Raw genomic sequence first — 107,069 nt, 5'->3', positions numbered from 1 at the left:
CTTTTCTCTAGCCGTCACAGTACGTTCTGTCTCCCTTGTAACTCCCTGATGGGGAGGAGGGGTGTGAAAATTGGAGTGCAGGGGAGGAATTAATTGAAGGAGAACACCAAACCATTGTCTTTTTGTTCTCCTCCCCAGCTGGTGAATGCTTTGAAAACAGTATCAACCTTGGAGGTCAAAGTGGTGGACTACAAATACAAGTACGTAAGTTGGTGGAAGAAACCAGAGGGATCTCATGGTGCCTGTGCTGCTGAAAGCTGTTTGCAGGCAAAGCTGCTTGTGCCCTAATATCTGACCATTGCAAATCCAAGGACTGGTAAGGAAGGGAGGATGGTACTGAGGGAGCTGGTTAAGCACTCTCATCATCCTAGGATGCTTGACTTAGGAATGAGTGGCTAGATTTAGTTGACTCAGTTCAAAATTTTTTTGAACAGGCTCTTGGAAAATATTGAAAAAATTTTGAAACCTTTCTGTTTCCTGTGTTGTGTTGTATGCAGGGAACTTGAATTTTCAGAGCAATTGAGAATTACCCACAACTCTGATATATTCATTGGGATGCATGGAGCTGGACTCACCCATTTGCTCTTTCTCCCAGACTGGGCTGTTGTTTTTGAACTGTAAGTCTATTTCTCTCTCTTTCCCCTCACACACAACTCCCTAATACCTGGTTTTATCTTTTAAGGAACCACTTTCTCTTGCTAGAATTTGATTATGAATGCTTGCTTTGCATCCTCATCCAAACTTGATTTTTGCCAACTTCTTCTGGGAACTGGAAGTAAGGAAGTTAGAATTATGAAATAAGTAGAGGTATAAGTAAATAAAATAGGAGCCAATTGCATATTCTAGTGGTATTCTGGTTATCCAGGTGAATTGATTAGACAAGATACATGTCCAGGGTGTTAAATATCCCCAAAGGTTCTTTATAAAGTTTCTGTGCTCAGGACATGAGCACCAGCTTGCTGGCCAAGCTCAGCTCCCTGTCATTCTGTTTTACCTAAATTTTTGCAATAGCTTCCTTTTAAATATACTTTGTCACAAAGTATGGTTATTAATAGATACTCCAGTTCTATAGAACTGAAAAAAAAAAAAAAAAAAAAAAGGCAGAACATTTCTCTGAAGAGGTCTGAATTCTTCATCCTGGGAATTTCTGCTTAAAGCTGTGGGAAGGCTGTGGAGCTCATGCTTTGCAGCATATTTTTGTCTGGAGACTATTTTTGTCTGGTCTCCAAAGAAGTTCAGAAATGCAGGGGGTTTTTTTTACATGCCCAAGAGCTGCCCAAGAACTGTTGCAGCAGGACAGGAACATGTCTGACATACAGATGTGCCTCAGGCTGCCTCCTAAGCCACATCTTAAGAACAGATGGTAGCCCTTGTTTTCAGTGGAGTAGAATTTGTCAGTGGTTTTGATGCCTTAGAACTGGACAAAAAATTTTTTGACCTGAAGTAGTTTTTGTTTGGTTGGTTGGTTTTTTTTTTTGTCTTCGTTGGGTTTTTTTTCACCCCAGTAAACTTCAGCTGTAGGTAACTATGATTTTTCTGCCTGCTCCTAGATACAACTGTGAAGATGAACGTTGTTACCTGGATCTGGCAAGGCTGAGAGGCATTCACTACATCACTTGGAGAAAAAAGAATAAAGTGTTCCCTCAGGATCAGGTAATGATGGCCACTGCCATCACTTGAGGCATTTAATAAAGTTGGCTTGCTTTGTCAGTCTCTGCTCTGATATTTGAAATGTGATTTTCATTCTTTAGGCCAAATTAACTTCCCTGTTGTGATTAAGAAATCATTTGATATTAATGGCTCAGGGATGATGAGAGGTGAAATTAATTGGCCACTAATCCAAGCCATCAGTAGCATTGCTGTTAGGCAGTTCCTTTGCTGACTCTTTTGCCTCAGAGCAGATCAGTGGATCAGGAATAACATATTAAAATGGCAGATGTTCAATTTTTTTATCCTTGTTTTTTTGAATGGAAGATGTATTCTTTTTTTCTCTCTTTCTTTCATTTTTCTAGGGACACCACCCAACACTGGGAGAGCATCCAAAATTTACAAACTACTCCTTTGATGTGGAAGAATTTATGTACTTGGTGCTTCTGGCTGCAAATCATGTTTCACAGCATTCCAAGTGGCCATTTAGGGTAAAACACGATGAATTATAAATCAGATTTCTGACTGAAATCCTGTTTTTAAATAATGCTCCATTAAAATATTGTAACATCATAAAGCAAAATGCTACTGTGAACCATGTAAACCTCTACGAGGGAAATAACCCATTACTGATTTGTCAATCCACTTCTTGGCACCATACCTTACCTTTATAATCCTGCTCTTTAGTTCTGGGAGTTTTCAATATGTAAAAACTATTTTTCAGAATGCTTTTTGGGTTTTGCACTGTATTTTTATATTCCAAAATCTGAAATACTTGTCATAATACAAAGATATGTCCATCCATTTCATGTAAGATTTTCTGGGCTAGATACCAACTTCTTAAATACTTTATGCCTGTTATTATGTGAGGAATTGTTAGAGGATGAAGAGTGCTCCAGCTTTGTTTCTCTGTACAGTTTCTCTGGGAATGAAACATGCCTGTCAGAGCTCCTCAGTTTCTCTTCTTGAGAAGTGGGATGCTTTTATGCTGTGGCCCTGTACCTCTAAGTGAAAATCTGAATAAGAATTGTCTTCCTATTTTAAGACACTGCTCAGCATCTCATTTGCAGTCGAGTTACACAGAGCTGTGGTTTCAGCATGGTTGGTTAATTCCTTTCTGTCACCATCCATGTCCTTGCCCTGGTTGTTCCTGTGTTGTTTTTTAGGTCTGAAGGTCTTCCTGTGTAAAACTGTGGTTCTAAGAATGAAGTGGTTAAGCAAGCTTTAACTTGTGCTGTTTGATTCAGCAGACACTGCAGACTTCTATTGCAAGTTTAGAAACATTTTCAAGCTAGAGAGCAGAGTTTCTGCATTAACTGGATTCTGCATCCAGTTAATATATAATTAACTCCCCTCCCTGTAATCTTAAATGCTAAAATATAAACGGTGTGCTCTCTAGGCTTAGTCAGACTTCTATTTCAAAGCAAGGAAATCTTGTCCTAAGAGAGTACTTAAAGCTTCAGGTAATCTGGGTGTTTTCTAGGTTTTCACTTAAAACAGCACCGTGCAATGGAAAACCTGAGCAAATTGGAATAAAACTCAAGGCTTGTTCAGGATGCTGAATGGAACAGACTTCTAGTTTTTTAGGACGAATGATTCTATGTGTAGGGTATCTTTCAGCTGCAGCTGAAAGGAAATAAAGTCATGAGGAACTTTGTTCTTGGAGTCACTGAAAGGCTGATCTAGTAATATTCTTGTATCTCAACATATCAGAGTCAATCTAGAAAACTTCTGAAAATCCTTCCAAAGCCAGTAGCATAGTTCACTGTTTTCAGTGAAGGAAATATTAAGCCAAATCTGATCTTTTTCAGACAAAATTCCTTCTGGAACTGACTTGTTGGTGCTAGTGAGGGGTAGGGGGAGTGAAAAGAATAGTTCTGTTGTCTTAAGTGGGTCTGGAAAGACATATGGAAGAATCAAGTTCAGAGAGATAAAAACCAGGAGTTCTGTGTTAAGTTATGGATTTTTTTGAGAATGTGTTCCTGTGATAGACTTGCAGTATAATCAAGTCTCAGTGGCTTGAAGCAGAGCATATGTTTGTATGCAGAAGAAAGACAGTTACAGTAAATGTAAATGCTTCACTGGTATAATTGTAGATATTATTGACTTCCATTCTCCAGCAGTCATAGACAATTTCAGAGAGTGTAAGTACATTTATTGACCTGCCTATACTGGTAGAGGTATATATCATACTGTAAGTATGATTTTCATATAGATCTCTCATGACTTTAAGCAGTGCATAGGAAAAAACTAGATTATGGGTGGTACACAAGATAATATTAAGGTATCTGGTGCAATTCTTACCATAGTGTGTTGTTTTACTGATGGAGAAAACTGACCATAGAAGCAAAATTGCACTTCTTGATATGAAAAAAGTCCTTGAGAAAGACAATTTCTTGTATTTGTGTGTGGGTTTTTGTTGTTGGTTCTGTTTGTTTGTTTGTTTCTGTTTTTACCCTGTGGGATTTTAAAAGGAAAAAAAAAATATATGAAGCTTAAGTCAGTAAAACGTTTGAGTGCAAATGAAAGCAAAATAAGGAAGACATTTAACTATGAACTCTGCACAGATATTTGATATTTTTTTTTAATAAAAACCTTTTTAAATAAGGAGAAAAGTGTAAAATTTTTGATTATAGTTTGCCAGGTGTTGGAGAGAAATGTTTTGAATACTTTTAATTGCACGGAGCTCACGCGTCTGCTTTTTCCTGCTGTGACAACCTGAGGTGCTGAGGTCCAAACTGATACTCAGGTTTCTTTTTCTGGGAATCCTCAGAGGCAATTCTGTCACCTTGCACTGATGACTTTGTCGCCAGGCATTTTAAGATTGGCTTGTGGAAATCTTGTGTGTGTGTTTTAACTTTCTACTCTGCAGATGATGGTGTTGAAGCCGGTGTGAGAGTCCAGGCGTGTGCTTGAATCTGTACAGGAGCAGCTAATGAGGAGCTTCTCTTTCAAGCCATGTTAGTACTCATTAAAACAAGTGGTGGAACAGATGCCTGGATGCCTGAAAGGGAGGCTGGGAGGAGTAAATCCAAGGGCAAAATACCCTGCCAACATTCACCACTTTCAACAGATTTGAGTGCGGCGTCTGCAGGTGATGGGCAACGTTTTCCTCAACCTTTAGAGTTTAAAATGAAAACACTGTTGGGGTTGATTAGTTCTACAAAAAGTCACAAAATGATTTGGGCAGCAGAGGGAAATTTTGTTGGATTAGTGGGATTTTTTTCCAGTAATTCCTGAGGGAGAGTTTGGACAACACAAAGATCTGAGTCATTACTTTCTTAAAGAGGGTCTGAGCCCTCTTTGGAATTTGAGGGAATACAACAGACTCTTGGGCCACTTGTTCTTCAGGCAGAATATAGCTCTGGTTTATATTTTCCTAACAGACCATAGGAATCTTGTTCCTTGCTACTTCTGGGTCACTGTGGTGGTTTTTTTTGGTTTTTTTGGGGTTTTTTTCTCCCCAGTTAACTTAAGCTCAGAGTCTGTATTTAACTGGCACACTGGCATCAATCTGATGAATTTAGTTTTGGGTCTTAATGAAGATTTCCAGTCCTGAGTGCTCACAGGATTGCCTCTTTTTCATGCACATAGTAAATCAAGATCTGTAATTCAAATAAAAAAATATTTTATGGATGTACACAGCGTCTTTCCTTCTTACTTCAGAAGTCTTCAACATGTATTTTCATCTTTTTTTTCTTTGTGAGGTCATTTGGAAGTTGGTTAAGTGTGAGAAATGGTTTGTGCTGGGGTGGTGGCAAATCAGGACAATTAATCTTGAGTACAGTTATAAATACTAAGGTTATACTTTAAAAAAAATAAATAATAATGAAATTGTTTAATTTTTGCTGTTAATCTTGCAACTCGTACCATTAATGAGATAACTCAGGGTTTAGAATGTCTCAATATTTTTATTTTTATTTTTTTAAGCAGGAGTGAACCTGAAGGACTCCTCCTCCTTGAGAGCTTTTTATCTGCTCTGAAGTGTAAAATGTGAGGGGATAATTGTGAAGTGATAATTGTCTTTGATTTCAACACTGAATCATTGTTTCAGTGTTTGCCTTCAAGTTGAGCTCTTACTCCCACTCTTCTGCATCCACCTTTCTCATGGATCAGGCGTTTTTGGCTGAAATAGAAGAGCTGCTCCTGAATTCTTTTCTAGCTTTGGCTCTTTATGATTCATTCTTGAATTCTCATCATCCTCCTTGCATTTCAGTTCCTCATCTCACAGCACAGTGAGGGTGCTAAACCTGCAGCTACTGAAGCTCCTGACCTGCTAGGAATGGGAGCTGCTCCTTCTCTCTCCATCCTGTGGCCCTTGCCTTGTGTCTGATCTCTCCACTTCAGCCCAGGTCACCTTAGCAGGAGCCTGCAGTGGCCACAAGGCTCCTATTTCATTCAATCATAGAATTTTCAGGGTTGGAAGGGACCTTTAGGATCATTTAATTCCAACTCCCCTGCTACGGGCAGGGATACCTCCCACCAGCTCAGGTTGCTCAGAGCATCCTGGCCTTAAAAACTTCCAGGGATGGAGCTTCCACCACTTCCCTGGGCACCTGTTCCAGTGTCTCACCACCCTCCTGGCAGAGAACTTCTTCCTAATTCTAATCTAAATCTCCCCTTCTCTAATTTGGATCCTCCTTCCCTGCAGATGGGAGCTGTGTTGTGGGGGATGGCTCTGGGAGCTGCTCAGTAGGGTGGCTCCAAAGCAGGTAGGAAGCTCTTGGGTGTGCTTGGGGCAACCTTTCTGGAAAAAGGTAGAGCTGGAACAACACGACTGAGCTGGTCTTGGGGAGTCCAGCTCTGAAGTTTTAGTAGCTTCTGTTTTGGGGGAATCGAGCAATTTACAGTTTTGGCTGTTAGAAAAAATATTTGAAATGACATAGAACCCAAAATGGATGAAGCCTTTGGGTGAGAAATCCATTGTCTAATGCTTCCACACCCCATCCCTTAAAATGTGGGGTTATTGCAGTTCTTGCTGAACATCAGCAGTTCAGAAGTTGCAGTCCATGTTGTCTGGTCAGTAATCGAGTTCATTACATTTAAATTAAATCTCTTTGCTCCCCACAGCTTTTCAGAGGAGCATTCTCCAAGGGGGCTGTTGCTTGTTCCCTTGGTCTCTGATGGCTGGAAAAGCCTTGGAATGGATGTGCCATTTCCAGGTAAAACTGAGCAAAATTCAGCCCCTGTTTTAGCAGAGAGCAGTAGGTGGCACCAGAGCCCTTTCCAATAGTCACTTGTCAAAGGAAATCTCGTTTCGAATGCAAAGTCAGCTCAAGAGTACAACAAAGCAACTGCCCCTGCAGATGATGGTTTTGGTTTTCCCTCTTTTTTGTTTGTAGAAGGAAATGCCTGGAAAAAAACTTAATCCAGGGAGATTTTCGCTTTTAGCATAGAATTATTCAGCTGCTAGAAGAACAGAATATTTTTCTTCAGTTTCTCTTTAAGCAACTTAGTTTGTATTGGAAAATGATTTTCAGTTAATCCTTTGTAGCAAGATTCTGTTTCTCATTTTTCTGTAAAAACATTTTGTGCCAAAATGTCCCTTTTTAGCAGTTAATGCATTTCCTGTTCTGCTGCTAAGTTCTGATTTTCACATGACTCAGTTGTGAACCTTTCACTACCTAATTACTTCTCCAGTTTAGTTCACTAGGGTGTGTGAGAGACTGAGTGTGCATCTAATGTCGTTGGAGACCATTGACTTGCAGAAAATAGTAAGAAAATAATAGAGTTATTCTTTTAAAAAAACCCAACAATTGATTACAAGAATGTTTTGTTTTTTTTTTTTTTAAATTTGGTGCTTTGCAGCCTGTCTCTTTTCCAAACTTGTCCTACAGTTGGTCATTAAGAATGGAATTGATTGACTTTGCAGCTTTGAAAACCTTTGAGCTATCCCCAGGGGGGATGTGGTGTCCTTCACTGCCTCTGCTCCTTGGTTCAAGTTGGTGGAGTTGATTTCTCTGCCTGCTGTCTGGCCCACAGCTTCCAACAGCTGAGCAAACTAAAAATAACCTTTAAAAGTTAAAACAGGGTGGTAATTGTTGATTTACCATGCAAGAAGGTTGGAAGTGAGGTGGGGTTTGTAATCTGAGGGATGTTTTGAAAGAAGGCAGAGGCTTTCCCTTTCTGTGATGCAGGAGGCATCCATCCATCCATCCATCCATCCATCCATCATAACTTGGGTGTTTGAATTCGGGCTTTTTGGGGATCCTCTGTCAACAGAAGTGATGAAACCTGCAAGCCACCCTTTTCCTTTCAGTGGAGCAGGGTTGAGACAGAGCCTGTGTGAAGTGGGAGGCTGCCACCAACACTGAAGGTCCCTCAGGGACTGCCCCAGGTTGGGATTTCTCTGCTGTGGGTCTGTCAGGTGAGGAACACGGGCAGGTCCTCAACGTGCAAGGAAGTTTGTGTGCAACTGCTGGAGACTGCAGCTGAGGTTATCCCTCTTTGGCACTGGATCTTTTGCACCTTGCAGGTAATTAAAACTTCCCTGTGGTCCTGTGTCCGTGGTGGGAACTTTCCCTGGTCCTTGGGATGTGCAGGAGGTGGCTGAAGGACCCTGTCCCTGATGAGGAGGCAGAGTTAGGCTGCTCAGGGCTTTGTGAGGATGCCAAACAGGAGGATGGGAGCATCCAGTGACCACCACTGGGCATCATTCATCACCCCAGCTCATGAGTCAGTGGAGAGGTGTGTGCATGGAGCTGACAGCTCAGGATTGTTTCTTCACCAATTACCACACCAAAGCCTTGATAGTGTAATGAAACGTGTCCCCTACCTATCACTTCAGCTTTGTCAAACTGACTGGGTGCTCTGAGTTTGTTATGACTGGAGAACTGCAGGAAAACAAAAAAAAGCAAACTTCTATCTGGTGTAAGAGGCTCAAAGATAGAGTGGATGCTGCTGAATAAAGATGCCTTGGTCCAGATGAAAGTGTATGTGGAAAAAACCTCATGGACTGGCTGAGCTCTCAGCTCTGTCTTCATTTGGGACCCAGTGGGGGAGGAGAAGGGTAAGAACTTTTCTTTTGCTAGACATCTTTATCTTTAGTAAAGTATACAGGCTTTCTTATAATTTATTCATTATGGCCTAGTGTAGTCTAAAATATCAGACCTTCCCTCTCTGCCCTTTTACGTACACATTCTTTGATGCCTCCTAATTCATAATTTAAGCAGCCTGCATTCTGCTTTACAAAACTCCCCCCCTTCCTTGGTGGCTTAATACTATTTGTGTGTCTGTGTCAGCAGCTTTCCAGCTGCAAGGGGCAGGTTGGGATGCTCTGGTCCCTCTGCCCCCAGCTCCTGGGCTCTCCCACTTGGTGAGGGAGGATCTGGATGCTACAGCTCCAGCAAAGCACTTGAGTTATGTGCTGAAATGATGCTTGAACCTGGGTTGCTTTGAAACCTGGGAGCTCTTCTGAGTGGGTGAATGGCCTGATGGCACTTTAGGTAGGGTGGGGGTAAGAGGGCACCCTGTTTTTTTGTTATAAAGTTGAATAACTGTCCACAGCAAGTGATGGTGAAAAATGCAGCTGCATGTTTTGAAGTCTGAGTTATGCTTTGATTTGAATTCTTCTGAGCAATCTCTTTGCTTCCTGGGTTTGGGGTTTGAATTGCTGCCAACTGTGTCATTTCTTCCCCCCACCCCAGTTTCTGTGGGTAAGAGCTTCAAGGCAGCTCTGCTTCTCGGTTCAGTGGGGCTGGAAGGCATCGAGTTCTTTATAGAACTGCTTTTCCCTAACAAAAGAAAAAGTGATCAGTTCACTGCAGAACATTAAAACACTTCATAGAAAAAGAGTAAACACAAAAAGTTGGTAAATTGAGGAGTTAAGAAGAACACAGATACTCCAAATCTTCTTTTGATGCCCTTGGCTGAAAAACTGCCCTGGGTAAATATCTATTTAGTGTTTCTAACATTCCACCTAGAGAAAAACCTGGCAATATATGACCTTTTAATGCATGCTTCAAAGAAAATATTTCCAAATGCTGTGTAATAAATCAATCCTTACTTGCTTAATAACCATAATGTTTTCCTTTTGAATCAGGAACACGTGAGAAAGTCTGGGATTAAAAAATAAAACTGACAGCTTTCTGGCCATTTAATGTAAATTGCATTTTATTGATCAGGTTTGAAACATTCAATATTAGCTTCATGCAGTGACATCAGCTGGGGATCCTGTTGTCACTTTGGGGACAGCAGTGGAAAGTACAAACCCTCCCTGTGTGGCAGAAGCTTGATCTCAGCAGAAGGGATGTGGATGAGGAGATCCCAGATCCCACTGACTCAGTCCTCAGCTAAACATTTTTGCCTTTTGTTTTGAAAAAGTTTTTTTTTCCTTATTTCTAAAGCTTTCTGGGGTTTGACCTCTCTAGATGAAACCGTGTTTCCTTGTCCTTGTATTTAGTTTCTCACAGCTCTCCAATATCATATTTACACTGTCAATACTCCTCTGTTGGCAGATTATTTTTAATTTTAAAGCATCTTTTCCACGGGCATTGTGCTGCATCAGAGCAGGAAACTTTCTCCTGAATGTTGCTTATGGAATTTTGTGCTGGGGACATTGAAGTGAAGAAGGATAAAAAGGAATGAGACTGTGGATCCCTGTGTGAGTCCTACCTTGGGTGAAATCCTGCTGGACATCAGCATCTTGTGAAGTAAGTACAGCATGTTCCTTGCAGTTTTCCTGTCCCCTAGAATATATTTCTACCATTTTTTAAATTCCTCTCACTCAAGGTGCTCTCTTTTTTTTTTTTTTTAAGTTTGTTTGGTTGTTTTTCTGTCCCCCTCTTCATTAAACAGCAGTGTCCAACTTTCAATTTGCCCCTCAATATAGTTTGTTACTTACCTCCTCTTGGAGTTAACCAAACCTGAATTGCTTCTTTTTGGTGTTTTGTTTTGGTTTGGTTTTGGGTTTTTTTGTTACACTTTGGATTTTTGCCATTCATCCAAGCTGGAGGGTGGGGCTGAACTCCACTATTTTCCCCTCCTGGAACTTCAGTGGCACTCGGATTGCATCAGAGGTGGGGGCTGATGTCATTTGACATGGTGACACTTCCCCTGGCAGCCACTGTCCCAATCAGTGGTTCAAAGTGAAAAGTTTTGGCAGGGCTTTTGTAGGAAACTGTTTATTTTTGTTCTTTTTCACTATTAATTGTTATTGGAATCGGTTTCCAATGGATTAAGAGGTTTGTGTCTGGGAAGGTGCAGGGCTGCATCGTGCCCTGGGTGTTTCTCTATTTTTCTGTATCATTTCCCAGACCCCTGGAGTTTCTCCAGCTTCTCTGTGGTATTTGACTTCTATTCTTTACGTGCTTTTCTAGCTCATTAATTTATTTAACATCAACAGTGATGCAGGGCTTTGATCCTCTTAAAAATTAACCATCTGTGCCTGTCTCTTAACCAGTTCTTGAGCTGGCAAGACTCTGACTCTCCTGGATATTTCAGCTCTTCAACAGCCCCTTGCCAGTGCCTTTGCCCAAGACTTTTTCAAAGATTGTATGATTTATAAGTGAGTTTCTCTTCTTTTGCAGATTAACTTGTGGAAAAGTGTAGTTTTCCCCTGCAGAAACACATTGCTCACCTAGGTGTGTGTAACCTTGAGTGATGTCTCAAAATAATCAACTTCTTTGTGCAAGGAAAAAAAGGAATCGTGGCTGGAAAATTGGATTTTCTCAAAAAGGGAACACCTGATGTTAATGAGAAGGGATCTTTGCACTGGGGGCTCAAAAGCTCTTTGTAGAGTTTTTGGGTGAAGCCTTCTGGCCCTCATACCCTGCTGGGTTTCATTTGCCTCTGTGCTGCCAGCTGGGTGATGCTGCACCCCTCTTCTGCCAGAAACACTTGGGCATCTACACTGAGAATATCCTCATTTACAGGACTGCTTGATTCCACTCTGTGTTCCCAAATATATATTTTTTTTTAACCTGTGGGAGGTAAATTACACCACTATAGTGTACTGCAGCCCTAAAACCTAATGGTCCAGGTAGAGTTCATCACTAAACTTTGGTCCCCAGGAGATGGGAGCTTCTCTCCCTGGAACCAGCCCTTCTAAAAGCTGACTCAGTTGCTAAGAAACAGCTTGTCACTGTGGCATGGGCTGTAATCAGTTGTATACAGGTAATTAGAAGTCACTACTGCTTTATTATAAACTCTCTTGTTGATTTAAAAAAAAATAAAATTCCCTCTCTCTCCCCAGAGCCCACAGTAAAACCCTCCAGCTACATCTGCATCAATTGTGCATCATCTGTGTCATTTTTCTTCTTTTAGGAAGCTGGCTTCCAGAAGCTCTTTCTGGTGCTCTAGCCATGACCTAACCCTCCTTTGCTTCATAATTCCTACCCAGACAGCACAGTTTCCCTGCTGTGTTTTCCATGTTACTGTGTTTCAGCAAGGCAAATAAATCAGGCTGTCTCCCATCACCGAGCAGCCTTGTTTGCTCAATTTTGCTGTTCCATTTCTTGCTTTATTGAATAAGCATCTATTTATGTACCTTATGTACCTTTTTTTCTGCCTGCCCTTTTTTATTGAACTTTCCTATTGGCCGTGCAGTTGGGTTTCCTGACAGGGCTCTGGATTTTAAAATGCTATTTCTTCAGCCCAGCTGTCACTTCTGTCCCAACCTTGTCTCATGAGATCTCTGTGCATCACTTACATGTCCAGCTCTGCCTGCCTGAGCTAAGTGCTCCCTTGCCTTCTCCTCAGCTTTTTTAGGTGTGATACCTTTGTACACTAAATCTCCCTCAGTTTTTCCTTGCCTTCTCTTCAGCTTAAGGGAACTCTCCAAAAAACAGCACCCATGCAGTAAGATTCCCTCAGGCTTGAGCTTCTGTTCATGCTGGTCTTGTGCAGGCAGCACTGAGGCTGCTGGTCTGGGGACCACTATGGAGAATTGCACCAGCCCTGAGCTTAAATCCTTTCCCAAGTAATAGAAACACTTCCCAGACTCAGATGTTCAGGTTTGTTTTAGCACACACTGGTCTGCACCAGAGCTGCTCCTGTGAGTTCCAGGTGGCTGGGTGCTGGGAGGGTTCCTGGGTGGTGGCTGAGCCTCCTGCTCCACTGCTGGAGCAAATGTGAGTGCTACCCCCCCAGTGGGGATTGGATTTTATCCCTCACCTCAAGAGTTGAAGCTTTAGGACTGGAGAGGAAGATTTTTCTGCTGGTTCAGCAGGTTGGGAAAGTGACACTTGGTAGGGTTCCTTCCCCTGCCATCCCCAACTCCCCGTTTCTCTCCGGAGGGGATTATGGAGCTTTTGGGATGTAGAAAAGCAGAAACCTTTTCCTCTAATGGCTCATACTGCTGCTGAGTGACTGCCTGCCAGCTTTGATGTCAGGAGCTGCTGAGATCTGTAGGGCTGGAAGTTGGTGTCTAATGAAGGAACCTCAGGATGCCAATGAGGTTTCTTGCCCTGCGCAGCCGAACGCATGGATGTTATTTATAGCTCCTCTCTTCTGCCATAAGCACCTGTAGAGACTTTATTCTTCAGCCCCTCAGTGGAATCACAAATGACAGAAAGAGCTGCAGATGTAATGACCCTTGAGGTAGGAGAAATTATTTACCAAACCGTAGATAAGGGGACTGTTATCTCCTGCTCTCTGTTTAGGGCGCTCGGTCTCTTGCAGATGTTACCACAGTCTTGCTGTTTAGTTTCAAATTGTCCTGCATCCTTAGGGCTCAAATTCTTTCCTTGGGAAACTAAATCCTTTCATAACCTACATGCAGCACAGGAGATGAAAACGACCCAGCAGTGGCCATTCCAAGAGAGCTTTGGGTGATTGTTTTTTAAATAGAATTGCTTGCTCTATTTGTTTGGGTCTGGTTCATCCTGGTTTTGTTGTTTGCCATATGTTTTCTGACGTCTGCTTCTTGTCTAGCAATAGAAAGCTACCAAGCCTAAGAAGCCTTGGTTAATTTATAACAGGCAGAGTAAGAGCTCTCCTCCTTTTAGTGACTTTGCAGTCTCAGTGACTGATATAATACAGGGATTATAAAGGAGTTCCTGCCACTGGTTTTCTGGAATAGTTTGCTTTGTGCATGAGTCAGAAGGATTAGAATTAACAAAACTATTAGGGACTAGTGAGAGGGGCCCTGTGTTTGCTTTCAGCTTTTAAAATGTGTCTCTTAGAAGGGCAGGTGACTCTGGAGTGGGAAGGTTTGCATCTCTCTTGAGCTGAACATGGTGCCTACTCCCAAAAAACTCATTTACTTCAACAAATCTTTCACCACCAGACATCCAGTTGGGCTTCCCTCACCAAAATCAGGCAAGGATCCCAGCTCCATCTAGGTAGGAGGAAGCTGATTTGTGCTTGCACAACATTATGGGGTTATAACCCCATAAAGGGTTAAACCCCTTAGTTTTCCTTCTTCTGAGGCAAGGCTTTGGAACCCTTTAAAGGATGTCAAACACATGCAGCTGGGGAGCACCCTGGAGATTAATTTCACCCCCAGCTTTTTCAGTCCTCTGGTGAGACCCCTGGTATGGGAGAGACCATTTACCCTCAGATCCTGAACTGCCCCTCCTACCACCTGATGGTACTGAACAGATTAGGATGTTTTCTATAAAACTGTGCTGCACAGTGCTAATCAGTAAGACCCTAATGGAGTGGCAATCAAAGCTGTCAAGGGAAATGATTTACATGCAATGGTGTGATTATATTTGTCCTGAGATCCTTTTATGCTAGAGGATTTTCAAGTTTTAATCAGCCTGCATTAACTGTGATGTTCTTGCAGTTGATCATGGAAGGAAAGCAACTGTTGATTGTACTAAAAGCATTAAGTGACCTTTGCTAATTAAGAGATAATGTCAGTGCAACCGAGTGCCTGGGTCTCTGGCCTTTTAGATAGACATTAAATGAAAATCAAAGAGTTTGTAGGAAATAAATGTGGTAGAGGTAAGAGACTTGTTTGTGGAAATAGGAGGTCATGTTTCAGTACAAGTTTAGTCCCTTAATGATACCTAACGTGCTGCATGCCCAAGGATTTGTTGAAAAAGGACAAGTTTCCTCCCCAGCTGGGTGACATCTTCCCTTTCTCTACCTTGAGTGGAGCATTTTGCTTGGGAAGGCCTTTGATACAGACAATCCAGTGTGTCTCTCTGCTGCCCATAAATAAACTAAATGCATTTTCTCACAAATCCATGTCACCTTTTAACTGACCCAGACGTCTAGTGTTAAGTTCTGTGTTCAGTAATAATGTAGTCAGTGTCTACAAATGCAGCCTTCTCTTACTTGCCTTTTTTTTTTCATTAATCTCGGTGTCTGGGAGAGAAAGATAAAGCAGGTGGAATAACTATGTACAAGCACATCCCTTACTCCTTGGAGTAAACAGCCTCTTCTGCTTTCTACACTTGAGTAGGTGCAGAGTGAAACCTCTTTGGGCAGAGAAGCAATGGCCCAAGTTCTGTATGAAATCACTTGAGGATGCTGCTGCCTCCCCTGGTCCTCCAAGGAGCTCTTGGAGAAGATGCCAAAGCAGCTGGTAGAAGTTCAGTGAAATTTTTCAGGTTTGGGTCTCACTTTTTGGTTTCTTCCTCTGTGAGAAGAAACAGCAGGGCAGTAAAAATATTTTTTTTTTCCTTATGGAAGAAGTTAAACCACAGGAGGGACTGGAGAGAGGAACTTATTCGCTCAAATTCTGCTATTCAAGAATGAGGTTGGCTCCGTGCATAAAGCAGAGGCTTCACGGGGAGGAGAGGGGAGGTTTCTGCTTCTCTTTAGATGAAAAGAAATGTTCTTGAAACCGAAGGTAATCTCTTCCCAGGCAGTTTGTAACCGAGCTCTACAGCTGCCAAATTGCATTTGATCAGATTCAGCATCTCCAGCTCAGGAGGCTGCAGGGTGAGGAGCAGCCACATCACTGGGGTGTGAAGGCATCTGAGCCAGCCTGGCCTTGGTCTCTGTCAGAGGCTCTAAAGTGTCTTCCCAAGCAGAAAACGTTTGATTTGCCACCCTGCTGAAATCTATGGGGTGAGGTGGGCTGAACCTCTGCTGGGCTCCTGATCCTGTGGTCAGGAAACCAGTGCTGGGAGGAGCTGGTGACGCAGCTGTGTCTTTCATTCCATCACACCCTGGCTACAAGATGCCCACTGCTGTCCCCTCCTGTCTCCTCCTGTCCCCTGTGGCAGTCCTGCATCACCTTCTGCATCCCCATGTGGTGCTCACCTGGGCCAGGGCAGCTCCCAGGGTAGGAGATCCATGCAGGTGGCTTCTTGGTCCTCCTGAGGAAGGTGGAGGCACAGATTTGTTTTGGGGGAGAGCAGCAGCAGCAGCACTGGGTCCAGCACCCTGCCTGCAAGCTCAGGGGACTGGTTGGTACTGAGCATCACTCTCAGTCAGAGGGAATAACAAGATGAAGGGGAGATTTTTCAAACAGTAAGCAGTGATTTCTCTCAGTGCCAACCAGCCACCTCAGAAAAGAATCTTGTCCACCTGAAAAGAAATCTAAAAAGGAGGTTTTAACACAAGTATCTCCTTTACAGAAGCTTTTCTTTCTATTTTTTTTTTTTTTTTTTTTTTTTTTTTTTTTTTCAGCCTTCTTGGCAGTCAGAAGTTACATCTACTGATGTGAAGCCCCAAGAACTTTCACTGTGAAAACTTTCCACTTTGGAAAAAATGCCCTTTCTGTTTGCCCTCAGCACAGAAATTTATGGAATCCACCCCTTTGTTGTACAGTGGCCAGAAGCCATTGCTGATGGGCAGATCCTCACCAGTGCCTGATGTCTCATTTCTCTCTTTTTGGTGTTTTACAACAAGCTCTTATTTTCAGTGTATGATTTTTTATTTATTTATTTTTCTCTCAGAGCAATATGTTTACCTGGAGGTATTTTAAGGAAGCTATTTAAAAGGTTATAAAAAATGAAAATAAATACTTGGCACTGAGATTCTTGGAGTGCACAATGAATATTTTAATAGTTAAAAATCTAGCCAGAGAAACGACATGATTTAGTGCTCTAAATAAATATCTTTGTGGGTTTTAATGTGCAAAAATGGACAACAATGGCTTTAAAACCTCTCCACAAATCCTTACATCTATGCTCTGGTATACTCTATATGTTATCTCTGCAGTCAGTAATGGTCTGTTTATACCTTTTTAGGTGCTGAGGGAAAGTATCACACCAGGTTTTCTCCTCTAGGACTTTGCCTGAGGGCCTTTAGGTTTTGAGCAGAGAGTTTAGAGCTTTGGGAAGACAGGCATGGTTGTAAAGCTCCTCCTCAGCACCATCACTCTCAGAGTTTTGTGTTGGAAAGTGGAAATGAGACAGGAAAAAGTTCTGGGGAGTCTCTGGGAAGAGAAAGGAGATCTGGGAGAGGGTTGATCCCAAACAGAGTGGCTTGAGCAGCATAAGTTTTGCAGAACTCTGTTCCCATGCAACTTCTGTCTTGTGATTGCAATAAGTTTTAGACTAAAATGAATAATATTTGGTTTTGTCACTGCTGAGCATTTCCATTCCTTTCTCTCCCCCACATGCACACATCTCCACCTAGATGGGAAAAAAAAAAAAAAGCTGTTTGCATTTTCAGGAATGACAGAGGTGGAGCACTGCTTCAGATGTTCATTCCTGTGACTGATTGACGTACTGGCTAAGAAAGCCATCATTTTTTTTTTCTTTTTAATTAACCAAATGTATTAGTGTCCATGAAACGTTTATCCCTTCCTTCCATTTCTGTAAAATAATACCTTTCACCTGAGCAAGAGTCCTTCAGTCCTGCTGTATGGCTGCCTTCCTGGCAAATCTTCCTGTTGATCGAATCTTCTGTGCTTTCTTCCTTGATTTTAATGTAATTCCTGTTGCTAAATGCAGTGAATGCAGTTGCTAAAGTGATGGTGCCAGTGTAAATTATTAAAATTACATAGAGTAATAAAAATGCCTTGTGTACAAAAAAAAAAATGCAGAATAAGGCAGTAGGATGTGAGCTTTTAAGTTCAGAAAATTCTGTAGTATCTACAGTATGGTCAAGCTAACCATTCAGTACAGGTGTTTTTTTGTCTTTATATGTTTTCAAAACCAAATCCTTTGGATGCCAGGTTTTTTTACAGTTCCAGCTTTCCTTGGAAAAGGAGATGGTGGGAAATCTGCTCAGAGGTTTTTGATTAATTTTGAAAAGCATCTTGGGCTGGATGCTTAAAAACATGATGTCCAAAATCATAAATAGCTTCTGAAAGTGTATGTATAACAAGGACCACAATTGTTTATAACAGGGAGCAGTGAAAAGATTTAACTGTATGAAGTCTGCTCTCTATCTAATCTATAAATTCATTAATTTAGGGTGTAAAGTCTATTTTCTTTTTTATTGAAACAGAAAGGCTATTGAGAATCGATGAAATAAATAGAGCCTTTGTCACCTGCTGGTTTCCTGACCTCATAGTAATAAAAATGAACAGTTTGAGTTTTTTCCTTTCTTGTAGCAGGCACTCAGAGTGGCTTTAGGAAGTGGTATGGAAAGTTGAAAAGAGGCACTGAACAGCACAGGTGTAAGGCAGTGTTACATGAAAAAAAAAAAAAAGAGCACAGTGCATAATTTCAGTCCTTGGTGGAGAAGCTATGGTGAAATGTTGACTTCAATTGCCATGGGACATAGATTAGCAGATGGTCCCATGGATAGACTGCTCTCCATGTCTATAAATAGCATAAGTTAATTTATGCAAGATCTTTCTCTTCTTTTATAGCTCTCTCCCAATGTGTCAATATCTTTTGGGCAAGGAAGTATCCAGGGCTGGAGCTGGAATATAGGTCCTCTTTAAAGCTCTGGTATCATCTGATTATGTTACAGAGAAAGGAAAAAAAAAAAAAGCATCTGATCAAGTAACTTGTGATTGAAAAGACAGGCTGTGACAGCCTGATCTGAATGCACCTTCATTTCAAAAATAACTGTGGGGTATCTGCAAGTCAGCTGGAATAATAGCTGTGAGAAGTGGGGAAGGCAGCACAGCTCCAAATGGGGTCAGGGAGCTTCCTGCTGCTTCCCAGCTCAGGCTGCCTGAGTGGCATTTGGCTCTGAGGATCTCATCTCCCTTCAGCTTCCACCTCCCCACTGCTGGATGGATTTCTTTGCTTGTAGATAAATCTCATTGCCACAACCTGTTTCTTACAGCTGCTCTTTCTAGGGCCTGAGCAGCTTTGCTTGGTTGCATCCTTCCTCTTTTGGGATTGGTCCTGTGAAGCTGCACTTTGGGGGATGTTTGGAGGATGTTTGCTTACTTTAGGGGAACCATGGTAACCAAACCCTTTTGGGGTCCTGCTGCTCCTGTCCAGCAGCTGGACCAGAACCTACTTTCTGCCATCTCATGGGGCTGCATCTGGACTTGAAGTCAGACCCATGCTTCAGTCCTAGCCATAGCTGAAGGTGAGGGGTCCTGCTGGAGCTGGTGGGAAACATCCCATCTCCAAGTGTCCTCCTTCACTCAGCCAGCAGCAAAACCACTCATGGGGAAGTGACTGAAAGACTTTGGGTTGGCAGCAGGTACAGGAGGTGTTGCTGCCCTAAAAAGGGACCTGGAAGAGGAGCTGGGACCTGCCAGAGGGACAATTTTTGATGTATGGCTTTGGCTTCTCTGCCATTCAGGAAAGCTCACATTAGCAGGCTTGGCTGCAACAGTTACCTCACATCAGGTACCAGATTCCCACTAATATTTATGCTTTTGGGGGATTTTTTTTTTTTTGTACTATTTGTGCCTCATCCAAAGAGCACTTAGAAACCCCCACTTTTAGGCAAATACATCCACTGCTATGCAAGATTGACATTATAAATCAGCTGAGTCCAAGCAATCTTTGTGCAGAGTTCACCCTTGCTACAACATTGAATTTAAGAGGTACCAGCAAATAAGAGACAAGCAAAGAATTTTGCTAAGCTGCATATGTAAGTACAGGGAGTATTTTAAGACAGAGCCCTTTAACAACAGCACAATATCTCCTAACCCTGCAGGAAGGCTGAACCATCCCTTTGCTCTAGGTAAATGAAAACCTTCCAGAGGACCTGCAAAGTGACTGATCTGGTGCCACCTCTGAGCCTGATCAAAATCAGCCCCCAGAAACATCCACTGCAGGATCAAGGTCCAGATCCTGCTCCATGAGAAATCTAATCCCTCCCCTTTTTGGTTGAGTAGGGATATTCTGGATTTACCTACATGTAATTAGAGCAGATTTGGGACCCTGCTCATGAGCATTATGCCTTTCCCTGCAGGAAGGAAAATTGTTTCTGACCTTACTTAAACTAAGCAGCTTTAATCATTCAGTATGGAAACACCAAGACTGGGCTGGGGGCTGGGGCACAGACATGGGAATCCTATAATCTTTGGTTAAGTTGTAATGAAATTGTCCAGGATGAGAGGGAAACAGATGGATTCTGATTAATTTCTCACAAGTGTAGACCTCAGCATCCGATGTAACATATGTGGTGAGCAAATGTCACTCATGCCTCCAAAGTGCAGAAAATATCACTATTGTCAGGATATATTCATTGGCATATTGGCTGCTGATCTCCCAGGGGTATAAAGGATGCTGTGCATTACATTTAGTCCTGAATTAAATATTCAGAGGCAGAGATACCTAACCCTTTCCTGTATGCCTCACTGGTTATCACAGTTGAACTTAATGAATTGAAAGAGGGAGGGGAAGGGAAGGGAGATTTTCCCCCCTCCTTTGTAAATTGTTATTTACTGGGGAAGGAATATCAAGCTGCTTGAGATTTCTGCTTTACAGAGTTCAGCAATGGGTTCTGAGTTAGGGAAAATAGTGCAGCTTTGAGCTTTAAATGAACAAGTACTCTGCTTTGATCTCATACTGATAGAAGTCAGAGCCCAGGTCTGTGTTTGTGGCATCATTCTGGGTTTTCTCACTTCTGTAATCTATTTCATGTGATTGCATATTTAAAAAACACCAAGTTCATTTATTGATTGCCACTGGGTTGTTTAAGGTAGGTGAGGTAAGAGGCCAGAGCTCCTTCCTCTTGTCTCCATGTGGTCTTAAGAAGTGGAAGAAGCAAAGCATGTGAGTAAAGTGAGGCCCCATCTGCACCAAGCAAAGAGATTCATTACAGCTGACTTGTCCTGTTAGAATTACTGCCCCAGAATGCTTCTCAGAAATGGATGGCACTTAAATATCTGTTAGACTATTTCATCCCCAAACTTGGGAAATAAATGTTGAACAGTGAGGCTTCTGTGGAGCTCAGGCTCTGCCTCAAGACTTAGATTTCCACTTCTATTCAACCCCTCTGCAAAATTAAGCAATGAGTATGTTAGTGTCTTCTCTCCTAAAAACCAATTCCTCATTAGAAAAATGAGGGGGAAAGGAGGTATTTTGCTCTCTGCTTCACTATATGTTGAAATTATATCTTAAATTGTACATTCCCCTCTCCCCCCTTGGCAAACAGAGCTGCTGCTCACATTATGGGCTGGTGTGTTTGTCTTAATGATCTCTGTTTTCAAAAGTGGATGTACATCTTCTTGTGGGGAAGCTGAGTCACTTCAGAAGGAGCTGTATTTCTGATGGAGAAAAATGCAGCTGATAGGGCTGGGGAAATTTGGAGAAATCCACATTTTCTGCTGCCAGAAACTGGTGGCTAAAGTGCTCTTGCTCTTTCTCCCTGAGTGTTTTATTCTAAACTGAAGATGCGGCACATCTTGGTAATAGCTGGGACTGTACTAAATGGCACCCATCTGCTAAAGTCATAACCTTCATTTTAATTAAGACCTCCAGTTTGGGAAAATTTGACCTGAGAAACTTGTTTCCCTTTTTTACTCTTTGATGTTGTGACCTGTGTTGGCCTACAGGCTCCTCTGCTTGTGAAGCACAGCACTATTTTGTTTGACTTCTTCACTCATTAGGGACACCTTGGAGTCTCTGTGCTTAAACCCTTAAAAATTCCAGCAAGATAACTGGGCTCTGACTCCTCAGAAGGCTGATATACAACTGAGAGTTGCTTTTGCTGAAATTCTTTTTGCAGAATTGGTTGTTTCCAACAGTTTTCACCTGTTGTGGTCTTAATTATGTGCCAGAAGGGAGGAAACGACTTGTGCACACACAGACTTTGCAGACAACAAATCTTTCCTTTGTCAGCTGGAAACTTCTTTTCATTTTTGTTCTGGTTTTTTTCCATGGTTCCTGATGATGCATCACTTGGAGTTTCTTTCCTCCATGAAGCTGTTACCAGTGTCAAGGGCACTAGGCTTGATCATGGCTTATTGCATCAAGACAAAAAATCACATAAATCCTCTGCTGTTCTCCCAAAACCACTGAACAGGTCAGGGGGGCTCTTTTTTTTTTTTTTTTCCCCTTCTTTTATCACATGACACTGGAATTTTCTTGAATCCACAGTCCTGTGTGTGTCCCCTTTGCCATTCTGGATGCTAAAAGCTGTTCTGAGATTCCTTGGCCCATAAAAGTGGTGCCACTGGAAAGCTACATTAGGGCTTTTTGACCCAGCTTCTGTTGCATGAGAACCTCAGAAGCTCCTGCTGCCAGATCCCAACTAAATGAATCTTGAATGAACCTACCTGCTGCTTTGCCTGACACAGGTTTTTGTGGATAACCAGGAAAGTCTGAAGCCACAAGAAGAGGTGAAGCCAAGGAGAGAGGTAGGAGATGAATTTATAGGAAAGCTAAAATGGTGGATGTGGAGATTTGTATTAATTAATTGCAAAGCTATGGAGAAAAGGAATACATAACCAATGCAGAAATAGCTCATGGCTAAGAATAATTCTCTAAACCAGTTTAACTGAGAATGTACTCAGTCAAGTGAAGCCATTTTCAAGGTAGGAATGATGAGAGAAGGACCCCAGTGCACGTTGCCTTTGTCTCTTCAGCTGACGCAAGTCCCAGTTGCTGTTGTTTGTGTACAGAAACCCAGTATGGATATTAAATTGGGGGATAATGATGAATGAAACTGTGGGTTGTGTCTCGATTATCCCAGGTTTCTAATGTATAATTGAATTATTTTGGTGAGTATCTTTCCAGCCCTTTGATTTCTGGCCTCTGTTTTTAATTACTCAGCCCCCTCTTGCCCTTGTGCATTATTATGCTGCTCATTAGCATTCAGTGAGACTGCAGAAGTTTGACTTCTGAATAAAGTGGTGCACAAAAGAGAGGGATGCTTTTTATCTTGCCACTTAATAATTTAAATCGAACCCTTTTCTTTAATCAATGTTTAGTACTACAATAGTTGTTTATTTAAACTGCGCAGTGCCTAATTTTTCCAACAAAAAAAAAAACAAACGAGTGGCAGGATAAACATGTTTAGAAATAATGAGCTTTGTAACCACTGCAATCTTCAAAAGATTTAAACCATCTACAGCACTTAGAATGTTGGTTCATCTCAAGACACTAACATGGGCCTTGGATGTAGCTGTATCATCTGTGCAGCGTTAAGCAGTGCAAGCTTATTTTTTTTCTTTGAGGGAAGCAGAAAACCTTGCTAATTGCAAAACTGAAAGCTACTCAGCAGAGTTAATATTGTTGGCGTGACCGCCAGCTGTGATGATTAGGATGTGTGACGGAGGGAGAGATAATTTGATCACAGGCCTGGGGACTGGAAGCTCCTGTGTCCTGCTCCTTCCCAGTACACGTATGAAGGCAAGGAAAACACAGGGAGAGATTTGGCTCAGCCCCACAGTGCCCACACTTTTATGGGGGTCCTGCAAGATGCAGGAGATGCCAGAAATAGGAAGGTAACACCAGGTTGCAGGATGGGATGGAAGCTCAAGCCTAGCCATTGATTTGCCAAAGGAAATGTCTTTGTAGGAGGGCAGTATTCAGGTGTGGAGTCAGTGCATGTGTGATGCTCCTTTTGTCACCAGCAAAATGTGTTTCTGGATGGGACTCTGGGCCAGCAACTGGGAGTGGAAGTCATGGTGAGGTCAGGGGGACCCAGAGAGTCTGACATAAAAGGAATGGACTCAAGAATCCATCCCTTTGCTCAGCTTCCTCATCTGTAAAACAGGAATTGATCAGGGATATCTTGAGGATTTAGAGATATCTGGAGACCGCTTTAGAGGCATTAAAACTAGTGAGCATAATATCTGCATTTCAAAGTACTCTTAGGACATCACTTAATTCATTTTGACAGCAGCCCTGCACAAGAAGTGGTGCTGTCTCCATGGTCTGGGTGGGAAAACTGAGTCAAAGGGATGGGCCTGAGACAGAGGAGGGAAATGTGAGTGCAGGGAGCACCAGGTCAGGGAGAGCAGTGAACTCCTGTCTCCCATGGCTCAGCACCCTGGTTGGAAGAGCACCCATGACAGGCAAACTGCTCTGTCCACACACACTGAGGGTGCTGATCCTACATAATTCCTGTCTGATGTCCTGCCTAGCTTGCTTTCAACACAATGTTCCCCTGGCAGCAATAACAGACTTTTTTTCCCTGTTGATTGGTGTCTCCTGTCCTCTAAACCTTTCCCTTTCCCACCAGCCCATCCAGTTCTCTCCCTTTTCCCCAGATCTATTTCTCACAAATATTGGAGCTCCTTCACTTCTCTGCCTTTGTGTCTATTTCTAGGCTTCATGAAGGTCTGGAAGGTGTTAAGTGTCAGGAGCAGTAAACAAGAAGGTGGTAGCTCCACATGTAAGGAATGAGGTGGAGAAATGTGAGCTGATGCCATGGGCTTATTCTCTCTTATTTTGCCTGTACTGTGACTCCCACTGATGGAAAGAGCACAGCTGAGCTTTGCTGACATGAGATGAGGGAGAGCTAAGGCTGGGGTTTGGACCCTTTCTTTCAGTCTAAGTGAATGTATTCAGGATGTGAGAGTCTGCTACTCTATTATTAATTTACAGTGAACTGTGGTGTGAAAACTGCTGAGATTTTTAGTGGGTTTTGATATGTGCCCTAGAAAAGTTGCACATGGACAGCTTGAAAAGCAATATGCCATTCCACATCAGTGGCTGATGAGTGATTTCCTGGGATAGAAAGTAGCCTGCCCTGTTCCAGGAGGCAGATTTTCAGCAGTTCTTCTGATTTAAGGAATGGTTGTCCTGGATGATGACAGTGGTTGGTATCACAACAGTATTTAGGGAAGGTAGCCAAGATCAGCCCACTGTTTCTCTGAGCTCTGTGGTCACTATTGGTGAGACACTGCTCTCTCACACAGAAATGGGGCCAATATCTATGGATAAATAAATGCCTGACTCCCACTGGTGATGTATTTGTACATCACTGTTTCAGCAAGCACTGAAAGGAGCAAGGAGCTCCTGGGAGCTCCTTTCTCTGGGAGGAACTGAGGGTGTAAAGTAAGTTGATAAAGGATGCACAGAAAGCCAGTGTCAGAAACAGAGGCTTTCCCAGAGGCTGCTGGCAAGGCTGTCGAAGTGCCAGTCGGTCTGTGCAACACCAGCTTTCACTTTTTCCAATTAAAATTACATTTTCGAAGGCGTTAAGTTATTGCTGTCCCACAGGGCGGTGGCGCAGGCAGGCAGCAGCGATCAGACGTGCGGTGAGGGGCGGGCTGGGGGTGTGGAGAGGTCCTGGTCCTGACCCTCTGCACCCTTCTCAAGTTGCGGCTGTCTCCACAAGGTGCTGCCAACCGCGGCCGGGCTGCGAGCTGGACCAGCATCTTCTTTCTCTTCCCTCGGCTGAGCAGCGCCCGCTGGGATGCTAAAAATAAGGTCAGGGCTGTGTTAGGCAGTGAGGAGCCCGGGTTGAGCTCTGTCCGCAGGAGGCAGAGCATCTTCCCCGGCAGCATCCCCGGCTGCCAGGAGCCGAGGGAGGAAAAGGGGGAGACTTCACCCAAACAGTTTTAGCCCTGCACTTAACGGGGAGCTGCTGACTGAGGGAGCAGTGAGAGGAGGGAGCAGGGAGCCCCGCGGTGGTGGGAGAGAAAGGAAAACCGTAACACTTTGCGTGTGTGTGTGTGTGTGTGTGTGTGTGTGTGTGTGTGTGTGTTTCCTCCCCCTGGCTCAGAAGAGGAGGAGTGGGAGGGGAAGCTCCGAAGCCACTTCGGGCTCTGCGCCGTTCCATGCAAGAGGCTGCGCGGAGCATCCCTCCCGGCAGCTGGAGCGCGGGCTGGGTTTCCCCGCACCCCCTGGATGCTTCCTACCTTCTCCACACACCTCCCATTGCCTCCCCCGGGCTTCAGCTCATCATCTGCCGCGGACGAGCCGGCGGAGATCGGGTAAGGGGTGCCGGGGGGGCAGAGCTGGGGGCGGGAGGTGCGGAGTCGGGATGCTCGGCTGGGATTTCCCTTCCCAGGGTCCCCGCATATTGCCCGGGATGGAAGGGAGATCCGAGCCGGTGAGGAGGGGTTAAAGGTGGTGGGGGTGGTGAGGCGGCAGAGCTGGGAGAAGCGTCTTAATCTGCTAGGTAACTTGTATTTAGGAGAGGAGAAGGGTGACTTCTCTGTTCCCCAAGTAGCCACCTGGATCTGGGCGGCTGCCCCTGCCCTGGGGGCTCCTCTGCGCAGCTCCGGGCAGCCCCTGCTTTGGGATATTTGCTCTTTTAAACACGTTTTTATGGCACCCTGCGGGCTCTGGCACCGGGAGTGTGACTGACAGCCTGCGAGGCTTAAGGATTTGCGTACGTGTGTGTGTGTGTGTAATTCATTTACAGCCATAGCTGCTCTAGCGATAAGGATGTCACCAGTAACCGGACAAGCTCGATTTGTGGCCAGCACTCTTAATTTCTTTTTTCCCTTTAAAAAATGTTTTTAATTGTAGCTCCCGAATTTATAGCTCCCGAAATAGTCTTATTTCCCAGATCAGCTGGTTTCTCACCACTGGCACTTTTACTTTTTTGAGAGGGAGCTCTTGAAGATTTACTTTCTTTAAAACAGAGATGCCACGATACGCACACCTTTCAGTAAGGCATGTGTGATTTCCTCACCCCACCAACTTCACTTCGAAAAGAAGAAGGAAAGCTGGGGATAATCACCAAAGAGATGCAACTTTCCCCTGTTTCAACAAGTTGCTTTATCCTTTGCTCCAGTAATTTCCTCTAAGCCTCTCATTCCTTGTCATTATGTAGATGATGTGGTGATATGTGTGATATTAAACCTGCAGTCACTGGGGATTAATGCACGGGCATGACATCATCGACAGCCAATGAGGTGATGGTTTTGGTCATCTACTGACCCAAACTATCTTCCAAATCGATGGGGTGATCCTGTCGTGCTCCCCCAGGAATAACACAAGTTTGGACAAAAGGGGTGGTGGTTTCCTAGCAGGGTTTCATTGTGTTTCTCAGTCTTGTGCCCTCCTCTGAGCCAGGCGTGCTTAATTAAATAGCCACATGTGTGTGGTTAGTCTGGCTGACCAGTGTCACTTTTTTAGGGGAAGAGATTATTGGAAACTGGCAATTAGTTCCGTGCTATGGGGAGAGAAGCTGCGGCTGAGCTGCTTGAGGGCGAGTTCTCAGCTTTGGTGGCAGGAGAGGAGGCTGAACAATGTGTTTGAGCACACAGTGGATTTACCTGGAGTAAATCGCCTCCTCTACTTTATTGCTTTGAGTCGAGGGGCTCAGGTGGAGGTCGGCACAGGCTCCGTGTCCGGGGAGTCCGGAGGGAAGCGATGCAGCCAAGTGGATGCTGCCGGGGTCGGTGCCTGCTTCTCGCTGTGCTCAGGGCTCCTGCTGAGCTCTCGCCTTCACCCCGGGACCTCGGTGCCTCTGTGCTGCCAAAGTCTAGCAGGTTGGAAGCCCTCGGCCTCAGTTCCTGTGACACTGCTGTGGGGTTACTCAAAAAGAAACCAAAAAAACCAAACCCCAAGCAAACAAACAAACAAAAAAAAGAGCGGCTGTCTCGGGGTAGCTTTTTGCAGAATCGCAACAGATGTTGCCAAGCAGGGTCTGGCTCCTGAAATGCTCATTTCTGAGTTGAGGCTGCCTCTTCTGTTCAGTGCATCCTTCACCTTCATTGTTTTGCAGCAGACTCGTTCCAAGTCCCCCGAAGGTCAGGCAGGGGCTTCCCTGCAGGCTGTGTAAGACCCTTTTGTGTCACTGTCACAAATACTTGCACACAAATCACTTGTGTTCGCTCCAGTATTTTATGGTTGCCGGAGTTCTTAGTGTTGAATGTAAATTTTTGGGTCCAGAGCTCATCCCTGAAGTCTTTTAATGTTATTATTTGTAATTTATATGTACATAAAGACACAGGGTCCCTTATCAGCACCCTGGCACTGATAGCCATTTGCACAGAGTATTATCATTACCACTGGCATGCCCCAGAGGTGTGTATGAGCCTTATGCCTTCGATGCCAATAAGATGTGACAGGATACATCTAATGAATTACCTTTAAATTAGAAGGCAGTAAACAAGCCATTATTGGATTAGAGGAATATTAAAATGAGAAGAATGTCACCGTCTTCTGATATCCTGTGGCACATTTTTACTGGCTAGGAAATGACAGGGGTGACTGCAGAGTGAGGGTCTCCAGAGAACTGTAATTATTTTAATCTGTATGAAATAGATTTTTTTTTTTATGCTATTACTATCTTCAGTTTAGATTACACGGTACCAAATTTTAAAAAAAATTCTCTTTTATTGCCTTTTGGTTTCACATTGATGCCTGCTATCATTTGTCTGAATGACTTCAGTGCTGGTGGAAGGCACAGGTTTGTGCTCTGATAGCTCAAAGCTCCTAATTATTGAACAAAAACACAGGCAAAATGATACAAGAGGCTTGGTGGTAGATTTCAGTCCAATAGTCAAGAGCTTTCTGCCTTGCCAGGGTGCAGAAATGGTCTGGGTCCACACCACTTACTCTGAAGCCCCTTTACTTGGCTGCCTAGAAAGCTGCTCCAGCTCCAGTAATTCTGGGATATGATTTAAAAAGCATAAAAATATTCCCATTGACTTGACTGAGATTTATAGAAATTCAGGAGAACTGGTGGATTTAATTTACTTCTTAGGGTCACACATCTCCCTGTGAAGGCATCACCTGGTATTGCCTTCCAGATGTATCTGCTCTGGATTAGGTCTGAATTGGCACCCAGTTGGTGGAGCAGCTCTTGGTCTCTCCATGCCAAACTTTTATTAATTTAAGGCCAGCACCTGCTGTCCTCCCTCAGGCAAGCTGCCCAATTAAGGACTGGGTTTTGAGCGAAAAGGGCAGAATTTGGCCAGTATTTCTCAAGTGTTAGAAAAATGTATGTTTAAGGGGTAAACAATAAGGCACTTGGTGGAAAGAAGTTCTCAGGTTAATGTAAAATAAAGTTTCTTATGAAATCTTGAAATTACTGTGTTATTTGTTGGCCAACAAAACCTAAGCTCTAAATCTAGAATTAAACTTCAATTTATGGGTGCAGAAAGTTTTGTTTGGAATACTAATCTTTAATAACACATTAAGACAAATCTTTAATTCTTTTTAACTCATTTTCAATATGAATATAAAGCAAGAAGATAATTTAGAGTGCTAGACCTCATTCCAGTCTCCTGAGGAAAGCCATGAGGATACTGTTTTGTCCTGGATTTTGGAAGCATATTTAGAATAAAAAGCTGCTGTACAGAAATACTTTTCTTTCAAGGCATTGGATTTTCCTTGTCTCACTCTCACAGTTTATGGCTCTGGGACTCCTTGCCCTCTCTCAAGGTCTGGTAGAACTCCCTCAGCATCTCTTTTTCCCTTTGAAAAATTTGATAACCATCATGCAAGTGGCTGTTTTGAAGCCAGTGCCAACCCTGCAGATCAGAAGATCACAGCATACTTTCACCTGAGGTTAGCAGAGTGATCCCAGCTGCTCTGCAGTGGCAAAGCATCCTGAATACTTCCAAGCTTTGGGGATTTCTATCAGTCTGTGTCACTGAAGCCTCTTAGCTATTCTAGAGAGGCTTATAAGGAGGAACAAAGGGCTGTGGATTTCACCAATTTTGCTTTATTTTATTTTTTTTTCCAGCAATTTAGTTTGGAAAGGCTGTGAGCTGCAAGGCTGATTTGCTCAGACTTGGTACAACTCTGCTAGAGTAAAACTCAAAGGAAGGAAAGGAATCCTGGGTATCTCAGTGACTCAAAGCTGACCTCTTGTTTTTATTGCCACTTCTGTTGTGCTCCAGTTCCAGTTACACTTTACAAGGAACATCTGTGGAATAAAAACTCTGCTGGGCTCAGGCCTTTCTCCTCAGCAGATATTTCCCTCTGCATAGCATCAGCTCAAGTCTTCTCCCTCATTCCTCTAAAATAACAATTATTTTCCAAATACTGTGAGTTATAACAAGCAGGGATAAATGTATTATCTGATAGCACTCCCAGCCTCAGTCTTATGTGATGGTAAAAATCTGGTTAAAGAACTTGGTCCCCAAACCTCAGTACAGAGCTCCCTCCACCCTTTCTGTTCTCCCACCAACCACTGGCAAAGCACAACTCAGTCACACCTTGCATCCTTCTGAATGAGGACAGGAGGCAACAGAAGTCAGCCTGGACTCACTGGTTCTGGAAGCAGCTCTTAAAGGAGAAAGCAGAGTTCTGATGCTTTAGCTCTTAAAGAATTAATAGGGTTTTTTTTGTGGTGTTTTTATTTTTTTCCCTGCAAGAAACTGCTAACCAAACCAGAAGCATCTGAGTAATGCCTGGACACTGATACACCAGTTAATACATGCTCCTTAGCCTTTTAAAACAAACTGCAAACCCCAGGTTCATGTTTGCATAATTCAGGTGATTAATTCAGGTGTTTGCAGTTCCTGACTGTGTGCCAAATTCCCATTTGGTGCAAGTTTCAAGTGTGTTAATCTGAATGTAAAGGGGAAAAGGAGAAAATGTTGTTATAGGCAGCACTGAGTGATTAGGGATTTTTCATTTCAAGAAAATTAAACAAGCCTCTTTTTTTTCAGAGCAATTTCAGTGTAACCTCAGGTATTCAGTGAGAAATCTGTAAGGTCTTAATTGATAGTGTACACAGTTTTATAAGTGTGACTCTAGGACTGCAAGTTAATAAAGCTTCCAGCACACATTCTGTGCTTGTGTAATTAAGGACTTGCTATACTTTGGTGTCATTTGCTATTATCTAGATTCCAGTTATGGGGATGAGGGTATTTTATGTTGTCATATGCAAGTGGGAACATCCCTGCATGAGTGAATCTGTTTGAAGGACCTGGCTGTGGCTGTTTCAAGTCTAGAGAAAATAGTTACCCTCGTATTTCTTTCCTGCTTCCATTATTCAATGAGAATTATGTGTGTTTATGATAGTCCAATCAGCACATAGAAGTGCATTGCAGATGTAGATATATTGTGAAGTACAGAGGTTTACATTAATAGGGAAGATTTATCTTGTTGCAGCATTGAATTTATGATGTTAAGCCGTGATATTTTCCTGTTTCAAAAGTGTTATATTGCAGTGAGCTGGTATCAGTGTGATATAATAAATGTTTCTTTTTTAATTTAAGCCACTGTAACGTGCTAATAATGTTGGAGACAGGAAGAGAAATGCCTTGCTTCAGAAATGAATATAATGCATCCAGATTATAATTTCCTAGCAAAATTCATTTAATTTAGGCTCCTAAATGAAACTTCTTGTTCTGTTTAATCTAGAAAACAGATATGGTCGAGGCCTTTCATGGTAGTATGCTTTTGAACACAAGCTCTGGGGTTAATGTGCCCTGCTTAAATTAGCCTTTGGGACTCTTTGTTCCCTATAATTCTGAAAACAGAGAAGCTGTAGTTGCTGGTCCCTTCACTTGGGCATTCCTGTCCTCCACACTCCTTGCTGTTCTCCTTCTAATGTTCTGGCAGATGCTCAGCAGATGGGGTTATTAGAAAGGATGGATGGGTCTTTTTGCTGGTATTTCTTCTGCTGGCCATCACCCAGGGACTCTGGCAACCCCAGGACACTTGGTTGCCCTGTTCCTAGAAAATGTGACAGAGTGTGATGGAAATCCCTGTGATGCCCCACAACTCTCTCCCACTGCTACCCTTTCACTCTGCACATCAGCTCCTGAGGGGATGGGGCTGAGCCTTCCCCTCTACAGCTCTAAGATGCTCCTGGGTGGTACCCAGGCAAGGGGGTTCTGATCAGCCCTGCTCATCCAGCCGAGCAGAGAGAAGGCTGTGCTGGTTGTTCTGCTCTGAAACCACTGCCCTGCTTCCTCCCCAAGGAAAAGGGGGATGCTGTGAGGCAGTGAAGTTAATGCTGGTCAGCTGGAGTTGTTATTCTGAGGCTAAACCTTTTCCTCTGTGTATACAGGCAGCTGGGCCTCTTCCCATGAGTGTTTTATGGATTTCGTTGGAATTGACCCAGCAGGAATTCAGGGAGCTGTGAGAGACTGATCCTGACTGGTGGGCTCATGCTGGCTGTAATGTTCTTGGTACTGAGCACTCCAGAACCATGGGTTGAAGTCAAGTGCTATCAATTTTTCCTCAGACAGTGAGTCTACAGCAGTGAGTGGACTGGTACATAAAATAGGCCACTGAATCTGAAAAAAAAAAAAAAGGATTAGTAATTGTGGCATATAGAGAGATTGTCACATGTGTGTAGTCATGTTCCTCAGGTGCACAGTGTCCATGAACCTTTGAGTTAATATCCATGATTTGGAAGAGTGTAAGAAGGTATTTGGTATTAGTTTGTTTAGCTAAAAGGTATTACTGGAGTAAGAGTTTCACTGGGGAAATATGTACTTGTTATAGTGTGTGTAGAATTAACTGGAGCTAAAAAAAAAAAAAGCAAAATAATCATTTTTGCCCTAAAATTACCCCCCTATTTTTCATGTGCTTTTTCATTCTGCTTTTGTTTAATTATAGATCTGTTTCTGTTCAGGGATTAGTAAAAGAACATTTTCTTAGGAATGGTTACTTTTAAAAGCTTCCACTGTTTCTCTTTCTTTAAGACAGTAATGGAGGAAAAGGATTCTCCCTCTTTTTAGACACCAAATTGATGTGGTGGGATGGAGCTGAGGTGAAGCAGAGCAATTTCTGGCTGAATTAGTGTAACCTTCCACCTGAGAAATGAACAGGCTCATTTGGTTCATGAAGTGTTAGAAATTAATTGGTCCTCTTTTAAGTATCTACATACTTAATAGCATTTCCCTCCAGAACATTTCCTTTCTTCAGGTGTTTCTGATGTGTTTTTGTGATATATTTTTAGGTTTAACGATGGAATAGACATAGAAGCCCTGAACCTTTATGACTGATGGCTGTTTACAACTCTGAAAAAGGTGCAGCAACTTTAAATACATTTTTATTCTGCCAGTGTGTGTCATTCACTTGGAACATGATCCAGGTAGAGCTTTCTCTCTGGTTCCCCCCAGACTGGGATGAGCTCTGATGCTGAAAATCAGGTATTTTCCCCCAGACTCTTGTTTTTTTGCACACGTTCCATGTTCTACTTCTTAAACAGAATCTTTAGCAGTGAATAAACTGTAACTGTTAAATCTTGCTCAGAAGTATAGTGGATGGTGGCAGCTTTTTGTGTTTGGAATATATGTAATCATGTTATGGCTGAAAACCTGGTATATCTTTTGTGCATTCCTCATCTGAGAGGAAAAATACAGATTGGACAAAGCCAAACTGGTCTTGTTTCAAATGCCTTCTTCCACAAGAGCATTATCTTGTCCTACAATTAATGAACATTGGTTTTGTTGTTGGTTTGGGGTTTTTTTGTAAATTCTTTGTTACAGAGACTCAGAGTAAGGTGGCTTTAATAGTAAGTCCTTCTTCTCTAGAATGGCTGTCTCAGTATAGTCTGTAAGATTTTAGAAGAATACTGTAAAATAAATGGTTTCCAAAATAACAATTGTGGATAACTAATTGCAGAGCATATGGAAAATCTGCATCCTCCAGCCAAGTGTAGTTTGTCTCTTCAAATATCTGAATAGTTTTTCCTTTTGTTTTTCCACCCTCAAGACAAAAATAATATCAAATCTCATTCAGGTTCTACTTAAATATGACCAAACTGATAATTACATTATTATAGAGAAGGGCAGAATAGCTGGAGGAGATGTACAAGGTGCATAAATCCAACAAATAGAAGCTGATTTACTTATTGATAGTAGAGACACGTCTTAGTCACTTTATAGAATTAACAATTGATCAGCTTGTTAGGTTCTAGTTCTTCATAAGCACAGCATGTTTATTCATTATTGTCATTACATGGTGCCAGCAGCTGAGGGCATGATTAGTAAGGCAAAAATGAAAAAAAAAAAATGTTTAAACTTGCTTAAATAAAACTTTACAACAGGCAGTTTTCGAGCCATGTGCAGATTCTCCCTTTTCAGAAATAAATATCACTTACACCTGCCTGCTTCATTTGCATTTCATTTACATTTCTCAGAACCATCAGATCTGTTTGTTTTCCAAATGTCAGTGATTCAGGCTTGTAACAGGGTAATAAGATGGGCAAGATAAAAGCATTACTTTCAAATTGCTTTGGTCACTGTGAATATTCACTGCTACATAGCATTGCAGCAGATAAACTAAACACACAGCTGGGGGAGAATGGAAAGATGTTATTCCAAGAAATATATTCATGATTGTTTGTTACTAAGCATAAGTTATAGTTTCTAAATCAGCATTGACTTAAGCTTGAGCAAACTCAATAGCAAAAATTCCCACAGAGGCTTCTCCTGCTACATATGACTAATGTATTAAAGAAGATAAATAGTCATTTTTTAAATTTATTACACAGAAGGATTGAACACGAGAGAAAACCATTTTCCAACTCTGAAAGCGAAGGTCACCCTGAGAAGAAAAGGGCACTGGAGATGACTAGAAAAATTCTGCTTCCTCTAGAAACTGAGATTCAAAGTCTACTCTTTCCATGGTGTCTTTTATAAAGCTTCAGAATCCCAAGTGTAAAACCAGAGCCTGTTTTGATGTGCAAATATTTCAGCACTGTACAGTGGATGGGCCTTTAGACACTTGCATCTAAACAGTGCTACAGTCTCTTAGTTCATTATAGAGCATGAAGCTTTCTGATAGTGATTTTTATAACATAATTTAGTGATAAGGATGAACTTGCATTTGACTCTTTTAATAGTTTTCTCCTTTTCCTTTTCTATTTAGAAACTTTTAAAAAAAATTCTATTATGTATATTTTAGCCATACTGAACACCATTAAGCTTTTACTTCATAATTCAGACTTCCAGGAGTATGAAAATGTGCTCAATATATCTTCTTAGGGCTTGTTAATAAAGTTAATGAATTATCATCCTATTAAGCTGTTTTATTTTAGCTAATACTGTTCACTTGTTTGAGCTGTAGCAAATCAGGACAACATTGATTTTCTTTAGGACATAAATAATGAAAGATCTACATTCTTAAATATGTAGATAAAGATAAGTGACTTAATTAAAAAATTATCAGTCGAAGGTAGTAAGATTAATTAGCTGTTTTAATTTGTTGTATGTGTCAATATGCTGTAACATAACCTGCAGCATTACATAAAATCCATTTATAATAACCTTTTCTGCAATATTCAGTGTGATTTCATGGTGTCTCCTGGTCTTACTATTTTGAAAACTCCCCATGGATCAGGACTGTCAAATTTCTGGACCTATTTGCTCCAGCTTAGGTAGACCTTGACTCTGCAGAGGTTTTAATGCCTAGTGCAGTGCAGATGAAAATAGTTTTACTCTGATCAATAGTAATGTTTGCAGGCTTTGTCTTCAGTGGTGGAAGTCAGGTTATGAGCCGGATTGTTCTTCCACTGACTGGCAAATTCTCCTCTTTGATCACATGTGCTATGAATATCAGAGCTGGCAGAATTCCAGGATAAATTGCTTGCTGTTTTTTGACTAGCTTTACAAATTATACATGATGAAAAAGGAACATCCCAGAGCCTCTGTCTTTCATCCGATGTTTCTTTTGATATCGTGTAGCTCTTATCAGGGTACAAAATGTAGAGGAGGAGCTGGTAGGAAGAGATGCTCTATTAAAACATTGTAGTTGATTTTATTAAAGCATAAGATGAATGACCTTCTGCTGGAAGGGCAATCTCTTCTGGGTTTTTTTTTTGGTCTCATGTAATAAGGATTCCCTGGTGGGAATAATTACATGGAGAGCATTGTGCCTTGAATAAGACTTCCACGATTCTCATGTTTAAGTTCTAAGTGACTCCCAAGTTTTGCTGGTTTTCAAGCTTCAAGATCCTTTTTTTTGTTGTTGTTTTCAGAATGTATTTTTTCATATCTCACTGCAGCCACAAATATATCATCTGACAAGCATGGCTGAGCTTCTGCTTCAGGTCCTGGGGTCACCACTTTTCTGTGGCAAACGCATTATCCAACAGTAGTTTTGAAGTTCATTTATTCCTGTCTTTTCTAGACAGCTCTTTTGGCTTTCTAGAGTAAGACAACACAAAGTCTTGGTTCACAAAGATTTTTAGGCTTTGCCTTTTTCTAATTGTAGGCTCATGGCTGCCTTGGGATGGGAAAGAGGGGTGGTAATTATACTGAATTTATAACGAGAAGGGATTGGAGAGAGACTTCATAATATTTCTGGGTAAAGTATTGGTATTGGTAGATAGGACATGAGCTAAGAAGTCTGCTAGGATGTCTCTGTAGATCTTCCATGGGTCAGTTTGACACTTCAGTGTGGGGCTTGGGCAGGCAAATTTTATTCTTGGAGGCTGTACCCAGCAGTGCCCTTCCAAACAGTGAAGTGGTGAGGGCAGACTGGTGCTTCAGGCTCCACATTTTCTTTTTTTTTTTTTTTTTTCTCCATCTTGTTTTGTTCATTTTCTCTTGCTTCAGTTTTTGATTAAACATAACACTTGTGTCAATGAAATGAGGAGCAAACACCTGCCACATTATGGATTTTGCTATGTTAGGAGTAACTAATGGGAGGCAGTGCCTCTCGATCAGAAGAGGAAGACTGCCAGAATCAAAGACATGAATAAGAGCCAAGGAAAATTAATTGCAAACTTGTCAAGTCTGGTCTGTCCTTATTTTTATTATATGGCATTCAGAAGAGATTTCTTAGAGATGTTTGAGAAAATATAATCCTCCTCCCTGTGCAAATTCAGTTGAGGCTTACCCAGCCACAACACAGACCCTGTTACTGCTCTTCTCTGCCAGGGGAGCAGCCTCTGGATTTTTGCTCTCACTCTGAAGTATTTTTACTCAATGTAAAGACAGGACATGGCTGTGGTTCTGCACTTTGAGATGAAAGTCTCAGGAGACAGGATGGCCAAAGATTTCTGGTGGATGAAAGCTCCAAGAGGCCCCAGGTGACCTACAGCATTGCCTGGACTGTTGCTTAAGCCAGGCTTAAGCATCATATTCAGACGGGTCTGAATTCATCTAATTTAGATTAATTAACTGTGCTCACTCCAGGAGCACAGTGACAGTGACAATGCTAAACCCCAGCCTGCTATCCACTCAGTGCAACATTCATCCTTCTGAATGCTGGAAACAGGATGCTTCAGCAAGTAAAACATACCTGTTAGTGACTATGATAGGAGTATTCCATTCCTAGATTAGAAATCTTTCATATTCTTGAGGACCAGATGTTGAGACCTTCAGGTTAAAAAGGCAATAGATTATTTATGCCATGCTGCTATTCTCAGGTAGCAAGTTGGATGATGCTATTGCAAGCAGACAAATCATTAGGAATTCTTCTATAATTTAACAATCAAATTAAAAAGGACAAAATCATTTAAGAAAGTAACTTTTGGCTGGAGTGCAAAAATAATATAAAATTATAAACCACACTTTCCACAGGCTATTTATTCTCTTTTATGCCATAGTGTCAGTATCCCAAGGAAGTTATGTGGAAAGGGGTTAAACTTAGAGATGGGAGAATATAAATCCAGGGTGTGATTTTTCATATATATATATATATATATATATTTTTTTTTTAATTAGTGTTGCTGTTTTGTATTTAATTAGTGGCCACTATTAAAGTAAAAGGCCTAACAAATTCCTGCTGTGGCCCCTGAGGTGCTTTAATTTTTAATAACAGCAGATTTTAATCTAAAAGAGTCTTGTGATTGTCTTTGCTAGTGGTTGCTGTCAGTCAGAGTGGCTGTTCTTACCTATTGCTGGGCTGTGGAAATACTTGTGCAATTATCCTGGAATTTGAATGAATGATACAGCCACTCCCTGGGCTTCTTTAAAGATGTATACAGGAAACTCAGATGGGAACAGTTAAAATAAGAGAGTTTCACTTTTGTGTTCCAGTTCATTAATCTTTAAAGAGATCCTAGTAGGTCAAACAGGTCTAGCACTGATTAATTTACAAGAAGAATCCCTTTTTAAAGTGAATCACAATTCAGTTGAAAAAAAAAAGTGAAAAAAACCCCAAGATGCTGTCAGTGGGATCCTGGTGGGGGAGAACTTCAGGAGCTCAGCCCCTCACACAGGCTTGAGTTGGTCCTTAGAATCCATAACCCAGTCTTGACCTGGTTTTCACAGCCTGTTAGCTCCTCCTGGATCTGAGAAGTTTGTCTGCTGCCTGCCATCAGGCTGGGCATCCCTTCTTGGCTCTGGGGAAATATTTTCTGCAATGTGACAACAACAAAATGTGTCTGTCCCCCTGTGCCTTACCAAGGGCTGTGTGCTCCTGAACTGCACCTTAGGGGCAGAGAGCAGGACAATGGCTGCTGAAAGAGACCCTGAAAGGCAAAAAAAGCATCACCAGAGGACAACAGCAGCTGTCTCAGGATCTAGGAAAGTGCTTGGGATTGGTTTTGTTTTGCTGTAAGCATTTGAGTCACAATCAGTGTGGTGGTGGAAGCAAACGAGGCACATGGAGGGTACATTTTCATGGGATTATCCATGTGGAAAGCTACTGGAAAGTTGTATGTGAGATGGAGGAGCTCTTTTTAGTTATGTTGCCTCTCTGAAGCCACAAAAGGGTGGTACCTGTTGAGACATTTCATACCTGCTGCTAACTCTGATTTGATTGAAATGTGGTGGCTGTTCTCTTTCTTGTAGTTAAGGCTGAGTAGTGTTTCCCCAGGACAGTATTCACTGTTCTTTCCCTGAAAAATGGGAAAAATGTGTGCTGCAGGGCTCTGAAAGACAAGATTCTGTGAAGAGTCAGAAATACAAGAAATGAAAGGCTCCTGCAATGTTGCCTTATTAAAAAAAAAATAAAATTCAGCAGATATAACTGAGTGTCCATGCAAGGTGGCTGAAAATACTGGTTCTTATTCAGATGCCAATATCCATAACATCATACAAACTCAAGAAGCAGGAGCCACAGAAAGAGAAATGGTGATTATCTTCCTCAGTTCCACCACTGTCAGCACAACTTGGGTGAGGTGAGGGGAAACAACAGCCACTGGGGGACTAAACCTGGGCACTGAAATAAATTCACAGTGCTCCAGGAAACAGAAAGTGGAGGAGAGAGACTCTGAAAAGAGGGGAAAGGGGCAGTGATGGCTGAGAAGGTGTGAGAGTCAATCAGTCCTCAGCTTGGTGGGTGACAATCTGTGGCAGCTTTGTGGAAAAATCTTAAGTATGATTCAGTTTTCCATATGTTGTTTCCCCACTTCTCTGGCAAACAATAACTCGTCATTAAAAGAGTGATCTAAACATGCCACCAAGTTGATGTTTTTCTGTGAATCTTAAGGATTTTTTTCATAAAATCACGGGTTTTGGGGGATGAAAATAATTATAGGAAATTTTTCTTTTCTGTTTTCTAATTATTTTTAAGACAGTTAATAGCTCTCTAGAGATGACAAAAAGCTGATTAAAAGCTGAATGTTGTTTACCATGAAAATGAACAATCAGCAATTCATTATTTTCAACAGATCTTGCATCTTTAAGGCAGTCATAATTGTCTTAAAGTAAGATAGGGGAAGTGGAGGCATCTCATACTTCGTTTCCAACCCTAAACATTTCCAAGCATAATCATGATTATGCCACTCACCCTCCCCCAGCTCCTCCCATCAGTCATGCACATGGTTATGTGATCATGAAGAGGGAAGGTGCAATAGAAAAAAAAAAATCCATCTTAGGGAGGTGAGGGACTGAAAGTAATTTTTTCCCTGTGCTTTGTGAAAAAAGTTGTTGTTTTTTTTTCTTCCTCTTCTTTAAATAGATATAGAAGAAAGTTTCTATCTTTAGCCACGAAGAAGAAATGCTGTTACTAAAAGTGTGGCTTCCTCATGCCTGTGAAGGGATGAAAACAGCATCCAGCAGATGATTTAAGTGCTTTAAACAGGGAGAACCCTCTGCACCATTGATCACAACAGAACTCAGGTGGAGAAGTCTCTTTCCCTGCCTGCCAGCCATTCTCTTGATGCTCACACACGTGCTGGTGCCCAGGATTTCACTTCCCAGAGGAGGCAGGAAGAGATGCTATGCAAACAAGAAACAGAGAGATGAGGGAGGAGGCCTGAAGAATTGGCCTAGACAGGGAAAGGATGAAGGAAAGACTTTCTGGAGGCAGCAAAATGTAATTTGTGGGACTTCTGAAAATCTCTTGCATCAGGACATGCAGTAGTTGGTACTACTGGAAATGAAAACACCTGAGAGATTGCTTTGCCTTATGTGTTTGTATTGGAATTTGGATTTTTTCTGATTACAAAGGGAAAGACAAAGGCCTGCAGGAGGGAAGCAAAGTCACTCCATATATATGTCAGTGCAACTAAACCAGTGAGGGCACGCTGCTTGCACATCACAAATGATACATCTTTCTGAGATCTGGCCACTTTTTAAATTTGCTTTTTCTCCTGGCAATCTGATATTGATTCCAGGGCCACAGGACAAATGGCTCAGAAGATAATTAACAGATATATCCATCTGCTCATTTTTCTTCTTGACTCAGTAGTAGACTGCTGTCAGGAATTAGAGAACTTTATATGACTTCTGGTACCAGAAGAGCACAATAAAAACAGTGAATAGTGACAGTCTCACCCAGGTCTCTCAAACTCAAACAAGTCTGAGAGGTCCAAGCAAGCAGATTCTTCTCCATGGTCCAATGCTGAGCAGAGATCAAGACTGGTGCCATCAGTGCAGGAATAGGAATTTTGGTAATCCCTAGCTCAGCCTGTGCTGTGTCCAGTGGAGGTGCACTCTGGGGTGGTATTTCCACCCAGCATGAAGTTGCCAAACCACAGAAAAGCAAATGCAGCTCTGAGATTTGTGCTTAGTGTGTTGTTTGGTTGTTGTTTTTTTTATTTTTCATTTAACCAGGACCAACATTGAACAAGATTGGATTCTCCTCTAAAGCACAACTCCAAGTCTTCAGGCCATACTTGCTATCTTATTATCAGTATTTTGCCTCTGCCATTCAATTACAGAAAAATGAGGAATGATACTGCACTTTTTTTGTTTTGTTTTGTTTGTTTGTTTGTTTTTTATAGAGACAGTTCCTGAACTGATGGGTCAGGAACTTGGCTCTGGAATCTACTATACAGCAGGGCAATAATTTTTTTCATATAACTTGAGGAGCAGCATCCAATAAGCAAACAATGCTTCCTAACACTGAGTAAAAAACTTGTCCCATAGCACAAAAGACAAATGAGAAAACAAAATCAAGAAGCTGGGCTAAAGCTCTCTGGTCTGTGCCTCTCTTCTCTTGTGCAAGTTCTATTTTTCACTATTCCCACAAGAGGTTTTATGTGCTAGGGGCAGAATTTTCCCAATCCCAAGCTGACTGTGTTATCTTTGGCTAAAAATGGGAATATAAAAGAATAATACCTTCCAATTTGATAGCAGTTACCCCATGTACTACAACAATGCTGAGATAACAGAGATAGAACAGCACTAGGAATTTTACTATTGGCTTATGTAGTTGATAACACAGGTGCTAAAATCCTGCATTCAGCCCATAATTACACTTCTGGAAATTTAGTGCTGAATTTATGAAATGCTTTTCCTTTCGATTCTTTTAACAATTAGCTAATGAGTCCCAAGTGGAACAATTATCCTATGTACCCAGACAGTTGGGATTCTTCATCAGCCAGTGTGTGTCCTCTGCTCACAAGGCAGATTTCTGTTCTAAAAGCAAAACCACCAGTTCTGTGCTTTCCTCTTGGTGCATTTTGTGACTTGAAAGAAAAGCAGAGAGCAGGTCAGATTGGTGACACAGAAATGTGTCACCCCATTGCAGTCAGGGCCTTAGGGAAGCATGAGAGGACATTCTATAACTATTTACTGTCAATGAGGTGTTTTGGGGGGAATAATAAGAGAACAGAGCATTCTGATGCTGTAGAATAGGAAGGGACCAAATTTGGTTGCATAAGGACCCACAGACCCACCAGAAAGACATCTAAATATAGCACCAGCTGACCCTGTCTGCATGAAAAAATAATCATTATATGTAGGAGGTATTTTCAGTTTATTTCTGCCACAATTTTCCTCCACTAACCTCTGAATTGATGTCTGTCTGTGGCTGACACTGTGAACAGTGACTGTTCACCTTGCATTTATGTCTCAGGGATTTTTTTGCTCCAAGGCATGAGGGTGATGTAGTCCTGTTACAGACCCCAAGCAAACATGTAAAACAGCCCAGGACATGGAGAAGGAAGCCTTGACGACCCCATATGTGTTCAACCAATTTTAAAAAAGCTCCATCAAAACAAGCTCCATGAGTTTTCTGAGCAACTTGTACCATTAGATACAGAAAGTTTGCACCCAACAAATTAACTCTGCAGGACAATTTATTTTTATGTTATTGGCAAGTACCTACAGAGAACCACTTCTTTAAATCATACCCTTCTCTAAAGAAAACCTCTTCAAGGAGACTGTCAGCACATCTCCAACAAATTCTTGATTAAACAAATACAAGGGCTACAACATTTTTTTACTGCTTACACTTGCTCACTCTTAATTTTCATGTAATTTCCTTGAGATTGCCTCTTGTTGTTTATTTGAACTGTCACCCATAGTCAGTGATCCATCTACTTCTTGCACATGAGCAGGTCTGAGACCTCCCAGTCCATTATGCAGAGCCACAAAGTGAGATGAGGTCCCCTTGTCCCTCCCTTTTTTTCTCCTTTTCTCCTTCCCTCCCTCAGGTGATCTCTGCAAATTCACCAACCAACTCACCTGGGGTCCTGGGGAAGGGGAAGAAAGGTGGGTGACCTGCTCTATAGCTCCTGGGTTAGTTATCTTTTCCTTTCCTGGGCAAAATGAAATTTCTCCATCAATGCAGGGTATAGGAAATGGTGTTTTATTGCTCCAGGTAATCTCTGCAGTCACTTGACTGCTTTGCTACCTGGCAGGCAAATTTTGCAGAAGAAGAAAATAAGAGAAAAAAAAAAAAGCATATTGTCTGAAACCTCCCACTAAAGAGATTCCCTTCAAAGAGGTTTCTCTGCAGATTTTTTGCTGCCTGCTTTAGGTGAGGACTGCTCTGCTTCTTGGAAGTCAGCTGGGGGTAGAGCAAGGCACTGCCTCAGCTCTGCCTCCTCTTTGAAGAGGGTTGAAGCAATTCCTGTGCTTCCTTGAAGATGGTGCCTGCAAGACTGCCCATCTCCTAAGTAGGCCATTCACCAGGGGGGGAAGGAGATCTGGAGCAATAGTGAGGGACTGAAAAAACCTGGATCATGACAATGAAAAATTCTCTCTGATAAAGGTGGTTGAAATAGTTGAAAAGCTGGGCTGTAATGAGGGGATGGGCTGTGCTGGCTGCACGAGTTGGGAAGTCTGGGCAAACTTAAACCTTGGTAGCAATGCTTACCTCTTCAGGAATCTATTTTGGCAGAAGAGTTCATTGTAGGATGCTGATGAATAATAGGAAATGCTCTATGGGGACAAGGGCCTGTTGTGATTCTACAGCTGGAATGGCTGAATTTCCCTCTCTGAGCAGTCTGGTTGGGCTGAGGTATTTTTCCTGGAGGGAACTTGTGGACTCGGTTTGAGTTGAGAGATCAGGGTCTAAAACATTTTTTGAATAATTTTCTAAATGGGATTCTACTTAGTTTAGATGATCCTCTCACATACAGAGATGATAATTCTGAACTTTAAAGGGTCAGTTATTTGTACCAGCAAAACTCATATGCTTCACTTGTAAGACCACTTCTTGCCACATAAATATACATGAAAGCTGTGACTTGTGGTGACCACAGGTCCCCAGAATAGACACTGGATTCAGTATTTATGAAGAAGCTTCTGTTCCATTGCCTAGAAGGGACCTAAACTAGCCCTTGTAGTTTGCATGACATCAGGCTTTGAGTAGACATCTGACTTGTTCTGCCTCAGCAGAGAAGGCAACAGCTTTGATCCCAAACTCCTCCTTATGCTGGGTGAGCTTGAGCTGATCTGGCAATCCTTTAGCTCTCACCTTCAGTCCCTTGCTTGAATTTGTCTTCTGATTCTGCACACTGCTGTGTGAGCCAAGCTCCACTGGATTAAATTTGGGGGCCAGAAACTCTCGATTAAACTGAAAAAAATTCAAATGGAAAAAACTTTTCAATAGAGAATTCACCCAGCTCACTATTCTCACTCTGGCAGAATTGACTGAGGAAGGCTGCAGTGAGCAGGGCAGGGAATTAGGGGGGGCTTAGGCATAGTTTTGTAGTCCTCCCAGCACATCCTCTTTACATGCCCACAGTGGATAGAAAGTTTTTTGTCATCTCAATAGGAGACTGAAGACAGATCTACCCTTGAGAACTTCAAATGCTGGTAGAACTTCAAACACATTTCCCCCCAAAACACATGGCACTTGGGATGCCTGTCTGTGTGTGGATGGTTAATACCTCATGCCATGTGGATGTAGCAGCAATTCAGAACTCCTTTCTTAGGAGGTTGTGTTTTTTGTTTCCTTTGGCTCTTATCAGCACTGTTTTCTTTTCCTCCTCCAGTTGCTGCTAAGTGGGATTTTGAAATATTCCTGTGGAAAGGGTTGACTAGTGGTGACAGACTGAGTGGCTGCCAGCAGAGACTGATTTCATACATGGAAAGTGATGTCATCAAAAACTACTTAAAAATAGTAGGTGAAGGGTGTTGGGAGGCTGCTGGAGTCTGAGAGGTGCTGGGAACTCCTGCAGTTCCCTGTGGTTTTTAGGCTACCTGTCTGCCTTAAAAGTGAGGCAGTATCTTGGCAGTTTGGTGCTACCTCCCTTAGCTCCCTTTCTTGCTGTCTGAAGAGCTTTTTTCAGATTGCCTTAAGCTATGGAGCTTGGTGTGATGGGGCCTCTCTCAGTGATACCTTTGTGAGAGGAAATGCAGCAGCAAAGTTGATGTTAAATCTCGGAGTAAAGAGCAGAGGAAGGGAGCTGAGTAAAAGTTTTGTTTTCTTGCACAAGTCCTATCTTACCATGTGCATAACTTGGTGTCCTTCCTTCCTTCCTTCCTTCCTTCCTTCCTTCCTTCCTTCCTTCCTTCCTTCCTTCCTTCCTTCCTTCCTTCCTTCTTCCTTCCTTCTTCCTTCCTTCTTTCCTTCCTTCCTCTCCTTCCTTCCTTCCTTCCTTCCTTCCTTCCTTCCTTCCTTCCTTCCTTCCTTCCTTCCTTCCTTCCTTCCTTCCTTCCTTCCTTCCTCCTCCTTCCTTCCTTCCTTCCTTCCTTCCTTTCCTTTCCTTCCTTCCTTCCTTCCTTCCTTCCTTCTTCCTTCCTTCCTTCCTTCCTTCCTTCCTTCCTTCCTTCCTTCCTTCCTTCCTTCCTTCCTTCCTTCCTTCCTTCCTCTGCATAGTGCCTTCCTACCTGGTGTAACTACTACTTGGTGTGAGCAGGAAGGGGCAGAGCTGAGACCTTTGAGGCCCTAACTTGCTCCCGTGGGATGCTCCAAGCAGTTGAACAAGGGGGATGTGTTGGGAAAGAAGGTGAGGGACAAGCTGGAAGGTTTGTTCCCTCTGCTTGTGGTATGGATAAAGATCATCCCTATGGATTTAATGGTGCAAAGCCTGCCTAGGAGAAGTTTCCTCTGCCTCACTGATGTGAAAGTCAGGGCCACCATGGAGGGCTGTGAGCAGCAGTGCCGGAGGGTGAGAGGCCCTTTCATCTGCCAGCAAGAGTCCTAATGAGATCAGATGCCCAGAAGCAGAAAGTGGACAAATTTAGCTCAGAAATTGGGTGCTGTGTTTAAAGCGAGGTTAATTAACTGTTGGAACAGCTTAACTCTGGTGAATTTACTGCCACTGGAAGGCTTCAAGCTGAAGCTATCTGACCTGATGCAGAGATTTCTGGGTGAGGGGCGACGATGGACTGTATTCAGAACCTAAATCACGTTATTTCCCTCTTCTGGCCCATTTCTGTGTGTTCAAAGGAAACTTTGAGGAGATGGGGCAGGGCCTGTGAGATGGTGTGAGGAGCCCACTGCCCCAGGAGGGTGAGGGGGGGAACTCTGTGCCAGCGATGTGCTAATGTAATTAATGACAAAACTTAATTTACAGGGACAGTTCATCCGGGCAGAAAGGTACCCTCGGAAATCTGAGGCTTTGCAGTGGGCAGGGGACCCTCTGAGAGGATCTCTCCCGAGGGCCAGGATGGTTCCGGGAGGGGGTTCGGCGGGACGGGATGTGACTTAATGAGGTTTCCGAGCCATGACAAAAAGTTGGAAGAGTTTAATAGCTATTTTTTTTTTTTTCCAGGTTTAATAGGTACCACCAGGGGGCAGCAGCGCTGCACCTCAGGGAGGAGGCAGCGGTGCGGGCGCCCCCCCCACCCCGCATCGCCTCTCAAACGTGGTTCGGCACGGACAGAAAAATAAATTTACCAAAAGCTTTCCCCACCCGCGGCCCAAAAGCTTCTGGATGTGCTAAGCTGGGACGAGGAGAGGCACTTAAAATGTTCCGGCTCCCCCCTGAGGACCAGCAGGCTGTGGGTCCCTGGAGTCTCACTGGGGAAGGGTTTTTTGGAGGGATGCTGCTAAATGTATGTCCCGATTATTGGCGTTTAACAGGAGGTCCGTGTGATTTTCCGCGTTATTTGGTTGATGTGTAACAGGTTGAGCTGGCCAAGAAGGTGTTGGCTCATCTTTTTTTTTTTTTTCCTTCACATTTTCCTCTCTATTTCCCCTCAAACTAACAGCACTTTTCACACACATGCAGTGACCAGACTAGATTATTTTTTTTTTTTCCTTCTGCTTCTGGATCTTGCTCTGTTTTCTCTCAGTTCTTTATTCAGTAGGACATAAGAGTTTAATGGGGTTGTTCTCTCAGGCTGGCAAACTCCTGGCTTTCCAGAGGAGCACTCTGTTAAGGGCTGCACTGGCTGTATTTTCAGTGAGGAGTTATTGAGAACAGAGAAATTAAGGGCTTTTAAATATTTACAGGACAGAGGTTTTCTAAATTATTTAATAGCTTTTTATAGAAGATGGCATTAAACGGTTTAGTAATTTATTCTTCACAGAGAGTAGCTGTAAGAAGTATTTTACAACATGTAAATATTGGTAGGAAAAGTACCTAATTTACAATGCTATCTTATTCCATCTGTCAAAGGAATTATACAGTGCCCATATACTTTTCAAATAACTTCAGACCTTTATTGTTTCTGTTCTTGAAATGCTTCTCTGGGGTGGGGAAATGCTATTTATGGCCATTTTACTGGAGTGCAGAGGCAGACTGTGCTGGGTCTGAGGTGCAGCAGATCTGACCATTGCAATTCCCTTTAGACAGAAGAACCAGAGTCTTACTTTGGGCACATGGATGCCTAAATACTGTCACGGGAGAGTTTTGTAGCCTCCAGGGTGAGTAACATGCAAAGCAGCTTTTGTTCATGACCAGCCCATCCATAGATGCTGAGAACAGAGCCCTTGGTTTAACCCCCTTCCTCCTTTCCTCTTTTCTATCACTTTGAGATGGAGGTGGGGATTCACTGGCCTCCTAGCCAGAGCTCCTTGTACAAAACCAACTCCTTCCTCCATGAGATTGCTTTCCATGGATTACTTTTGTTCAAGTTCCTCTGGTGTAAATTAACCCTGCTGTGTTGAACTTCAACCACAACATTGCAGTTGCTGTCAGGCACCTCTTGGGAGGTGATGCTTGTATTTATTTTGTTTAAAGTGGCACTCAGTTTGCTGGCAGGTGGCCATGGGAAGGCCACTGGTGGCCACTGATGGTAGCAGCTGCCCCAGCAGAGCTCAAGGCACAGAAGGATCCAGAGTAATTTCCTTGTTGGTGCAAGCTGGAAAGCAGCAGCTCAGCTTTCCAAAGGACCACTGTGCCCAGAGACCAGGCAGGGCCAGCAGTAAAACCACTGATCACAGAACACACACAAAACTTGGTTTGTGTCACGAGAGCCCTGGAACTCTTTTTACTGTTCTTAACCAGGTGAGCCTCTTGCTTCTGTCCTGATCTGCCTCCTTTATTGACATTAAAGAGCTGAACCTCAGACTTCAGATTGCACTGTAGGAGTTTGCCTCACACTCCCCTCAAACAGCCCTCAAGAAATATCACTGCCTGGGAGGCATCAGAAAGCCCCAAGATATGCTGGTGGCTGTATCATCTACTGCTGCATCCATTTCATTGGAATGAGTTAGAATAATCAATATTCCCTTGCCTTTTACCACTGTTGAACGTGTGTTTGCAGACCAGGTTACACTAAAGTTAGTATTTACCTGTAGATGCATCTACACTGGGGTTTTTTTTTGGTTTGGTTTGGGGTTTTTTTTCCTCTAAGAAAATTATGGAACATACAACAGTTAGTCCACAGTTAGTATATTGCAACATTGATTTCTACAAGCACGCTGTAAGAATGTATTTATCTATCTGTCCTATTATGAAATGGGTAAAAATGTACCACACAACCATTTGAGTTATTCGATATTATATTGAAAAGCCTGTTTGCTTTTTCTTAATAGGCCTTTTGAGGCCTATGAGTGATTTATTTTTTCTTTTCTGTGTATTCTTGGAAAAAGGATTAATACAGGGTGGCAGTGTTTTGTCTTAAGACGTCTCTTTGCCCACATTTTGGTTTGATTAAAATTGCTGCCTTGCCATTTTGGCTCACTCTAAAACTCTTTACACTGGAAAGTGAAGACAGAATAAAATGTGATTAATTATAAATTGCTGGCCTGGTACCTCTTTAACTCCAGCAATTACTCTATTTTCTCACGGTGGTTTGAACAGAAAGGAGCTGAATGGATCGAGCCAGGGACTTTTCTGTCCCAGGGTTCTGAAACATCTCTGCCCCTCTGGTTTTGTGACCCAAGAGATGCTTTGCTCTCCAATGTGATAGTGTAATTTTGTGTTTCTTAAAAACAAATTTCTAATTGATCGAAGGAAAAGTGAAGTGAAAACAAGATGAGTAAAGGTTATTGTGCTCCTTTTGTAGGTGAAGACCCTATTATTATTACTCTCACAAATTGCACCGTGTCATGTTTTCAATAGCAGAAGGTCAACTTGAGCCTGGGGGTAGAAGTGAGAGAACAAATATAAACAATAAGAGTAAAGAGACTCGATTGTCTATGAAATTGAGCCTTTGAGCTCATTATTCTGTGGAATGTGTGTCAGTACTGCCACTAAAGCATCTCCATATAGTGATTTCAAAGTGTTTCTGCTGGGTATGAGTGTGATGCTAGAAGCAAGGCAAGGCAAAGGTGTCTGAGGATGCTATAGTGCACTGATCAGACAGACAGGATCCTATGGATGTGACCCCACAGCCCCTCTGCTCCTGAGGCATTGATCAAATCTTTTTGAAGACAATGAAATTTCTTTCCCCCCTGTCTGACAATCTCTGGCTCAGATGGCTGGAGGTTTCAAGTAATCAAGTGGAAATCTGTTTGCACTTGAGAGAGCCCATGGTTTTAAGGACAAAGTGAGGTGTGCACATTATGTTTGTAATTCCAATATGGTGAACCCTGTCTGTAGTTAATGTAGGGATATTTCAGAGCTGCCTCATCACAGTTTCTCTGTGTTCCTGGACTCGAGTGAAAAGAGCAGTCTGACTGCTGCCTTTTGCCTTGGGTTGCACTGTAGATGGCACTGTGAAACAACGATTTTGGTAACAAAGCTCTATTTCACAGCACCATTTCCAGCCTTTAATTGCAGTGTAATATGGCTTTCTTTCTAGGTCCCCAAAGAGAAGGGAAAATTCTGAAATGCAGAAAGGCTTATTTGCTGCTGCAAATGGGAATCTGGAATAACTATGAAAAACACACTGAAATAATTGTGTTTGACTGGAACAAAATTCTTGCAAAGTCCCCAAGGTAAGAGCACTTTCTATCTTTCAAATGACACTGAAGATTTGCTGTTCTGGTTAGCAACAATATCCACTTGAATCCAACAGAGAATGAAGGCTTGACATTTCTGAAAGCAGCAGCCCCTTGATGCTGAAGGGCTCAGCACCCCTTGCTGCATCTCTCTGCCAAATTTTGGTTTTTTCCCCTGCTTTTTTAAAGATCCTCTTGTATTTCTTTATGTTAGTGGGCTGAAAACTTGAGTCCTGCCTACCTGCAAGTCAGACCCAAATCTGCAAATGTATAATTTAAGGCACTGGGTGGTTTTAGCAGCCTTTCAGTTTGGCTGTAGTTAAGTTGATGCTTTCTAGTGACACACTTATTCCTGGGATTGAATATAGTTACAAAGGGGCAGGGTTACCCTGTTAAGGTGATGAAACTTGGATTCATCTTCCCTGTCAGACATCAGAATTGTGGCTTCAAAATAACCAAACTCATAATGTGGGAAAGGTTTGGGAATGAGGTCAGCACACAACCATTCCCACTGAGACCACCTTTGCTCCTGCCCTGGGAATGGTGGGAACACCTGGGGTCACTGCCATGCAGGAATAGCAGCTGTTGAGCATGATTTGGGACCCTTCCACCCACTCACACCAGAAAGGGCATGCTCAGAATGAGCAGTCTGTGGTATTTAATCCCAAGGGTTAAATCCTGCTGTCAGTGACACCTCAGGAAAGCTGAGGTAAGGCCCCTGGCTTCATTAGGGTACCAAGGAGGGATGCCAGAGCTGGGATCTTCACTGGTACCTGTATCAGATGGATGTGTTTGCATTCAGAGGAGCTGAGGGATGGCCCTGCAAGACAAGAAGATGAGGACTTCCTCTTTAGTGATCCATGAGGTGCAAGCTGTGTTGTTTCTCAGGGGGAGAGCAAGAAAACTAAGGTTAAATCCAACTGTCTCCTGAAGAAAATGAGGTTCAGTTACCTGGGGAAGATTTGGATGGTTAAAGTCTGGAATGGTAGGTTGATTTCAAATCCTACTGGGCACTTTCCTTAGACAAATATTGGATCAATATTGAATTGAATTGGATCAATGTTGAATAGCAACATTTCTGCTGGTTTCACAGTGACCCAGTCCCAGTAGCATTTTGTGGTTCAGCTGAGTGCAAGAGGTGAATGAGGTCCTGGTTTATTAGCTGAGGTGTAGCTGCTCTGGATTAGCCAGGGAGAGCTCCATAAGAGGGTATTTGGAAGGTGTTCAAGGACCACTGATGACTTTATCTTCTGGGCTTGAGTCCTGCTTGCAGAAGGCTCTAATAAGTGCTGTGAAAGAACCTCAGTGTTTTTTTTTCCTGTACAGGTTCATTTCCGTTCAGTCTGGCCACATATTGGGCCCAATAGTTGCCTTTTTCCCAAACAGTCCTTAAAATAAGGTTTCTTCAGGTGTAATTTTTTTTCCTTAAATTCATAGACGCAGTGAGTTATTTTTTACCAGTATTTCTGTAGCTCTTCAAAAAGTTTTTGTAGGTCTGATTAAACACTATAAAGACAGCTGAAGGTGCTGGCTCTTTCACAAGTGTATTTTGTTTTTCTCAGCTGCAAATTGTGTTCCTTGTTAAAATGTATTTACAATCACCAGGCTTTCAGTCTCTTAACTTTTGATACCAGTAAGTGCATTTGTGATTTCTTTGGGCTTTATCAGCTTTCCCATTCATACAAAATTGTTTTGTGGTATGCAAAAGGGAAAACTATGCAAGTGCTTCTAAATGAGCAAACATGGGATCTGTTTTGGTTTCATTTGGAGGTGATTATGAAATTTAGAACAGGATTTAAGTGCTTCACTTGCCTGTCACAGTGGAGCTGTCTGGGGTGTGAGGGATTTTTTTCTTTTTTTTTTTCTTTTAGACTGTCAGTCTGTTCAGCACTTGAATATTGGATTAGCTCAGTAGTCTCGTACTACTTTTAAAGACATACAGATAAAAAAATTATTTAGAAAATAGTTGGAAGAATCAGAGCTGGAATCTGCAGGGGAAGGAAGTTCCCAAAGGATTTTTTGGTGCAAATAATCATGCTTATGATAGGCTTGCTCAAATCCCTGTGTGCTGATTAACTGCAGACTAACGTCACTGCTATGAGAGCAATATTTAGTTCAATTTATGCAAATCTATAAATTGCCTTTAATTAATTTGATGTGTGCCTGCTTACAGCATTTGCTGAAAGTGTGGAACATCGGATCTAAGAGTTCAATTGCATAATGCCCATTTATGTAATGCACAAGTAATAAATCATCATAACTGAGTTTAAGAAAATGATTAGATTACCTTTCTATATGATGAATAGCATAACATAAACGATTGAGGGATTTAATTGTACGTCTTTGCAGCAAAATTACCAGGGCTTTGTAGTCATAGTTCTAACACTAACATGAATAAGACTAACAACAGCTGTCTTTAAAAAGCTGTTTTCTGAAATGCAGATTTAACACCCTGGCAGAGCAGGGAGTCCTCACATGTTGGATGGAGGTGCTGGCTGCATGAAGGTTTCACCCTCAGCAAACATTGATCTCCAGGAAAGTTATCAGATGTTGTGTGCTTGGGAGAGCCACTCATTTGCATGGCTGCATGGGAGCTGATAGCAAACATGTCCTGGGTAGTATAAAGTAAAAAGGACATTTTTCTGTGATGTTTCTATGATTCTGAGGCAGGTGCAGTTTCAAAATAGAAGCACGAGTTATAAATGTGTGCATTTAAATTTGAATGTGGATGGATCTTAATGAAAAACCCAAAGAAAGATGTTAACTTAGATTCATGGGAATGTGTTGCACTCATAATGTGGTATTATTAATATGTGTCTGTGAGTAATATGATGAGTGGGAGTCATTGCATTGCTTCTAATTATGGATCATGCTTAACAAAGAATTGATCCCAACCAGGCCATGAATGTGATTTTTGTCAGTGTTGCCTTCTTACAAGGCACATCAAAGTTGTTTTTTTTCAGCATCTTTTCACCTTTTCCTTCCCCGCATCATTTTTTTTTTATATTATTCCCTACTAACATTATTCTTTCACTTTTCTGCTTTTTTTTTTTTCTGCCTGCAGGATGAGATTCTGTGCCAAATCAATGCCTCTCTCTGACTGGCTCTTTCTGGTCTATGTGTTAATGGTCTGCTGTAAATTGTTGTCCGCCTCTGGCCACCATCCCCGGGGGCACCCAGGTAGGAGCTTTTAAACTCATTATATGCAACTGAGACCAATTAATACCACTCACAGAATGTTTAAAGCCCACTTTTTAGCAATGGATAATTGATGAGTCTGTTGACAGTGTGTTGTAATCTGTGCAATGGCTTAAAAATGCAACAAGAAAAAAAAATGATTTATTGTAAAGTTTTGATGGTTTTTATAATTGTCTGTACTGAAGCTTACCAGACACTTTTTGGAGTCACTTCATGACTGCTAGGACTTTGGGGTTTGTGTGTGTCCTTTAGATTTATCCTTATCCAAAGGCACTCTGCAATATATCATTATCTTCTCCCTCTTAATCCAGTTGTTATCAAGAGACTTTACATCAGTATCATTGCCTATGGTGGACAACAGATCAAGGGCCTCAGACTTATATTAGCCACTTCTTTCACTTAATAACACAAATACTGAACAGTTCAACTCGTGCTGTCTTCCTTCTTTTCCTAAATTGTCTAGTGAGGCAAACAGAAAGATGCTGCAGTGAAGTGGACACACTATTGAAGTAGGGTGCATCTTCAGTGTAGAATCTTATGAATGACAGAACCAGCTGGGTTGGCTTCATGAAGAGACCAAACTGGCTCATCAAAGCAGTATCTGTGTGCTAGGCTAGTGCAGACACATCTGTTTGAAAACAGACAGACAGATGTACTAATACAAAGATATCAGTGCAAGTCCTTCAGCTGGGGAGCTGAGTTGACCCTTTGTCACCTCTGAATTCAGGAGAGAGAAAGAGTTAAAATGCCACCTGTGAGCTCTGCTTTTTAGGAGAGGTCAAAACCCTGGCTGCATCACCATGATGAGATGACTGCCTTCCAAGTACCACTTCATGCTTGATGGTGGATTCCTGCAGGTGCTGCTATTTGTGGTGTAGTCTCATTCTTAAATTAGGTGTAATATCTTAAATCCATATGTACTGTTCTTAGCTCTGAGCCAGGCTCCTGTGGGTCCAGCTCTAATGTCAGCATCCACTTCAGCTCAGCACTGGGAAGTCTCCATCCTCCAGATGAGACAACCTGTTGATCACTTTCCTGGCTGCTTCTGGAGATAGTCTAATAGGAGCTGAAGACTCCTTACCAAAATCTCTCCAGTCCTGACAAGCAGGACTGACAGTGACCTGCACATAGGTCTCCATGCACTCACAGCAGTGTGTGTATCTAAGAGCTATGCAAACCCCCCTTGCCTTAGCTTATCACCAGGTCTGCACTCCCTGGTGCTGTGGGTTACTCCTGTTTGCCATAAAATATAGTCAGAGGTGATGAAGAACAACAGACACGTGTAAGCAAAAGCTCCCAAAGTGATTCCAGTGAATGCAGTGTTAGAGCATGATCCACATCACTGTTTGCAGGTAGGTGTTATGGAAATGAGTGGGATCACTTCACTGAGGAAGGAGGTCTATACACAATGACAAGTTAATTAGGGCCTCTTGACCTTTCCTGTAAACAACTGCTGCTTAGCAGAGCATTTCAGAGCAGACTCCACAGCCTTCTGCAGCTCCTGTCAGTCAGGGAAGAGTCTTGTAAAAAGAAAAGTCATTCTTGTCTATTATTTGCATGTGTACCTAAGGGAAATAACTATAGTAGAGCAGTAGTGATCCTGTGGTGTGTGCTGGTATGATGAACAGTCACTATGTGTGATGTAAATTAGACAATCTTTTTAACACAACATTCCTGAATGCTTCACTGCATACTTCTAATTGACACCAAGAGGTTTTTACCCCTCTATCAAAGAGGTAGAGTAAAACACAGCCAAGCTGCTCAGCTCTTAAGCCAAGCTGTATACCACGATTTTTCTGGTTCTGCTCTTCATGAATAGTTTGGTCAGATTATGAAGCTCTTTTTTTAAATAGACACTCTTGAAGCTGGAGCCTTAATGCACCTTTTTTGACCATTGTGTCATCTTCCTTTTTAGATATCATTTTCCATTCTGTTTACATTGAAGTGCCCCCCATCCTGCCTTATGGTTCTAGGTAGCAGATGAAGCAGGCAGCCCATTTTTAATTCTTCAGCTCCCTGTGTCTGATGTGTGGCACCACAGAGCATTTAAAGGGTTTGAGGGCTTCTCAAGGAGTCTGCATTTTCCATCCTCATTTTATCTTTGCTGTTTGACATGCTATCTAGATTGACTTTCTAATACATGATAAGATCTCTGATGGAATCTGATCTGTAAGCAGCAACATGTCTTGTTCATCAGGAAAGCAAATAATTTAGAGCTTTTAGTGTAGTTTGTTTTGTAGAAAGCAAATAATTAGCCTAATTTGCTTAATAGAAATTAACATGTTCTTGGATGGCAATTGAGATAAAATTTTTGCAGTCAATAAACAATGTTAACATTTTCCAGAGTGTCTCAAAGCACATTAGAGGGATGAATTTAAGCTCTGAGTTTAGCAAAGACTTTGTCCTGTGTCCCTTAGGTCAAGCAGCTGCAACCTGACAGGTCTGTACTGAGGAGGGATATGGATGCAGTTTATGAGGCATGAAGTGCTCTGAGGGCCTGGGATGCTTTAGAAGAGCTGGGGTTGGGTTTTAAGAACAAACTCTGTCTGCTCCCCAAAATCACTGTGGCTCAAGCCCTGCACTACTCACCTCTGAATAAATGCTTGCTCATTAAAACTAAGAAAGTTTATTAACCCCAAGAGGAAACAATAGAAATGAAGATGAAAAGGGGGGATTGACTTTTTTTCTTTTCAAACTACTACCATTTTTAAGAAGCCTAATCTGGGAAAAGACAATTATTGATTTTGGTCGTGTTAGATGGTGCCTGAAAGAATGATATTTGACAGCTGTCCCTGCAATATTCAGACAGGAACAGACCAGATCTTTAAGAACCTAATAACCATCCTCTTGCTGAAAAGTGGAAGTGAATGGCATTGAGCAATCCCTTTGACTAAAAGGGCCTCTTCAGTGCAACAAAGTCTAAGAGAGACCTGGTTTGTTCTTTTGTTCTGCAAAATATTCACCTCCATCAAAAAACTGTTAGAAAGAGCTTGTTCTGTCCAGCAAGCTGTTACAGTTGATCTTTAGCCCCTCTTGGAGGCCACAGTCTGATTTTTCACTCAAACACTGTAATCACTTTGACTGGCAGAGTTAACTAAGCAAAAGGTAGAGGATAAATGTTCCTCCTCATTACCATCAGCTCACTGAAGATGCTGCTTATGTAGATGGTTTCAGCGGGCTCTCTGTACATCTGGGTAGAGAAGAAGCTTCAGAATATTCATCCAGCTTTGTTGTTCTGATTTACTGTCATGGTTTTAGCCCAGAGCCAGGTGACAGATATTGTTATCCCCTCACTACCCTCCCATGGGCAGACACAAAAGGGATAAGGAAGAGAGACTTGTAGGTTGGACAACCCCCCCCCAAACCTAGAATAGGTTTAATGAAGGAGTAGTAATAATGGAAAATTAAAAATACATAAAAATATGTAAATAATGGAACCTACACTCTTCAGTTGGCAACATCTTCCTGACCAGAAAAGTCCCAGACTGGACTCAGCAGGAGATGGGGGGTCCAGTCCAAAACAGCCTTGGAGCATCCTGAGTGGTCCTGCTCAGGGATGCAGGAGGAGGTGACTTGACTCCACGAACCATGTTCTCCTGTAGAAAAGGGGACTCAGGAGCAGGAGCGATGGCAAACACCCAGAGAGACCACCAGAGGGCTTTTTTGGCACCTATTTTTATACCGAGCACCCCGGGCAGGAATACTGCGATTGGTCCATCGGGTCACACGGGCGCTGCCGCAGCCCATGCACCGCAGATACTCGGGGGTGCGGGACGGCGCGGGTCGGTGTGTTGGCCACGGGCAAGCTTTATCCTGTGCCTCTCAAAGCAGGGCAGTTGCCCTTCTGAAGGCTTCGTCTTTCCCGCTGACAGCTTTTCCTTCAGCTGTTTAAAACCGGGCAGTGTTTCAGGCTCCTTGCTGGTCCCGATCCAACCATCAATTCCATGCTGTGCCGCGGGAAGCAACATGCTGGAAAAGGCTTGTTTTCACCTCACGGTTGTTAAGTCAGGATCCACAAACGATGTAGCGCTGAAAAGACACTTCCTCGGGTCACATCACTGGACTTGGAGCCCATTTAATTGCTACAGCCAGCTGAGAAGTGGCTGTCGTGCATTGCCAGGGCAGCTCTGGGTTTGTTTGGGACTGCTGTGGTTTGGTTTTATGGGATGATGCTCACCTGAAATGCTCTTTGTCAGCATGGAGTGTATTATCAGTAAAGCAGGAAGAAGTGAGCATCTGTTCCAGCAGTTTATCTGGAGGATGAGTTAAGGGTGATGTTGGATTTGGGAGCTGTGTGGCAGGGGGGCAGAACTGATCCTGGGAGCATCCCAGCAGAATCTTGCTCCTTTGTGAACAATACAGCAATCCCTGGACTGAAACATCTGCCATCAGGCTTAGCTTTGGGCTGCAGGACCCTCCACATGGATTTTTAAAAAACTCTTAGTGTGTGGATTGCCACTGACAGCTGGAATTCAGACCTGTTAATGTCTCTTGACCCATGGTTTGGGTTTCAGGTGGTCTAGTAGCAAATTTACATTGCTGCACATCAGTTGTAGGGGGTTTGCACCTTGGAGGACTTTGTGGACAGAACCCTGTCCCTGTTTTAGTCAGAAGAAAAATTCGCTCCTTACACTGGCCCCACGTCTGCACCTATTAAGTGAAGGCTGTGTCTGAAAATGCAGCTTTGTGTTAGAAATATTAATGCTTTATAAAAAAAAAAAAGGCAAAAAAACCCCAAACCAAACCAACTCCTCCCCCCTCCAAAACCAAAACCAAAACCAAACCAAACAACCCAGCAAAACCTCCAAACCCAAAAAACCAAACACAACCAACCCAAGCAAAAAACCAAAAGGAAAACGTTCTTTTCCTCCTCTTTTTTTCGGGCTGGAGCTTCACTCCTCCCGCGATGCGGTTGGGTTGCCACCAGCACGGCTCCCAGGGCCACCAGAGGGCCCTGCAGGGCCACCAAAGGGACTTGGGCACAGCCGCAGAGGCACCGCGCTTGCTTTTCCCTCATTTAAATCATAACGGGACATTTTACTAATTAGAATTATGAGTCCTTTTGTATTTCACCGGGTCAGGCGTGGATAGTGCACAATAAGCTTTAGCCCTTTGTTTCTATTTAACTCCTTTTATATCTTAATGTTTTATTCAGTGTGTTATTTATGTGGTTTATTATCCAGCTTCTAAATATAGTGTAGCTACAATGTAGAGCCCTGGCTGTAATCTCTTCAAGTAATAAGGTAGGCAAAGCAATTCTGTTGAGCAATAGGTTCCCTTTAAGACAAATAGGAGTAGAGTTCTCTGCAGGAATTTTGCTGGTATATTTATTTTTAGAAGAAAAAAAAAAAAGAAAAAGAAGAAAAGAAAAAAGAAAAAGAAAAAAAGGAGAAAAAAGGAAAATAAAGAAAAAAAAAGAAAAAAAAAAAAAAAAGAAGAAATACTTCTAATTCCACCCCCCACCCCTTAAATAACACTGGGATCTTTTAATAGATATAAGACAGATTTTGCAGCAACTTCAATTTGGCTGCATAGCTGTGGTATCAGTAAGGAGCAATGCAGGGTTAATTTGGTGTCTTCCAAGGTAAAGCATAATTCTGGTGTGGTTTTCCAGGAATGTGCACTTTGTGTGGAATGTGTATATGAAAAGGTTTGTGTTTTCTAAGGAGTCAGAGGGGAAAAAAAAAGAATTGCAGACAAAGTGGTGAATGTGCAGGTTTTGTGTATCTCACTTCATTATGTTTTCAAAGGTGAGGGGGGACTCTGAAGCAAAAAGAAGATGGAGTCTCATTTAACACACAAATTGCCAAGTCAATCCATCTGTATGGCAGGAGGCTGAAACCAAGCTCTTTCCTGCAATATCAGTGACCTTCTTTAGAAGCCAGTGGGGAAATCTTGTAAAAACAGTGGCTTTATTTTCTCCATTTTACATTGACAGCATTTCTTTTTTAATGTAGCTATGATCTGGAAAAAAAAAAATAATCTTTATATTCCATTGACCAAAATTCTAACCATATTAGGAGGTTTTCAGTGTTTGGCAGCATTGATGCATTCCTTCAGGAGAGTGACAACTGCTGGAGGACAATGGATTCTAAATCAGGAGATTAAAAGATGTCTTGTAGGGTTCAGGAGGGTAATCTCTCCTCATCAGGCTGGAGATGCTATCCATCAGCTCAGGAGTACAGACTACACCTGACATTCATTATCTTCCAGGCTGGCAATCTTGAATGATACCCTGCAAATGACAGAAGTTATGAGTGGAAAATTCTAGGATCAACATTTCTATTGCTTAGTGTTTGGCCTGTCTCTATCCCTTTTCTTTTCTCTATTCCTTTTCTTTCTCTCTACTTCTGTTGGATGGACAACAGCCTTCCAGGCCAGTGCTGGTCGTTATTATGTTGTTTTATATTGTTGTTTAAAAAAATAATGACCTGATAAGGGTGATGCAGGATTTCTCTCAGCATTATTTATTCCTTTCATCTTCTTCATTTAAGTTCTCCCATTAATTTTAAATTTTTTTTTCTTGTTTTTTCCCCCCACAGAAACAAATCGTTGCTCAGTGTATTACACTTCTGGGGTGGAATGGCAGGATCTGTGTGCAACAGCTCATGATTGTGTTAAGAGATGTTTTTAGGTTGTTGAATGCAGCTGTTTTTTAGTTTCATGTTGGCTGCTGGTGCCTGAGAGCAAAAATGAAATTGTAAGCAATTGTAAAACCAAAATATAAATGTATCAGTGTAGGATGGGTTAAAAAGCTTAGAGTATCTCTCGTGCTCTGTGTATCCTTTCCTCTATAGCTCTTTTCCTGGGAGATTTCCTTCTACAGAGCAGGAAATAAAAGTTGATAGAGAGCACTCTGATCCCTCTCTCATAGCTATGACCTTTTTAAGGTTTTTAAGATTGGATCCAGCCTGGTCCAACTTGTGGATATGCTAATTATTTCTGTGTGTTGAGTCCTTTTGGCAGAAAAACCCCAAAACTAAATCAACTGAAATGTCTCAACTAAAACACTTTGAATGTAGAAAGAAGTCCCCACAGTTCTCTAGGTGCTGTTGGAGTTAGCACCCTTGGGTCACTGAGGAATTAAATTGTAACTGATTTTTTTTTCTAAAATTCATCTTGCTTAAAAAGGAAAAAGTAGCCTGATTGCACTGGGAATTGCCTTTAAATACTGATACTTTCTTGTATGTATCCAAATGAGTTATCCTGCTGAGGGAGTGGCCACTCAGAATACAGTTTAATAATTTATTTGCATTGAGTTAATTTTTCAGAATTTGTTCTGCTCCTGAGCTTTCAGAAATGCAGAGGGAACAACACAGTGGATCTCACTATCAGACTCATGCTCAGGTGTTTGGGGTTTTTTTGTTGTTGCTGTTTGAACTACATAGAAAAGAGCAGAAGTCTGACATTTAATTTGGAAATACTGTGGCAGGTGTGTGCTATTTTTCTCTCCCTGCCACATGCTATTTTTACTGGAAATAAAAAATACCCCACAACTTTATGTCAACATTCTTTAGGAATAATAGAGTAAAATTGCTGCCCTCAGCAAAATCCAATTTACTGCAAAGGGATGCCCCAGTCCCCAAACAAGGAGTGAAGATAATTAGTCTACAGCTGACAAATAAGTCTGCTCTGCTAATGTAAAGAAACATCCTTTTATCAGTCTGTATCACATGGTACTTCATGCCAAGCTAGAGAGAGAAGAGAATTTACTCTGAAAACACGTCCTCTTCTGGGGCAACAAGGCTAATCCAACAGTGACTGTGGTAAGCATTTTCCTGACCCTTCCCCAGTATCCAGGGATTTGGATTAACTCAGTTCTGGATCAGAACCAAGGCCTGAGGAGGGATTTCTTCTGTTCGTTTGTTTTGCAAAATCATTTCCATTTTTCTCTCACCTGTAGCAAGAGCTGTGTGGGAACAGCTGCAGAGTGACCAGTTTACCAGAGGGCTAAAGGGGATCCAGAATTTTCTCTCTATTGCCTCTCAACAAAAGGGTCTTTGCCCTAAGTGCTTCAGCCTAAATAAACAGCAATATCCTGGAGCAGCTCCACTCTGCCAGCTGGGATCAAAGCAACACAATGGGTTTGTCAAGAAGGGCTTTACAAATGAAGTGTAATTATTCTCATTTAACAGGTGGGGGTGCTGAGACACAGGTGTGCATAGTAAATGCTTCCAGGTCTTGGGAAGAAGTTGGGATCAATTGCAGAGCAGTGCCAGAGGTTATATTTAGATTGCCTTGCCTGGGACTTGTCAGCTGGGATATTCTTTATTCCAGAACCACAGAGCAGTACAGCAGGATTGCACTGTGCTGGGCAACTACAGGAAAAGTATACAGCTATCAAAGGTGAGAAATGACCTGCAAGCTCCTTTCCAAGCTTTTTTCCTACTCTTAGAGTCCCTCAGTTAAGTTGGCCAAAAAGCCATGCAGAGAAATAGCATTTTTAAATTATTAACATTTACACTCGATGCTAAATACTTTATTCTTACAGCTCCTAAGTTTTGCTCCCTGTGGGTTTTTTTATGAAGTATGGCATGGGCTTTCAATCTGACATCCCTTAGCTAATAATAGCCAGGTCATTCCTTGGCCAAGGAGAAGCTGTATAGAATCATAGAATCATAGAATTGGCTGGGTTGGAAGGGACCTCAGAGTTCATCGAGTCCAACCCTTGAACCACCGTTGCGGTTGCTAGACCATGGCACTGAGTGCCACATCCAGTCTCTTTTTAAATATCTCCAGGGATGGAGAATCCACTACTTCCCTGGGCAGCCCATTCCAATGTCTGATCACCCTCTCCATAAAGAAATTCTTTCTAATATCCAACCTAAACCTCCCCTGGCACAACTTAAGACCGTGGCCTCTTGTCTTGCTGAGAGTTGCCTGGGAAAAGAGCCCAACCCCCCCCTGTCTCCAACCTCCTTTCAGGGAGTTGTAGAGAGTGATGAGGTCTCCCCTGAGCCTCCTCTTCTCCAGCCTCAACACCCCCAGCTCCCTCAGCCTCTCCTCATAGGATCTGTGCTCAAATCCCTTCACCAGCCCTGTTGCCGTCCTTTGAACCTGCTCCAGGACCTCGATATCCTTCCAGAACTAGACACAGTACTCAAGGTGTGGCCTCACCAGGGCTGAGTACAGGGGCAGAATCACTTCCTTGGACCTGCTGGCCATGCTGTTCCTGATACAGGCCAGGATGCCACTGGCCTTCTTGGCCACCTGGGCACACTGCTGGCTCATGTTCAGCTTACGGCAATCCTGACTCCCAGGTTCTGAAATGCTGAATTCAGGCAGGGGACAAGCAATGGGAAGGTGTCTGGTTTGTGGCAGGCTCAGCAGAGGTTGTAATGGCACAGGGGGTACTGCTCACTCCCACTGCTCTTCTATGAGCAGCTCCACTAAGAACTGGTTTGCCACTTGCCTGTGTGGATGGGGAAGAGAAGAAATGGGGTCCTTCATCTCAGAGGAGGTAATTCAGTCACTGCATCCCACTAGGATGATAGAAACCTTAAAAACACAGGCAAGTCCTTTAGCAGAACCTGGCTGTGCAATGTTCTGGGTCCCCCCAAACAACCAGCTGGTTTTGGTGTAAATCCCATATTTTCCTGGAAAAGTAGAGTGCCTGCTGAGTTGCAGAATGAGATTCCAGGCATCAAATGGAAGCAAAGGCCCTTCTGCTCTGTCCCAAAGGGTGAGAAACATGGAAGGAAGATGCTGATCCCTGGAGTTACACAGGTGTGTGGGGGTGTTTAGAAGCCTGGGTTTTAACAGATGAGTTACACTATCATATGAAGATGTATTTCAGATCTTAATTCCATTTTGTCTTAAAGGATTTTCTTAAATGCCCCTGTGTTTCCTTTTTCCTCTTTTCTGAATCTGTTTAAAAATCAGTAGGTAGTTGTTTGTTTCTTAGTGTGTTTTGTTTTTTTTTTAAAAGCATATTGATGTTATAGCATACTGTAAATACAGCATTCAGCTAAGAATTGATGACTATAAAAAGAATGAATTATGAAACAGACAAGGATAAACACTGTGCTTCAGTGAGAGTGTGTATAAAGAACAACATCCAATTGCAAAGTGCTCTCTGGGGCAATGAGAGCTGCTTGTTATTTTTGGCATAAATCTGATGACTTCAGCTATCTGCTCTGTGAAAGAAAGATAATGTTGGGCTGATTGATAAAGTGAACAGGACATGATAGTCTTCAAGGGAAGAAGAAAGGCAGAAATCACTTTCCGTGGAGACAGGATCTCATGACATCATTTGAGCACTTGATAAGCCAATTGAAATCCAAAAATCATTTTTAAAATATGGCATGATGAAAGGAGAGGGAGATAAATAGGTCTGAGCTAATGATTAAATACCCTCTTGACTCAAACCAGAGTTTAAAGAATATATGGTATATTTTCAGTTAATTCTGCTGTCCTGCATCCAAACAAGTGTTTAAGTTAACACTGTGTATTACCTATACATTACCTGGTTAAGAAATAACCTGGTAGAAAGGTGCAGAAACAGATTAATCTTCATGTTACCTGCAAGTCAAATCTTATTTCTGCAATGTTTGGATGGGTGTGCAAACTACAGGGCTTTAGGACCACAGTTAATTGTTTTACAAAGGTGAATGAGATTTTATGTTTTGGTCTAGAAGCAAATCCAGGACATCTGTTTACTGACAAAACATTAAGTATCTTAAATTAATCCTCCTGAAATTAAGCACGGGGAGGGTCCTGGACTTGGTGGCTTGTTCAGACAGAGATGAACTGAACATATGGCAGAAAATAAGGGCAGATAGACTTGCAGATTATCTGTAGCAAGCTGACTTGGTGCCTCTGCAACGTGTAGTAAGTAATCACAGGGCAGCTCCAAGTTTTGCCTGTTATTCCCCTGAATATTATTTATAACACCCAGGACTTGCTGGAGGGGGTTCTGTTTGTATCCCTGCTTTTCAGGAAGGTTAACTGTACAAAATGAGAACAGTTTTAAATGATAATTTTATGCTGTTTGTAGTAATTTTACCAAAATATTATGAAGGCATGAAAAGCAGGCAGGCAGAGGAACAGGAGTCATTCTCAGCAGTCTCACAACGTTTGCCTTTTCCTCTCTCCTGGTCCCAAATCGTCCACTTCCCTCTTGCTTCCCTCCTGTTCTTGATTTGCTGGAGGAATTCTTGCCTATAGAGTTTTGCTGTAGAGTCCTACAAGCATCAGAAATTTATCTTCTTCATAAATTGCTCTGTTGCCTGGACCCTGACAATTTGGGTTGGCTTTAAATTGTTGTCACTGCCTCTGCTTCATCATCCCCAGGTAATGGTGTTGATAATGAAAATGTTATGTTATCATTTACCAGTTCTGAACCCCCTGTTATCTTTGAGGGGATGTTAAGTAGATAGCAGAGTGTCAGAGCCTCATTTTGCTCCCAAGTACTGAAACAAGGCAGATATGGGCTTTTAAAGCTGAATTTAACAAGATATTTAGATGCCTATCACTGCAGATTAGCAGCTGGTAGGATTTCTCAAATGTGTGTATGCAAGGTAGTTGCTAAACTTCCATTTCAATGGCAAGAAAACACATAGATTTGAAGACTTGCAATTTTTGATGATTCTGCACGTTATGAACTCTTTGTAACCATCTCTCGGTCAGCTCCAGCATTTTAAAACAGCTGCAGGATCAAAGCAGATCAAGTCCATAGAGTGATTTCACAGGCAGCACCAGGGATGAGCATCCTAGTGCCTCTTTTGTCCTTGCTCTGAAGGTGCAGACTGCTACAAAGGCTTCGTGTTCAGCACCTCTTTTCTTTTACTTTCTCTCTGAAAACTTATGTCTGGACTGGCATTGACAGGAAGGTGCAGAATAAGCAGCAATCTGACAGTGACTCAGGCTCAGCCCTTGTTAACCATCGATCTTTACTCAAAGCTCTTTCTACTCAACCTGTCCGCTGGATGGCAGCAGCAGAACACAGCCATAAATTCCTATTTTTATTTATTTTTTTTTTTTTAATTGGTCGAAGTTGGGGGGACTGTCCAAGTCAAAACGTTTTCTCCCAGCTTTCATGTGCTTCTAACCCTCCTTAACCTTCTGTTCTTTGCCTTCGTGTCCAGGAGATGCAGAGCTTGGTCTTTGCCTCTTCTCCCTGGAGGATGTCCAGGGATGCTGTCCCAAGAGCTGGGGGCTGAGCCAGGGGATGTGTCCCTGGTGTGGGTCCCATTGCAGCAATGACCATCCCAGTTCTCTGCATGCCAGGCAGAACTTCACCTGCAAAAGGAACTGATACTGAGCAGGAGGGTTTCTGCTCCAGTTTTTATCAGGCTACATCAGCAGCAATTAAAACAGGCAGGTATTTACTGCTAGATAGCAGAGGCAAATAATTTAATTTCCCACTGCTTAAGAAATGATCCTCATCTTAGCAGGCTTTGTAATTAGATTTGACCTTGAGCAAGCCTACATTCCTCATGTTACTTGAAGCAGTATCTGAATTTTTTTGTGCCTCTTTAAAATGTAAATTATGTTACTTGAAATACGTAACAACATCCTGTGTAGCACTGTGCCTTTCTAACATAACATGTTTCTTAACTAAATGATTTTATGCTATTATTTACCTATAATACTTTATATATATGTGGCAGCATTCAAAGGGGATCCAGTTCTATTCTAACAAATCCCTAGGATGAAAGTGTGGGCAGCTCACCTCAATGCTGTATTTTTCAGCTGTTTGTGTCTGTACAGTCAAAGATTTTTTTCTTTTTTTCAATTAAAGTTCTCTGTGCAGTAGGAGAAAGTCCCACAAAAATTAAAATTGTAATGATGGTGACATTTTGGGGTACCTAGGTAGAGATTGAAGTTCAGTTGACAGAATAAGAGTTCTTTTATTTTTTGACTTCTGGTCTCTTGGAACTAAATGTTCAGAGTTGAGTTTTTTCTTCATTTATTTATTTAATTGTTCTTGACTAATTGGTAAATGCTGTAGCTGAAAGAGCAGCAAGATATATTTCAGCAAATATCACACCTGCTTTCTTAGGTGATTCTAAGATTAAGAAGTAATACTTGTGGTTAGTAGAGAGTTAATATGGTATTGAGTAGAATAAAGATGGTGCTTTTTTGTTGCAAGCAGGAAATGAGAGCAAAACACAGATTATTTCCCCAGAACACCAGAATCCTACAACTGCAGTGACACTTGGTGACAGGATTATTAATAGTAATTCCACAGTAGGTCCTTTTGGATAAGTAGAAGGGATTTAATCCCAGGCAGAGGTCCTGGTGATGGTGCTAAGCAAAAGCATGGAGATAATTAAGGAAGGAAAATGATTATGTGGGAGAAAATGCAAGCTTGGAGCTAGTACAGCTTTGACCTGCTATGGCCCTCAATCTTGGAATGAAACAAGATTGTGGCAATTTGTTCACCTGCTCCTGAGCTTGCTTGCAGATATGGTGACACAGACCTTATCAACACAAGCCATGTGCAGTGGCTGAGTGTTTTATCTGATGCAGTTTGGAAATTGGGGCTGGTTGAACCTATGGGACTGTTCCAAATGTTGGATTTATCTGGTCGGCTCAAAAGCCTAAAGGAAAAATTGCTTTGAAGGAGGATTTTTTAGAAATAAAGGGATTCCTTAATTAGGGTTAATGGTGTCATTCAGAGGAGGTGTCTGGTTAGAGCTAGCTCTGTGATTGACCCTTTGGGACTGGGGTTGTGTTTGCCCCAGGTTACATCTGATGGAAGATCCACCAAGAGGACAGACCATCTCTAGCTGGCAGGCACATGAAATAATCTGTATGAAACTGGGGAGTTTAGGGGGAATTTGGGAATTTTAAGGGCACAGATACAGGATTCTCTCCAGTACATTAATTTGGAAAGGCTGCAGGATAATCAAGAGATGATGGATGTAATTGCAGTAGCTATAATAGTTGTAAAAAGGCTGCTCTTGACTAGATTCCTCTGTTGGTGTCATGTTGAAAGTATTGGGATTAGGAACAGGTGGCATGAACAGTGCTTTGGGTTTTTGTCCTGAGCAGGTTGTTTCTTCCATCTCTTTAGCTGGTCAATCCAGTGTGCCCTGAATTCATGAGGAGATGCTCCAAAATAAATGGAAATGAGACTTTTGCAGAGAAAAGAGGTGGCTGAGTCCTACTCTGTGAGGTTGTTTCATTCCCAGTGCTTTCCGAAATGGGAAGCATGTGTACACCTTGCATTTTAAACACTTCTTCACCTGAAGGACTAAAAATTTCTAACAGAGCAAGACATGTGCCACTTTTAGTCCCTCTAACCACCACTGACACCTCAGCAATTTTTGGAAACTTCTGGGCCAGATCCAGCCAAATGAAGATCTCAAATCTGGTAGGGTTTCCATGGATTTGAAGAAAAGCACCAGTAAGATACATTATTGCCCCCTCTAAGTGAAAGCTTTGGTGTGTCCTGTGTGTCCTGGCAGCTTCCTGATGAATCCATCTCTGGGCTGGAACCAGCACTTGTCTTGTTGTTGGTAAGGGACACAGAAGTTGCCTGAGCAGTCTGAAGTGGATGAGAATGAAAACCATGCCAGTGATGTGGGATGGGGACAGAAATCAGATGTGTTGTGGGTGCAGCTTAGTGGAACATCCTAGTCAATGAAGGATTATTTCTTAGAGTCACCTCAGGAAGTGATGATCATCTCTGAAATGGGTTTGGTTTGTTTAATGTCAGAAAAATTGGCTTCTTCTGAAGGGAGAAGGTGTTGGTGATTTGAATGCTGGCTTTCTTGGCATTGCCACTCTGAAGTGAGCCAGATGTGAGACTGAATTTGGGGCAAACCCATCTAGAATGTGGTGATGATAGGAGAGCAGGAGCTTGAAAATTCTGGTAAATACATTTGTAAGTAATTGCTTATGGCTGTGTGCTGTTGTGTCAGTGTGGACCATGATCCCAGCCCTGGGATCCATCCCTCCCAGCACAACCATTGCCATTCTCATGTCCAACTCACACTTGTTTTCTGTTCCATTAGATTTAGATTATTAAAGATTGTGCATTTAAGTTAGCAGCAACAAATATGAGCAGGAAAGGTCATGGTTTTCAATGCTCCTGGAGCACCTTTTGACCTGTTTACAAAGTCTGACTGATATTAATCACTTTTATTACTTGAGCAATGTCACTCCTCATCCTGAAATTACTGGGAAACACCAACGGCAGCTTCCCTCTTGCATCTCTTTAATCTTGTTTCTGTTCAGTGCCAGAGCTATAAAGTGCACTTAGCAGGATGCCATAAATAATTGTAAGATGAGAATGGAATAATGATGGGAAGTAACCAGTTAGCCAGCTCATAGAACTGGTTTATGTTGCCAGGAAGAACTTAGTCCAGTTTACTTACCGAGTCATCGTTTTGACCCTCTCTGAAAACCTGGAGAAAGTCTAATTTGATAATTTTTATGGGTTTCTTTATGTAATAGTTCTAAGAAGCTTTGCCCCCAATGACCTAATTATGTCACCTGCATGCTGCACAACTTTGCACTAAAGCAAGAGTGCCACGAGGCATCTGAGCTTCGTAGTGAAATTTTGTTGTAAATTGGATTTCATCTTTTCTTTCTCCCTCTCCCAGTACAAGCTGCTGACTTCAACATTTTACCTAAGGTTGGAAGCTCCACTGACTTTTTTGGGGGGGTTTAGGGGCTTTTTGTTTGCTTTTTTCTTTCTTTCTTTTCATTTCCAAAAGGCCAAGGATACAATGATAAAACTCATTTGTCTTTTTAATCATTACCTTGTAATTAGAGCTAAGAGAGGCTGGAAAGAGATGCCAGGCAAGTAAGCTCTTTTCCTTTAAAAGCTCTCCGGGCACATAACTGAGTCTTGGGAGGGCTTTAAAGGAAAGCAGTAATGAAAATCCTGCAGAAAAGGAAAAATAAGCCAACAAAATTAAGACTTAAGTGTGCTATTTTTATTCAGGACTTGGGGTAAAAAGGCTGTGGTACCTCGAGGGTTCATTCTCAGAAAAACATTTGAATTGCTAATTATTTTTTAATGTTCTTTCTCTATGGATGAGCTTCCCTTTTTGTTTCTGCCCCACTGATTTCCCCAGTCCTGAGATTTTACATGACTGAAGATGATGCTGATCTGATTTGGTGCTTTTGGCTTTGTTTTATCTCAGCTTTGTATGTTTTTAGTGAGAGCTCAGTCATTTTCATGAAGTTTTGTTTTTCCAGAAGACAAAATACAAAAGCCATAGCTCTTATTAAAATGCTAGACATCCAACAAGTGTGGAACTGAGGCATCCAGATCTCAGAAAGTGTTTAAAAAGGCCAAACATTTCACTGGGGCAGAGCACTGAGTTAGAAACAAATCACTGTCACATCCACCCCTGTTTATAACTGCAAAGAAGGTCATGGTGGTGGGGAGAGATTGGGTGGCAAAGAGTCAAGAAATAAAATGTTTTATCATCCTTGGGGCAGGATGTGGCAGCTTGAAGTCAGCAGAACTTCCCAGAGTTGGATTCCTGCATGGATCTGCTGATAGGATTGCTCCAGCACAGCAGATTCTTTGTTTCTAACAGATGCATATGCAAAATTTCCATTATTTGGTCCTTCTGAATGCATCTAAACTCAACTTCTTTCTTTTGCCATCTGATCCTTCAAGAGTCCAACTGATCCTTGATGACTTCCTACTCTCAGTGGTTTTTTCCTCAGTCTTCAGCAACCTTTGTTGAACAAATTGGAGTTTGTAGGATCAACATGATGGCTCTGAGCATTGCTCTGAAATAGTCAAAGATGCTGCAGAACTAAACCACAGTTTTTAGTTGGCACATCATACACACACTGGACTTATGGTCTGTGCCAGGTATAAGGGACATAAACCTCATCTAGTGTTTGCACTCCTGAGGTCAAATAGAAGCAGTTGTTCCTCAACAAGTTTTCTTTTAATAAACCAGAGATCTGGTTAAAAATGAAACTTAAGCCCTTTTTTTACTTCTGTAAAATTAGCTTTTAGTCTTTTCAAGGAAGAGACATCCAGGTGAATACACAGGGCCTCAGCTAGGATTTCTTAAAACTGGATTATTTCCACCCCCTCCACACCTTTGGTGAGGCCATGAATGTTTTTGGTTTTGGGTTTTTTTCAGTTTTGTTTTTTTATTATTGCATATGGAAGATCTCAAAACTGGTTCCCCCCACCATTCTGATTTTAACAGATACACTTTGGGGTTTTTGAACTGTTTTTTGTGGGGTTTTTGAACTGAAAGGGTTTTTTCCTTGCTTTCACTAGCTTAGTGAAGGAACACATCAAGTATATTCTCAACACCTAAGATGTATAAGTTTTTCCAGTGATATCAGCAAAGTCAATGGGCCTGATTTTTTTTTTTTATTTTATTTTATTAGTTGTTCCTTCATGCAATCACTGCCCTGGCATAAATGCTCTCATTTGGATGTTAGTGAGCAGCTGTAAACCTCTATTCCTTATGGCTCCCTTGTACTCTGTGCTATGATGCGGCTCAGCATGCAGATTTTGAGTAAGGAGAGGCAATAGTTTTCAACATAAACAAGTCCACTGGGTCACATTAACCTCCTTCAGTTGCTGTGTTAAATAATTAAAATAAACTAGGTAGTGTTTAACTATACGTATTTAGAGGCTTACTGAAGGAGCTTATTAGTTCAATATTCTATCACAACTGTCTTAAACCTTTCTGAGCTCCAGGATTCCTATTAAATATTTAGTGCATATTGCCGAAAAAGTCAAGGATTTGCTTTATTTTTTTTGAGGCAATTGCTATTCTCAAAATTCTTTTAGTCCCTAAAACAACTGCCCATCTCTATAGAGTACTTTTGTCAAGCTGTCATTCCTTGCCACTGGAGGAATAGTTTTTCATTTGTACTCATTCCTTATGGCACCTCAGGAGTTAATGCTTGCAGAAGGCTCTGCAATGTCCTCTGTTCTCCAGAACCACCTCACAAATACCTTTTTTAAGCACTTCATTTGACAGCAGCTCCTTTGGATAGAAAGAAGATGTGTGTCAGCTGCTGGCTGTGGTTTGGAGACATCAATATTTCTCCTCTCCTCTTTCCAGAAATGTCAAAATGAAATTAGTTAATTGGTGAGTATTTTATGGAGCTGCTGTGGGATAGTAATGATTTGGTGACAAGAGCTGCTGGGTGTGCAACTAATACAGCACAGCACAACCTGAAATTTTGAAGATACATGGCATTAGTTGCCCTATCATTAGGGGTGGTCATTTTGCCACAGTCTAACTTGCTATAGATTCCAACTTTTCAAGTTCAAGGTGTCTTGCCAGCAGAGAGATTTTTGCTTTGCACACAGCAGAATTTTGTTAAGATTTGCTGTAGAGCTGAGCAAAGGCAGCTTAGTGGATTTAAAATAGCACTGGTGATATCTTTTGTCTCGTAGGGTAACTGAGTTACAAGCAAAGACCTCAGGAAAGGATTTTGTTTCCTTGGAGCCTCCATTAGATGATGCTGTACAGTAAACAAATAACAAATTGGTTTCACTGAGTCCATTCTTCATTTTGCCTAATTGCCTGTCTTGGTTCATACCAGGGAAGATAAGACATAAGCTATGTTGTATTTACTTGTACACCCAAGAACTGATTGCTTTACTAAAAGAAGCTGGAGTGTGTGTTCCTGGAGCTGGGAACAGGTCACTCCTTGTTACAAGCAAGGACCTACCAGGAAAAAATCTTTAAAGATGTTAATTTGGCACTTTCCATCTTTTTATATGGGTGGCAGCTGAGAGAAAGGGTCCCTGCTTCAGCTCCAGGAAAGCATCAGCTTGTAGTGAGGAGGTACCTGGGCAAGCTGTTCACAGAATCCTGCAAAAAAAAAAAAAAAAAAAGCTGTTTTCCACTTCTAACAGTGAGACTACAGGTATTGCCTGCATGCCTTGGAACAAACTGTCTAATGATCCACCCATAGTGCTTAAAATTACTTAAAGCTGAGGAAGGATAATGTGTTGGTCTGTCAGCATCTGGGATCTCTAATACAGGCTCCATTCATCCCAGTAATTGCCTTCCACCTCTCATCTGGAGCTGACCTGTTCTTTAAGCAGTGAATCATGATCAGTCATAACACTATTCTTGATAATATTAGGAAGAATGTGTGAGAAATTACCTTTAATTACCTTTTTAAAGAAGGCAGTCCCAATTTTGACAAGATTCTTTCTGCATGAATGTCTTTTTATCTCACTGTAGTGTTTTCAGGCTTTATGGGGTCTACATTAACAGACTTCTCCTCTGCTCTGTTGGAATTTTTACTGAAATTTGATGGACATGTCAAAAGTTCATTTAAAAAAAAAAGTACCTCTGGTTTTAACTGAGAGGAACATTAAAAGAAATAGAAATTTAGCTCTCTTAAAGTGTTTCTAGTGTATATATATATAGTGTATATATATTATATAGTGTATAGTGTGTATAGTATATATATATTATGCATATATATATATAGTGTATATATGTATTATATATAACAATATATCTCCAGAGTTCCTGGAAAAACATTAAAGATTTTAAATTAAAAATAAATAAAGGGAAAAAGTGAGTTAAGGTTTCCAAGAGACCCCACCTGTTCAATTTCAGAATACAAACTGCATTCCTGCAGGAGATAAATTTTGATGGAGGTTTTTTTGTTGCCTTTTTTTTTCTTTTTTTTCCTTTTTTTTTCCCCTAGTCCATTGAAAGTAACTGTCAGGTTTGTTGCCAAATAACACGTGTGGTTTCATGTCTAATGCTGAGCAAAGTTTAATGAGTACAAACTGAAAACTGGGGTTGTTCTCAGTGGGAGGGGAGTTCCTGAGTTCTTCTTTTGACACACCCACACCTGATTGTAAAAGACACCTCTAGGTGCCCATTCAGTGCTCCCAGGGCCTCTCTTAAAAAATGAATGTGAAGCCAAAGCACCTTGGAAACCAATCCACCTCAGCTCCCAGTCTGAATAGATCTCAAGAGGAGGGAAAAAGGAAAACCTTTGTAGCTAACAAGAGGGCGTTGATGCTCTGAGATTTTTTACTATTGACATTTAAGGTGCTTGGTATTTAAGGTACTTGTACCTACAGCTCAGGGAGGGGGTGAAATTTCTACTAAATGCAGTGATTCAGGTGCCTAACTTTCCAGTCAGCTTGAAATATTCTCCAAGTTTTAATTCTGGGAAGCATCTGCCAGGTGGATCCATCACAAGTGTGCTTTCCAAACTCCCTTTGGAGAGGGAGCAGGGAAGTTCTGGTGGGAGCTGTCATGCTCTTCTTCGTGTCCCACCCACAAGCAAGGAGAAACAACTGGTTCAGGGGCTCTCCTGTGGATTTTGCCTTTCTTAGAGCTGTCATGTGGACCTGATAGTTCTGTTGTTCAATCCAGTTGTTGGAATAGTCCCCAAGGAAGAGGTGATGCTGAAATGTGTCATTTAGCCACCCCAGGTGGAACTCTAAGTGCTGGGAAGGGATGTGTGTTCTGCTGCTGCTTCTGGACAGTTTTAATAGTTTTGCATGGGTAATTTCCTTCAGTAAAAAGTGGATATTTTAGGTGAAGGGTCAGATGTCCTTAAAGGCTGCACCTGAAGGTCTGAGCCTCTCTGATGTTGAGCCTTATAAACCAAAACTGAGTGTAATGAGGAGCCAGGGATGCTGTATACATATGTCCATACAGTCTCAATGTATTGACTGTCAGCTCCTTGGTCTGGCTTATAGGTTGTTGGGATTAAAAATAGATCATTCTTTTTCAGTTTTTCAGTTTCTTAGAGCACAGAATGCTTGAAACTTGGAACGTGACAGCAGAAAATCTGTTCTTCTTTATATGTGAACCCCTTTGGAGTTATGTTGATAAAGTTGGATACCTTCTAGCTAAGGCCACTTCCAAAGTCTTTATGATAACCATTTATAATGACCTCAGGCTATCTGCTACCAACTTCAGAATGAATAAAAATATTTGTCTTAGATGCATCCATCCTTATCACAGCAGTCATATGCAACAGACTCTATTTTGATGCATTTTGTTGTTTTAAGCCCAATAACTTTCTCAAAAATAACTTGCTGGAGACCTAAATTAAAATTTCTTCTTATTTCATATGTAACACCTGAGTCAAAACTAAACTACTTGGTTAGAAATCTTTAAACAGGGAGCTTGCAGGCAATAAATCATATGTAAAGTGACAAAAGGACTTTTGAAAAGCCATTTATTTTGTCAGCATTTTCATGCTGAATAATGCTGTGCCTGTTGCCTAACAATAACATATTTTTTTCTATTTTTAAAGCAAAACTCAGTTTTTTATTAGTGCAGAAATGTAGGTATTTCTACATTACAAAATTCAGGCTATTCCATTAAAGAAGTTACAGCATGGCAGTCCAGGTGTGTGAATTATTTTATTGAGATATTCTGTTTGCCAAGGTAGAATTAAACTGAAATATTCAGGACTGTGAGTGTGCTGAGAGCTGGCACATTGTCATGGAAGTGTAAGTGCAGGAAGAAACATGTTCATGATATTCCTTAACCTCCCATCAGGTTTGCATGCCCCAGAGGTGGTTCTGAAGAAAGTGTTCGAATTGCTGGTGCTTTGAAAGAGCCACTTGTCAATAATTACAAGATGCAATCACAGGAGAAGAGGAAGCCTCAATGGATTAGTAATGAGATACAGAGCCTTTCACCTCAAGGGCATTGCTTCTAATCCAGAGCTGCTTGGTAGAGTTTGGCAATGCCATCAGAGAGGGGTCAGTGGGAAATGAGCTGGAGATCTCAGGGTTGTCAGTAAGTACATATCCACCTCAGAAAAACTGCTGTGGTTTATTTCAAGCTGTCTCCTTCCCTCTTTCCTAGAGTGGTTTTGGAATTTCTAGTGTTTCCTGGGTAAGACCAGTGGGATTCTGGCCAGTCCCACTGCTGCTGAGCACTGCTCAATGGGCAGCACTGGCACTGGCAGACATGAGTCCTATGGTGTGGGCAATGGGGGAGGCAGTTTGTGGTTAAAGGTGAGAATAATCATGGTGAGAGTGGTGGGAAGGAGGAATTCCAATAAGACACATGGAAAATAACAGGAATTGAACAGGCATTGGTGGATGAGAAGTCTTTCTCCATGGCCTGCTCAGCCTGTGTGCAAGTGGGATGTGCAGACTGAAGGGCACAGCAGCTCCTTAATGAGGTCCTAATGAAGTTGTTGCTGATTCATCACAGATCAAACTGAGCTTTTCTTGGGTTCCCAGAGGCTTCTGCAAGGGATGCCCCAGAGAAATCTGCCTTGATGTAGTTGCTGTTGCTTTACAGAACAGCTGTCCCAAGCAACACCTCTTGGTCTTTTTCCCCGTGTTTCTGGTGGGACATTGGGTTGAAGGCAGTACCAGAAGGACCCTGAACACCATCTGAGAGTGTTCACAGACCTTCCATGTCACTCTGACAATCTTGCCAGTCAGCCAATACATCTTTTAAGATCAAGGAAAGCCAACCACACAAAGACAAACTATTTTCAAATGAGTTACACTGCTGCAGATTTTAAAGGTAAGCAAAATAAGCAGTGGAACTGTTGATTTGACTTTTTTTTTTTCTTTTTTCTTGGAGGATATGATTGGAAGGAACATTTTCAGAGCTTAGGAGTGATGTGCATACTGCCAGAAGTAAAAGCCAACTATTTTAATTAGAGTGCCATCTTTGTGGAAAGGTAGTGGCACTAATGACAACTGTACCAGGTCACCTTTAATCTTGTTCAGACAGGGGAGATGCTGGAGCATTGCAGGTAAAGTCAATGGCTCTTGGGGGACTCTAACCAGCTTTGTGTAAGTTAATGGCCTGCCCTATCCTGCCACCTCTGGTTGCTCCATTATCTCTGAAAGCAGCCCAGAAATGCACAGCTTTACCTGGAACATCTGCTTCTCTCCCCTGGTTGTTTCCTTCACATCTGCAGTAGTTGTCACAGGGCTCATGCTCTTCTTCTCCATTCACCCTTGTTGCTCTGACCTTTCCCGTGGCTCATTTTTTATGCTCTGCCTCCTTAATGACAATTTTAATTCATCTCTGCATTTGCTGAGAGTCTCATTAGGGCCAAGGGGAAGTTCCCCAGGTGAGGAAGCCCTTTGTTGTCTGGCCAGACTAAAATTTGTCAAATCTGACAAGCTAGCTGGGGTACTTTAGAAAGACCATTTCACTACAATGTTTCTGCAGCTTGCCCAGTTGTGACAAATGTTCCTGATTAAAAGGGAAATCCCTCTCTTCTGCAGTGGTGGAGTATGTCCCCTTTTCTGGTTGACCTGTTTATTTTTTTAAATGTATTTATTTTTATTTTTTCTCCAAGATTGCACAGGTATCCAACTGTCTTCCTGCTATTTAAACATCCCATCTGCACTAATTGCACTTTGTTGCCAGCATAAGAACTGGACATGTAAAAGCCCTTAGGAATCTGAGGCTTCCTCTTCAATTTTGCCTCCTTTGAGCCTCCAATCCAAATTTTCTTTGTCAAGTGTCCTGGGACCAACCAGTGACTGCCTTGCTACTTATGGCTGGAAAAAAGTGCTGGGATTGCAGCTGCCACATCACAAATTAAATGCACTCAGTTACCAGGGAGGAAAATTCCATCTCATGGTAGAAAAGCCCCTTCCAAATACAATAATCTGCAAGAGTCAGAAGCCTTCTTTGTCCTTTGGGTGATGACTCTGAGGTTTGAATATGATTCAGGGCTTAAACTATGGGACTTTCTCCCAGAGATGAAGTCCCTTTCTGTCCCCATCTGTAAGATGTTGTCCTGGTTTGGGCCAGGATAAAGGTGATTTTCTGTCTTGTACTTTTGCTTTTAGCTGAGTCTCTTGTAAGTAGTTGCACTTGCTGAAATTAACAGCAAGTTTCTCAGACAGTGTCTGCTTCTAGGATTGATAACACTTGATGTTTATAGTTACTGCTAGAGACTGGTGTGCAGAGCCAAGGACACTGCTCAGCTCTGAGGAAAACATTTTACCCTCCAGAAGGAATAAAGAGGTCACACCTGCAGCCCTCCTTTGGGGAGGAACAGACAAGATAGATGCCAGAATTGACCAAACAGAGGATTCCATCCCATACACCTCATACTCAGTATAAATTTGAAGCATCATGAGGGCCAAGCCAGATTTCCGGATTCCTTGATTTCCTGCTTTCCTCCCTTCACTCGGCATCCTGGAAGGATCCCATCCGTTCATCTGCCTGTGGTCCTGATCCATCCCAGCCCATATCTGTGTGTTCCTGCCTACAGTTCCCAACTGCTGCTGACCCCAGGATTCCAGCCTGGATTTTCCCAGGGCTGCCCTGCAGCCTCGGTGGTGACGTGAGAGTTACTGGAGGAAAAGGGGGGAGGAATGTGGTATCCATTTTCCTGTATATTTGTATAGATTTAGTAGTTTTTCTTATTTATCCAAACCAGGACAGATGTGGTGTGGAGGGAGTCTTTTGATGTTTCTCTCCAGTCTATTCCTGTCATCCAGGCTACAGGATTCAGTGGCTTCTGTGTCATTTAAGAGATATTTAATTTTTCACTTTAAGCTGGATGGCTTTATTAAAATGGAAAATCTACTTAAGCATTGTCAAGGGCTGTCCATTTTAATAAGAATGGAAGTTTGGGCTCTCAGGTGCTTGGAAAGGGAGCTGTGGAACAGGGAAAGAATGGTTTAGCCTCTAGTTCTGCTCACAGAACTTCCAGTTCTGCTCACAGTATTTTTACTGATTCATATGAAACATTTTTCACAGCTCACATTGTTAGCCTGGGTGAAATGTCTTTGTTGTTGCTAGTTGCCAAATGAAAAAAACCAAATTTGGGGAGAACAGGCAGTATAGCATCTGCAAAAGGGCCTTTTGCTGCATAAGATTGTAAGATTAATATAAATAACATGAAGAAAATAAGGTGAAAGATCAGCATAGGATGTGTGTTGTGGTGGCACCAATTTGTGCATCCACCTGGTTATTGAACAGAGATCTCCAGATATGGCTCTCTGAGCTCTACCTCTCTGGGATTTTCTTGGGCTACAATATATTCTAGATTTGCACCTTTCTTCTTACATAAGGAAGATTAAAAAGTGAAAGTTGAGAGCCTCAAAAGATCTGCAGAACCTTGGAAAGAAAAAAAAAAAGATGGCAAAGCTTTAAAACATCAGTATGGAAAAGGAAATATACAGACCCTCACAGCTTCTGAATTCTGACTTTGTAATTATTTTACTGTTTCCCATATAAGCCAGGTTTATGTGTTATGATATGGGCTGATGGGAAATTGTAATCAGGTTCTAATTCTCATTTTCTTTGGTTGTAGTTATATTTCACTATTGTGCCTTTCATTGTTCCAGTGTAGCATCAAATGGTGGGCACTCTAAAAGGTTCTTTTTTTCCATACAAGAAAAAAAACCCCATAATTTAATAATACTGGTGAAAAAAATTCTGTTGGCATGCTGGAAACCTCACTTAGGCTTTGCACTTAAGGATATAATTGTTAAAATAGCTTAAGTTCAATTAGCTGTTCAGCTAGGTTGGATAGAGTCTGCTCATACTGAAACCATTTAAAAGCCCTCATGCCACTCAGAATTAAAAATGCATTTGTGCAATTTATTTTTATGACCTGTTATTGCTTAACTGGCAGCTGGGTCCCATACTTGAACTCCTGTGATGCTTCGCTTGTCCATTCCATTGGAATAAACCCAAGATAACCATTACAGCTATATAAAACCTGATATAAAAGGAGGCAAACTCTGAAAATAATTAATCACTGGTCATCAAGACATAGGGACTTTCCCAGGGATTAAGGACCAGCTGAGGAGCTGGTGGCCTGGTGCCCAGTGCATTAACTGATCTGATGGCTTGTAACCTTCCTCAAAATCCCATTTGCCTGCCTTTTCTGTCACATGAAAATTTCATCTCCCTTCAGCAATGAAATGCATCATTCAAACTTGCAGCCTGTATCCACTGGTCCTGTTTTTTGCAGTAGCAACAAATCCTGCTTCATGATTTTAATATCCACAGAGCAATCGAAGGCAAGAGAGACTCAGTCCCAAAGTCACTCTTTTACTGTCAAACAGGACAACCAAAAAATTTCCCCAAATCACATCTTTAAATGACAATATTTCTGTCTGGATTTTCCCTGAGCAGGTTCTCAAATGAGTGCTAACTAATGAATAGTTATTCATTTGTCTACTTCTAACTAGAAATTCAGGCACAGTCCAATTATTTTACAGTCCCATAAAAGTAATTTCGCTAAAGGAGGGAAACACATCTTTGCATTCAAAAAATAAAACCCAGAAAAAGCAGAAATTCTTTGTACTTTGTCAATTTGAGCTGGTTTGAATACTGAAATGGAGCAGAGTACAAGTTCCCTTGGTTGCCCTCTTCAGTTTTGCCTGGTATAATTGGAGGTGAGAATAAAGAGTTGCTTTTCACTTGAAATGAAGAAACTGCTTGTTTCCCACACAGCTCCTTTGTTTTCTGGCAACTGCCATTTATTTAATCTGCAGAGCCTAATGACTTAGCTGACAATTGCTGTTTCATATTCTCTAATCAAATATCATTCTTGTCTGATGAGTGACCTTGAGCATGATAAAAGAAATACCTCTGGTATTTAGTAGATTGCAAACTTTTTTGTACACAGCTCAGCTCAAAATGGTCATTTAGTATTTCAAGTGATGGAAGAATGCTCGTAAGGGCACAAGTTTTTCTTTCTTTTTTTCCTTGCTTAAAGTGTAGGAGAATGTTAAAGGCACTTCTGGAATGCCAGGATTCTGATGTACAGAGTTTGGGTGCAGTGAGCAGCTTGGAAAGGCACCAGGCTCTTGGGGACAGGGAACTCACCTGGGCTCTGGTACCTGCTAGGGCTGCATTGGTGACATCTTGGTGAGGATAAATTCTGCCATCAATGAAGAGCTGGTTATGGATATGGATGGGATATTCTTTCCCACTTTGTGGTCCCAGCTATACTACTTTATTTTCCCTATGGCAAAAGTGACCCTGGTTTTCAAGACCATCAGCCTTCAAAATCTGGGCAGGAAATTTAGTTTTTGCTTACAAACTGGTGAAGAACTAAGCCTCTCCTATATGGATGTGTGTACCTGCTTTCTTCAGGCAAGTAAAAATCTAGATAAATTCTTTTTCCCTTTCTCTCATGACAAATTTTTGAAGGAATGAGGGAAATTGTGGTCTGCATGTAATATTGAGAGTGAATGCTAAAGGGATGTGTGGGAAATACTTCTGTATTCCAGAAGAAAATGTTGCTCATTTGCTATAAGATATGATGGAACACCAAATCTTTCACTTGTATTTTCTTCTCAACCTCAACTAAAATAGCCCCACAGTAGAAAGTTTCCCACAGGAAATTATTAGCACCACTTTACTCTGAAGTATTTTATGAAGTTTTATGCTCTTAGATTTCATTTCTGCAAGTGATGTGTGCTTGAGTCAGGGTGACTATTACAGCCTGGATGAAAGGCAGTCCTATTGATTAACTTGAGCTTAGCACCCTAGAAGGTAGAGAGGCTCATGTTTTAATGTGGTTTTGCTTCCAGGTCCCTCCTCATCACCCTCTCTTTTCATTCATTGCAACTTTTCCCCTCCTCCCTCCCCCATTTGCAGTGCTTACTTTGGTCTTGGCTGTTTTGATTTATCGACCCCTCAGATTTAATGCTTCACTCCTTGGAGAAGTCTCAGTGCTTGTCTCTGATCTAAGGTCACCTATGCTACTTATTCCAGGAGGCTTTAATCTCCATATGGATGTGACCTCTGGCACTCACCAAAGAATTCAGTGTATTACATGGTTCCCTCCAGCTGTGTCAGCATCTTCCTCCACCTGCACTGAAAGGTTATGCTATATATTTCATTAACTCTTTGGGCCTCATTATTAGGGTTTGAGATTGCTCACCATTTTGTTGTTGTTGTTGTTGTTGTTTTTTGTTAGTTTTCTTTTTCTTCTCCCTCCCTCTCCCTCCCTCTCCCTCCCTCTCCCTCCCTCTCCCTCCCTCTCCCTCCCTCTCCCTCCCTCTCCCTCCCTCTCCCTCCCTCTCCCTCCCTCTCCCTCCCTCTCCCTCCCTCTCCCTTCTTCTCCCTTCTTCTCCTTCCCTCTCCCTTCTTCCCCTTCCTTCCCCTTCCTTCCCCTTCCTTCCCCTTCCTTCCCCTTCCTTCCCCTTCCTTCCCCTTCCTTCCCCTTCCTTCCCCTTCCTTCCCCTTCCTTCCCCTTCCTTCCCCTTCCTTCCCCTTCCTTCCCCTTCCTTCCCCTTCCTTCCCCTTCCTTCCCCTTCCTTCCCCTTCCTTCCCCTTCCTTCCCCTTCCTTCCCCTTCCTTCCCCTTCCTTCCCCTTCCTTCCCCTTCCTTCTTTTTAATTCATTTTTTCAAATACACATCTCCATCTACTGTACCCCTAGGCTTCCTCTCAAACTGATTGCTCATTTTGAGGGTTGTTGTTTTCCTCAGGATGTCACTTCTTGCCCAAAAGTGATGGTTCCCTGGTTAAAAGGCTTATAGTGATTTTGCAGGTGCCATTCTGCTGGCTTCCACAGCTGCTGAAGTGCAGATGTCTTTATGGACATAGTAACCTCATGGACTGTGAAGAACTCTTTAGTTAAGACTTGCACACTGTGAGCATCAACCTCAATTCCTTCATCTGTGAGATCAGATCTTTGCTTGTTTGCTTTGTTACAGATCTAGTAATCCCTGGGTATTTGAAGACTATCAGACTAATGGATAGCAAACCAAGGTCCTTGCTCTTTTTTTTCTGTGTGTGTGCTGCATCTTGCATTTTCTGTTTTCATAGGCAGGTGATGATGGGAAGATGTTTCTTGTCTATTTAATCAGAGAGGAGTTGAACTGGTCTTTTGTAGCAGTTCTGGGCTATCTCTGAATAGTCCTGTACTGCAAGCAAGTGAAAAGATAGAATTACACTAGTAAAACTGGACTTAATTTTATATGCACTGACAACTACAAAGAAGTGTGTATGTATATATATAAATATTGTATATCTGTGAAGAAGGAGAGTATCTTAAGTCAGGACCTCTACAGGGATGTGATATTATGGTGAAAAAACTCCCATGGCAGAGGGACTTGTAGTAGAGGAAAGCTCTGCTGAAGTTTGCAACCTAGAAAATGGTTTGTTAATTTTGCCTTTCTCCCTTTTCCCTCCAAAAAACCATCCCATGAGCTGGAAAGGTTCTCATAAATATATCTGGGAAGAAAATGTGAAAAATAGCAGATGTTATTTCCTTTAACATATGTGTTTTTCTAAGAATATTTGCATCTTGGTGTGTGCTTCTGTGTGTTCATACATTTGTAAGGAGAGAAAAGAAAAAAAAAAGATCATGAAGTGGCACCAAAGTTTTTCGTGTGCTTCCCTCTTCCAAACAGCATCAGTTCTGACTTCTCAGCTCACGTGTTTTCTTACTGTTAGCTGCATTATTAGGTTCCATAGCCATTCATCTCCCTTTTGACAGGCATCCTCTTACCCTTTAAATAAATGATGCAGTTGATTTTGTGCAGACCAAGCTCTTTGGTTTTGAGGCTTACTGAAGAATGTGCTGAGCTGGGGTTATCTTGTCCTGCTGTCTGGTCTCCACAGTATTGGTTGCTTTCTTCATCAAAGAGGACAGCTTATGAAACAGACAGAAAACCTCCCTTTAAATGTTTTTTTTTCCATATGTTTCTTAGCTAAGAAATCAGAAAAAAGGGAGGTTCTTCAGGAGTTCTGATAGAGACATGCTGCCTGCATGGCTACGACACTGCAAGAATACTCCTTGGGAGTGATTACTATTAGGCAGAGATAAAACAGATGTGGACAGAATTGGCTCCCAACCTTCTAAAATCCTTCCTCTTTCTTTGATTTTTTTCCCTTGTAGTTTTGAAGTCTGTCCCTGTGATGTCTGGTATTTTCATAGCAATGATTGTATTTCCCTCTCTTCATTTGAGGAGTTCAAAGAGCTCTGGAAGCATTAATTGCATCTCTGCCCCACTGACTTCTGGGCAGACAGTGAAAATAAAGTCTTGTTAAATATGCTCCTTGAAAAATGTATTAAACTGAGAATAAACAGTTCAGTGGTGATTCTTCAGTCAACTCTGCTCACAACATTTGTGCAGGCTTGTAATGTGCAAGCCTCATAACTTCTTGGTTTGTACTTTCTTGTTCTTCAGAGCTGATGGTTGCCTTCTCTGGAAACTGGAGATCCTGCCCAGCAGCTCTCCACACTGTCATCTTCTGGGCTGGAAAGCCCACAGATAAAAAGGAAATGGCAATGATATCATTAGGAGGCATTCTGGATGTGGGCACCTAAAGGCTGTTGGCAGCCATTGGTAGCTCATGAAAAGCAGCAAAAGTCAAAACAGAGAATCATGACCTGGAGGTTGCTTCTGTTAGCAAGCCCTGTCCTCTTGTGTATGGAGAGAGAGGGAAAGTGTCCTTGGTGAAGCTGAACAGTGTTGGTATTTCTAGGGAAGCTGAGATGTAAAGAAATAGGGGTATGAGAGCAACACATGGGCCAAACTCCTGGCCAGAGGTAACTCAGAGCCCCATAGCTGCCACCATCCATCCTCTGTCCTCCCCAGGGCCTTTTCATCATGCAAAAGGTGTTGTAGGGCAGGAACTTTTCTCTGGTATCATTGCTGATAAAATATATCTCTGCTTGGGGGGGGTTTCTGATTTAAATGGGAAGGTGGAAGTGAATTCCAACTGCAAATATTGACAGCCCTTAGGTTGCAGATTTGAGGAGGTTTACAGGTAGAAGAGCTACGACTTCATGAGCTTTTTTAAGTGAGCCCAAAGGGGCTTTGCTCTCCAGAGCCTGGCTTTCTCCCTATCTCTCATTACAGCTCTCCCAGAAATGGCTCTCCTGATGTATCTGCTGTAGAATTAATTTACTGTGATTTTCATACTTTAAATATTCTCTGGTCCCTGCTCCCCTAATGCCTTGGTTTCCTGAGACTCTACTGATTGTAAAGTATTTTAAGGCTGTTAGTGAGTTTTTTTTCTGTCATTATGCTGTCAGCTGTACCTTAAATGTACTTTAGACCCGAGCTGAAGGTTTATGTAGTGCAAGAAAGAGATTAAAAAATGCAGGAGAGTATTATATTATTTCTTTTTGCTTCCTTTAACACCTGAATGTTGACACAGCAGGTTTCAGTAGATCTAGGTAGAGAATAGACAGAGCTTTTTAACAGAAAGACAGAGAGTTTTTAATATGTAGACATAGTTTTTAAGATATTTTGTGAGTTTTAAGATTTTCTGTCAGTTTTCTTAAATCTGCAAGCCACTCTCCTCGAAAGAGTTTGTCTTGTAGGTTGCTGAAGACTGACAAAAAAAGGGACAGAAAACCAGTGTGTTAAGCCACACCTGGAGTATTGTGTCCAGTTCTGGGCCCCTCAGTTCAAGAAGGACAGGGAAGTGCTTGAAAGAGTCCAGCGCAGAGCTACGAAGATGATTAAGGGAGTGGAACATCTCCCTTATGAGGAAAGGCTGAGGGAGCTGGGTCTCTTTAGTTTGGAGAAAAGGAGACTGAGGGGTGACCTCATCAATGTTTTCAAATATGTAAGGAGCGAGTGTCAGGGAGATGGAGTTAGGCTTTTCTCAGTGATTACCAGTGATAGGACAAGGGGTAATGGGTGTAAATTGGAGCATAGGAGGTTCAAGTTGAATATTCGAAAAAATTTTTTTACTGTAAGGGTGACAGAGCCCTGGAACAGGCTGCCCAGGGAGGTTGTGGAGTCTCCTTCACTGGAGACATTCAAAACCCGCTTGGACACGTTCCTGCGCGATGTACTCTAGGTGGCCCTGCTCTGGCAGGGGGGGTTGGACTAGATGATCTTTCGAGGTCCCTTCCAACCCCTAGGATTCTATGATTCTATGATTCTATGATTCTTCAGCAGCTGTTCACAGGTGTGTCTGTTATTAAGAAGAATGCATGGTGTTCAGGAGTATAAAAAATGTTAAGATCTGGGTGAACAAGCAAGCAGGAGGAAATAGAGATGTGAATATGTAGGAGGGGAAAGACTATTACAAGGGCAATGCAATTAATGCAAATGATGCATGCAGATGTCTTTGGCTTTTTAGTACATTTATACTCCATGAGAGCTGTGGAGAGGAGGGTGCTGTCTGCCTTTGTATGGCAACAGGACTTTTAAACCTGAGCATCCTACCCCTGCCTACAAACCAAAGGGGACACCTTCTCTTACCTGCTCGTGTAGCTGTGAAGCTTGGATCAGTGTACACGAAATCAGCTGCTAAGCCAAGAGAATGCATTCCTCTGGTAACTTCATTTTGCCTTCTACAAACATCTGTGTGCCTGCTGAACCCTGGCACTTCAGGGGAGCACTGTCACTGCTTCAACATTCAAACAGGATAATTGAAAGCGAGCCCCAGGTTTTCAGGGCTGTGTGCTCAGGGCCAACTTCCTTGATTTATTTTGGTATTGACTTCACAGGACTATTCACCTAAAGGAAGCAGGATTTGAGCTTGAAAATAGGCATTTTTTCAGCTTCATATTGATAGCTGTAGTTGGATCCAGTCTATCCTTATGAAGTACCCTCTGAAAAAAGGGTTTTTACTCTAATCTTGGCATCTATGTCTGGTGAATAATGACTTTAATTAAAAGGAAGACCTGGCCACTTGGTCTTTCAGATGAGATGCATGGCAAACTCAAGTATGTGGCCAGAGCAATTCCATAGTTTGCTTTTTCTTCCCTCTCTTACAAACTCTCCCTCTCTAGAGACAGTCTGGACTCTGACCTTGCTCTCCTGAAGTCAGCAGGAATTTTGTTGTTGACTCCAGTGAATCCAGGACCATCCAGTGTAAACACTGTGGAAAACTAATGTAAGTTTTCCCTGCTTACTCCAGAGAGTTTTGACTCAGGCTGTGGATCTAATAGATAAAGAAATAAACTCTCTTAAACTTAACAACCTCATTTTACCAAATCTTTTCTGTCAGACTTCTGGCCATCTGCTTATTATCTCCACTGTCATACAAGGTGTTTTGTAGAACAAACCTTTGGAATGAAGTGGCATGGGCAATTTAATGTCCCTATTTGTGTATTTGTTTTCCATATTGAGTTCCAGAGAAGCTGCTGTGATATAAGCTGGTAGCTGCTTTCATTTTTTTCATGTTTATTACAATATGGATATTTGGTGCTTGCATGAAAATTCACAGTCTGCCAATAAAGTTATTGCAGTAGCTTTGCAAGGTACTTTTATGCTGTCTTCAACATTTTTCCAACTTCTTTAAAATACATTACCATTTTTCTGCTGTAGCATATTTTGCTTAAAAGTACAGTGTAGCCTTTTCCTCAGGGAAAAAAAAACCCAAATCAAACACACACACACAGACCCCCAGCAAAATCTCTCTGTATATATAATTTCTTCTTACATGTTGAGTCCACAAACAGAAGAATAGATTTCCTTTCCAGGGTTACATATAGAGAGTTTTTTGTTTATTGAAGTTATTGTGAATACAAATTTGACAACAAAACTCAGCCCTTTAGCTGGCCTTGAAATATTTGTGAAACCAAAATGCACACAGCAAAGGAACATTGCCAAAACCTTATGAAAAGTTATGTATATATAGATTTGGAACTCTTGGTTCCCTTAGAAGCCTAAATTGCATTGCTAACTTTTGCAGATTTCCCCCTTAATCAACTTGTAAGTTTCTACTCAAAAAGTAGAGTGAAAATCCCCCAACAAAACAGGATTTGGAGGGCTGTGTATTTCTGCAGTGTGCTCCCATTCCCCTTCCTTTCTTTAGCCTGCAGCTGATATTCCATGTACTTACACCAATACCTGTACCACAGGTTCTACTCACACAAGGAGCCTCTACTGCTTTGATGGAGAATATTTTTATTATTCTCATTATTGCCTCTGCCTAGCTTGGTTATTAAAAAACCCACCCTGTTTTGTAATGCTGTTAATTTACAAGGTGCTTGACAAACCCAGATAAGAGCCATCCGAGGCTCTACTCTAAATAAGATGAGACAAATGCAAGATGAGGCACTTGAGGACCATTCAGTAAAGTGAGGACATGGAAATGATTGCAGAACCAGGAGACAGGGGTTGGGAAGTGGGATCCCTGAGGAAGGGTTTTAGGCAGGGCAGAGAGGAAGTTTGGCAGTGGAGGAAAATGGGCAGGAGCAAGGAGCAGTGGGGCTAAGATGTGGAGGCAGGAGCAAGGAAAGGAGAGTGAATTCTGAGGAAAGGCACTAGAGAAGAAAGCAATGGATGGAATATTTATCATGGGTTTCTTCAAAATGGGCTGGAAGGGAATTTACGTTGTCCTTAACCTCCCTGCAGTGATAGGCATAGCAAGCAGTGCTTACATGTGGCTGTGCTGAAAAATTTCCCTACTGTTTAAGATAAGTCTCCCTTGCATTAAATACTACCCTGTCTGTTATGTTCATTTATGAAGGGAAAGAATTAAATATAAAACCTAATGCATGACAGGAAGCAAAAGGAAAGTGTGGTTTGTCTCTATGTGTTCTCTTGTCTAATCTATCTAACTGACTATTCCAATCTACTTTTCTCCCTCTGGCTTTGTAAGGGACAGGGAAGACAGACTGAAAAATTATTTTTATTACCAAGAACTGGACAAACTCTGTCAACAAGACAGATCCCACAAGGCACTTTCCCCTTTCATCTTCTTTGGGATTCAAACAGGCGTTCGGGAGATCCAAGTATCCCGTAGGACTTTATCAACTGGATTTTCCTTTATTTTGCTTTGCTCTCCATCACTTATCTCTGCAATTATTAGGCCAGCACCAAGTCAAGCAAGGGACATGTGAAGTTGTGGCCGTGCATCGCTGCTGCAATAAGAACCGGATTGAGGAACGGTCCCAGACAGTGAAGTGTTCCTGCTTCCCAGGGCAAGTGGCAGGGACAACAAGGGCTCAGCCCTCATGTGTGGAAGGTAAGCAGTGTCCTGCACACTCCTGGCTCCTTATGATTGTTTGAGAAGTTGATTCTCCTTCGTTGTTTGACTTCCCACTGCCTCAAAAAGCATAATCCTTCCTTTTGTTAATTTTGGAGGCATCTCCGTGCATTGATGATAATGAGCCTGTGCATAAATCTGGGTGTAATTAATCCTCTTAATGTATGTACTCGTCCATTTCACATCTGTGCTAATAAACTTCTTAATTTATTTTTTTTCTCACAGCAGAATTCTCCTTTACAACTAATCTGAAAACAGCATAAGCCAAGAAATTCATGCTTATGTATTAACCCTTCCAGGTGTCTTTAGGCTTAGTAGCTTGGCTGAAAAGTCACTGGATAACAAAGGTAGCTCTAAAACTGGGCATACAGATAGTATCTAAATTTGAGAGCTGTTGTCTAGATGGTTGTTTTACCATTTTTGTGCCAAATGGTCTCATATGCTGGAGATCAGTGCTTGAGCAGTGCCTCAGCTCTTTCAAGTTTTGTAACCTCCAAATACATTAAAGCAGAGCTTAGTCTGCTCATACCTCATAATTCAGGAACACAACCTGAACTGTGCAATTTAAGTAGCTTTTGTTAAATCAGAAGTACTGTCTGTATTTTAGGTGACACTGAACAGCAGAAATATTTTTATAGACAGCAGATATTTAACATCTATCATTGTTTTAAACTTGCTTAAGGACTGCAAAGGTGACACTGTCTGTACATGACAGAAAGATCCAAATGCATGATACCACAGAAGCTTAATTCAGTTTGTCAATGCAAACAGTTGCTGAAAAAATCTAGTAGCTGGTTTTGCTTTGAGTATAGTTCAAGTTAAACGTAACAAAATATTATGAATTTAAGATTTTGATATCTAAGGTGGAAGCCTTTGATTTCTCCTCACCCCTTAGGGTAATGCTTTAACATTCTTTGCTTCTTTTTTCAGTCATGTGGGAATACAGTCAGTGTTCCTCAGATGCTGTAGCACAGAAATGATAACTGCTTTCCTCAGCCTCAGGATTAGATGTGTTTATTTCCCTCTCTGTACATATCCCTGAGTAGATTTCTACAGTGTGGAAACCAGGAACAGTTTATGTCTTGAATTTTCATATTTCAGTCTGAGGCAGACATTTCATTTTCTTCCCAGCACCTTTTCACTGAATGCAGGGCTGTTTAATTTGCCCATATTTTGCCCTGAGCTGAAGGGGAAGAACATTTGGCCTTTCATGGTCTTTTAAAGTTTTTCAATTTGGGCTTCAGACCTTATCCAGTTGTAGTTATAATTTATGTTAGGACAGCAATTATTTATGTGCTGTTGATCATGCATGACATGTACAGGCTGGTACCTGTAGTTCCTATTTAAAAACTGTGGAATCAAAGAATCATTTACGTTGGGAGGGACCCATAAGGACCATGAAGCCCAACTCCCTGGTCCTTGCAGGACCTGCCTGAAACTCAACTGGATGAGTAACAGCATCATCCAGATGTTCCTTGATGGCCTTGATGCCACCACCACTTCCCTGGGAAGTTAATCTCACTGACAGACAACTCTCAGATCCCTTATTTCAGGTAAAGAGTGTTTGGATAAAATGAAATAGCAATGCAGCTCACATTCATTAAGTGTCCAGAAAGTACTGCCCACCTAAACCCAACATTTTTAGGCATATACAGAATGTTGCTTTTACTTACTGGATTTCTTGGTGACAGTAGGCTAGTGCTCAGTGGGTTTTATGGCAGCACCAGTATTCCCAGTAGCAAAATTTCAGAAAATTTCACTATATGAGGCCAGTCAGAATGGATTTTTGCATAGCTATATTCAAGCATACACTTACATGTAGAAGTGATATTTTTTCTTGTGATAGATGCTAAGGAGGAGACTAAGTACTTTGGTGTTACAGAAGAAATAATAGATGTGCAGGTGAATTTAAGGAAAAAAATGTTGAAGTGGTGCAGAATGGAAAGTAACAGCTAGCTGAACCTTGATGGTACATAAAGTGGAGGACTTAAGTGCTTTGGTTGTCTTGCATCACTCCTTTCCATGTTGTGCAGTAATAGTTACTGTGTTGTGGGGCCTAACTTACATTTATGGAGTACATTGCATTTCTACAATGTCTTTCATCTCAGAAACTTTAAATATTGGTAGTAGCAGAAGTCAAGGTACTTCATTTAAAAAGCATGATATGGAGGTGAAAATCAATGTTTGTTATAGACCAGGATCTCCCTAGCATTTTTTACAATAAAATCACTTGCCATAGCCTAGCTGAGAGTACAGGACAAGAGCTCTTTGGGTCAGAATATTTTTTAGCCTTTCCCCATGATGGCACACTTAGAGAATTGCATTTTGATTGCAACCAGCAAGAAACTCTGTTGCGGGAGGAGCCATTCTTGCTCCTCGACGAGCTGCTGGTCTCTTCCAGGACTCCAGCCACCACACAGCACTTCCAGGGTAGAAGTGTAGCAGGAAGAGCCTTTCTTGCTCCAGAGACTCGACGAGCTGCTGGCCTCTCCATGCCTCGCACCAGAGTGAGCTGAGGTTCCTCCTGTGGGTGTGTGTCCCACCTTTATTGGCCCTCTGGTCTTGCTCATGCCCAATAGGGGCCTGTCCTAATCAGGCACAGGTGGACTCACACCCACTCACTGATAACTCGAGGCACCTGGTTTCTCTACAAAACTCTGCCATTGGTGTGTTTGAATGTAGATGTGAAAGCTCCTGACAAGTACCAGCAAAGAAAGCAAGCAAGGTTGGGTTTTCTGTACTCACGAACACCTCATTTTCCTGGGGATTATTTGAGCTTCTAAGCACAGGCCTGTCTGTTACTTCGAGAAATGTTGCTGTATATAAATTGATCCATCAGACTTATGAAAAAGCAGAGCATGTGAAAGAACATATTTAAATATGTAAAGAGAACACCCCACAACCTGTATACCATACCTTGAGTTGTAGCTATATTTCTTGACTGCAGTTCTAGAAAAGTTTGCTTAGCAAAGGTCAACCCATTCTTCTGTCAATGACTAAATTACACTTAAAGTAGTCATGGGGTTTTGTTTATACTCATTTTATTTATGGAAGTAAACATCCTTGAGTAAGAACCTCCACCTTGCCTAACAGCTACTGCCAAGAAGATAAAGCATTGATAACTTTTGTCTGTAGAGCAGTTATCTTAGCTAAGTGCTTTAAATGACTGAGTAAATCATCACTACAGGCAATTCTATTAGTCCTAGAATTTATGAGGAGGAAGCACTCAAACTGGAAAAAATGTGAATAGAAATAAAGAATTGTGCAAGAATTTTCCCTAGGGCCAAAAATTGCAATGAAAAAAAAGGGCAATTTTGGCCCATCTGAATTCCAGAGTGAAGGGAAGAGTGCATCTATACACAAGAAAACATGAAGTCGATGCATAACAATGAGATAAAAAGAGAAGTAGCTAAGAAAATTTCCTGCCCATGATTTTTGAATGAGTTTCAGAGTACTTGAGAATTCAAAAGGAAAAAAAAATTAATTTTGGCTCTGTGTAGCCCTAACAAGTTGGTTAGTAGATCTCTGGTCAGTTATTGTAATTCAAAAGGTATTTCAGAAAGGTTGGGGTGGTCTAGAAGACCACCAGTACCCTGTCAATTTTGACAGGGTAAGCAGCATAGTTTAGATACTTAGGGGCAACTGGGGCTGCTCACTGTCCCATTTGAATAACTAAGAAGAACTTGTATGTTATCCAAGTAGCAAGGAACTTCTGGAGTACAGAATTTATGTTGCTTTCTGAAAAGAGAATTGCCAGCACAACTGAAATCCTTTCCTGAGGAGTTTTCAAGACCAATACAGGTAGTTTCTGAAAATGGAAGCCCATGTTTTACAAGTTGCTTTGGAAGGTAGTGTCTAATTTATTCAATTCAAGATTTGGTTACTAAATACCTTTGAAGATGTCAGACTTTAAAAAAAACCCAACTATTTAATCTTGAACCCTGTGCCTCTTGAACCCTCATACCTCCAAACCAGAGCTCTCTGGAGAGCCAGGAGGAGAAAGGGGCAGTCAAGGGGCTTTAACCTACCAGGATTTCCCAGTACTTGGCTCTGCAACATGGCCAGCAGTGACCCAAAACCAAATCTAGAATCTCTCCTGACAAAAAACATGTATGGGTTTTAGCTGGTGGAGCAAAGGAGTAATTAATGACAAGCCCAGGGTAGTCAGGTGGCACAGTCCTACTCGTGGGAAGCTGAACCATTTAAAAATAATCACATTAATAAAGGTGACTGCATTGTGGTGCAGTGCTGAAGAAGTTCAAGCTGAGCTTATCAGGCAGAAGGTTGAAACCTTACTGGATTTCAACATGTTCAATACCTTCAGAGGGAGAAAACACTGATTGCTAGTGGGTGCTTAATATGGGAGCAGAAAGCAGAGCAGAAGAGGTGTGAAGAGGAAGAAAACTGAAGTTCTGTGTGTGTCATGCTGAGATTGTTTCATGTCAGAGAAAATGACAATGGGAGAAGTTTCTTTCTTTGCCTGTTCCAGATTGGTTTGGGAAACACTGTGTGGCCAAACACAGCTGAGGGCACAACACAGTGAATTGTGTGAGGCAAGATGAGATGATGGCTTGACATGTTTTGGCTGTATTCTCTATGAAGCTGCTGTTTCCATGGAGTCAGGTTATCTAGGGAGTGATGTCAGGAGATGATTTATTTTTGGCAGGGTTTCTGGCTGCTTTCCAGCAAGTCAGCTGGTTCATGTCAAGCTAAAGCAATCTCCCTTGGTGAGGGTGGTTGTGTATGAGATGCTCTCATTTCATAGAAAAGTCACCTGTTGAAACCTTTCCAAGAAGAAGAGCAGGAAGCCTTTATGTATCCTCCATAGAGTTACAGGGATAAGGATGGTTAAAGAATTCTGGCTATGAAGGTGGCTCTGATGGAGATTTTTGATGGGCTGCTCTTAGGGCTGTGCTTGACACAACCAGCTGCAGCCATTTGGGATTTACAGATCAGCAGAGAGGACTTTCCAATTATTGGACATAAAATGGGTATAAGAATTAGTGGATTGCTACATCAAAAGTTTGCTGGAAACTAATGGAGTGAGATCAGTATGAAGTATTTCAAAGTGCTGCCATTGCTCCAAGGAGAGGGATTTGCACAGAGTAGAAATCAGCCAACTAATTTCTGACTTGTTCACGTGGACCTGAAATAAAGGTGGCATAGGAATCAAAACAAATTTAGAAAATAGCTGAGAGAAAAAAAAAATAGATGACTGGGCCAAATGTCTGGAGTGAAAATAATATTTCACCTTCTAGGAAGCACAATGAAATTTCATCTGATTTTCCTTGTTTTTTCTTTTTTTCAACAATCAACGTCAATGCAAATGATCTAAGATCCAAAGGACTGGTGAAAGAAATCATGCATTTATTTTAAAAATTTAGGAGATTGAAAGAATAGTTTATAAAAGCCTAACCAGTGTTCCAGAAGTATATTTTTCATAGTGCTTTTTAGGTAGGCTTAGAGTGGAAGTGGAGAACAAAAGTAATTGAATGAACATTTCAACAATATCCTGATGTCAGCTTGCCTTCTTGTCACCCTGATTTGAAGGCTGTAGAGGTATGGATTTGCCTTGAAATTAAAAGAAAAAAAGTGCTTTACAAGAAGTAGACTAAATTATTATTGTTAATCTCTTTTGGATGTGGTATTTTTTTAAAGCATACAAGTCAACATTTTGTGCACATAGTAGCATAATGCAGACTCATTATCATCACTAAATCAACATTTTAGGCCAGATTTTATTCTGGAATCCGATTTAGATTATGGAAGGTGGTGAACTGATATGTTTCATAATAATTTTCTGCTATTTGGTGAATCCCATGAACAATCAAAGCTGTGAAATACATGCAGATGTTTGCAGCTGCTTGTGGGAAAGTAAATCTGTTGCTAACAGTGGGATTGGGAAATCAGGAATACATTTGTAAAAGTAACAAGCATGGTCTTATTAATAGAAATTGGCTTCAGGGTAGAGAACTAATAAATTTGCACACTTAAAGTGTACTACTGTAGTCTTGAAAAACATACTTCAAAAGTAGCAGTGGAACTGGAAGCATTTTTAGTTAATAATCTAATACCTTCCAGTGCTTTCCACATTCTTAGCTGCTCTATTTGCTGACAGCCCTCACATGCTTACATCTCTGTGCAATTCTATTTTCTCACCCAGTGAAGGGAGAAACTGGCATTTCTTCATCCTCTCTTCCATATGCAAAGCCAAGTTAAACAAAAAACCTTAGTTTTATTGTGCCCTGTAGCAGGTACTTGACTCAAGCCTGTTAATGAAGGAGAAACATCACCTTGGTAGATTCCTGGATGCCATGGATGGAAAGGCACTTCCAGAGGTCAGTTCCAATGTTGGAGTCAATCTCTGGAGGTGCTTGCCTGCCTTTACCATTTGCTTGTGGTCTTTACCCTTCTGTGTGTTGGTGAAGATTTTTAGCCACATTTTTAGCTCAAACACAGTTGAAACGATAAGCTCTTAATTCAATAACTGTTGGTTTCTACTTTCTGTAATCAAAGAATTGAACAGCATAAGGACAACCTCCCTACTAAATCAAACAGTATTAAAAAAGAGATTGCATTCTGTTTCTCTTTCCTATTTCTTTTTCTAGCTTCCATTGTCCTGCAGAAGTGGTGGTGTCATATGAACCCCTGTTTGGATGGAGAGGACTGTAAAGTACTACCAGACTATTCAGGTTGGTCTTGCAGCAGTGGAAATAAAGTCAAAACCACAAAGGCAAGTACAGAGATCCCCTACCTGTAAAGGTGGCAATCTGCTGATAGCATTTGCTTTTTGCATTACATCTGCAGGTGTGAGAACCAGTCTTGGACTCCTCAGGGCTTTGGAAAGTTGGGGTTAATGCAATTCTTCTCAGAGAGGGAAATGTTGGGTCAGAGCAACCCCTGCTTCAGTCTTCAGTGAGCAAAGCAACTCTGTGTGACCAGGCCTAGCTGGATAATCATGTTCTGGGTTCAGTTCTTCACTTGTGCATACTTGGCACTTGTGCTTAGGTGGGAATCATCCTACTGTGCTGCTGATAGGAGAACTGCTCATTTTCCTCCCGTAGTTTTGCTTTCCTGTTGCTGCCCTGTGGGGTTTTAGATTTGAGCATCTTAAGGCAGGAATGTATTTTCTTGTGTCTGAGGTCAGCAGCAGAGTAAGGGAGATCCTGAGTTTTACTGGGATCTTGGAGTACTGCAATAGATGTAGGTATGAATAATGAAGTCAGCACTTAAGCTTTAGATTGAAATGGCTCAAGAGAACTGCAGCTTTTAACTAGGGACTGACCAAGTTAGAGAAAGGAGCAGGAAGACCTCCTTACAGGGCAGGAAGTCCCTTTTTAATTTATTCTATGCTAGAAATTCTGTCTTTGCTTGCTGTGTGGCTACTTGAGGGAAATCATTACTTCCATGCTTTAAATACTTTGGGTTTTATCCATAAAAGCTTTTTCCATGCACTTACCTCTGTTCTTACTAAGTGGACCCTGAAGAGTTGTTTATGGAAGTTGGGGTTTAACAAATCTACATCCTTGGTAGTAGTGACATTCTAAAAACTGAGATCTTGTCATCCTTAACTGAGTTGTGATCCTCTGTTTAGCTCTTAGGATTGTACCTTTGGAGAGTCAATTCCCAATAATGAAATTTATCTTCTTTATTGATGCAAATAGGAAAGGACATGACTTGTGCAGGGTTTGTGGCTGGGATTCATCGTGCCCAGCTGCAGGGATGTTTCCATCCATGGAAATGTTTGGTTGTTTAGGATTCTCTGAAGTTACACAGGGAGAAATGGGTGATGCCACAGCAGGACTGTGCCCATCCACAAGAGTTCTCCCTTGGGTATTTCTTTCTCCCTCCTGTAACTAAAGGAAACCCTGGATGTTGAGCTTACCCATAGACGTCTACTTGCTAGACAGCTAAAGCTGTGCTGCAGAATGTGTCCTGGCATCAGAAGTTCCTCTGTAGGTATTGTGCCTGGCTTGTGGGTGGTTTTCTTTGTCGACCAACATCTGGCTGTGCAAATAAAATGAGCAGCAGTAATCTGGGATTCTGAACAGAAGCTTGGAGCACAGACAATGTTAAACTGCAAGAAAAATAGAATGGAAAGGAAATTTCCCAAAGAAAATTTCCAAAGATTTGTCCAAACTCAACTAAAAAAAAAAAAAAAATTAAATGTATTAAGAGTATTCTTGAAAGTTTAGACAAAGAAGTCTATGGAGTGTCTTAGCTGACTGTGACCAGTAGTCCAAACCATTCCAGCAGCCTTCGTGTCTCAGTTCTGAGATACTTAAATCAGAAAAACTCAACATAACCCCTGTGGACAGCTACAGAAAATGTACACATACATGAAATTCTTCCCATTTAATTAGTGGCTTATGTCTAAAACACGAGAGTTGAGATTAATTCTATATTCCATTTTTTTCTATGTTATGTAGCAAAGATGATCTCATTACCATTTAAATTTCTAATCAATTTTTAAAGCTTTCTAAGACCCTGGGATCAGTACTAGTTGGGACAATGACTTCCACAGATTAGTTATACACAGAAAGAGGAAATGCCATTTAATCAATTTTAAGTCCTTTATCTTTTCATTTTGTGCAAATATTAAAGTAAGTCGAAGTGTGTGAAGCACGGGAGGCTCCTGATGCTACTCAGTATTTAAATGAATGGCTGAGTGGGACAGCAAAAATGGGAAAAGCAGGAGAAATTGTATCTTACATCAGTTACCTTAGGGAGGGAAATAAAACTTCTCTGTGCTGAGTGTCTCTTTAGTTTTGTAACCCTTCCAGACACTACAGAGCAGAGCTGACAAAGCTTTCCTCCTCCCAGGCTGCCTTTTCTCATCTGTTTTCAGGATGGGAAATCTGAATTGACCCTTCCTCACTGTACAACCAAACCCCTGGGTCTGTGAACTGTGTGTGTGCATTCAGGTTTGCACACACATCCCTTGAGCATCTGCCTGGGTGGGCAGGGAGCTGTAAGAGACACGGGGGTCCTGGAGGAGAGGAATTATCAGAGAGTGGCTTCTGCTGCAAGAACAATTCCTCCACTCTGCAGACTACCTTCAGTCTGATTCCCTGTTTCCTCCCAGATGGACAAGGTGGAATGGGCAGCAGTTTGCAGGAATGTTCTTTTGGGATGCAGGTTGTGCACTTGTGCTGTAGGCATTGGTGTTGGAAATGATGCTGAGCAAAATAAAGCAGAAGGAAGATTTCTATGAAACGTTGGGGGCAAATTTATTAATAAATTTATTAATAAATGGCCATTTGAAAATCTACAAATCTCCCTCCTGCTAATGAATAACAGTCTAATTAACACTTGTTACCTAGCATATAGGTTCTCCTTTTGTGCACATGAGTACAGCTGGGAAAAGTTCCTCTGTGATGTAAATATGTGAACAGTTCCTTTGCAGCAGCCAAGAATGTGTTCTCATCCTTGTTTGATTGCTTCTGTGTAGCTAATTTTTTCTTCTTCTTTTACAGGTAACACGGTAGCACAGAGTAAAGCTCTGGGTCAGTACCAGAACAATGGCATGTGCAGCTTTGCTGGGCTGTTACACAGAGACCCTTGGACCTTTTTTTGGGATGATGCTATTGACTTAACTCTTTGAACTTGCAAAATCAGTCAGCAAAAAAGAGAATTTCCACTGTGGCTGCAGTTCCTGGACCTGGATTTGCTACCCAGAATTATACATTTTAATTTCATGAGAAAAAGCAAGGAGATTTGGCTCTACCTGAAATGCACCTTGAATTCCCAAGGATCTGACACCTGGCAGGAGGTTCCTAGAAGCACAGCCCTGAACTTCTGTGGTGCATCAAGGATAAGACTTTCTTAGTGACACTAAGAGATGTAAAATTGGTTTCAATGAGTTTAGATCATGAATGTAACCAAGGGGATCATACAAAATGAGAGAACCAACACGGATGATCTTCATGGTCTTTTCCAACCAAAAGGATTCTATGATTCTGTGGATTTGTCTGAGGTGCCTCTGACATATAATACACCCTAAAAATACAAAGCTGATCCCATTGCTAAGTGAGAAGACAGAATGCTGTTAGTAAATTGTCTTAGTGTATTTTTGTTGTGATTTAGTAACTATCAAGGTTGTATGAAGGTGAAAAGATGGAACTGATAAATCAGTAGCAATTATTGTAGAGCATTCTTTGGTTGTATCTGTGCAATTAGATTTCTTTCCTTAAATAGTTCTATGTGGTTTAAGTTTTACATTCATAAGTGATGACAGGAAAGCACGAGGAAGAGACAAAATTTAAAAGTAGACATAGATTTTCTTGTCCTAAAATAATCTTGTCCTTTCTTTAGGGGAACAGCAAAGTATACATATTCCTTGCCTCTTTGAATCTAGATATGGAAAAGAATTTAGCCATTAGCTAGAAATATTCATCCAGATGCCTGAAAAAAAGGAAAGCATTCTTGTGCTGCATATGAAAAGCTTACTGGAAAGAGGGTAATTTGTTTGGATTTTCATAGCTTTGGTTATATCCTAATAGGTAACATACTTAAAATTCAGAAGCAAAATTCTAGATAAAAGTGAATCTTCACTTTCAATTAGTTCTTGTTTAGAATGATTATTATAATTAAATGTCCAGTTCCTTGACAGACTGAATTTCCAAGTGGTTACATTTTGTGACACGTAATTGTTCCATATTATTGTAGATGCATTTCATACTCTTTTTCTTATTTGCCTGTTTCTTGTCATCAGGCCTGATAAAATAGAACAGCAGTTAGTAGAGGTAAAGCTGTAGCCAGTCTGTTCCCCAGTACATCGTTTTGTGACTTAAAAGGCATTGGGACAGACTAAAATGCAGTGATGCAGATGGCTATCATGCAGATGAACTTCTGCTGTCCCAGTTACTGAATTGGTTGGAAGGCTTTATGTAAATATTAGGGTAACAACATACATTGAATTTTTATAGAGACAGAAAAGCAAAAGAAGAACAATAATAATAATAAAAAAGAAAGTGTTGTACTAATTTAGATCATTGTGTGGAAGTTTTCAAGTTTATGGGGAAGACCATCAGCAGTGTGAAGCTGTTCAGAGTAATAATTGTGAGGTTTTGATTTGCTGGAGGGAGGGGGAGTATTCAGCCAGGTACTTCTGCTGAAGTCTGGCCCTGTGGTTTTTGGTTTTAATTTCTCTGATTTAGTTCACTTTCAATGATGTATTTGATTACAGCTGGGATGATAGTGGTCATTGTACTTGGTGGCAACTTAACAAGAGATTTTCAGTTCTGTGCTTGGACAGCTGAAAAGTTAATAGACTCTGCTTGCCCTAATGAGCTCTATATTCCTATTTTTCCATGGTTTCAATTTCCTGATTAAATTTTCAAATTACCTTTATTATTTCTACTGGTTCTGTGCATATGTCTCAACAATATTGGAAGTGAAAACAATTTTCATTTACTATTTGTGCAGTGTTGACCCATAAATGGTGTTTGTTTGTTTGGGTAAGTGCTCTACAAAGGCAGAGTAAAAATAATTCTGAAATGTTGTAAGTGGTCCAACAAGAGTTTTAGGGAAATTATTATTTTTCTCTTTTTTGAGGATAAATACAAATAAAGTTACTTGCCAGTGGCCATACAGTGGATTTGTGGTGGAATTGAGAACAGAAACATAACTTCTTATGACTAATTAAATCTTTCTCATTAAAGACAGGTGACATACATGCCCAAAAGGGGTTCAGTATGTTAAATGCTGTGCAATAGCCACCTGGAAGGTGTTTTTGCTGCTCCCGAGGAAGGGGAAAACTCCAATATAAGTTTGATGGTGTAGGATTATGAAATACAGCCCAAATGAATGACTTGCTTCCTAGATTCTCAGTCCATGACAAAGATTATATATTCCTAAAGCAGCTTTGTTCCAGAGGATCTTGGCTTGATTTACAGCTTTTTCTGGCTCATTGCACAAATGCTTTAATATCTGCCTGTCTCTTTTTCAGAGAATTGCTGCTTCTTCTAATGCTGCTGTCTGGCATCTGACACCAGCATTGCCCTTCTGCTGAGCAACAGCAAAATTACAGTTTTTGCCAGCAGCTCTGTTAGTAGAAGAGCTCAGGGTCCCAAATTCTTTGTCTGTTCTCTATGTAAATGGCTCAGTTTCTGTCTACTTGTTCTAGAAGCACAGTTTTTGTCTGCAGCTTACTTGCAGGTTCTTAGAAACCTCAGTTTGCATCCCACTTTTATGGGGCTGAAACTTTTGGGGGTCATCATGTCCAGGTTTTGGTTTGGTCTCCTGCAGTCTGGTTCAGAAAGTCAGACTCTTGGTCCTAAAGTGGCAATGTACCATTACAGTTTCTAACAAAGATTGTTGCCAACACTTCCATCTCTAATTTTATTCTAATATCCAAGCTGATTCATGTCCTGATTATATCTGTATTTTACTTCTTAACTGTGCTTTTTCTCCTCTCATTAGGATGAACCTGATGCATTTTCCTTCACCCAGGTGACATTTCAGGAGGCATAAAATAACCATGGCCTCTTAACGTCCTTCTTTTCCCTGCCTGTCTTTGTGGTCCTCTTTGCATCTCTAGCAATTTAGGTGACTCTTTTTTGACCAGGGACTGCCAGAACTCTGCACTTTATTTGACGTCTGCCTTTGCCAGTTTTCTGGAGTGTCATTAGCACTTTCCCTGCTGCAAATACTACACTTCCTACAGCCTATCTTGGGTTTGCCTTTTTCATATCTTCCTCACACCAGTCAGCAAGTGTTTGGTTAATATTCCAGGCTTGTTTTTTTCAGCTCATGCTTCCTTGCTGCCAGCTTCTGTTCTTACTGATTCTACCTCCAAGAAGTTTATGCCTCTGGATGTCACCTCCTGTTGCTTTCCTGGTCATGAGGTTCTGCCTGCTCCCTGGGCTGAGGGTTTCTTTGCTCTCCATGATTGAACATCCTCAAGACTGACTGCTGAGGAGCTCCATCCTATCTTCTTTTGAACAAGAAATACCCTAGTTCACTCTTCAACCAGTTTCTTACCACCTTCCTTATCTTCTCCAATTATACAAGGAAATATACATGGTATCAAAATAAATCTTTTGATATCTAAACTAGATTAATAGGATTTTCTTTATCTAGAAAACAAGTTAACTTAATGGAAATCCTTTCAAGGTTTCTCTTACATCCTACAACTCTATTCAATCCATGATAGATTTTCTTTCCATTTACTTCTACAACTGTTATCTTCAAGGATTTGTGTTAGGATTTGTACTTAATGAGAGTGAATAAAAATTTTACAACTGCTGTAAATTTCCTCAAGAGTTATTTCATAGCAAATCTACAACAATAGAAAACGTCTTTGGAAGCCAGTAATTTGCTTGCAGACTGAACAGACCCTGAGGTAAGAGAACAGTTAACACTTCTGTCCTAAGAATAGACACTTCTGTACCTATTGAAATATAGATGATCCTGTAACAAACTTTTTACTACTTGGCATAAATAAAAGCCTCTAAACTGTGGTAATGTCATTTAAAGGTCTGCTTTTCAGTATGGTGTTGCCAGGCATTGCTCTGTGGTAATAGATCCCAGCAGAGGAAGGATGGATCTGCTCATCTCAGAATTTGGAATATGCTTTTTGAGTTCCTGAGGATCTTTTTTTGAAGGATGCAGCTGCTGGGGTTCTTACTGCATGGAAATGAGACAACTGCACCTGAAGATGTGGAGTATGTACTATTTTTCACTTTAGTTACCTTAGGATTTAGTCGGACAACTAGATATTCTTTGTATTTGCAGGATTATCTAGACAAATATAAAAGATGACTTTGCCTTGATGAATAAGCAGCACATCTCCCATTGATTTTGTGTCTTTTGCCCACTGAAAAGTTACTTTTTAAAAAACAAAATCCCTGGGTTCTCAACTGGTACTTTAAAGTCTAGAACCTTCTATGGGTATGATTCAGTTACCAGATTTTTTTCATTTGGATGAAAATCCACAGAAGATAATTGGTTATAATCACAGCCTGTACCAACCTTGAAGAGATCTTCTGTATTTTCTGAAGCACTCTAACTTTAGCATTGTGATGAGGACAGTGTCACCCACCAGGAGAAATGAATATTGCTGTTAGACCACTTCAGGGATCATTCTACCCTACTCAGTGTCTGTGACATTCCCACTAATGTTAATAGGAACAGTCAGAACAAGAGGATTTTTGGTAGCATGGATAAGAAGTTTGTTCACTATCCATTATTTATACAAGGTGATAGGCTATGAAATTTTGTCAGAAAAAAAATTGCTCCAGGCTATGCTGAACCTGGAGGCTCAAGGCTATGAAGTGCCACTGGTGCATTTTACCACCCCAAGATGGGGCCTTGAAATGAATCTGGGTTTCTGGCCCACACCACCCAAGGGAAAAGGAAAACTGTAGTCTGTATTTGTACCCATTTCTGGGGCTGAAGTTGAGAAACTTATCTCCACGAGCCATAGTAGTATTGAGGTCCACCCAAGCTCATACAATGAATGATTTTCAAGTTTCTAGAAACATAATCATTTTTTCTTCACCATTTTCCAACAAATATGCCCATTGCTCAAAATTCACTGGAATAAATGATTTGTAAGCAAAACTGTCAGCTCTTTGCTTACCCTTCAAATGAAGTGGCCCACAAATTCATCTACTCCATGGGTAAAATCAATGTAAAATGCATTACTCTAAATCCCAACAGAATAAAATAGATGCTTTTTAAACCAGTGGGAGCTATTAGCAGATCCATGAGGAATGTCCTAGGAAGAGCACAGAAAAGGTACTGCTACTTTCAGAAACTTTGACACAGTCTTTGGGAAATAATGGGCAAACAGCAAAGGGGATGCAAGATCTTGCAGCAAGGGCTAAAATGAACAATTTTTTGTCACTTACAGTAGAGCAGACAAGGTAATACATCCCACAGGACACTAATGAGCCACCTGATAACACCAAGTGCACACCTGACCTCTTGACACATGAAGCAAAGATGACAGATGTACTGTCAAAATACAAATCTATCAACTTCATCATGGAAATCTGCCCACAGATGCCTTATAATAGAGATCTGAAGGGAAACAAACATTTTAACTTACAGAGTAACCTTGTAAACAGGAACTTTTTACAAAAGGCTCCAGTTAATAATTTATAAATTGTAGCAGGGGCCTGAGAGAAGGATCCTGAGCATTGATTTTTGGCATTGAATGACAACAAAGTAAATCCCCCAGTTTCCCCAGTAATGATGCTTTCACTGCTCTGGTGTTGGGGTGGATTTATATTAATAATGCATTTGCATAAAATACTGTTCCTCATCTTTTATTAATTTTGTGCTCTCCATCTCTTCCCCAAATGTGTCGAGTTTCTCCCTTAGACACACAGACTTCTATTCTGCAAGTGGGAAGCATCTCAGAGTCACTTCAAGATGTTGATTTTTGCTCTTTAATTGGGTTTGTAAAGAGTTTGGTACTTAGAGCAGGAATTATTTTTTTTCTTGTTTATAAGTAATTTATGATGACCTCTCCAAATGATCGTACTTGCCCTGTGTGAAGACAGTTAATTTTTCAAGATGTGACAAGCATAGTTTTTAATTAGACTGGGTTAACCATGTCAAAAAAGGATTTTTTTTTATGTAGCACATGGATATTTTCATCCTTTTCACAAAAGCTTTTTTTTTTCCTTTCTGATTGAAATTAAGGAATGTTGGAGTTTATGCAAGAGGAAAATTTTTGAGCTGTTTGTTATCTTTCAGCACTCTGCTCACAGATCTTTATTTGTGGTACAATATGTTTTTCCAGGCTTAATGTAGCAATATTTTAGCTTTCATTTTAGAAAGATTCTGCTTGAATAGCTGTAAATAATTATTGCAGAGAAACCTTCAACATATACATTGGGTAAAGATCTCCTTGTATTTGTGTCTTTGCTCCCTTGTGCCCTTGCCCTTTCTCCATTTACTCACCCACCAGGTTATTGTCCCCATCACAACTGGTTCTCTCCCATGAAGGTCATAAAGAAATTAAGTTCTTCATAAAGTTCTTCATCCTGAGTTCCTTTGCTGACAAGAACTGATGTGGACATCTGTGCATCAGGAGGGAAAAAGGGACTGCTGAGGGACAAGACTTTTTAGTGCAGCTGCCATGGCCACCAGGACACCAAGGTGAGTTGGGGACCTTGATATGGGTCTGGTCACTGATCCTTCCCCAAGGATTTGCCTCACAAGTTTGACCCCTCCATGGCACTGCTGAGAGCATCACCCATTGGAGAGAGCAGAGGAGGAATGTTTGGAAAAGCAGAGGGAACAGGAGAAGTTGCAAAAACTTGAAGTGGGTGAAAATGGAAAGCTGGAGCTGTTGGTCATTGCTCTTGGCTCAGGACAGAGGCTTTGCTGCATCAAACCCAATTGTCCAGCACATCAAAGGTTCTGGCTTTGAGCAATGATGTGAAAGATTCAGTCCCTTTGGGACATCCTCCCTTTGGGACATCCTCCCTCTGGGACAAGTCTCTGGGGGTGATTGGGAAGGCTGGTTGGGCTCTGTGGGGAGGTGTGCTAGGCTGTGTTGAGAAGACTTCATGAATGAAATCTTGGTTTATTCATTCAAGCATCCTATTGGGGTTTTGCAGTCACAAAAGGTAAAATTTCCAACGTCATCTAAAACGCCCACAAGCACCTGTGAAGATATTTTTGTTATTAGTTCTGATGAAGCTATTTCAGTCTGTCAAATCAAGTCAGATTTTGCTTCTCCTTTAGAGAGAGATACGTTTTGTAGACCTATGGTTTAATGGACTAATGGCAATTTTAGAGGTGCTACAGTCTTCTGAATTACTGCAAGTGCATTGATGAGTTAGACCCTACAGGCCTATTCCAAGCCATTAATGTTCACCATGTCAAGAATATTTCAACAGAGTTAAATTCCTGGGTCATTGATCTGGTGATCCATGGGTAAGTAGAATTACAGTCTGTCAGACAAGCTCTGAGATAAAGGCAGGAACACTTTCTGCACTCACCAACAATATATTTTGTTTTCCTTGGGAGGGTCTCAATTCAAGGATTGCTTTGGAGATTTCAGAGGTTTTTTTTTTAATGAAGCAATGACATTATTGAGCATACCAAAGGTCTTCTCCTTGATTGATAAGAAACTATATAAATGAATAAGTAGCCTTTGAAATTAAAACCTAAATTCTTTCTTTCTAAATGTTTTCCAGCACAGAACAGTACTTTGTGGGTATGATTCAGCCTAGGGAAAAAAAAAATCAATATTTGATGAATAACAGAGTCAATACTTTATACTTTTTTTTCTCTGTCAAGTCCATAAACATCCTGATCATCACAGGGATCAGCTCCAGGTTGATTTCAGGGAGTGGCTAAGCAGAGAACTAGGAGAGAGTTGCTGGATTTGGTTCTGCTGCTCATCAGAGTCTTGTAGGAGACGTTGCAATTGAGATGCAGTTGCAGGTACCACCTACAACAAGTGACAAGAGGGCTGAATAAATGCAGTGGATGTCCTGGTGTGCATATGTATCAGTAGATTTTCTGTATCAATAGTGGAGCCCAAAGGTTTTTAGTTAATGTCTGGCAGCAATTGCATCTCCCTCTGCTTTATTGCATTATGAGGAGAGGCTGAGGGAGCTGGGGCTGTTCAGCCTAAAGAAGAGGCGGCTCAGGGGAGACCTCATCGCTCTCTACAACGCCCTGAAAGGAGGTTGGAGCCAGGGGGGGGGGTTGGGCTCTTTTGCCAGATGACTTTCAACAAGACAAGAGGGCACGGTCTTAAGTTGTGCCAAGGGAGGTTTAGGTTGGAGATTAGAAAGGATTTCTTTACGGAGAGGGTGATCAGCCATTGGAATGGGCTGCCCAGGGAAGTAGTGGATTCTCCATCCCTGGAGATATTTAAAAAGAGACTGGATGTGGCACTCAGTGCCATGGTCTAGCAACCACAACGGTGGTTCAAGGGTTGGACTCGATGATCTCTGAGGTCCCTTCCAACCCAGCCAATTCTATGATTCTATGTGACAGCAAAGCTGAGCAACCCAGCCTGTTCCCATCCTGTCCCTGAGGCACAGGGCCAAGGGAGAAGCCAGACCATAGTGTTTGTCTGGTGTGGATTCCTGCTTGCCTACAACTCTCAGCCTGCTGTGCAGTGAGGAGGTAATGGAAGATGGAAGCAGCTTTGCCAACTCCTCTGTCAAACATTGACTGTGTGCAGCTATCGTCAGGCATCACAGGGGATGCAGTGGAAAACTTGGCTGGGTGGTAAAAACTACATCTCTACTCATTCCACCCACAGCATAGATCTCCATTTTCCTCACTTCTGTTCTCCCTTCCCTTTCTTATATCCAAACTGTTTATAAACATACATTCAAAAGGCAATGGAGAGAGTTTCATTACAGCCTCCTGCCCTGCTGTTGCCTGGACAGAATTTGATGAGTGCCACTTTTTCCTTTCAAAATTGCACATTTTGGTTTTCAAGAACATTTGCTGTATTGTGCAGCAGGAACAGCTCATCAGAGCAGCTTTCAGTTCTTACAGACAGGTGCTGCTCCAATGGTTCCCCACAAGGACAGGCTCAAGGTTTGCCAACTGAGGATGGTGACACCAAGTCCCCATCCCCACAGCCCATGAGGAGCTGTTTGCTGGCTCTCACTGCTCTCATTCCCCTGTGTCTGTAGAGATCACATGAAGTCACACTGGAAATCCAGAAAACTATTTTCTCTGGTGAAGCTGGAAAGTTTTTTGCATTCTGATGCTGCAGCATGCATGCCACAGTTCAACTTGAATTGTCACTTTTGCTGTTTGTCCTGGTTAAAATTAGTGGAGAGTTTTCCAGTGGTAGAGTTATCAGTTCCTGGCTTTTGTCAGTCTCCAGAACTGGCTTAACCAGTTGAATGCTGCAAAGGACCAAGGAGTATCCCATATGTAACCAGTACTTTGCTATTTATGTGGCAGTGACAATGTTGTGCTGCCATCAGGTTGCAGTAAGGGACAGAATGCTAGTTAAAAAGCAGACTGTAAGTGCTCCTTACTTCTTTTATTCCTCTCCCCCGTTTCTAAATAAGCTTGATATTCAGAGGTAGATTGAAGCTGTGCTAACTGAAGGCAAAATGAAGTATTTTATTACATATTATGAGCAACAACCTTTTTATTATCATTTCTTTACTAAATCAGATGTTAAATTTGCAGGTGTGTTACTTTAACACATAATACTGAAAATCCAAAACTCATTTATTTAGCTTCATAGGCTAAAAGAAACTTTCCTTACTTTACTTGTTGTTTCTGCAGCCCAAAGAGGCTGTCTGTGGGATCTTCTGTGGCCCTGCAGATGTGTCTGCAAATGTTAAATCCTTACACTTCAGTTAATGTTTTATGGATATTAGTGAATTTAATCACCATTATGAGAGCCTATGGGTCATAGTCACAAAACCTGTTTGGAAATAATAACCCTCAGCTGCAGTGATGTGCTAATAGAATTCCTTCCAAGCAGGGTAGGTAGCCCTGTTATCACCTGTCGGTGCTCTGTATATTTTCAGGCTTTTCTGTTGTGGAATGGAAGTGGTTTGGATGCAGTAAATAGTCTGGTAG

At 41.6% G+C, this 107,069-nt stretch overlaps 2 protein-coding genes across 6 annotated transcripts in view; both read left to right on the top strand.

The window, feature by feature from the left end:
* EOGT (EGF domain specific O-linked N-acetylglucosamine transferase) overlaps positions 1–5,285 on the top strand; it is a 21,364-nt gene extending 16,079 nt beyond the window's left edge. For 4 of the 5 annotated variants that reach the window (XM_030458676.1, XM_030458675.1, XM_030458677.1 and 1 more), the window contains exons 14-17: positions 139–200; positions 498–617; positions 1,551–1,653; positions 2,013–5,210. In XM_030458676.1, the coding sequence (XP_030314536.1) occupies positions 139–200; positions 498–617; positions 1,551–1,653; positions 2,013–2,159 (432 nt within the window). In that variant the 3' untranslated portion in view covers positions 2,160–5,210. Of the gene's footprint in view, positions 1–138; positions 201–497; positions 618–1,550; positions 1,654–2,012 lie in introns of all 5 variants that reach the window. The other variant, XM_030458673.1, reaches the window with a different exon arrangement.
* A 44,161-nt stretch (positions 5,286–49,446) lies between these two features.
* LOC103537926 (chemokine-like protein TAFA-4) lies at positions 49,447–97,140 on the top strand. The gene is made up of 5 exons (XM_030458665.1): positions 49,447–49,526; positions 52,594–52,709; positions 87,360–87,515; positions 94,145–94,228; positions 97,013–97,140. Exons 1-5 carry the CDS (start codon positions 49,447–49,449, stop codon positions 97,138–97,140), a joined length of 564 nt encoding a protein of 187 aa, XP_030314525.1.
* The last annotated feature ends 9,929 nt before the right edge of the window (positions 97,141–107,069 follow it).

This window comes from Calypte anna, chromosome 12 (genome assembly GCF_003957555.1).
Source record: "Calypte anna isolate BGI_N300 chromosome 12, bCalAnn1_v1.p, whole genome shotgun sequence".
Lineage (NCBI taxonomy): Eukaryota > Metazoa > Chordata > Aves > Apodiformes > Trochilidae > Calypte > Calypte anna.
This window is presented reverse-complemented; position numbering and strand designations above follow the sequence as displayed.

Excerpts from the sequence above, each read along its gene's own strand:
- LOC103537926 (XM_030458665.1), top strand. The coding sequence starts at position 49,447 with ATGGGAATCTGGAATAACTATGAAAAACACACTGAAATAATTGTGTTT. Across the intron at positions 52,710-87,359 it reads CCATCCCCGGGGGCACCCAG|GCCAGCACCAAGTCAAGCAA; the intron begins GTAGGAGCTTTT and ends TGCAATTATTAG. Across the intron at positions 94,229-97,012 it reads AGTACTACCAGACTATTCAG|GTAACACGGTAGCACAGAGT; the intron begins GTTGGTCTTGCA and ends CTTCTTTTACAG.